The following is a 144179-nucleotide window of genomic DNA, read 5'->3' on the forward strand; positions in this document are numbered from 1 at the left end:
AGATGGTGCTGTTACGTAAAAAGAGTACATTTCATGTCCCTCGCAATATGGTGTATCTAACACAAACGGAATGGAACAAATTCATCAGCGTATTTCAGTGTGTGAAACATGCAGTGGAAGTGTGCAACAAAACTAGTATATTCCTGAAAAAGTACTATTTTGAAAAATGTGTTATGCATATTGTACAACATGTATCTAGATATTGTGATGGTTGTCAACATCGTTCGTGGGTGCATACCTGTATTGATAAACAGTTTATTTGTGATCAAATGGACATTGAGTTTCCACCAATTGATATTGCATTAGACCTTAAAAGACTTCAATTGGAATTAAAATTATACGCTAAAGACAAACTAGTGCAAGAAGTTCAAAATACATTGTATCGACAATATTCAGAACCACTATCTGGTATGGATGTATGTGGAGTGTAATAAAATGATCCATTTCAATGAATTGTGTTTTTTCATTTCAAGTACAACCCCAGGTTCTGACGTGTACTATTGCACCACAATGTTGTCAAAGGTTTTTGTTCTAAACAGTTCCAGTTCTTTACTAAAAAGTGCACAAAACTTTTAAAAATGTCAAACCAAACTTTGAAACAAGAATTTAGAACAAAAATCTTTGAAACGAAAAAAAATTCAAACAAAAAATTTCAAACGAAAAAAATTCAAACAAAATTTTGAAACGAAAAAAAAAATTCAAACAAAATTTTGAAAAAAAATTTCAAACAAAAAATTTGGAAACGAAAAATTTCAAACAAAAAATTTTAAACAAAAATTTGAAACGAAAAAAATTTTAAAAAATTTCAAACAAAATTTTGAAACAAAAAATTTCAAACAAAAAATTTGGAAACGAAAAATTTCAAACAAAAAATTTTAAACAAAATTTTCGAACAAAAATTTTCAAACAACATTTCAAACGAAAAAATTTCAAACAAAATTTTGAAAATTTTCAAAACAAAAAATTTTAAACAAAAAATTTGGAAACGAAAAATGTCAAACCAAAGTTTCAAACAAAAAAAAATTTAAAAACTTTTTAAATGTTAAAACAAAACTTAAAACTGAATACAGCAAAGATTTGAAAATCATCAACCAATCAGATTGCACGAAAGATAGTGATCAACCTATCAGATTGCAGGAAAGATAGTGATCATCCAATCAAATTGCATTAACAATAACTTTGCTAGTGTCAGATTACATCACCTTATGATTAAATTTTAAACTGTTGTAGCATGTATTGCCTTTCGTCTATGAGTCATAAGATTCAATAAGGTTAGCTATCAGATTTCAAATCAATCACCACCAATGATCTTAGACTATGAGCTGTGACTAAAGTTCAATGTATTGTTTCAAATTTCGCACCTTATGTTAAAATTCTGTTTATCACCATTCCCAAATTTAAAGAATACTTCTCTTGATATACCTAAGTCTTAGAGTTAATCATATCATTATATGTTCAATAAGGTCAATAATGTCCGTCAATTGTTTACCTGAGTAGAACCAACTGTTTTCTAGAAGTGTGTGTGTACTCAAACTTAAGAAGTACCACAACAAAGGAAATGAATCCCTGTACACTACCTCATCAAGGACAATCACGTGGTACAACGTCTTGCTTACGTTTATATTTGGCGGGAATAATCAAAACCAATGACACATTATCAAATTATCCTACAAAGTTTCAATGTACCAATGTCCTGGACTCCTAATCCCATCATAGGTTAATAACTGATCACGTGATCACAATGATTTACCCAATGAATGAGATACTATCCAATTACCAATTATTGATATGACAATAAGAAATGTACCCCCTCCCAAAATTTAAGATTGGTACACAAATACACCTGTGTCTTATGAAAAAGTAATAAATCCTGTACTTATTCAATAATAAAGCCGGTCAATAACCTTTAAATTTTGAATATTTGGCCATAAGAGGAATACCAATGGGTCCTAGAAAACGTTTACCGAATTTTGTTATTTGATAATTCCCAAATTTAAAAGGTAACATAAACATATAAAGGTAATAAACCTCTGTACATACCCATATAACGTGCTAAATAGGTGTCAATAACCTCCGAAATTTGATTTTTTTGGTAGTTCTTTACCCATGAAAGGGAACGATGTGGACCATCCAAATTTATAGTGGTACATATTGAAGTCCTGTACTATGATACCAAATGCTTATATTAAACAATTTCTAAAACCGAGTGGATGAGCCAAGATACCCCTCCCAAATTTTTAAAGGGTGCGTCAATGTACCCATGTCTTATGATAGGAAATGAACCCCTATACATGACCATATAACCATATAAGGTAATAGAAACTCATCAAAGGGAAGAAATTGGGCCAAAAACCAAACACATGGTACAACATATTGCTTATGTTTATATTTTGGCAATTTTTTATCCATGAAAGGAACAAGATGGACCACCCAAATTTATCATGATACATGTTGAGGCATGTACTATGATACCGAATGCTCAAATTGGAAAATTTCCAAAATTTAAGGGGTTGGCCATGGTACCCCTTCCAAAAATTTAAAGGGTGCATCAATGTACCCATGTCTTATAATAGGAAATGGACCAATATATACATGACCATATAACCATATAAGGTAATAGGACCTCATCCAAGGGGATAAATTGAACCAAAACCAAACACGTGGTTGTACTAAAATTTGGCAATTTCGTACCCATGAAAGGAAACGAGGTGAACCACCAAAATTTATAGTAATTTATATTAGGGTCCTATACTATAATACCAAACATATAAAAGGGACAATTTCCAAAATTAAAGGGGTGGGTCAAAGTACCCCTCCCGGGTGCACAAATGTACCTATGTCTTATGATAGGAAATGAATCCCCATACGTGATCATATAACGTATAAGGTAATAGGACCTCATCCAATGGAATAGATTAGGTAAAAAAACGAAACACGTGGTACAACGTATTGCTTACGTTTATTTTTTGGCAATTTTGTACCCCTAGAAGGGAATGAGGTGGACCACCCAAATTTATCATAATACATATTAGGGTCTTGTACTATAATATCAAATGTTTAAATTGGTCAATTTCCAAAATTTAAGGGGTGGGCCAAGGTATCCCTCCCGGGGTGCACCAATGTATCTATGTCTTATGATAGGTAATAGACCCCTGTATACGCCCATATAACGATATAGGATAATAACACCTCATCAAAGGTGATAAATTAGGTCAAAAGACCAAACACGTGGTTGTACTAAAATTTGGCAATTGTGTACCCATGAAAGGGAACGATGTGGACCACCCAAATTTATAGTGATACATACTAGGGCTCTATACTATTATACCAAATGTTTAAATTGGGCAATTTCTAAAATTGAAGGGTGGGCCGAGGTACCCCTCCCGGGGTGCACCAATATACCCATGTCTTATAAAAGGCAATAGACTCCTGTATACGCTCATATAACTATATAGGATAATAACACCTCATCAGAGGGGATAAAATCGACCAAAAACCAAACACGTGGTACTACGTATTGCTTACGTTTATATTTTGGCAATTTGGTACCCCTAAAGGGAACGAGGTGGACCATCCAAATTTATCATAATACATATTAGGGTCCTATACTATAATACCAAATGTTTAAATTGGGCAATTTCCAAAATTTAAGGGGTGGGCCAAGGTACCCCTCCCAAATTTTTCAATGGATGCATTAATATACCCATGTCTTATAAAAGGTAATGGACACCTATATACGCCCATATAACTATATAGGGTAATAACACCTCATCCAAGGGGATAAATTAGGTCAAAAACCTCCGAAATTTCAATTTTTGGCAATTTTTTACCCATAAAAGGGAACGACATAGACACCAAATACTGATAGAGGTACATACTATGGTCCTAGGCTACCATACCAAATTTTTAGATTTGGCAATTTCCAAAATTTAAGGGGTGGGCCAAGGTACCCCTCCCAAATTTTTCAATGGGTGCATTAATATACCCATGTCTTATGAGAGGAAATGGGCCCCTGTATACGCCCATATAACTATATAGGGTAATAACACCTCATCAAAGGGGATAAATTAGGTCAAAAACCTCCGAAATTTGAATTTTTGGCAATTTTTTACCCATAAAAGGGAACGACATAGACCCCCAATACTGATAGAGGTACATACTATGGTCCTAGGCTACCATACCAAATTTTTAGATTTGGCAATTTCCAAAATTTAAGGGGGGTGGTCCTAGGTACCCCTGCCAAAATTTAGGGGGTGGGCCATGGTACCCCTGCCAAAATTTAGAGGGGGTCGTCCTAGGTACCCCTAGGTCATTGACCCCGGGCCAAGGTCATTGACCTTTGACCTATGACGTCACAAAGGTCGGGGTCAAAGTCCAAAGTGAGGCAAAGTGACGCGATTACTACTACCGGCAAGTGGGCCACTAGGAGTTGGCGACGTTTACGGCATGGGGAAGCTAATAAACAAACAAAATAATAAATCTAAAGCCTTATAAAAAAAGTTTTCCGAAAATTTACATCTAGCAAACTCATTTGTTGGTATTCCAGAACTGTGAATTCACCTTTATTCATAATTTATTTCTATCGTAGTTTTGATATGAGAATGATATGTCTGAAACTGTAACACAGGTCATTAATACTTTTTTTTTTTTTGCTTTACTCAGATTTAGCAGTTTTACTTAACAGTCAGTCAACTTGGATCTGTGATATCAGAGTTTTAGAGATTTCCTTAAATTTTTCATTTCTAAAACAGTTTGCAACTAACACCATTAACGTATCTCTTTCGGTATTTCCATATGTAATGGCTTGGTCACTCCCAGTATAGTATTTCAAACAATAAACTATTTACGGTGTCTTACTCCATTAATCCGAACTACATTTTATATCCAACAACTCTGTGCATTTTCCCTTAAATCTGCAAACTTTCTATTAGGTTAAAACTCAATATTTTTTATTTTCTTCCTTTCTTGCTAAAACGAAAGTGTTCTTTAGGCAACCTGAAATGATGACTCTATACTACATTATGTTGCATAGGGCATTTTATGTAGCATATCATTTGAAAGTTGAACACTTTCTTCGTATATTGAAAGCAACAGGGATTAAGTCCTTCTACACTTACATGAGAAGTAAACACATTCTTTTTAATTCGTGGAATTGTGCCAATGCACTAGGTCCAGAGAGTTTTTAATTTAAGCTAATTATTATTATTAGTAATAATAATAATAATAATAATAATAATAATAATAATAATAATAATAATAATAGTTGTTATTATTATTATTATTATTATAATTATTATTTTATTGACAGGTTTTTCTGAATATTAAGCAATATTTCTCAAAAAGCTGGTATTTTTAAACAAATGTGTTCGATATCAAGTTTTCATAAAGTAGTCACTCTCTCCTATAAATAATTTCAGAGGGGCCGCGGTAGCTCAGTGATAAAGCGTTCACCTTTGGTGCATGGGATCCTTGGTTCGACCCCAGCTCGCACCAAGTGAATTTTGTGGTGGAGAAACACCATGTGCATGGGTTTTCTCGAGGTTCTCCCGTTTTCTCCCACTTTTTTCATTCCACCATTGCATTCATTTCTCATCACCGTGTCCTTTAGCCTAGCCGGTATAACCGTGGGTCGTAAAACTTAAAGATTTGACTTCAAATAATTCCAACCCAAACAGTTACAGGAAGTATGTCATTTCGAATAAAACAAACTACTCTATAAACTTCTGAGTATTATTATTTTTTATATATACAATTCTAGCGGACCTTATTTCTAAATCGAAGGGTAAGAAGATTAAATTCACTCTCTTATTATTATAAATTCATTTCAATTGAAGCAGTTAAAATAGTTGGGAAAAATTAGAAAGCCATGCCCTATATTCCAGTGTGCCACAACCGGATAACGGGCCACACTGGCGTGCCCAGCAAAATGAACAGTGTGACGCAAACTTTTACCTATTATTTACAAGAATATTTGTCGAGTTTATTTTATTTATTATTATGAACGATTCTTCCACGGATCAGCTGTCTGTATACAGTTAAACAAACAAGTGTCACATTGAGGGAATGAGTGTAATTATTTACTTTAATAGTAATAGAAATGTATATTTTCTTGTATTTTCTACCGGGAATAACTGCATCCGGTCTAGAAAGCTGCGACTAACAACAAAGGAACCCGATGTGCCAAACACACACCACCTACGCACTTCAATACACCAACAAAAGGTGCAGACTATTCATGAGTTAAAGTCTCTCACCCAATGTATGCTCCTAACATGTCTCTCAGCGATTACAACATTTTTTGGTATCTCAATCACTTCCTAGTAGGATAGCTTTACCTAGAGACCACTGATTAACCTGGTATTGGATGTTTCACTTTTTTACCTTTGGAGTTGACAGTCATCGTTTGGATATCTCACACGCAAATATCTAATATTAACAACGTTTCTTCTATAATTTCGTAATATTGTATTATTTCTTTGTATTATTCATTAGCTTGGTTAAGCATGTTTAAACACTTTTCTCTTTGCACCTACTTATTACCTATACCTTAACGTTGTATAAAAATACACTAACTCTCACCGGGAATCAAATCCAGAACCAATGCACTTGAACCATTTGGCCACAACAAGGCACATTTAAATAGAAGTTTCGATTTTGTTAGGAAAATTGTGATTAGATGTAACATTTAAAAATATATTTAAGAATGAAGATGAAATGAAACCTTTGAGTTTTACGTCCCACGGTTATGCCGATTAGGCTAAAGGAGACGGTGATAATGAGAGATGAGTGAAATGGTGGAATAAAGAAAGTGGGAGAACCCCGAGAAAACCCACGAGCACGGTGTTTGTCCACCACAAAGTTCACTTGGCGAGGGCTGGGATCGAACCCGGGACCCCAAGCACCAGAGGTGAACACTGTACCACTTTTTTTAAACTTCCTGACTATTTTTTTCTATTTTAACCACTCCTCAGGACTACTGGACACGACAGGGACACGAACACAGAAACATCGAGGACAGTTAAAATTCCACCCTTGCTCTTCAGAGGGACTCGAACCCCCAATGGGATTCATCTTACGATCATCAGCCTAACGCCTCAGACCGTTCGGCTACACCCACCGGCTACCACTGAGCCACCGCGCCCCCCATATGGTATGATTATCGTTCATATTCATGCTATCTTTTGGAAATATTCGTGTTCGGCATACATAGATCTGTATAATTTAGTTACGTTCAACGAAAGCATTCTTGCACTTGTGGATATGAAACAAAAAAAGAGATAGAGAATGTCAATACTCTAAAAAGCAAAAAACACAAGCACACACACACATAAACGATAATTTAACATCAGGTCGATGTAACAAGGGGTAAGACTGGATAGGCTGTCAAGGTCGCGTATGTTCTTTTTCCTGTTCCAGTCACACAAACCCGAAGTGAGTTGTCTGCTGTTCAAGAACGGAAAGTAACATACAAGACTATAAACTGAAAACAATAACTGTTTCCAATAGTACACGTATTCTAATACAGAATAAATACGTCGATTAAAGGATACTATCAATAAATTATTTCCTTATTATATTGTTTCGGTTCTTATTAACATCAAAATTATACACTTCCTATAATGTTTTGTAAAAAAAAAGAAAGAAAAGAAATGAAAATGCGATGGGATGGGATGGGATTCGATGTGGTGTCAAAATAATGAAATAACTACAAGTCCGCCACTCTATCTACCTAACCACGGAGGTTACGTGGTGTTGGCTCTTTTTTTAAAAAGAAATAATCTTCGTAACCATGGTCCGTATCGCTTCGAACCTTAAGATAAGAGTTTTTCTGTTTAATTCTATATTTTCGTACGACATCTTAGTTACAGAAGCTAATTTATATTTGGCAGGCAATCTACACACTAGGTTTTAACCAATAAATGCAACATTTTAGTCCACTATCCAACTCCTCGACTCCCCTACTGAATTCCCTCCGCAATCATGCTCTGCTACTGAAAAATCCCTAGAAATCATCGTTGCCAGTATACACAAAACCGAGCATAATTTTGTTTTTTGCTTATATTTTTATTATTTTATTATATTTTTTTGGAAATATCTCCTTAGGTGGATTGCTTTCTATTATCTCCACATACTAATAACTGAATTTTACCTATAAACGTAAGGAAAATGGAATAAATACGAAAAATCTTCAGTTACAGTATACGCGCAATTTTTTTGCGCATGGGAGTACATAACCACGAAAGTAACTTATGTCTGTTGGTGAATATGAAAAGACATCCCTGTATTCAAAAAGCAGATCATGTACAGCCTTTTTCTGTTCATCCGATAAGTCCGGGATTATGTAAAATAATTTAATATCAGAAAGTGATTTGGTTTTGTCCAGCCTATCTTGAATTTCCTGTTCAGATCTATAAAAAGTTTCATCATTTTGTTCGTCTATTTGGTGATCACCTTGTATATTTACTTCTTGCAAGTCCTCCTTGACATGCCATCGGTGTATTTTTTGCTGATGTCACTGGCCTATTAGTTGGGTTTGATATTAATAGTATAAAATAACTATACACTTTAGTTAAATCACTGAATACCGAAGTAAACATTTGGTCCTTAGATGATGGAACAGTTGGTGGTGAACCCGAGGTGGTTCTTTCATCCTTAATAGAAATAAATAAGAAGGCATCACTTCTTGGCTTGCATCTTAACTTTTCTAAATGCGAGGTGGTTTGTCTTGGAACAGATGAAACCACATTCGACTAAATCTTTAGAAGATTTAATGAAGGTGCACCAGGTATACGTCCTCTAACAATTCAGAATGCTTGTCTTCTAGGTGCTGCTCTCACGTCGGAAGCACTCACGAACGTGCTATTGAATAAATGTCTAATTTAGAATTATTTTTGTCTCGACTTTCCTCAATTTCAGCCCATTCAGCTTTTTTTCTTTTCTTTTCTTTACGGGCATCTTTATTAATCCCTCGTTTAACCTATTTTTTACGATGCTTTCCATCTTGGCATGAGAGTTCTTTGCTGGAAAAATATGATACTGTCTTGAAAACTGACCTTGAATCAATTCTGAACTGCTCCTTAAATGACGACGACTTGGATACAAGCATGTTTACCTGTTGGCTTGGGCGGTCTTGGTATTCGATGAGCTGTGGATATTTATTTATTTATTTGTATTTGTACCCTCATCAGAGTATAAAACTCCAGTTACAGAAGGTTAACATTAGTGTTTATGTCCAGTTAACCAGTAAGAGTAAGTTTAAATACATACATAAATAAATACATAACACGACAAGACAAATAAAATACAATTAAGTGTACAAATAAGCCATGAATAATAGGATTTCCAAAACTTGGTTCCTGAAGTGACGCTCTTTGTTACTGAATATATCCAAAAAAAATCTCTTTACTTATTGCATTGTAAGCAGCACTAATTCACCAAGTAGGTGACATACACAGTATATTTGTCCTTGCTTTCCGGCAAAAGAATATGTTATTTTTTGCACGCGTTTTGAGGGACGGGGCTGGAATAAATAGATTTTGAAACAGCGCTGGACAGTCAATTTTATTATGCAGAAGTCGAAAGATTAAAATTAAGTCAGTTAGTGTTCTTTGTTCTAACGTCCTGAATTTAAAATAATCAATAAGATTGGTATAGTGCTCAAATTTTGGATAAAGATCGGTCTTTTTGTAGGTAAAATATCTCAAGAATTTATTTTGTAATTGCTCAACTTTCTGGCATTCATATTTTAAGTATGGATTCCAGATAACTAATGCATATTCTAATTTAGCCCTAACATACGAAAAGTAAAGTCTTCAATGTCATCTCATTTCTAAGTTCATTACTTATTCGAATTACGAATCCGAGATTCCTGTAGGCTTCATTAGTTATTTTATTTACATGTTGGTTGAATGTTAACCTATGATCAAATATTACTCTCAAATCTTTCACTGAGTTCGATTTATTTAAATTTGCACCACCAATGGAATACGAATATTCGAAAAAAAAACTTTTCTACTGAACGTCACAGGCGCACATTTATCTACATTCATCTGAAGTTTGTTTACCACCAACTCATTACCTTATTTAGGTCTTGTAATAAATAACAGTCTTCTTGTGTTTTGATTTTGGCATATATTTTGAGATCGTCTGCAAACAGTAGTTTTTCTGAATTTGTAATACAACACGGAAGATCATTGATAAAAAGTAAAAACAGAAGAGGCCCCAAGTTTGATCCCTGCGGAACTCGTGAAATCATGTCTATTTCTTTAGGAAAAAATTCTTGATAGATAACGGACTGTTTACAGTTATGCAAATAAGAGGAAAAGAAATGACCATAGCAGGACTAAAGTTAAATAAAGCTAATTTATGTAGTAAAACATCATGTTGTACAGTGTCAAAAGCCTTACTGAAATCAGTGTATATAACATCTACTTAACCATTGTTGTCCAATGAAGCTATAAAGTCTGTAATAATATACTTAAATTTGTAACTGTCGATCTGCTTTGTAAGAATCCATGTTGATATACCGAGATTGCAGGGCGCACGTGATTTAGTATTCGAACATATAAGACACTTTCAAATATCTTGGCAAATACGGGTAAAATTGCAACAGGCCGAAAGTTTTTAATATTGTTTTTCTTTCCCGATTTAGGAATTGGACAAACTAAATTTGTCAGGAAAAACATTTTTTTATTGCAAAATTAAATATTATACTTAGAGGATATTTGAAAATATCAATACATGCTTTAACCAAATATGGAGGAATGTTGTCATTTCCCATTGATTTATTAGATTTTAATTTTCTGGCTCATGCGGTTCGGATTCCACGTTAATCAGTAGGTCCACGTCTCATATAGCCTCGCTGCTGAACGGGACGTAAAAATCAATAAAAAAATAATTTTCTGATTGCCCTTTCAATCTCTTCTATGGTTATCTTCGATATAAAAAAAAGGAGCCTAACATAGTATTATTATGTGTTATCACCAAATGAATGACTAATACCAGCATGGGCGGCGATTCGGGGGGGCAAAGGGGGGCGCCCCCCCACTTTTTTGAAATTACCCATTAATGTATATAGTTTCATTTGGAAATATAAAGTTTTGTAGGTATTATTGGTTCATTGAATAAAAATGGTGCCATAAAATATTTATCGTTCTATGAGTACGTATCGGAGTCTTCCCGTGGAATTAAGAAAGCTATAGGAATTGTGTTTGAACTGCCACTAAAAATGGCCCAAAAATTAACCTATTGAAGCGCCACAATTCGAGCGTACTTTCATTTCTTCTTGCAATTGATCGATATGTTAATCAGCCGCTCTGGAACCAATTGAGATAACATTTTGCAAGAAAAGAAGTCCTTCACAAATTATTCTTTAATTGTATATACAAAAAATCGACAGTTCCTAAAATGTATTTTCTTCTTTCTAATAATAATATTTTGATTTGATTTTTTCAGTTGAACATCCTGTTCAGCAGCGAAGTTATATGAGACGTGGACTTAATGATTAACGTGGAGTCCGAACCACCTGAGCTCTCTCCGGGAATCGAGCCCAGGTCTCCCACGTCTAAGTCGCGTACGCTAACCACTTAGCCACGAAGGAGCTCAGTAAGGAATATTAATTTTGCAGTGTAATATACGAGTTTAGGGGTGTACATATACAGTTTTTTTTATATACAATAAAATTTAGTGAATTCAGCATAATTCTAGGTTTTAGTATTATTTTGTATAACTGAAATGTGGAGTGACTCTAAGTATTGCTGAGTTTTGATATATTCCAAGGAAGTGAAAACTGTACTTAATGGCAGCGAACATGTTTCGGGAAGCTGCAAAAGTATTTCTTTAAATGTCGTAGCATATGCTTATAGTATTCACTGTCATTCTAAGAGTAATAACACATATAATTGCATTCGTGGAATTAAAAATGTAAGTTGTTCATTAATTTTCAGTTTCAATATAACTTTTGCAAAACAAGCCTCATTATTCATTACTATGATTATTTGATTAATATTATCCTTTCTGTTTATTTGTTTTGCAAATTTGTTATTAAATAGGCCCCTAATCTGATCACACAATTTTCCAGACAGATATTCATGAGCAAGGAATCAAATCTCTTCTTACACCTTCGTTGTTTAAGGGTACAAAGGGCTAGTATCTACGTGCGTTGCTCTTGTCAATTTACTTAATAAAATATGAAACAAGATATACGGTATAACTGAGAAAGACAGTATCCTAATAGTTATACAACTTTTCGTCAAACAAAGTGTTACAAGCAACCAGGAAAACTATCACTGATATCAAATATTCAGATCATGTCTTGCCCCCCCACTTTTAACGTCCAACCGCCGCCACTGAATACCAGTATCATCAGTTGACGACGCTAGTCGATATACAAACTGAAAATGGTGTGCGCAAGCATTTGCAATCTCATCATTTTTACTCAGGCTACGTCCTGGTACAACAATAGTCCAGAAGAGAGATGTCGCGTTTTACTCTTAATATAGTTCCAAAATTGTTTTGGGTCTTCCTGTATGTTAATTTCCGTTTCTAAAATAAATAATTTATACTCCTTTGCTATTTCCTGTTTCACTTCCTTCCGCAGTTAACAAAATTCATTGTAATGATATTGACAATTCCCCTTTCCCCGCAGCCAAAATGCACGGTGGTACGATTTCTATTATACTACTTATAAACCAACATGGAAAAATTTTTGTGGACCTTTTTTTCAAGGGAATACTTTTGCGAAAAGCGTCATAAATTATTTCGTAAAATTGGTCCACCATTCTATTTACATTCCGGTAAGTTCCCAGGCTTAACCAGTTAATTTCATGTAGATCTTTGTAAAGTCGCAAAAAAATTCTCTTTCGAAAGTTGAAACCTAAAATATTTTTATGGGATTTCGATTTTATTACCGGTTTATACAATATATTTGAGAAGACACGGGTGGTGCATGTCCTCTTTTACGAGAGGTTGCAGCTCTCTTTCTACAGTAACATTCTCAAGGTTAGAGAGTACGAGGTCCAACGTTCTTCCTAAGCTGTTGCACACATTATTAAGGGATGTTAGGTCATAATACAATAGAAAATTATATAAATGCCGATATTTGCCTGTCAAGTTAAGAAAGGAAAATTGCGTTCCATCAATTTGAGAATAGTTCATATCCCCCACTATGAAAATAGTGCTGCCTATTTCACAATTGCCTTCAATAAATTGAAAGAAGTAATCATATTGAGAGATACTGGAGTCCGGTTCAATATACCCAACACAAATGTAAACAGCCTTTGAACTAATTTTTACTTTCACAAGAATACCATCCATGTTCAGATCGGTATAGATAACCTGAATCACTTCTATGTTCTTAAATGCGAGTAGCACGCCTCCCCCACGTGTTTTATTGCATGCACTATATGTTTCCGATAAACAGAATATCAAAAAACTCATGATAAAAAAAACTATTATTTAACCAGGTTTCAGTTAATGCTACTATGTCATAGTAATTTATAAAATATTAAGATAAAACTCAGTCACATTCTTTCTAAGAGATCGCACATTCATATAGCACATACACCCTCCATTCCAAAAGAAACCGAACTTTTGAAAAGAAATAGTACCACTAGTGCCATCTGTTGTAATATTTTACCGGTAGATGGCGTAGTCCCTCATTGACAACTGGTATAAATGTCATGACATTTGGATGCACATCAACAAAGTTATTGCGTTTCAACTGTCAGTGTGTTGTGTACATCGGTCGGAAAATGAGTTTCAAACAACGAGCTGCAATTGAGTTTTGTGTTAAACTGGGTAAAACTTTTAATGAAACGCACCAAATGCTACAAAATGCATATGGTGATGAGTGTCTATCCCGTACGCAAGTTTACGAGTGGTTCAGGCGATTCAAATCGGGTAGAGAGACGCTGGATAATGACGAAAGATCAGGCCGTCCCAGAACCGGATTATCGGAAGAAAACATCGAAAAAGTGCGTGAATTCATCAAACATAACAAAAAATCGTCGGTGAAAGTTATTGAAATGGAATTAGGCATTCCTCAAACAACCGCATACCGCATTTTGACCGAAGTTTTGGGCCTTAAGAAGGTTAATTCGCGGTTTGTACCACACAAACTCACCGAAGACCAAAAAGTTGATCGAATTGCGCATTGCAAAGACATCGTTAAAAGTGCTCGGCAGGATCGAAACTTCTTGAAATCGATTGTAACTGGTGACGAGACGTGGTGTTTTGAATATGATCCCGAAACAAAGCGGCAAAGTGCTGAATGGAGAGCGCCGGATGAAGGAACACCCAAAAAAAGTCGCTTGGTGAAGTCAAAAGTTAAGGTGATGCTGATTTGTTTTTACGATTCAAAAGGAATTATCCACAAAGAATTTGTTCAGCCCGGCCAGACAGTCACTGGAGAGTTTTACTTGGGCGTCATGAAGCGTTTGCTGGCAAGAATTCGTCGTATTCGGCCCGAATATCGCGAAATCGGCAGTTGGACTCTTTTGGACGATAATGCACCATCACATCGTTCGCGACTTGTAACTGAATTTTTGGTCAAAAATAACATTATTCGGTTGCATCATCCGCCCTATTCACCAGATCTCGCTCCGTGCGATTTCTATCTGTTCCCGAAACTGCATTTGGCGATGAAAGGACAGTGGCACGCATCGATTGATGCCATTGAGAAGGCGACGACCGCTGTCCTAAAGATCATTCCAATAAAGGACATGGAGAAGTCGTTTGACAACTTGTTGGAGCGTGCAAATATATGTATCGATGCAGAAGGGGAATACATTGATTAATAAAAATGATTTGTTCCAAAATGTACATTGCTTTTTTGTTTTTTTAAAACGTTCGGTTTCTTTTGGAATGGAGGGCGTACGTAAATGTTCTTTTTTTTCACTTCCAAACACATTGGAGCATTCAGTTTTCAAAGTCTTACCTTGAAGGTCATTGAATGTTTCCTGTCAATTTCGAAAAGTCCCCTGAGGTTATGCCCCTCCTCTTCTTGTTTGTCAAAGGCCAGGATATTCCTTTTCATTCACCCTTGCCGCTGCTGCTGTTTGTCCGTTGATTCCTACGTTCTTAGCATTATACCATGGATCTCTGCGTTTAATCGAAGTTCTCCTTCCACAGGGTTATTGTTTGGACCCAGATAGTTCAGTTCAGGAAGGCTATAATAAGTGGGCAAGCTTAGCAGATACAAACCTCCCAGAAATTAGCAAAAAGTGTGATCAGTCATCTTGGTATACACAAATTGCATCTCAATTACATAATCATCTGTTACAATCTGTTGTTCCAGAAGATAAGGCCAGGCTTCTTGCTGCCTCATCTCCCGAAGCGGGTGCATGGTTGATGGCGATACCTTCTCCGCCTTTAGGCCTTCATTTGTCAAATGAAAGGTTTTGAATTGCTGTTGTCTTACGTTTAGGTTTAGCTGTTTGTGAGCCTCATCGCTGTCCAGCTTGTGGAGATGAGGTTAACTAACGTGATCTGCATGCTATTATGAAAATTTTTGAGAAAACATGCAATGTTTTGTATATGGAACTGCCTGTAAAAGCCTGTCAGATTTTGACACGCATTATACAGGGCCTGTTTCGACGAAAACACATGTAAAGAAAATATTACAGGCACATTGTTTTCAGGTGATATGCATGTCGAAAATGTATTAAACTTCTGTTGGAAATGTTGCACGGAGACACGCGTTGTACAGAGCCTGTACACGTGAACAATGCAGTATACACGTAGTCACTCACATGCAAGTAAATGGAGGGAATATTTGCATGTAAAGTACCTTGAATGGATTGTTGATAACATTTGCAATACAGTAAGAATGAAAAGTACAAGGAAGGTGCATGCTTATCAACATGTAATATAGATGTGTGACATTCGCATTACATGTAAATACCATGTATTAGCGTATAGCATGAAAAACGCATGATGTAGAATATGTTATTTTACATTTATCATTTTCGTGTACATGCGAAGTGTGTAGCTCCCTACGTGCAGTGTACAGGCAATGTACAGGTGAACGGGAACATGTAATGATCATGATTCCCAATAAATGGATTAAACAGATACGTGTGGTAAACATTCACGTTATAGGCATAGGAGACATGCAATATTCAGGCACAAGTCTCCAATTCGACATTCGCTATGCAAGGTCGTGACACATGTATAATACATGGGATTAAAACAATACATTGCCTGCATTATCTCCGTGTACATGCGAAGTGTGAACCCACCTTTATGCAATGTGCAGATAAACGGAAAATGCAATGATCATAATTGCCAATAAATGGGTTAAACAGGTACATGCAATGAACAAGGTTGATCGGAGTGAATCACTAATGTTACAGGTCTAGGAAACTTGCAATATTCAGGCACCAAGTCTCCAGTTTGTCATGCACATATGCAGGCACGTAGCCAAGGGGGGGGGTCCAGGGGGTCCGGACCCCCCCCTTCGAGACCAGAAATGAAAAAAATTAGGGAAGGATGAAACAAAATGAAATGAGAAAAAGAAGGATCAGCCTTAAAAATAAACTACAGGAAGCCTTTGGTTACTCTTTCTTATGAGGAAATTTGTATTACTTGCAATACATGGTTGCGAGTTGAGCGATATATCCTGGAAGAGTTAGGGAATTTGAAATTTCTGGAAAAGTTGCGGAATTCTCAGAATCTGCTACTAATCAGGGAGATTTCAAGCTTCCGAAAGCATAGTGCCGTTTTGTAACAGCAGACATTTTTTATCATAATTTTTCGTCATCGCATCCTTGCAATATCAAACATGTTATTTCAAAAAAAATTTCTACTGCTCCTTTAACCTGTCATTTGAAACATACAGTAGTTGACGGAATAATAAAAACACATATATGTGGAAAGAAAGTTCTGTGAACATTTGATTCAACAGAAAAAGAAACGCAGATATTGCAAAATATTTTACAAGACATTATTGAGTATGTACTTTTTCTATTAGTGGATATGTACTTTTTATAATAGTTGAGGTCATAATGAAAGGAAAATTTTTATATTTGAATAAAGAGAGGAAGGATGTAAATATTGTATAACCTTTATCAATACTTTTTTTTATTATTTTACTCGAGAGTTCTTCATAGTTTATTAAAATACGAACATATCCTCACAAACCAATATATGTTGATAGTATAGTAGTTTAAATTGATCGAGCTCCTGGGCCTTCGGAATTTCATGTCACGCTCCTTGCCCTCCTCCTCCCCCCCCACGTTACGAAATCCTGGCTAAACGAACCAATATATGATGTTCCAGTAAAATTGTTTAGAATGATCGAGCCCCTGGTGTGATGACCACAGTGTTTCATGTCACGGACCCCCCCTTCACGAAATCCTGGCTACGTGCCTGACATATGCAAGATCCTGACACATACATATAGAGGCGTGCGCAGACCCTTGGATTAGATGGATGAAATAGTAGTATTACTCCTTAATATATGCAGCCTACATTCTAGTAATCGGATTTGAATTTTACACATTTTATTTCTATATTTTTATTTGAAGTACAATATCACGCATGACCCACTTTTCGTCACTGGTAAGTATTCGATGGGAATTGGGTACATCAAAGACGTACACAGGAATTTATTTCGGGAGGAGTCCAGACACAGTTTCAGGCTAAATTATATTAAAAATTGGAAAATTGCCCCCTAAAATTAGACTAAATTTACAAATAAAGTCCGGATTTGGGTGGTGTCTGGACCCCCAGGACTCACCTCCTGCGTACGTGACTGGGGTACATTGCGCTGTAGTGAAACGACAAACAAACTGTTAGTAATTATTGCTTGTTGGCTTCCTGCAATGTGTGAGGTACCAACTTGCTCAACTTGTACGCTTTTCCTGTGGTGCAGGTAAAGAAAAATATATTGTTGTGAACATAGGTACATTTGATCAACGTTTTACATGTAAGTGATCTATACAATACATACAAAATTCATGAACAGGCAAACTGCATGTTGCATGTGGCTCCCATGTACCGTGACCCACAGAAATTCTTGATGTACAAAGTCCGCGAGATAGGCAACCCAACTAACGCCTGCTCCAAGATTAATTACGCCTGGTAGTAGCTAGCACAGCAGCATGAAGTTGCCCCCCAACTGTTAAAAGCACCAATCGTAAAGAGTGCTTTTGTGCAGAAGTGGAGCGAAACGCTGGCTGACGAAATGACAAAAGGGAGTCGTTGGATACTTGTACTCACAATAATTCTTGTTTGTATGATACACACGTAAAATTATACACAGCTACTTGAAAAAATATACGAATACCAAAGGGGCCGATGAGTAGATAACAGTCGAGGGACTTAGTCTTATACTGTAATTAAATGAGGAATTATATATACAAGTTTACTTAGTTCAAATAACTATACATATCCACGTATCAAATAATATACGGATAGATTATGCAGTATATATAGTAGGTTATTTTTTTAACTAACTCCAAGCTTTGCGCTGAGTTTTGAAACTGTTAACAGTGATCCTAACTGCAAATGAATTTAAAATATGGATGGAAGAACCCAAACCCCAATGAAAATTTTGGGGGTGTAACAGGGCCTGAGCTCCTAGGTTCCGGCGCCACTGATTGATACGTAATAATACTTCGAAAGAAGAAATTGTCTGATTTCATTATTCGTTAAATGGGTCTTGAAAAAATGCTAAATATTGGTATGCAGTAATTTATTTGTAAATATTAAAGAGCAAATTCAATAACACTCAAACGAGTTGGAGAACTTATCCGTATTAACATATTTCCCGTTAGGTTGCAAATATAACTAAGGGTTCCTGATTTGTATAATTTTTTGGGAAAATTTACACATTGAGATACAAATAGAAAGAGAGAATATAGTGTCAATAAACAACAATTTAAAAATGCACGAAATTAACCGAAAATATCAAATATAGAACCATTGATAGAATTAACTTTGCAACTCGTTTTCTCCATCCATTTTTTCCTTTATTCTCAGAATTACGTCATCACTGAATTTCTCCACTGGAGATTATCTTTCATTTAGCAGCATCCAACTGTAGCTCAATCTTGTAAATGAAACATAGTAAAAAGTGAAAACGTCTAGGTGCAGAATCGAACTCGAACTGCTAGATTAGGAAAGCACAACTCGAACCACTCATCCACAGTGTTACTTATTCTACCTCGCCTAAATAAAGAGCCTTTTCAGTTCGTTCAAAATAGTTGCTTGATAATAGTCAAATTGATTGGCAAACAACAGGAGTATATAACGGACATTTCCTTTTTGACCAAAGGTTGTAATTTAAAGACACCATCGTGTAGAGCTAGTCTTCAACCAAAAATCTCAGAAAAATATTTCTTCGTTACGGAGATATAATGCTTCAAACAATGAAAAAATGAGCTGCTTACCTTACGGCAACACAGAGAAGGGTCTTGGTGGGACGTCATAGCTCCGTAAGCGCGCTGTAAGTGGCATTGGAAGCTTCAGGAAACTTTTTCATATTGCAGTTTCTCACTGAAACTACAAGTAAATTTAGTGGAATAGTGAAAGGAAAAATGGCAAAATAAGTAATACACTTACTGTATATAAACGTAAAGTGTTAATAAGACCCATTTTCCTAGCTTGAAATACATTAATGGTAATTTGTAATGTTCTATCATTACAAATATTTTAGATACTTACACACTTAAGGAGGATTACTTTACTATTGTATTACCCCATTCCAAATAGTGAGATTCTCAGAAATTGAATAAGTCTGCTAATAAAAGTACGTCTTTATTAGAAAATAAGGAAGAAAAAAGGAGGGTAAAACATCAAATTAACCATTGAATTTAGTCATCAAAACACAACTATTTTTATAAGATCAGGGTGAAAACAAAAAATCTAGCATCTCATAATCTTCATTGTCTCAACCGGAAAACTAGGAACTTTTATTCATTTTTTATAAAACCACAAACATAATAGAATGATAACATAATGAGATAAAAAAGATCGCCATCATGTATCTTCATTGTCATCGAATAAAATATCAGGAATTTTCGTACCTTTTTATATTTTCAAGCGTCATACTCCGCTTATTCTTCTCCGCATGGTGGCAAGTTACTGCTTTGCTGGAATGGCTTCTGCAAACATTTCTCCTACATTTGTGGTATGCAGGAGACGTTCTGTTATTTTTCTTTGAACTGCAACAGTAACAAATTTGTATTCGTGTTGCCAGTTGTTTCTTACATTTTTTCAAGAAAGAAATTGTTCTTGAGGAAGGCTGCAAAGGATCGCTCAGTGTTTCAAGTTATCTTCCATGAGAGCTAGTGCTAAGTTGTAAATGTGTGACCTCCTTTTGGTCATTCCGAGGATTATTAGCTCTGAAAATGTGAATGAATTTACTCCGAGAATGTCGAGTAGCCGGTAAGACTATCGGCCACTTCCTTGTGGTTTTTGATGTTGATCATTTTGCGTACATAAAGTTTATGGTATCCACGCCCCATTGTACGGCCATATAATCCATGATTTGAAACGGTTTACGAATTTCTTCATCAGGCTAGCTCGTGCCATGCATAATCGATAAAACTAGTAAATTTATTTATTTATTTTGTGACCAGGGAAACTAAATCTTATTATAGTGTACTCCGAAGAAATATTTGTTTGGTATCGACTTGGTATAGAAATGACAAACTTGGCAGATTTTTTTTTCTAAAGGATCCTCAAAAAAAGTCAATCATTGATAGCAAATATTCCGCGACAGGGTAATTACTGAATAGTTGTCAACAGTGACATTCGGTTTGACTTTTTTCTATTTATTTATTTTATTGTCGGGTCAGTCAGTCTCACAATCATAAAGCTTGTTTGTCGTCTCAGAAGAACCTGTAGATTTTTTTTCTCACAATAAATTTCCGTAATATTGTTGGTGTAACAAGTGCCAGCGTTACACAATGCATAAATTGTTATTCCATATTTAGTCTGTATTTTTTCTCCATGTACTGAATAAAACCGCACCTGCAACGCAACTACATTCCATCAATAGTAACAAACTATTGCAGTTTCTGACTAAGTCAGTGAAGCTAGTGTCTACTATTGATGTCAAACCTGATGCTTTGCATCAAAAATCGAAATAATTCTCATTGAAGTTGGCCCGATGCATTTAAGGCCAGTTCTATTTGTAGCGAATAATTCTGATGAATTCTTATGATTCCTTTGTTTTACAGACATTGTAAACAAAGCCCCAAGAACTGCCTCATTGTTAAATTCATATAATCCCTTGCTCGACTATCTGGTTTGGAGTTTCTTTTCATTTGAACGTAAACATTGGTATTCTCGTCAGTTATTAATGTCTGACGTTATATACATATATAAAAAATAAAACAGTGGCATATCGGCGGGCGGCTCGTTTGTGACCCCGAAGTATTTTAATAATGTTTTTAGACTTGATTTTGACGATTTTAGACACAGAATCACTAGTCCAGGTGGTTTCTCCATTTTTTCCGATATAAAGCCTCAAGTCATCACGTAAAGACAATACAAAACCACGCTCAGGAATTCTATCATTTTACTTTCAGATTTCTGTTATTCCTGAATTTTCTTTAAGCTTCCAAGCTTTCGACACTCCCCTGGAGTCTTGGTCACGGAGGTTAAAAACAGGAAGAAAAAAATAGAAATATCAAGGAATAAAAATGGAAGAGACCTTCCAAGGGAAGAACTGTTTTGTATGTCAGCATGTTGTCAAGTACGTCAGTGATCAACTGATGAAGATTATGCAAACTAAAATATAACGGAGTCAATTTGTGCGTCTTTCTTGTTCCTTGTTGGAAGGTTGCCAACTCATGTTATTGTTTTCGTTGCCTTGCCAATGTTGTGAAAGTTTTGTAATTACCTCTCATTCGTCACTCAACCATCTCTTTTCTAAATTTAATTTTGTTTTTTAAATGAATAAATAAATTTTCAGAAACTAGTCTCTCTGAATCTTCTTCCCTGTGTTGCGTTTATTTTAAATGCTTCGATAAACCTGACACCGGATTTTCCACTTTTGAATCTGTAATATGCTCCTTTACTCGGACTTTCAAATTTCATTTTGTTTTGCCTATATAACTTATAACAACTAATATTTTATTGTCTATTTTAGCCCACAGTCCAGATAATATATCAACACGGACTAATTTCATAAATGTATACAAATCATTTTATGAATTTACCTTTTATTATTTTCTCTTCTTACAACTTCGTTACAGATATTTTTTTATATTGTCCTCTTATCCATTTATTTAACAACATATATTTTCTTTTTTCTTCTTCTACCAAGCAGTTTGTATACATTTAAGCACCGTTATCCTAAAATCAAAATATAAAAATAGAAGTAATCTAATGCAATGATACACGATGATATACGATGTAGTTGTATCAATGGCTCCCGACGGACTTCTTTAATTGGTTACAATTCAAGAAAGAATCCTGGACCGTTACGTATTTATACATATATGGAAACATTACTTTCCGAATAGTCCTCGTATATATACTTTACAATACATTAACATTAATTTCATTTCATCTCATTCTTACATTTATTTAATAATCATTTCTACGCTAATTGTATAAAATAATCGATGAAAAGGACTAAATTTAAAAAAATATCAACTTATCAATTATTTAGGTCCTAACATACATTTTTCAATGCTGACATACTATATAACTTATTTCTTCCATTTCTATATGTTATAAACTGTTCTTTACATATCTAAAATGTTCATTTTCCGGAAACACTTCCCAATATACTTGCGAATTCTCAACAAATAGTTCACGCAATGTAATATCATATATCCACATTATATTTAAATAACATAGTATCTACATAAAAATAAATAAGTGCCATCTACAAACAATCAAGAAATGTTGGTCACTACCCCATTCTGTTTAATCCTGCTTGCAGTATACGTAAACATCTTTCAGTTTTAAGTAAAAGCATGCAGTTATAAAGATCACTACAAATTCACCAGATAGTTTCTGCACTAAGCCATAAACTATTAAGTATGAACGGCACTAAATCATTTTTCCATCATTGGCGGCTCTGAGGAAAGTCTATGCATTTCTAATAAGCCTGACTTTTTACGTAACTAGTCGGATATTTCCGTGTAAATAAGACCACAACTGGTTCAAGAAAGTATCATATATGGTTTGGATCCTATGTATCCTTAGTTATAGTTTCAGATCCTATCGTAAAAAAAACTCCGTTTGCTTCACCCATAGAAATGTGTAAACCCGTAATAATAATAATAATAAACGTTCCTCACCATATAGTGTATCTCTTGGTATACTTCTTTGTTGGTTAAGTTGCCTACGAGACGAGACAAATACATACTGTTCAAACAAGAGTTTGGTTGCCCATGAGACAATTTTCAATTCCCTTTTCCCTTTACTGATAAATAAAGCATACGCAAAGCTATAGTGTTTGTTGGTATATTATTTCAATTCATGAACAAATAAATTATTCAGGGTGGTGCGGGTTGCTGTCCCCCTCAACTAATCTTTTCAAAAAGTACATATCTCTGGTGCGTGGGTGGCGATAGCTCAGTGATGCTCTTCTATGGTTTTGGAAACATGGTGGCTCAGTGGTAGAGTACAAATCTCTGGTGTGTGGGGTTCATAGTTTGATCTTAGCTCGCGTCAATTATTTTCATGACAAACCATGTCCTCTTATTAGAACATTTTTTTCAAACTTTGTAAACTATTCTTATTAGAAATATATATATCAAACCTGTGTTAATTGTTATAATAATAATAATGTAAAAAAAGTTACGCTTTTTTTTGATATCTCCTCTTGAAAACACAGACAAAAACACATAAAATACATACATTCAAAAAATCACTATGTACACACGGGTAGGGGAAATATTATTGAAACTAGGAAATATCTTGGTTTTACATATATTTATGAAATATAAAAGGAGACAGGAAGTCTGGAATCATTTTCATCTTAGTTTAAAAGAGAAAAGGTAAAAGGAAAATAAATTTCATTGTTTTCAAAGATTTCAGTGCAAAAACAGATTTATTAACACCAGAAAATAGCCATCAAAGTTGAAAAATATGATTTCAATTGCACAGAGAATTCATTGTATGCGGAGCTCAATACCTAGCGGTTCTATTGAAATTGGGACATACAATACAAAACAGATCTTGATAAATACGATTTTAATGTGCAATATGGCCCTAACGGAGCATGTCTTTACTAGAAAATTCGTTTACGGCTTGTTCCCTCAAAAGGAACATTGATAAGGCGTTGCTAGAATAGCTATTTTCTTTATTCCTATGTTCCGATACCCGTCAAACCTTTTATTGCTAGTAAATTTTAATAAACCATACATTTCAATGAAGCAATACGAAAGAAATGGAAATCGTTGTCGGTGTCGTACTAATTTAAATTTATTGTGAGGAAACAAAGCATCTTGTATTACTGCCGAAACAGAGAATCAGAGATCTGAATATACAATAAAGCAATAAGACAAGGGACCCAGGTAAAACTAGCCAACAAAGAATGAAGCGGTAAGTGGCAATAAAGAGAAGGGAGGGACACAAAACTTCACGTTAGACAAAGACTTGTCACCAGACAACGTACAAGGGAAAAACAGGGGAAGCACATTCAAACTTGTTCATGGCTGAGGGAGGGGAGGGGAAGGTGTGTCCCTAACTAGCTACCCGGATAATTACAAGAAAGAGAAAGGGTTGTCGGCATGCAGAAAGGTGGTGAATCATCGGGGAAAGGAGAGAGGATGCATTTACCTGTTCACATGAAAAGCGTCGCCAGTGAGGGAAAGAGGGAGGAAGAAAATTGAATCTTCGGATCACAAAAGATGACTGACAGGCAGCTACCAGTCTCATCTATGATCGTGCACAAAAAGACAGAGAGAAAACCAGAAATGGGGTGGAGCTAAACTGCACATGCGTTACCAAACAGATAGGATGGTCGGGCTCTCTATACAGAGCCAGTTGAGACACCGGGTTGCCAATTCAAAGAAAGCGAAACTGGCAGACGGATGTGCGTATCTATGTTTCTCCAATACTGCATGAATGTATCGCAGCGAAAAAATTAAAAATAAATAAATATTTATTCCTTTCCTACTTTCCTGAAATCTCATATAGATGTACATTTTATTAGTGTTCACACATTTTTAAAAATATTTTCAGAACAATTTTGACATATTTGCTATTCGACTTTCATAGAAATTTTTCTAAGTTGGCTATATACGATTGTTCAGAACTTTCTACGGTAAGTGAATCTGTTAATAATACAAGTCAAATAAGAGTGTTCACGTAATCATTACGAGGGGAATAATTAACATTATGTTTGTGTAACAAACGAAAGAATTCATATTTTTTAAAAATCAATAGCGAACATTCTCTACAGGGAAAAAAGCTTCTACTTGATACGGGAGGTTGAAGGGTAATGTTTCAGGGGATTTTTGGATGATGTAATCATATTAATTATTTTTAATTTAATCATACTTTTTAAATTTGATCACAATTTCAGCACGCTCAAACATAGTGTTCGAGTAATTACAAAAGATCACGTTTCAGGGCTTATAGAAGTTCTGATGGTCTGAGACATATTTTAGTTTTATTATATCTTAATTAAAAATTATTTTTCGATTAAAGAACCGTGTAGGATCATGTTTCACACAGCAAAGAGGTCTTTCAACCCTTCCAGGTCCACCTCATCCCTCCTAACGATCGGGTAATAAATACTTCCTCCTTCCAGGAATCTGCCCAGGAATACCTGGTCTACAGACAAGAAAATAGTCAACCCAATAAAATAATTAAGAAACAATAGCTCTATTGTCTACCACTTGTAGCGACCTTTCTACTGTAGGTACCTAAGAAGTAAGTGGGACACCTAAATGGCACATGCCTAGCACATTTTGTGTTGTTAGGGAAGACAAGTCAGGTGCACTACGTTAGGATACATTTTATTTTATTATTCTAGTATATACAACGTTTTATTCTATACCTGCGTTTACAAAGTAATTCAGTTCACTTTAAATATAACCTATTTTCTTGTGATATATTCTGAAATATTCTAGTGTACAGCTATAAAATTCAGAAACATGCAGTATTCTGCAAAGTTTACGAAATATGCATGCACATCGAAATTCACTCATAATATGCACTTCTATGCGCTATCATATGCATCTCAAACGAAACCTTATAAGTCCGTCGGAAAGAAAAAATATTTTCCATGTGTTTCTGCATGCCATTATAAACATGCGTTTTGCATATAAATCCAGGCTCTAATAATAATAATAATAATAATAATAATAATAATAATAATAATAATAATAATAATAATAATAATAATAATAATAATTTAGTATCAGACTAAGAGATTTTTATATGATATAAGAATTCATGAAAATATTCACTACTTCTTACGTACTCAGTTGGTCTTCCATTCCCGGCGGGAGCTCATGCGGTTGGGATTTCACGTTAATCAGTAGGTTCCGTTTCATATAACCTCGCTGCTGAAAGAGACGTTTAACTTTACAATGAAATAAAATCTTTAAGTTTTACCTCCCACGATTATGTCGGCAAGGCTAAACAAGACGGTGATAATGATAAGTGAATGAAAAGGTGGAATGAAGAAACTGGGAGAATCCGAGAAAACCCACGCACATGATATTTGTCAACCACAAAGTTCAGTTGGCGCGAGCTGAGATCCAATCCACCAGAGGTGAACGCTTTACCACTGAGGCACTGCGGCCCGGTTTAAACTGTACAAGTCTAACATGTAGCACTTCTCAAGTGTAACACTCCAATTTTGATAAGATTTAACAGGTAGATATTACACATAAACGAATACGTGTTTTTTTTTTTATTTTCTGCGGAAAAATTGTTTTAGGGGCAAAAGCCCCCACGCAAAATTTTGAAAGTTGACGTCCGAAAGGCAAAAAGAAGTGGACTGAAGTGAATGGAATTGTGCACAGATTGTAGACTTAAAATGAGTGCTAATGACAGTTTGTCAAAAGTGTTTAAAGAACATGAAGAATTGCAACAAAACTTTGTATAGGAAGAATACGCAAAAAATAAACGAATACGAGTTTTCATCTTCTGCGGAGAAACGGTTTTATGGGCAAAAGCACCCACTCAAAAGTTAGATAGTTGACGCACAAAAGGCAAGAGTGGACTAAAGTGACTGAAATTGTGTACAGATATTGTAGGCGTAAGATGAGGGAATACGTGATTCGAATTTTCTTGCTGAAAATAATAATAATGATAATAAAACGGTTGGGTGGCGGAAAGAGTGGACTGAAGCGACTGAAATTGTGGGTAGATATTATAGGCCTATATGCAAAATAAGGCCTTTCGTGTTCAATAAGTGTCCCCATCCTATTTCTTCAAATTTGACGTATCAACAGTAAGCACAAACAGTATAGCGTATTTTATTGTATTTTGGGCAACCTCTTTTTTTGTATTCCCAAATAATAATAATTTCATACATTAGTACTTTACTCAAATTACACACAATACAAATTTCGATAGTTGTTTTGCAAACTAGCTTTATAAAGTGGTACTTAGTAATAAGTTTATTATTATTATTAGAGATCATATGGTTATTTACAACAAAAACAAACCATATTTGGTGCAATTTGTATTTTCTTCCAAATTAATAAATTACGGATAAATACATTATTTTTATCGAAGTTAAAATGTATGAACTTATTATTTGAGTAGAAAAAGTACACATCAAATTACTTTGCGCGGGAATTGAAATTAGGATCTGATTCCGCAGGCCAATACGCTAACCGTATGACCACACAGCACAGGCCTGCTAACCCACATTTAAATAACTTTTTGGTTCCCCTCCTTTTCTTATGTACTTTTTCACGTGTTGTGCATAGCCCCTCTCCGAAACAAAATTCTAAATACACCACTGTATATTGATATCACTAGATATATTATGGTTACCACAGTCGTTATGTAAAAAATGTTCTTGGCGCTTCGTGTCTTTATCAGTGGACAGTGTGCGATTTACAACTATTATAAAGGGAAGTAAACGCTGGGGGCGTCACAGTCTTGGGAAGTAAACACGCAAGTAACGCGTTACATTTTTTCAAGTAACTAACGGTTACGCGTTACAAATTTTTAAGTAACGTACCTAGTTTGCGTTACTTTTTTCGCGTTACATTTCGGATGAGTAACTACAATGTATGTATATATTTTTTGGAAACAAATGTTTATTTCCGGTAAGTGAATTTTTCAGAATGGAACAATGGTGCATGAACTATGTATGTCAGTGACCGATAATCACCGCTACACAGAGAAACAAATAAGATCTTAGTGCCACTTGCAGTTTTTGGAAGATGAGGATAGTCTCAGGGAAATCACGTGTACTGATTGCAAGCACCTGGAAGATTTTGTCAGATTTTGACAGCTCCAAATCAATACATTCAGTGAGTGAACTACGACTGCAATGGTACCGGTAGTCAATTTATTTTGAATGGTGGTGTTTTTATAAAGATGGAGAACGAAAATATTTTACGGTTCGAACATTTGAAAGAATGCTTTTTCTTAAAAGCTGAGGATGATGGTGGACAGATATTATATAATTAGTTTAACAGAATAACAATAAGCAGACATTTTTTCTAACGCATAGGGATGGGTAAGAGTCGGGCTAAAGCTCGACTCGCCTTGATTTCAAATCGAATTTCGACTACAGTCAAAGTTAATTTTCTCGAGTCGATTCACTGTTTTTGACCTCGAGTTTCGAGTGGATTTGAGTTAGTTCGCTCGTTCAGCTCGTTTTAACTAGGTTTGAAATCATAGCCTGATTACACTGGAAAGTAAGTCATGAGTAATGTAAGCAGTAATATGGAATACTTTTAAAGTTACTCACGAGAGAGAACCTGCTCGCATCTCGTCTCGTCTCGATAACGAGACCACAAGAGATTTTTTTAAACGAGCTCAGTTCGGCTAGACTCAACTGAGCCAATGGGACGAACCATCGGCTCGAGGCGGCTTGGTTGGGATGAGCCATCTGCTCGGTTCGGCTCAAGTGAGCTCAGAGCTCTAGCCGTCTCGGTTGTGAGCTGTTGGGTCGGCTCACTTCTCGGTTCGGCTCGATAGTGAGCGAGCTGCGAGCCGAGTTGCTAAAGTCGTTGACAGTTCTAAACCCAAATTCAGAAGCTCATGAACAATGTCCTTGACTCCTAGACTTCACGTCTACCGAGGTTGGCAATCAACTAGTTTTTTAGTATTCAGATACAAACTGTCTATCTGTCATGTTTATACAGTGTTGTTATAATAAGTTGTAGTAGTAGTAGTATCATTGAAAATAATTATATTGTCTATGTAGGATGCTTGAAGAGATTGCCTGAAACTACACGCAGGATTTGGCTCAATTTAGCTCGGTTTGACTCGAAACTGGACCCCAATTCGAGTTGAGTTGGAGGAAACTTTTCGAGCCGTTCTCGACTAGAGCTCAAAGATGTCTGTTTAGAGTCGAGTCGAGTTTCAAAGAAAACTCACTCGTGCCCATCCCTACGAGTAACGCAGTATGGCATTTTAGTCAGTGTTACATTATATGAAAGTGTTCATATAGCCATCAAGTAAGAATTTGTTTTTGCATCTATATAAAGCGATTCAGAACGTGTAATAATAATAATAATAATAATAATAATAATAATAATAATAATAATAATAATAGCAATAGTACGGAATATTGAAGTAATAAGATTTTTTAACATATTCAAAGTTTCGGACCTAAAAGTAACGCGTTACTCTCGAAATAGGGTAACAGTTACGTTTATGGGGCAAGTAACGCGTTACATTTTAAGGGAAAGTAAAGTAACTTAAAACGCGTTACATTTTTACAAGTAACTTACCCAACACTGGGGCGTCATTTCAGACGACAATAGCATGGGAAACTATAACAGTTGTAGTCAAGAGCGTCATTTAGGGGAACACGAGGGGACAATTACCCCCAAGAGTTTGAGGAATACATACTTTAATCAATTGTCTATTAATATACTAGTACAAAACGTGAAAGTCTTAAGTCGGTAGTGCTCTTGTCCCCCTCAAGCGAAGTCTCAGATGATGCCCCTGGTTGTAACATACATCAAGTGTTCCCCTTATAATTCGCACACTTTCCACTGATAAACACGAAGCGCCAAAAACATTTTTTACACAACGACTGTGGTAACTATGCTATGACTATCAGCAGTTAATTGGCAACTGGAGGCAGATCCAGAATTTTTGAAGAGGGGAGCAAGTCTGAAAAATAAACTGGAGACATTTTTCGATATTTGGTTCGCTAACTGAAAATGTGGACTGCAGTGCTTCATAATACGTGTTTATCTCCGCCTTCCGGAGGCGGCATTGAAGAAAGGCATGTTGTTCAACACGAAAGAATCCAGGATTACTATGAACTGGAAACGCATACATTATCTGCAATGAGTGGAGAACGCACTCAGAATCTTTCTTTTGAGAAAAAATATAAAACTTTTTCCCACAGCCTTTGAACAAGCGCTTCATTAGTAACTAATTTATTTATTTTACTCCTCATGGAGTGGGGCGCGAGCCCCGCGCCCCCTTTCTAGATCCCCACTGGGCGATACCCGGTCAATTGTCACTGCAATGTTTGTCTAGCTAGCTGCCTGGTGAAAGTCTTGCGTGAGTCATTGCAATCACCATGCCGCGCCCCTTTCCAGCTTCCACTATTATATACTATCTATATATATATCTATATATATATATAACGCAGAAGCTGAAATGTGTGGGGCAGGGGGCGGGTATGAGTAAATCTATTACCGATACATACAGGGCGCAGTAAAACTAGTTACGCCACTGAGTTAATATACACCTACAATTGCGGTAAATGTGCAATATCTGCAATTAGCAATAAATGTTCTAGTATATCATGTTAGTATATCTGTAGCAGACATCAGATCGAGTTCATCTAACTTAACCTAACCACAGTAGTGAAAAATGAAAATTTTCCATTTTATGCAGGACAAATACAAATCTAAGATCGACAAAGAGAAATGATAAATTTAAGAAAACATCCGACGTTTATTTTTTCATGCATACATTTATTACGAAAACTACGATGGATTTTAGTTTAACATCAGGCAGTGAATTCGTTAATATTATAACTTACCTTGTTTCTAATGAGTAATCACGCAAAATAGAAAAAAGAAGGAAACGAAAAGGTCAATTCAACATTTTGTACTTTGTTGAAGTTAGGATTGCAGTGGAAAGGTGTCATCTTTTATGTTATTGCAGAATTTTAGGATAATACGAGAAAGGTAAAAATAATAATATAAGTTTTCTAAAATTTGAGCACCCACACCCCTTTAAATTTTTGAACCCCCCAATTTCGAAATCCTGGCGGAAACCCTGTTTAAGACGGGTTTCTGGCTATTGCAGTTTTTAATATTTACACTTTAAATGTATACTGTTACCTCGCGGAAGGTGGCCCCGAAGTTCAGTTACCAAAGTGCGCACTATGTCCGCCCTTGTCAGTAACCTGTGTATATTTTCTACTCGGTTATACTCGTTTTATAGTTATTTCCAGTGAACTTGAACGACAGGGACACGAACACAGATACACTGAGAACATTTAAAATTCCAAAAGTTCTTACACCAGGAATGGAACCCGGGACCCCGTCCACCAGAGACGCACGTGCTAGCCACTAGACCACACAGCCAAGTTATAAAGCCAGCGTGTTTTAATAGTTCTACTAGAAATGCTCGAGATATACACTTGCAATATATTGAGTGATTTATTCGAGAGGCAAAGCTCTTTACATTGAACCCTTTTCCTTGTTTCGTTTTCAATGTGTTTATTCTTTGTATTTTTCTCACAGTGCATGAAATGGCAATTACATTTTTCGCTACAGTGTCCAGAAATACTATTTTAACTGATCATAAAACAGAAATCTGTCGGTGAAGTAATATGGGATAATGTGTGGTATTCTATTTTCATACCGAATTCCTTTGTGACTAAACGGTTAGCGTACGCATCTTTGACGTAAGAGGCCCGGTTCGATTCCCGATGAGCTCATGTCGTTCGGATTCCACGCTAATCAGTAGGTAAACGTGTCATATAGCCTCGCTGCTGAAAGGGACGTTAAACTCAAAATCGGCTCAACATTATTTTTATACCATCAACAGAAGCAAGGGGTAGACGACACTATTCTACTAAAAACACGTATTTATTTCTCTGGCACATATTACAAAGAATCGGACTATTTGTGACATTAATTACAAAAGCTTCAAGAAAAAGAAGATTTATGAACATTAAGTCGCTTCAAGCGTTCAAATCGACTTATACCAATCCAGATTATGAACTGCAATAACTTTTATGTTGTAATTAAAAATACAAACAGATATTGTTTTTTTATCTCTCTCACATACTCTCTCTCTTTCTCTACATATACACCTGTATATTGCAATAGGTATCAGGAACATAAATAATTTTCATTTTGGGCGTGTGGTTTAAGGTTGGTATTCAAATCAGAAATCTGTTCCCATTATAACAATGTTATAGTTCCTCATTTTAGTATCTTCGTATATAAGTTATGGAAGGGTGAATAAATGAGAGTTAGTTTTGAAATGTGACAGCTCATATGATTTTGTTTTTTCTAGCACTTCAAAACAGAACTTTATATTTAAAGAAATGTTTCCATATATTAATAATAATAATAATAATAATAAAACACCCTCCTGGAGGCAGATTCGAATTGCCGCCCTTCGTACTAGAATTTCAAGAGCAATACTAAACACCCTTGACCATCGAGACAACTTATGAAAGAATACGTTGTAATATTGCTAATATATAGCTCCAAACGCAGGTTTACACGTGAAGTTTTAAACAGTCATTTTCTCCCTATTTCAGTAATTTCAACTGAAGATATTGATTGATTTTGCATATTGGAACTGTGCATGAAGAGTGAATTGCAGAATGCAACGCTGAAATACGTAGTTGCGTGTTTCAGTTCATGTTTCTGTTCAATAACTTGACATGTTAGTGAGTGTTGCTAATACCTGTTTACTGTGTCGAGTCACTTTCCCTCTAATTTCCCCCGGGTTATTCTTCGCGTAATTATTTGACAGATTAAGGTTTTATAAGAATAAAGCTTTTTTACTTATAATTTTGTTATTTTGCTTATTTTTTCTCCAAAATTATAATTATTCATTACTACACTGTTTTGTTAAGGAAAGCACAAAGAAGCGATAAAATATTCAGAAAACTGAGTTATTGAAAATGTGGAAGTTACAGTATATGCGAACTTTTTATTGCGGAGCACAGTACCTCATAGTCATTCCATAATTTAAAAAATATACTGTATGTATTTTTATGTGTTTGTATCTAGGAAAAAATCACATGAAGGAGTGTCGCGAAAGCTTGAGACATACTTTAGCGTGCCCCAAATGAAAAGAAGTTGAGAAATTCTGCACTAGCCTATAGTATTTATGGGGAGCTAGGTTATGTTACGTCAAAGCGAATTTCATTTACTCATTATTACATATTTATTAAAATACAAGAAAGCATGATTGAGCATACAACATTAAATATATATAATTAAAAGAAACTGAAATAGAACATTCATCAAACAAGCATAACAATCAATCAATCTAAACACAAATAAAAAATTAAATAAATTAACAACTTTCGCAATCATACATCTTGGAAACACATCTATGTACTTTTTTTCACAGTTTTATGTTTAAAAGTAAATATAAAAATAAACTGGAACTAAATAGGGTATTTATGTTATCAGTCTCTCATTTTTCTCCAATGATAATGTCTTTTTCCCTGTTGTAATTCTAAATAGCTTTATAATATTAGTCTAATGTATGCTGGTTTAATTAAATCTTTGTATTCTAAAGGAAAGCTGGCTTATTTTTTGTTACTCGCGCAAATTTAAAACGAATAATGATAATTCTCAGCTCTACTCTTTTGGTACGTTAATAAATCATAAAATTCTGGCAATCTAGCTCGTTATTGTACGCCACATCAAAACATCATGAATATTTACTGTAGCGTACCCTATTAACAGCATTACCCATTCCCAGAGCACTTTCAGAGTAATTAATTAAAAGAGAATCATTCTGCCATTTTTCATAATCTTTCTTCCTAATATTATAGTGTTGATGACGTTTACCAAGAACATAAACACCAACAGCTTCTGACACGTATTTTTTTAACATTGTTCGCTTTGCGCAAGCTTATCACTAATCAACACGAATGAAATTTAACCATCTCACTTAAGAACCATACGCGTGTGCAACTTAAGTACATGGAATGCCAGTAGATCAAAGAAAGAAAGGTTAAAAAATGGTTATCATATCTGCTGGCATTAGTAATTAATAAGTTAATTCTACACTTAAGAAAGGTTGTAAATTCGTCTTATTCCGGCTTTAATTCATTGTTGCCTGGTTCGAATATTTTTTTTCTTTATTTCGTACAAATATGTAGGATGTCATCAAATCAAATGGTCTATTTCAAAACAACTCGACAAACATGTTAGTAACACAGTTATTTCGTGTGTCTACCCCAGTGTATGTGACATGGTAGTGGTGGAACTCAACACATGCCCATTGTTTACCAAGTGACGACGGACGGTTGACTAATCGCTTTCTCTTTTTCTCTGCACGTTCAACATGTTCTTGTATTCTCAGACTGAACAATGAAGGTGCTGCTAACAGGTGTGACAATGCAAGAACAGCAGGGGGTTATACACTTTCTTCACATCGTGTTGAATGAAATTGTCAATAAAGTTACTGTCACATCAGGAATGCGATTTGTCAAATATTCTGTCCACTAATCGTTCTTCAACGTGTCTCATCCAGTACGAAAGCGCCATCTGTTTTGTCCGATACACACTTGTCACTGCATACAGGTTACTTTTTTTCGATAGATATCCGCGGGATGAGTACCTTTAGCATGAAGAAAGTGTGTTACACACCGCTGTTCTTCCAGTAGCACTACATTGTTCAACCACCCAGCAGCACGCTGCACCTAAGGGAGAAGAGGAAATTATTAACCAACAGCCCCTCGCCACCTGGGAGACAATGTGCATACGCTGATGCCCCACCGCTCCTATGTTACGTACACCTATGGGTACACAACACAAAAGTAACTGTCTCATGTAACAGAAGTCGGGTTATTTTGAAACGGATTTTCTTATTTGATAACACCTTATATGATTCTTACAAGATCAGAGCGACTTGAAAATTGTACTTTTTATATTTAAATTACAGATTTTCGGGAAGGGATCCCACGGCTCTCCTTAGACTTAGTTATGCCATACACTCCATATTGCTTTTCTTCTGTTTCACATTTAATGCCCACGCAAGAAAACACAATTTGACCAATAGATATAAAGTGTACAGTAAATTAATAAAAGTGTGTTAAATCTAAAATTATTAAAAGCAGATACTGAAGTAACTTGGTTAAATGAGCATTCCCATGTAGTTGCAGTTTAACACTATTGGATTGGAAATGTGAACGTCTCCCACGCCGTGGCACGCATTGGCGTCCCATGTACACTCATGTCCAAAATTATTGTTGCATGTCTATAAATATGTTGTTGAATGAATATAATTTGATAACGAATTCGACGGTATCTCTTATAATGTTAGTATGTGTATAATCAGCAAAGTCATGTATGTGGCAAATTTCATGTCAAAAGAGCAGCAAACAAGAACAATAAAACGAAAATAAAACTTTCTTTGTCCATTTAGCAACATTTTGTTTTAGTCGTTCTAATTTTCGTATTTATAATTCTTTGCCTATGAAATTTACTACAAGTATACATTTACCGATTATACACATAGTATCAGTATTAAAAGTATCCTGTAAAATCATTATCAAATTATATTCTTACAAGAAGACAGTTATAGATATGCGACAATCATTTTGGATATGGATGTATCTCACAGAACTAGATTTGGCATCTGAACCACAAGTACCTTTCAACTGGCGTCTCCATTCATTCCTAACACGCTGCACACGCGTATGTCTCAATATATAATTTCAAACGCACAACACTTGTGGTTTCTCACTTAAATAAAAGTACATGAACTGCTTAGAAGGTACAAAAATAATTACATAAGAAAAATATAGCTTTGTAACAGCTGTAATACCTGTAAAAGCTGTAACAATAAATGTCACAAATGGCCCTGAATTTCGAGGAGTATTTCAAAAGTAGACCATTAAAAATACTACTTTACAGAATAAAAAATCTCATTACAAGCATACACATATAAGAATACTGAATATCGACGAAATTTCAAATTCATTTCTCTAGCAGAGTGAAGAAACACAGAAACAAATGTCTAGAACATTCTTATCAAACTAGCTTACAAAATAATTTCAGTTATTTCTTTTTATGTGATGAATTCTCTTGACAGAGAAAAAAGTAATGCATGATTCCAGCAAAAATACAGCTCAAAAGCAAATACGTTGAGTCATGAAATACTCAAACCTTAACTACTGTACTGTATAATTAACGATTGAACGGACGGTTTGAATTACTATGAAACTCTATGACATTTATGTTCAATTTTATTTATTCCGATGATCGAGAAGCATTTTCGAACAAAAGCATGAGTCCAATACCAATGTGATGATGGAATTATTATAAAATCGAGCAAAGAAAACTTTTTCATTCCATGAATGAGATGAAAATCACATCATCATTAGCTCCGTTTCTATTAACAACCTTATAGCTACCAAAGTGCTTGTTATTATTTCTTCCAAAATCGTCTAATAGGAGAAAAAACATAATGTATTGTAAGATGGAATACTATAGTTGCAGAAAAATAGATTTAAAGTACGTGGAATTCGAGTCCAAGTAAATATCTGACTCTTTGATACTATTACAAGCAAACGTTAATACGCTTCTGATGTTGAATTGGATGTACTTCTATTGATTTCCTTATAGCTTTCGCATTTTGCAAAACAAGAAAAGGAAAAAAATGAGCATATACGTATTTTTCTATATAAAACTTACCTTTGTCCTGAAAATTATCGCACATCTTGTGCCATCGTTATTTTTAACCATGTTATAAATACGTTACAGAAATAACTTGTACACTACAAATCACTGAAGCTATGATGGTAAGTATCTTAAAATTTTGAACAAACATACAAAATATGCTAATATAACATTTACAGTGACATTAATTCTGTACGGTTTTCGAAGGTCAGTACAATATTTATAGTGTCACAATGTACAAATGAGATGTCGAAAAAGATCTCTATGGTTTCAAAAATAAGCTTTAAGACACTTTGAAACAAAAATGTATATACCCCCAATATAATATAACAAATTAGATTACGTGTTTGTTTATAGTCCTGCAGACATCAGACATAATTCTACCTCAGGTCACAGCCTCAGATGATTAAATCCTTACGAATAGCTTCTATGGTTGCTTGATAATTGTTCTTTCCATCATCAAGATGAGATAAGACGAAGCCTACTGATCAAAGTGGAATGTACAGAAAGCACGCGCATTAGCCACGAAGGGTACTTTATACGGTCGTAAAAAGTTAAATAAGTAAGGTATTTGAGATTGGCCCTTTGTCGGCCAATCTCAAAATATCTCAAGAATAATTATAAAAAGTGGAACACAGCTTTTTTAATGTCTTTTAAATAGCCTCAAAGAAGAAATTCAATGGAGTCAAATCTAGACTTCGCGCTGGCAACAAAATGTCACTGTCTCTTCAGTTGGGTTGATCAACAAAACTATAATGTGACAGGGCTAATTTTTTCTCTGCTCTATTATTATTATTATTATTATTATTATTATTATTATTATTATTATTATTACAGAAAGCTGTTCCACGTATATTTGATCAAACGTGATTCCTTCCCTCCACGCGCAGAATAAATTCGCCCGGCCTTGGAGGCAAGTCTGTCAAAATGTAGTATTTGATAAAAACGACCACGCACAATACCAACCAGCACGCAGGTGAAATTTGCAGAATTGATACAAGCAAATTCCCCGATGCAAAGACAAATGGACTCGTCTAAATGTGTCATTGAGAACTGTCAACCGCACCTTGCGCCAACGACTGAAGCTTGAAAATGTGTTCCAGCAATCATCATCTTACCAATGTCTATCTACGGGAACGCAAGTGTAACGCTCGGGAAGCAGTACGAGCGGCATCTGGCAAGCCAAAGGTGGAGATACGTCGCTACATTGGATGAAGTATGGGTATACTTTTCCGACTGTGGCAAAGCAAGGGTCATTACGTACATCGGCAAAAGACGCGAAGCTCTTTACAAAATGGATCGAGCAAAGATTCTTTTCCGAAAGAGTTCATGATGGTTGCCGAACAATGTTACCAAGATCAACTGAAGATTAGTAGAAAGAAGAACTGAAGAAAATCAACTCGCAGTACTACCAGGACAACTTGAGGCTGATCTACGAACAGAAACTACCAGAAATGAACGAGAACGGGTGGTCCGTGTCTATGAAGGCAAAGCTTCAACACACACTTCAAAATTGTCCCTTGCATTCTACCAGGATTTGAAGGCTAGTGGAACACAGGCCATACCTTTCAACGAGATATCTGTGGAGTCTCCAGACACAAGTCCAATGGACTTTGTGAATTTTGACTGCTTAAAAGGCATCCAGCAGGGCAGGAAGCATGTGACAACTATGAATGGACACTGGAAGTTTGTGAAAGAGTTGCAGGGACATCTTTCAAAACCAGGGAGGCACATCGGCACTACCGCACCTTGCACTATGGATTTTCAAAACTATGTGATAAATGCAAAGTGAAACAACCTCTGTATTATTATTATTATTATTATTATTACTGGAAAAATTACTCATATTCTCACACAAGACTACCTGAACACTTTCTGGCACACCTAGACACATAGTGCTTGTAATTTTATCCGCATAAAAGAAATGTCTACGTTCATTAGTGGTAGTATGTAGTGAACAACATGTGAACATGAATACTATCAAGGCGAGAGTTTCTCAGAACACTATCATGCATTAGTTAAAAAGAATTACATTATTTAAACATTTGTTAGAACAGCTGTATTATACACACTTATAGCTTTCATATTACCTTGTTATTTTCATCTTTTAAATTTTAGTTTCCTAAGGAAATTTGCTTTAGTATGCAGGAGTGTCTTATGCTAGCTAGTATGGTATTAAAGCATATGAAGTGCTATGAAACAAAATTATTTGCATCTTGACATACTTACTTATCGATGCAAGATGGAATGAAGCATGTACAGTCGGCAGCAAAAAACTGCAACATGAGCATGTAAGTTTATGTGAAACGACTAAGTCTTTTGCTCCAAAATAAGTGTGCAGGGGAGGACGGCGGTTTCTCCTGTTGTGATTCGTGCCACTTAGGCGTTATGTTGATTCCCTGCGCTGTTAGGCGTAGTTTCACAATAAACTTACATGCTCATGTTGCAGTTTTTTTGCTGCGGACTGTACACCTTAATAATTTCTCTTTGATTGTTTAATTCCATAGCGCTTCCAGTATACCATATTAGGACACCAAAAGATCTAAATATCGTACAAAAATGCTTAGATTTTATTATTTTGAATCCCTAGTTGCTGACGGTTAGCATTCGATTTCTGGTAGGAACTCACGTAATTCAGATTCCATGTTCAGTAGGTTCATGTCTTATAGTCTTGATGCTGAACGGGACGTTGAACTCTAAATCAATCAACCAACTAAATTATTATTTATTTTATGTAACGAATTGTCTATTTAGGAATAACTTAATGAATAATTGCAGTCTGCTTCTGATCAAGATAGGGATAATCATTTCCAAGTATTTTTTATTAATTAGGTTATTGTTTCTTAACAGAAAAGAAACTTAATCAAACATTTTCTACAAAATATTCAGATAGAAGGAACGTTTATAAATTTTGTACCTTTAGCTAGGAATAGTGTAAATATCTGAATACGTCCATACCATGGAAAAACAATGAGATCTTCCACTGTTCATGTTTACAGGATTTTTGGTTCTCGCTTTAGTTGCGTGATGATGTTACTATGGAAGCTCATGGTATGATACGTTTTTCGCATTTGCAAGGGAAATCGGCGAAGCAAATTCACGGTGAAATGATGGTTGTGTATTGAAATAATTCGCCATCATACGAGACTGTGAAGAAAAAAAGAAAAGAAAAAAAAGGTTGTTTCAATGTGTTCACAGAGTGAAGACGCATCACAAAGTGGTAGGCCGTCTCTGATGGGGGGAAACCAAAGGTCACAGAATCAGTGGAAACTCCAGTGTTGTCCAATAGGTGTATACCACTCAAATAATTTCCGGAGAGATTGGCATTAGTTCCGGCTCAGTGCACAAGATCATGAATGGCGAACGTCGTATGACAAAAGTGTCGGCCCGACGAGTTCTTCATGTGCTGACAGCCACTCAAATAGTGCAGCTAAAGACATTCGCGGATACGATGTTGTAAATATGCAGGAACAATGACGTCCATTTTTAAGCCACCTCATTATAATGAAAGAAATTTGGTTCACCATTACGACCAAGAAAAGAGGAAATCAAGAAAGCATTCTTGACTCCTCACCACCACCACCAAAGAAGCAAAGACGCATTTCTCTTCTGGAAAAATGATACTAAGTGTTTCGTATTATCACAGTGTTGTCCTAACAGACTATGCAAAAAGGGAATAGATTACAGGGAATAGATTAATATCAAGCTCTACTGAGAAAGGTGTACGAAGAGATTAAGCAGAAGAGACGAAGAATGGTTTCAAAATGTGTTTGAATCCTCCATGACAATGCCCTAGCTCATTCCGCCCAAAGAAATGTAACCTTTTGTTCGAGTCTAAACTACGAAACCTTATCACCATCCGCCATACTCCCAAGACATGGCACCCAGTAACGACGACTTCTTTCGTTCAATGGAAGAACCAATACGTAGAAAACGTTTCGGTAGTGATGTTGAGGTGAACTCTTTTCAGAGCCAAAAAGTCAAAATTCTAAAGCAATGGCCTGTGACAACGTACCATTGTGCGTGACAATGGCCAATCGTACAACGCTGGAGAAAACGTGTTCACTTGAGTGGATAATGTGTAGAAGATTAATAAACATGTAGATCATGATTTTCTTTTTAAACCTTTAAATGTACAAACTTTATGAACGCCCATCTTATTACGGTAGCTAATATATGACTATTATATGATTGTAAATTTGCTTTGTATAAAAGCAGAGGTACATCATTTTTATTATGAGTGTAAAACATGCTTTAGTTTCGAAAACATAGCATACGACTTTTAAAAGACTTCACTCTAATAATTTTATTTCAAAGAGTCACTTTTATGTGTCTGAAAATATTTCTAGACTAACTAAGTAAAAAATCTAAATTATGAAGATGAAATCTTTAATGTTTTGCATTAGTAAAGATGGAAATGCAAGTACACTATAGTAAATATAATTACACAGTGTATAGTTTTGAAACCGTCAGGTTTTCGCTAGCACAATGAAACGTGTGGGTCAATTCAACACACCGTTTTAGACTGATCCCTCAGATTATAATGATTTTTACATCATATAAAGATATGATAGGAAGATCGAAAAATACAAAATTACAACCTTCTAGGTTGAAGTTTTCGAAATTTCCAGTTGTTATAAAATAAATTGCATATATCAGGCTTTTTAATGTGATATATCTCGTCTCCTAATTGATGTATAGAACTGGAACTTGCATGATTGCAAGGCTCTTGGTTTAAGCTTTAAACAAACAAACAAAAAAAAAAGTTTTTTATACACACCATTCTTAAGTTATCTTAAATGTCTAAAGAAGCTTAAAGCAAGGGTTTTGGAACGATGCAAGTTCCAGTTCCGTATGCTAATTAGGAGCTGAGACATATCTAATTAAAGATGATATATCAGCATATTTTGACAAAAAATTGAAATTTCGGAGACTAATAAACCTAGAAGGTTGAAATTTGACATTTTAAAATCTTGCTATGATATCTTGGTGTAACGTAAAAATCATTAAAATCCGAGAATCTGAGGAAAAAACATGCTTTTAGTATGTTGATTTCATATGAAATGACCTGTGTACTTTCATTTATCTTTTTCATGTTTAAAACTTTCTGATTCAATGCTTATAATCTTATCGTTCATCTTGTGGTACCTTGAGATCCCAAACAAACTTTACCTTGATAGTTCTATCGTAACCAAATTCGTTAAGACCAAAATTAAAATTTCTTACACAATTTTCGATACCAAATCACATCACTAATTGCTATACGTCTGCCTCATGTATCTGTCAGACAAATCACAACAGCGTGTTATATATTCCCTGGAAAAAAGTAACAATTCTACAAGGAACTATGTTTATGTATAGTTCTTTTTATAAGAATCAGCTGATATAGCGTGACGAATATGAAAAAAAATTAAGCTGTTTCCATTGTAGTCACAATTTGTGTATTTTAACAATTAAAGCTTTTGCAATCAAATCCTTGAAGTTTTCGCAAATAATGTCTCAGTTGTAAAGCAAATAATCCAGCCAGTTTCATTTTCATTCTTGCATCTGGACGAAATTTAACTATTAATTGTTTCCAGTTCTCCAACTTACAAGAAAAGTATACCTAAAAAAGAAAAAAGGTTTAAGAAACTGCACTAATAAAGCACAATGATTGTAGGAGATACTATACGGCTTAATATGTATTAATTCACTTTAATTCTTATGAGAAGATTTTAATTATTGTTAATTAATATTTGAAGGTTAAAAGGATACAGAACCCTGAACTCTCGCTTCGCGGGTTACGTGCTCTTTTGTAATTGTAACCAAGCTTACATATTACATTATGTATTTTTTTTTCTTTGTCTGTAACAGTCATTTCATTATCATTAAGTCATACAAATAGTAAATAATATGAACAGAGTGAACTGCCTCATGCTGACTCTTACTCATTCATTCATTCGGTGCTAGTGGTCGATCACTGAGCTACGAGAGTATGATCAGCTTATTTTGTGTTATTTATTTCTTGTGTTATAACTAACAAGTCAGTTTCTGGCAATTATTTTGTTGAGAACATCCACTACATTCAAAATATTTTAAGTACGAATTTTCTGTTTATAATAAACACTTTGTATAAATCCTCTGTACACTTTCCTTACTTAAAAAAAAAAAAAATTAAAGATATGGAAGTTGGCAGATGACGGCATAAAAAGGAAACATACACTGACGTTTCTTGAAACCAAGTTTTAAGAAAAATGTATAGCATGACAAGCTTTGAAAAAAAAAAAAAAAAAAAAGAAAGAAAGAAATGAAAAAAATAGAAACAGGAACGCGAATATCAATAAATCATGGGCATGTCTGGTATAGGCGGAACATGTTGATCACTTGGAACGTATACAGATCTAGATGGGAAGCCTGAGACATCTCTGTATAGACCAAAATTTGAGAGTTAGGAAACTCGATTAGCTTTACATTTGGTAGGATCTAATGGAAAGGTTTTTCTTTCTGTGACGGTGAACCTTCGAGTTCGTAACTGTTTGGGCATGAAGAACCAGAAAAAATATGAAGTTGTCAGAAAAAGGAAAAAAGAAACTTGGTTTGGCTTTGTTGTTTGTATTATTTCTTGGTTAGATCTGTACACATGGCAGAAATTTCAGCCAGACTTAGACCAGGGGTGGACAAACTTCTTGATTTAATGACGTACCTCATACTATGAAAATTTAGTGATGTATCTATGTGCAACTGCACTTTCTTTAACTGGCATTGCAATTTAATTTTCTGTAATTCATTTTTAAGAGGAAATAGATGGTTTATAGACATATATACAAAGTGGGGTGATGCTTTCAAATTATGTTTCTTCGTCCCAGTAACACAAGAGCTGCACACCAAACACACGCATTTATCCTTTGACATAACAACGAAGAAAAACTGTACCAATATTTCATGGAAATGGTATGCTTTCGCTTGTCTTTTTATTCGAAATCATCTTATTTCAATTTTAAAAAAAAAGAAAAAGAAACGAGTGGTGTGTCAGATTTCTTTTCGGATAATCTAACTTTTTCTAGAAAGTTTGAAGATCTGCTAGGGACTCAGGGTGACTGACTATTTGGCCAGCCCTGGCTTAGATTGATTTAAGGAATGTTATCTGTGTATAACGTAAAGGAAGAGTGAGGCTTCGAAGAGCATCTTGGACACCGAAATTTCCAGAACGAAAGCGACTGAATCATCTTTTGGTTGTTGTTTCTGATAACGTAACTTGCTCATAAACGACACAAATTTCTTTACAGTCCTGTGCAGCAGTTGTGCCTTTATCGAAATAAAATTGTAAAATGTAGAGCAGTTTAGCGCAAAGTTCACTCATCTTCATCACGCAATATCTTACGTCTGATTCTAAGAATTTTAACATTTTTAGTACATCTACTAGTTTTAAGTATCAGCTGTCAAATGATGTTAAACCTGACGCGCTGCAGCTCATATACCCTAAAATTTAGGACATTAATGTCATCTCGAGCACGAAAGGCTCAATATTTTTTTAGACGATCTGATACTATATAATCACATACTATCGTAAAAATTCTACAAATATTGCTGCTTTATAAATCTTGTCAATATACAGAGTGTAACAAAAGTGCCTTACCACAGGTCAACTTTGTGATGAGTGCAGTTACGAAAAAAATGTAGAGTAAAGTTGCTGGAAATAATACATTTTCAACCAACAATTTTGCCTCTTCACTGGTAGTCGTCCCAATGGTAATTAAAAAAGAAATGTTGCCAGTCATAGTTTTACAATATAAGCATTAGTTCACGCAATAATTGAACAGAAAGCAAGGAAAAAATATCCCTTGGAGAAGAAACAAGAATACTACACATCTCGGTTGGAATCATTAGCATCGTTTGGGTGCAGAATGGGTAGGTTTGGAGGGGGGAGTAAAATTCATAACGAGTGGAAAATTAGTTATGAAAATCGCTGCCATTAAACTATTTTTGATACTGTTGCTTATAAAGTTTACTGGACAAAATTCTGAAGACGGACATATAGATCATGCCACCCTCTTGTGCAACTTTCCGTGTTGATCGTTCCGAACTAACTGTCACCTTCGCAACCTTATCAACTCATGGTGCAAGAAGTTGTACTTCGTAGTCGTACACTACAAGTGTCGAAAACAGTACGCTTTTATCTATCATCATTCTCAAGATAGCGGAGATGTGACAGGCAGGGGAGGTATGACAGACAGACAAGCAGAACAACAATAGCGTCCTGTAGGGACCGATAATAATAATAATAATAATAAAACTCATAACGGAGAGGTCTTTTACAATTCAAAGATGATAGTTGCAGAAATACGTACTTTGGATGTCAGTACATTATATCTTGCTTGGTAGCACCCCAGTACGAGACAGTAATACCCGTAGTAAGGGTACGACTTTTAATGTTAGTATTAGTTAAAGCAATACTATTAGTAGTAGTTCGTAGCAGGAGGAAGTAACAGCTCCAGTAACACGTAACGATAGCTGCATTGTTTTTCACGATATCATAATTTTTTAAAATTAATTTTCAATTTGTTACGAATTTCATACCCCCACTTTGCTGGTCCTTGCGCCCAACGATGCTAATGATTGCAACTGCAATTTGTAGTATTCTTGTTTTTTCCCTACGGAATAATTTTTACTTGTTTTCCATTCAATTATTGCGTGAACTAATGCTTCTCTTGTAACACTATGATTAGTAACGTTTCTATTTCAATTACCATTAGGGCATTATCAGTGTAGCGCCAAACCTGTTGGTCCGATTTGAAAAATTCCAACACTTTAGACTGAAAACTTATCGTTTCCCGTACCTTTGCTCTCTTTGCATATTTTCGTATCAGCACTCATAACAGTTGGCCTATGGACCTTAAATATATATATATATATACTCGAAATATTTGAACAATTCAATTTACAGAAACTCTGCTGTTTCCTTATTAATACATTCAAACTGGCGTTAAATATGAAATTTACGTCCACATTTACTACATTACACCTATTGGAGCCCTGGTAACCTTCGTATCAAAAATTCAAGTTTGAGTAGATTTTTAAAAGAAATACTAAGAGCGACGGTCATTCCATAAATAATACACACTAATTTTTATTTACTTGAAAGTTTGATTATTTCATAGTATTTCTTTACAAGCCATCAATGTAGTTTCCCTCTTTTCAATTATTGAGTCTCAACGCTTGGAAAGCTTCAGTATTCAATTTAAGACGTAGTTTTGTTCAACTGTCGAATGGTTCACATAACGGAGGCAGAAAGCTGTTCTAGAGGTGGAAAATAATGTCCATGTATAGGTTGTTTTAATTTTGGGAATAGGTCGAAGTCTGGTGACATTCAAGTCTGGACTCTAGGGAGCACGAACTAACACTTCCCAAATGCATTCGTGTAGCTTCTCACTTACGATATTACCAGTGAGGGCAAGCGTTGACGTAGAAAATGAGTGGCCCAGCCTGGACAACTGAGGCCAGGTTTTGTGCATTTTTCTGTGCAGTTTTTACAAGAAGTTACGATAATACACTGCTGTGACACTTCTTCCACATGGAACTCTGTTATGATGAATGCTTGGAGATCATAAGTAAAAATCATCATTTGTTTACCTTTAATTACAACTCCACATTTTGTTGGTCGTGAGGAAGATCGAGTTTTTTATTGATTGGACTGTGATTCCAACTCTGGTTCAGAATATCTGACCCACGTTTAATCAATAGCAACAATTCTATTCAAGGATGCCTAAACTTCATTATAGATTTCTAACGAGTTATTGCTACGTAGAATTTCATCCTAATGTACGACCTCTGATCCTCAACAGAACTTGTCACAACCAAAATGTGTACACTACAAAGCTCACAAGCACAGGTGCTGCTGCCTTATGAACTGAAGTTCAAATGATGCAAGGCTACTGTGATTGTATTATCCACCACACAATGTTGTCAACATGTGCATTATTTATATAATGACCCTTGTATTGTTTAAAAAATATTAAAATTGCACCAAGAGTGCAATGTACGTAAATAATACCAATAGTTCTGCCAATGACGAAAATTCACGGTAGCAAAATCAACACCTGAATATACTAAATAAGCACATGGAAAGAAAGAAATATCCAGTGAACGGAGGGTGACTAATGACAGAACATAGCTGGGTGATTAACGTTGAACCATTCACGTATTTATTTCTTTGCTTACCTGGTCGTCTTCTCATCCAATAATGAAGATGATTAACTAGCAGCCCACCCAAAAGTATTTGTACTGGATGATACACCAACAGCGGAAGTGATATATATGACAGATGCGCATATCCTCCAAAAAGGATTCTCAGCATTGGAATGCCTAAAATATGAAATGTATATATATGAATATAATAAACAGAAGATGTGGACGCTATATATAAACAGGATTATATTTGTGGGTAATACGAGACACACTCAGAAAGTAAGTTCCGATAGACTGTAAAATGAAAGACCAACATCAGAAGAAATTAATTTTATTACTGTGGAGTTAGCGATACATATCCTAATTTTCAACATATGCGCCATCCTTGTTGAGGTATTTGTCGTAACGTGGCGCCAGCTTTTTAGAAATTTGCCAAAGAATTCTGACGACAATAACTGGAACCAGGATGTGAAAACCATTCAGCTGCGCTCTTTTTTCGAGCAATGTTTGTTTGAATTTTTTCTTGACGAGCGAACTGCTCTGTCGCCAGTGCATGGACTATTGCGGCTTCTTGTGTAACGTACGACATCCAAGTGACGGATGAGAGAGGAAATGGCCACATTCCTGGTAGTAACGCAGCAGGAAGATCAATACAGATAGGGTTTCTTCTCGTGCTCCACTGTCAGTTGTTTTGAAACCTATCGAGTACACACTTTCTGAAATTGTACTTGCTGAGTGACGATCTTCTGCAGCAAAGAATGGGAGAGCTATGGAAACTGACATGGGAGTTCGGACACTGTCAATCGCGGTTCTGCAGAATTACTTGCTGCATACTTTCCACCAATTCAGGCGTAACCATGGATGTCGACTACTATAATGTTAGTTGTGCACATTGGGACAGCCTGCTGTGAACGGTCAGCACCATCTTCTGACCATACATTCAATCATGATATCTGGTCCTTATACTTCACACAACTGCCGGTGTATCTCTGACGTAGACAGTTAGCGTGGAGAAACCTGATTACCGCGCGTACCTCCAACTTGGACGAAGATTGTGTTAAGCCATGTTTACCGCTGCCATACAATACCAATGACAACACGCTCGCGCCAAGTTGTGGCTACTTCCTTCTTCCCCACTCTTGCACAAGCGTGTCCCACTCTTCGCGCCATCTTTAGGCACTTTTGGAACTTTCTGAATGAGCGTCGTACTCACTATGTCGATCTTGCGACATATAGAAGGTACAACATTATGTATGAAAAAATCGAACCTTATTTACACATTTTTTTTTATTTCGTTCTCTTGCTCCCATGTTTCTCAACAATGCAAAGTTAAAATAAAAAAATGGTATAATGAAACTGGCACCTTCATAATACAGAGACTTTTCTTGTCCCGGCAAAAGTATATGTATTATTCCAGAACAAAACAACCCGTTTATAGACACGGAGAGCAATCACTTTCCCCAATCTCTTCTTAATGTATAAGAATTATTATAAGTTGTACTGTATACAATTACGTATTTAGCACGGAAAATAATTTCTGCAGTTTGAAAAATAAATCTTCAGCACGGCAAACCATTTCCTAAGAAATTCAAAGCGAGTTCTATCTACATTTTCAGAGTTTAATAATAATGTTGTACCTACGTATATCCTTATTGCGTTACTTTTACTTTTAGTACCGTCAATAAGCGAATTAAAGGATTTTTACAGGGAAACAAAATATACGTGGCAAGATAATTATCATATGCACTATGTTTTGCAACAGAAGTCCATATAAACATAACTCCTAGCAACATTTTTGTTTCTTTACAGAGAGGAATTTCCTGCTCATCCTCCTAGTAATTGAATACTGAGTAATGTGTTTCATCCTTAGCTTTTCTTTTGCCGCATGTTTGCTTCAAGTTATTTCTTCTGTAATTTTTTATCGACCAATGTTAGATTCATCCACTTTGAAATGACATACTGCGGTTCTATCATCATCTTATGCAACAAATTGTAAAATTTGAGCTTAAAAGCAACATTGTAGGCAGTCCTATTTTTTGACATCTTTTTAAAGAACAAACAATGTTCCTAACTACTGTCACTTGATTGAATGGCAGGCAATGTTAAACCAACAACAATTATGTCTTATGATTTACACAATTGCTGCTGTGTACATGACCAAGTAATTGCTACTGTGTTACGTGTTTCATATCAGTCGCGCTATGTAAGTCGCAACCATATTTTTGGAAAATCTGAGAATATGGTATACTTATTTTTCTTTCTTAATTTCCCTACAAAGTTTACTGTAATATGCTTTCGCACGCTATTTCAATATACGTTAAATACATATATATACATACCTAATGTCAATGACTTGTGTGTTGAGCAGAATATTATTGCAATGGTATCTCCTGCACTAAATTTCTTGTTTACTGCAAATTTGTATGTCATCCAAAGCAACATAACTTGCAGCGTAACCACTAAAACAAGACAAAAAGTGCACATTAACTGCAATAAGTTTGCAGAAAAATTCGACAAAAAAAAGTATTCTTACATTTATAGTTTATCATCCTAAGCTACCAAAAATCTAAATAACTACAATATACTCAGCCGTAATTTACTTTTAAAAATACTATTTGCCCATTTTTTTTATTTTTTTTATTATTATTATTATGATGATGATGATGATGATGATGATGATGATGATGATGATGATGATGATGATGATGATGATGATGATGATGATGATGATGATGATGATGATGATGATGATGATGATGATGATGATGATGATGATGATGATGATGATGATGATGATGATGATGATGATGATGATGATGATGATGATGATGATGATGATGATGATGATGATGATGATGATGATGATGATGATGATGATGATGATGATGATGATGATGATGATGATGATGATGATGATGATGATGATGATGATGATGATGATAATGATGATGATGATGATGATGATGATGATGATGATGATGATAATGATGATGATGATGATGATGATGATGATGATGATGATGATGATGATGATAGTAATAATAGAATAATAATAATAGAATAATAATAATAATAATAATAATAATAATAATAATAATAATAATAATATAGAATTATAATCGCTACACTTTAAAATTCACAGAATCTCACAACTCTAGCTACTAGGCGAAACCCAAAAAATTACTTGTTTTACTCACTAATATACAGAGACATATCATACGTAATAATATACGTAAATAGACACTGCAATAAAATGAAACGTAATAATTTGAAAGTAATGGTACAAATTTGTTTGTTATGTTTGTGGGGACAGTGTGAAGATTCCACAAGAACAACAGCGATGCTGCGGTCCAAAGGAGCGAAGGAATTGAGTGGTCAGATAGTGGGACAATGTAACCTAGGCGCAAGCCAAAGACTAATTTCCGAAAGCTTCAAACTACATTGTCCACCATCAATCGGGTTATTATCTCGTTGAAAAGACATAAAAAAGATGGAGGGATTTGAGTTTAGTATCCCTTTACGCAGTGAGGCTATATGAGACGTGGGTCTACAGCTTAACGTACGATCGGAATCACATGAACCTGCTGGAAATCGTACCCAGGTCTCCTGTGCTAAAAGTGCGTACGCTAACCATATAGCCAAGAGAAGACATCAAAAGGAAAGTGCAAGTCCACTGGCCGACTAAGCCCAGCGCAGCGTCATTTGAGGGCTACCTTACGGTATGTGGAACAAAAAGCAAACTGTAATATTGCAGACGTGGCAAAAAACCTGAAAGTGAACCACATTATAGCTATCAGGTACCTGCATCAACTGTATCATGGGAGACAATGTAAAACGACGCCCAGGAATTTCAACTATGATTCTACTTACAGATTTTTGTAATTCCTAATTATTATTTGCACTTCTGAGCTTTCGACCCTCCCATGGAGTCTTGGTCACGGAGAATAAGAACAGGAAGAAGAAAAATGAAAACATCAAGGAATAATATGGAACGGGCTTACTAAAAGAATAGCGGTGCCGGAACGCACTTTGTCAAGTTCAATGATCACACATCAAATGGTATATGGGAGAGCTGCAAGACGTAAAGTTAAAACAAATAAAAATATTGCTAAACGAACAAACATGATGCGCTATGTTATTAATTTGTGGTGCCAGGTAATTTTCTCTGATGAGTTCATATTTTCTGAATTTTCATCCAGCGGACGCACATGGGTCTGGAGATAATCCCGTTAAGAACACCACTTGGATCGCTTACAATCAATAATAAAAAATGCAAGGTTTTCATTGATGGTGTGGGGAGTCACTTGGAGCTATGGACGTTCCAAGTTACTTGAATGTGTTTGCACGCGTAACAGCGCTGGATTCATTAACATTTTGCAGAAGGGTGTGCTACCGATATTTTCCACTGGGTTGCTTTCACAAACAACATCTCTGTTTATGGAAGATGCGCAAAACCAACCAAATCTGTGGACATAAAATGATATCCAAAAATTGCCATGAGTCAGCCAGTTTCCGGATATGAACTCAATCAGGGCTATTCTAGATTGTGCCATCAAAGGGGTTTCCCAAAAACCCACTTCAATGTTTGTGGAAGAATGGGCTAAAATCACGGAATTCATTAATTCCACACCCCAGTGGGTTAGACTTCGCTTCAAGCTAATCGTCAATCAATGGTATCCTTTGGTTACCATTTGATTTCTGAAACAAGTGGGTACAGTTCAATAAAAGGAAAAGATTATAAGCAGAGGTGTGTCTATTTACTTATGGTATGTCTCTGTATACTTATTCATTAGTATTTCGTATACTGATACAAACCTCCAGATATGAATATAAAGCTTTTCAAGTTTACGGTTCTACTTCTTGTCTACAGTTCTCGTATGTTAACGGAGAAAATGATTAGAAACTCAAACACATCATTTACGAACAAATCAATACAGACCAATAGAAATTTACGTACTTTTATTGCGTGGAACTTTGTCCGGATACGTTAAACCTTTTCTCATACGAGTTCTCCTTTTTAAGTCTTTATAAATTTAATTAAATTTCAGGTCAATATGTATCAAAATATTTTCGAAAAATATAATCCGTAATGAAAGATACAGATAATTTTTAGTTTCTTTCAAATTTAGGAAGAAATTATGCCATTTTTCGGTCACTTTACTTTTACGAAGAAAACAACCAAACTTCCTCTATGCTTAGTACTAGATTGAATAGGGCCAGTGAGGGTAATTGTGAGACACTGCTTATGGATGGCAATTATAAGACACCCCTCACTGATCTTCAGCCTCTGTAGGATAAATACAAATTAAGAGCACAGGCATTTAGTAACATCCTTCTCAATGCTTTGTCTACATTTTTAAGTTTCAGTTGACAAATGTTTGTATAAGCCATTTTTTTAAACAATCTCATTAAAAAAAAAAAAAAAAAAAGTTTTGAAATTCTATCATCAACTTTTATAGGGTGTTGGTGGAAGCCCGCTAGGTCAACAGTTACAGCTTAAGTTGAATTTGTATCTTGGGCTTTTCTTTCAGAGTTACGAATTTTTTTGTTGTTGCATCTCATTTTGCTTATATGGTGGGTAGTTATGAGACGCACGCTGAAATCTGTCTCTGTGTCCTAGTATGTTGTTTCAAAAAAGCTGTATTCTGTAGTTTAGGTAGTCCTATAATCTTGTCTTTTAGTAACTTTTAAAGTTGTAGATCTACATTATTTTGTTAAAAATAGCCTAGGATGCACATCAATATACTAAAACATAAAGAAATAGAAGTAGCCTAAGTTGTTTTTTAGTGAACAGCCTAGAAGTTGGTCTAAATTTGTTTCATAACCTGTTTTGTAACCTGAAACTATCCAATATAGCCTATTATAGTCAACTCACAAAAATTTTAGAATAACATCAGTAGCTATTTCCACTTTCTTTCTTAGTTATTTTCGTGGCACTCAGCCAAATATTTGTATATCTTTAGGTAATAAACACAAAATAACGAAGATTTCTTTGTCTCACAATTGGACTCCATACCTCAATATCACATACAGAAAGCCAGGGACAATAGGTGTCTCATAATTACCCACCCGGTGACTCATAATTAGCCTTTTGGAGAGAAATTATGAGACAGCACAAATTTGGAATTTACTCATTAACTTATGAGATGACAGGAAATTTCTTGGCAGGAAATCGTTACTCTATTGGCACCATAAACTGCTGCCTAAGTTAACTGTTTTCAAATCTAATGTAAGCTGAGTAACGTGGGAAAGTTGTGAAATCTGTCATATCCTTCACTGACCCTATAGCTATTGTCTCTAATATTTAACATGAGAGAAATTATTTTTCATTTTCAGACATTTCCAAAAGTTGATTTTTCGATACAAATTTCTCGATTGCGAAACCCGTTAGATTACCATGAATCCAACAAAAAGCGATTCTGCTCTCCCGAAGATGGTGAAATGAAGTACTGGACCTACTTCTATTGCTTTAAAAAGATATACAATGAAAATATGTAAAAGAGAAGTCACTTTTAAATATTTTAAGAATTTTGTCATACCAAGTAAAATAAATGATTGGTGCTACTTACCTAAAGCAACAGTAATCAACACATCTTTAGCATTTATAAAGTTATCTTCACTGATAAAAGTATCACAAAATGTAGTGTAAATAATGAAAAGCAACATTGATTGTCCTATCACACCAAAAGGAATTCTTCGTACACACAACCTGGTTCTTGTCAAATGACGAAAAATTTGACCAACGATTAACGGGAACACTACCGTTAAACTCAATTGCAGTATTGTGTCTAGGAGTGGAACGGTAGTGGAAAATCCAAGCTGTAAGATAGAAAGTAGGTGTAAAACTTAAAGTACCGAGAGCAACAGATACCCAAAAACTATACAGAAGTGATATATGAATAAAATACGTTGTCAAATGGGAGAGGAAGTCAAAAACTCTACTTGGTGTATTCAATACCTTAATGAGTTACAATACCTTATAAGTAATACTTTAGAAAATATTTATGAACAGGATTTGGAAAAGCCTTGACGTGCTTGCAGATTATCTTCATCTTATTTTTACTCTGGCTTTCTTATTTGATATTTCCCACTAAAGAATATCATATTGGGATTGGTTATTGCAGTATGCTATATGGTATTTCTCACAAGTTGATGCAGCTCACTGTAGAATATTAGGTAGCAGGAAAAATACTCAGAGAACTGCTACTGAAATATACGGACCAAATGATGCACGGACACAACAGAAGAACACCTTAAATAATTTACATAAGAATAGTATTGGATTATACGAAAGCAGCCGTTATAGAAGTCAACTTGATTTGTTTACTGAATTCGATTAAATGAATCTGAAAAATTGTTTGATTACCTATTCATAATACTAAATTAAGATTTGTTTAATCAGAATTCAAAGTAGAATTTAAAGTTTTGGTTTAAATAATTTGGATATAATGGAATACTAATTTTGAACTCCACTTAACACCCGTTCTTATTAATTTGATAGTGTGCATTTCGACGACTCCTTATTATCTTTATCGGTACGTAAGGAATTTCTACATTGGTTCGTGGACTCACGTAACACATGGTGTCTACAAAAATTCCAAAATGAAATTCCGTGTTTCGTGACTTTTTTGTGACCTTTTCTTTACTCAATCATAAAATTTCCTAACATTTTCAAGAGCGAATTAGGCCTAATTTTCATCCATGAGATAGAAACGTACTTTGCTTGCGATTTGATAGCGTCTAAAGTTGACCATAAACATTTTTGGTGGTGAAGTTTGACTTTTTACGGAACAAAATTTTCCAATCTGTACTTACATTTGCACAGTTAAAAAAACAAAAGCTAAATTTCCTGATTTTTTCGTGACTTTCTTGACCGTTTTCTGATTTCGTGACCTTTTTGTGACATTCGTGACTTTCGTGACCGATAGACACCCTGTAACAGTAATTTCTTTTTTCCAGTCCTTGGAAAAAGGTTGAACTTTCGCGTTACACAATGCGTGGCCTCTTTATTTATCTCTTACGTAAAATAATTTGTGATGAAAAACCAAGTATTTTAATCTGTGCCATTAATCTAAATGCTTATATGGGTTCGAATTACAAAAGTAACAATTACTTCCTGTTTTAAATTCTTCAATCTTCAATATTTGTTATTCATGAAATTATAGTCTTTTAAAAATTCACTCTTGCACTCACTTCACCTTCCATACCAACCGTTAAACCTACACTACAAGAATTTTTATCTATAAGAACGTTTATTTTATTTATTAGTCCTGGAGCCAGTAACACTTCTGTATGCATGTCATTGCAGGGAGAAAATTATTGTTGAATTGGTTAATTGGATGCATAAGAAGGATAAAAACTTGGGTGGACACTCCTCACCCCCCCCCCCTCTTTTTAAAGAATGATGTCATTCAAAATGGCTACCTGATACGCCTGATATGGCTTAAAGTATCCAAATGAAATGTCGTAGAGACCTAAATATGAAGTAAATCTACCAGAATCCTGTGCATCTCAGTCAAGTGAACCAAGATTATTGATTTTGACAGTATATTGGAATCGAAAATCTCTGCCAGTTTGAAAAATGGCATGCAGAATGACACACCTTGAGTCCCTAGTATAAGAAGACTATAAACATTGATGTCTAAATAGTGTTTTCATGATGATAAATCCAATAAATATAGCATAAGAATAGAATTTGCTCCCTGCCCTGACTTACATGGCGAACTGTTACTTGCCAATTAGATACAGGTGAACGTAATTGACAGTAGTGTTTTTAGCAATCATATCCCCCCCCCCCAAAAAAAAAAATATTATTCACTCATCATAGGGATTTCTGCAGTCTATTTTGTTTCTGTCTTTACATTTCGACATTTGCAGTACATACAATACGAAATTTCAGATTTCACACACAGATATCCAGAAGTGGTGCACCTTAAACATGTACATGCATCAGCAAAGTCATTTGGAAATGTAACCATGTATTTGGATGGCATAAGAACACCATCAATAACTTCAAAACCATATTTTCCGGGTCAAGGTTTTCATGTCCTTCCTCTGTACAGTGAATTTGCAAATATGTATGAAAGAAAGTTCGAAGAATATGTTCCTTAGCACAGGTACTTGTTGGAAGCAAGTCTTTAACACAACCATTTTTACCATTAATACATTACCAGAGTCCGAACTCGTGTTATGTCTTACAAGATCCTCCTTTCTTCAGTAAAGGCCCAATATATTCTTCAGCTGATTTCATGATAGTGTCCAATTGTACCATATACGGTGATATACCAAAACTTTTCAAAAACTTGACTGGGTTGCAGTTCATAGCAATTTTTATGTGCCAAACTGACTAGTATAATCTGTTCCTGAGAGAGCATGAAGAGCAGGCAGCACAGAGCACATATAATTTCCGAGTATTTCTGCTAATATATGAATCGGCACTAACCTTGCTGATTCACTGACACCAATTCTTACCCACACTTCTTTAACTACCATTCTGTTTGGTTTATTCCGGTGAAAGAGAGGTAAGACCATAATATCGGTATCAGAAGAAACAAAGACTATATTTTGATACCACTGATTTGCAGAATGTTCAGCGTGAACCATCATCTAAAAATCAGCTTCAATGCAAAACGATCTACACTTGGAATTGCTGTTTGCAAACCATTTTCCACAGCTGTACATTAATAAAAATTTCATTAATCAAATATTCATTCCTGAGAAGGCACTGAAGACATGTGTCTGAGTCATTGGCTAACTAATCAATTTACTTTTAAAACTATCGCTAACAAGTTCTTGAAGAAGTAATTTATTTAAAGATGATAGCCAGAATTTATCTATTTGTACTGGTAAGCTTCCTGGAGTTATTTTTACGAAGTCAGTAATAGTACTCTTTTGCCTAAGAATACTTCAGTGTCTTTAGGAGAACATTCAAAGTAGCTGTCAAACAATGGTCGACAATTGCAGCTTGTGATGAAATAGATAATGTGTATGTAGCATATGCAATAGCTACATCTTTTTTTTTTTTTTTTTTTCTTTCTTTTTACCAACTTCCTCACACAGTTCACTGCATCAATGATAAAGTAAGTGAACTCGTCGGGTTGACAAAGAGCACCTTTAGCATCTTCATTTAGCACAGATTTCATTTTCTCCATCAATGAGTCTTGCTTTTCCAAGAAGTCCATGGTCATCAAAAGGTGTGCAAGAATCAGAAAATTCATAGTGCAATAGCTGTTCAAATGGAATAGCAATTTCAATGATCTTGTTTATTGCACCTTTTGATTTGATATTGGTACATTTTCGTTTTTGTTCACTGTTAGTAATCACTTTCTTTTTTAGACGAAATGTTCAAAATTTTATGTGGTGCATAGTATCCCATATTCGAGCAGTCTTTTCAACATAACGGTTTTAACCTGTACACATTATATATTTCATACCTATGAAGCAATTACTGAGAATCTGCTCCTTGGCTTCATCAGCCCCGCAACTTGAGTGACTTAATTATGAAGTGAGTATTACCATTACCAAAGTCTTAGGGTGGAGATCCGGAGATCGTGGTGACCATGGCTTGACAGAACCCCTTTCTATCCACCGCTGGGGGAATATTGTATCCAGAAAGACACGAACAATATCAGTGTAGTATGGAGGAGAGCCATCATGTTGAAAAATGACAAATTCTGGAAACTGCGGCATTGCATACAATAGCAACATATCAATCAAGGTAGATGTTTTCCGTTATGGTCTTCTTCGCAAAGAAAAATTGATTCTATCACTTTACCATGCTTCAGGCCACACCACACATTCACTTTAAGTGTGTTACGTTCGTACTCGACGTATGCACGAAGATTTTCATCAGCCTATATTCGGACGTTATGGTGATAAACATGTCCACAGACATCGAATGTCGCCTCATCGCTAAACATAATCTTCCGAAAAAATCGTTCAATCATTGTCGATCTCATGAAGCATATCTATAGCAAACGCGAATCGTTTGGGTTTATCCGCTGGTTTCATAGCGTCCAACAGCTGCATTTTGTAAACCGAAAAACGTAAACATTTCTTTAACACCTTATGAACTGTAGTCTTGCTTAGGTGTAATTGTTGAGCACACTTACACACAGATTTTTTAGGGTTCCTAGGTTGCTCTCCCGTATAGCTTCTACAGACTCGTCACTCACCTATGGCCTACCAGTCAACTGCTTGTCCCATTAAGTAATGTTATTCCTACGTGGTGGCGCTTCGTTGTACAAGCGACGATATTCACCTTGCACTTTTTGTTCACGAATTCGAACTTAGCAAGCCACAGAACACACTAAACTTTCCTCTGTGCCGTTCACATCTCGACTGGCGTGGGCTGTTGTGCAGTTCGCGGTGTTGCGTCATCACCTTTGTGCGCATACGCTTGCACGTCATACTACGAAAACTTGAAGAGTTTTCCTTTTATTTGATGAAGATTTCACACTCCTATCTTCTTTTTTCGCTCTTCTGTGACCGGTCAAAAGTGCACTATGACTTTAAGGACACACTGTATTAATCTATATATACTATACTAATCTACATATGTACATGAATCCCAAGTCATGGCAGAAGCAAATTCTGGTAGATTTACTTCATTTTAAGGTCTCTAGTACGTTCCATTTGGATACTTTAAGCCATACCAGGTTTATCAGGTAGTCATTTTGAATGACGTCATTTCTGAAAAAGTGGGGGGGGGGTGAGGAGTGTCCACCCAATATTTTTATCCTTCTTATGCATCCAATTAATTAATTCAATAATAATTTCCTCCCTGCAATAACTTGCATACAGAGGTGTTACTGGCTGCTGGACTATATTTAATTTTTGCATAAAAGTCAAATTGCCAAAAAGAAAAAACTGCTCAATTTGAAACTAGTTCCTTCATTTTCTGCGATCTTAAAGATTTCTTTTTCTTTTATATAAAGGACGTTTCTTTTATTCTGCAATTTGAACATATTTAATTTCTTGATGATGCATTTATTTTGGAATAACGTTTTAATAAACTGAAAATAGTTGTGTTTAGTTTAATGTTCAACATTATGCACAGAGGCTAGGGGATATGATGATATTGGTGGAATAATGAATTTAAAAGGAAACGAGAGAAGCTGAAGAAACCCCATGAACACAGTGCTTATTTATTACAACGGCCAATTAACACGAACTGGAATCGAACCAGGAACCCCATGCACCTGAGATACGCACTCTACGACTGACTCACCACAGCCCCCCTTTTCCAAATGATACTATTAATACACGAAGAGTAAAAAAGTGTACAACTGGATCGGGACTCGAACCTGAGATGTTTGGCGAACTGCGCCGATGTGTTAACCTCCACGCTATACAGTCCGTTCCCAGAACAGCCATACACTCTCTTACTCTTGAAGTCGGTGTTCCTTCCTCAGACCGCATGGTTTGTACTACAACTTCTGTTCGGCTTGGACAATTTAGTGTCCCTATTCAGAACACCTCTGACGGTTATATTATCATTATATTAACAACAAGAGGAAACAACCGATTTTCAACACACCAACTCCACTGTGGGCGCGAATTCAATGATATACGAAGAGTAAAAAAGTGTACGACAGGACCGGGACTCAAATCCGAGATCTTCGGCGTACCGTGCTTACACGTCAACCATGTGGTCTGAGGAAAGAACATCGAATTCGAAACTGAGATGTATGGCTGTTCTGGGAGCGGATTGGGTAGTGTGGTGATTAATGCATCGCCACGACGAGCTCCCTCGTGGCTGAGCGGTTGGCGTACGCGCCTTTGGCGTGGGAGACCCGGATTCGGTTCCCGGCGGGAGCTCATGTGGTTCGGATTCCACGTTAATCAATAGGCTCACGTCTCATATAGCCTCACTGCTGAAAGGGACGTTAAACTAACATCAATTCAACTCAACTGAATCACCACGATACGCCAAAGTCCCGGTTCAATCATGTACTTTTTCACTGTTGTGTATTATTGAACTCGCAGCTACCGAGGATTTGGTGTGTAAAAAGTTTGTTTTCTTTCTTTCGTTAATATATTGAAATCTTTAGTTTGGAAAAATGTGTTCTGAAATGAAAAGACAAATTAATTAGTGTTAAATAACATGTAGTGGCACTTAATTTAAGTAGAATCCAAAAAGTGACAGTTTCAATAATAAGTATTAAAACAATTTATTAAAGCAGTGGAATATGAATAAGTGTACATAAGTTTGAAGATGTCATTAATGCATTAGGAAATAACCACCACAAGAATATCAAGAATATGGAATTTTTCAGAATGGATTTTTAGGGTAAGTGATATTGAACCCCTTATTATAATGTCTCTCGGATAGGAGTTTTAAGTTCAAGAAAATGATTGGATCTAACACCTACAAGTACTGAATATAATTGACAATGTGTGTTTTCTGCAATTTTTATTATTATTATTATTATTATTATTATTACAGGAAGAGAAACGCATTATATCAGATGAATTAAAGTGATAGTATCTGCTTGCATAGCATACACACAGAAATGACCAAAATATCGTATGAAATTCTAAATAGAGACAAAGTAAGTTTTGTTTTTGCATTCTTAATAGTTTAAGCTCAAACTTACTTATTAATCCACATTAGCCATAAGGCAAAAAACATGATAGCGGAGACACTGGTCACGGCTTATAAAGCAATAAAATCTACATCTGTGAAGTAATGTATTTGACAATTAATGCGCTTCAGATTTTGGGTTTCGTTTCTTTAATTTTTGAGGTATTTCTTTTTTAGAGACAGAGTCTTTGTTGGCCAACATGATTTTCGTTTTATTTAAAGTTAATCGTTTACCAATAAATATGTAGTCCTGTGCATTCATCGAGTTTTATACTTGGAGTGACCAAGTTGGCTCTCGAAATCATTTCCCTGTATTAAATATATTGACACTTTAAGATTAATCGTACCATTTATTTTTTTTAAAAAAAGTGTGCGCTTTTCTAATTTACTTGCATCTTTTATTTTTAAAAGGTTTTATTACGAGGGTAATTCAATAAGTAAAGAGACAAAGTCTATATTTTTAACACTAATCAATTTTTTTTTTTTTTTTTTTTTTTTGTTTCAGGGGTGTTAGCTGGCAACCTTGGGATATGCTCTGATCTGCTGTTTCGTAATTTTATGTCAACATAACTTCAAAAATATCAATTCATCATGGCAAGTCCTCTAGAAGATTGCACCTTAGAAGAACAGCGCTGTTATTAGGTTTTTAGTCGCAGAAGGTGTAAAACCAAGTGAAATTTTTTTTCTCGAATGTTGAGACAGTACGGTAACAGTTGTATGAACCGTGCGAATGTGTACAAGTGGGTTGATCGGTTTAAAAGTGGTCGAACAAGGTGATGAACCCCGATGTGGACGTCCAGTGGAAGTTTCTGGTTCTTCGTTGGAATCGAGGATTGACGGACTTATTCGTGATAACAGAAGAATTACTGTTGAAATGATAGCTGAGGAAGTTCAAGTAAGTGTTGGAACTGTTCACAATGTCATTAGGAACATTTTAAAGTACAGAAAAACGTGTGCCAGATGGGTTCCCAGACGTTCCAAAGGTGGCTTCGGGGTAAATCGAAAGATTTCTTCGCCAAGGGAATTAGGAAGCTCCAAGAAAGATGGGACAAATGCATAACTGTAAAGGGTGATTATATTGAAAAATAGGCTTAGTTTTGAAAGATTGAAATAAATCTTTGTTGAGCTATAGCAATTTGTCTCTTTACTTATTGAATGCTCCTCGTAATTTCACTGACTTCTACATTTTGCCATCAAATTTGGCGCATTCTCCTATACATTAATGATGTGTCCATAAATCTTTTCTTTTTCGTGTTTTAAGTTTTACAAAAGGGCTGCAGAAAACATTAAATAATTTGATAAGTATATTGCCTTAAACAAAATATAAACGGAATGTTACATTAAAAGGCATCTTATAACATTTATACTGATGGTGAGTATAAACTGAAAACCTGATACTGATTGTACTGCACGAAACCTACTCTTTTCACCATTGTTTTCCACTTAGTACTTGAAATAGAGATTATTTTTCATAAATAATACTGGAAGCCGATTAAACTGCGTAATTTTTCCTTCTTTTCTTTAATCCAGTTAATAAGAAAATTCAGTTTCTTTTTGTTTGAAAAAACAATAAAAAGCAATATAACTTGTAGTCAAGAATACATTGCCAACTCTGAGACCTAATACTATCAGACCAAAAATGAAATCTTTAACTTTTACGTCCTACTGTTATGCCGGCTAGGCAAAAGATGGTGAGAAATGAATGAAATGAAGAAAGTGGAAGGAAACGGAAGAACCTCGAGAATATCCACGCACACGGTGTTTGTCAACCACAAAATTCACCTGGCGCGCGCTGGGATTGAACCAAGGACCCATGCACCAGAGGTGAACACTCTACCACTACGACCCACTATCAGTCCTAAATATTGCCAACTCTGAGACATGTTAATCCTCACATTTAAATTTTTAAACAGAATTTTGTTTTGCTTTTAGTTCTTGAATTTGTTCTACGAGAGTGTCTTGTTCTTGTTTGTAACATAATCCCATCACTTAGTTTTATTTTTGCACCTTTGACTTTACTTTCCTCTGCACTTTTGATTCGTTTCTGTTTAAGATATTCATCATAACGTCTCCGAGCTGAACGAACTGAGAGAAGCATTCTTTAATCAACAGGAAGAGATTCCACACCTCCATAGTACATAATTGCATCATGTACCGCCTCTGCTACGAGAGAATCTTCGATTTAGTTTTCTACAATAAATGTCTTATTGACTGAGAACCCGCTCTCCACTGAAGAAGCATTGCCGTACGATGAAATTAAAACATTTTCAAAACATGTTACAAATCAGAATATTCTTATTTTTTGGACATTACCTTTGCAAAGAAGTCATCTAACCCGATGCTGCCCATTTTCTCTTCGCGTTCTCTGAAGTCAAAGGTCCCTGAATTTCAGTACAGAAAGACATAAATTGACACTTTGCTTTCTCAGTTACAGAATCAGATATGCTGTTATCCTCATGCAGAATTTGTAGGATACGTTTCATCCTAATCTGAGCAAGTTCTGGATTGTTCTTTTGTAACCTGGGGTCCCAAGCTGACAGAGCATGTACCAGTTTGTACTTCAGAGGGCTCCTTTCCACAATCTTCTTGATTGTGCGCAGGAAAATGTTTCGATAGTCAAGCCTGAAAGCTAGTTTATCTTTATCTGATGCTTTCAGTTCTTTCAGTAGTTTTTCTGCCTTAAAACCTATGTCCACGAAGATGACAAGTCATACTTCGATTTCTGCTTTTGCATGATCAATTATCCCCTCTTCTCTGTCTCACATACAAATATCTATATCTATATATAGGGTAACTTTTAAAGGGTTTACAACTTCAATCAGTTATAATTCTTTATTGGAACCACATACAGACTTTGTTTATATGCAGTGTTCGAAGTGGGGAAAAAGGAGAGACGGTATGTTTTATTACGATTTTGACTCGACATACCGGCTATTTAAATACTGAAATACAGTGAGGGTATGTTACCTGAAAGATTGCATTTCTATTTACATAATGGCTGAAACCACTGAAGAGCTTCTCTTTAGTTACGGATGGAGGGGGGGAGGGTGCATAGAGAGACTTTCATCCGTCGCCAACAACTTTAGCCTTAAGTTGTATTATAGAGAATTATACACGAAAATGCTCAAAAACCGAGCTTTTATATCAACAATTTCCTACGGGAGAGCTCCAGTACCCCCACTCGACTCAGGGATATTCTAAACCCCTGGGAGAATCGCTCTCACAGCAGACAACCCGTAAATCCGCTCATGCTCAAAACACATTTATTTGAATTAAGATAAGAAAACACACACATACATACGAAAGAAATAATTCAATATGGCACATCAAAATATAAACTAGATGAACTCCTTTGAAGACACCTCATTTTAAAAACAAAAGGTAGGAAAAAAGATAACAACAATGCCGGTGTTGTCAACTTATAAATTATTTCTACATAAGAAATAAAATCTTTTTACGTGGAAAGCAATTCGTCAATTACTGTGTATAAAAATGAATTTATTAAAAGTGTTTAGCATCTACTCTCCTAGGACGGTATGTCTTGATCACTAAAAAACCAGAGGCGATATGCCTTAATCACTGAAGAACCAGAGGCGATATGACATACCACCGCATACCGTCTCACTTCGACCACTGTTTATATGTCAAAACACTTCAAGTCTGACTCACGTAGTGAGCAGTTGCGGAGTTGACCACACGCAGCGCCACCGGTCAGTCGTTGAAAATGGAGGCTTTCAATGGTGCGGAAAGAGCTAAGTGCATGGTTTGGTTTGAAGAAACGAAGTCAGCAACGAGTGTACAGCGTAAGTTTCGCATCCAATAAGGCAAGAAACCACCCAGCAGACCAACAGTGTACAAATGGCACCAGACATTTGTTGAAACAGGTTGTTCTGTGCGACACACAAAGGCTTCAGGGCGCTCATCCGTAACTGACGATGTGATGGAAGTAGTTAGGAAAAACTACTTAGTAGTTAGGTAGTAGTTAGTAGTTAGGGATGGTAGTAGTTTGTCGCAGTCCTCGAAAATGATGACATATAAACCAAGTCTGTATGTGGTTCCAATAAAGAATTATAACTGAGTGAAGTTGTAAACCCCTATAAAGAATCGCCCTATATATATATATAGTACCTCCCTCAACATAAAATAGCAACACTGCATCACTATCATCATTGGAAATGCTGTATCATTGTGAACCTCTTAACATGTCAATCTGTACAACTGATAGAGAGGAAACAGTGTTAGATTGAAAAAAAGAATGTCACATTTGCACATTTACGTTCCTTGACTTTCATGACATTCCCTGATTTTCCAGACTGTGGGAACCCTGAAATTGTAACATGAACACTTCTAAAAGTATAGTACGCGACAAAACATAACCAATTTTTTCCTCGAAGGTCAAGATCTAAGGGTTTACTTGTCCCTACCATAAATCCTTCATTGTAACTAGATTCCGGCGTTGCCGCTCCAACTCAGATGGAACTGTATAAAGCTCTCAGTATGGCTAACTCCATTACGGTTATCATAGTAGCCCGAGCCCGTGCAGACCTCTAAACACATTACCCCACAGAAATGAGTGCCGTAAGTCCAGGCCTTCTAAAGGCTGTTGCGCCAGGAATTTAGTTATAATTATTATTATTGCTAATAATAATATGTAATATTAGTAATAGGCTTAATAAAGATTCTGCCTATTTATCTGCTCTGCTTGTAAGTATATTATTTCTAACTTTAAAATATACTTATACAGGTCAATATATAATTGATCAGTTTCTTTCTAATGTGATTCGTCACGTGTATAAAAACTGGACAAACTACAAATCAGGATACTATACACAGAAAATTAATAATGATAGCTTTATTACTCAGATATTAACCTGCATATATTAATACATATGAGGATTTAGGTACTTAATAGAATTCTTTTTAATCATTTCTTTTTTATTAAAGAAAAAAGTTTTAAATTGTCATTATAGACACATGGCCTGTCGAATAATAATAATAATGTTTTCCCAGGACATTGAACAAAGTTATCGTGTCTTGCAAAATCTTTTGATGGAGACAAAGATCATGTTGTCACCGAGATAGATCAATCGTCCTCAGAAACTGAGGAAAACGAAAACGAGGACATGTTTTGAACTCGAAGTGTTTTGAAGTTCCAGTTGTTTATTTTACCTATTTATGTGAGAATTTTCAAAATAATGTTCAATCAGGTCTGATATAGTGCTTTATGAGAGATTGATTCTAAGTTGCAAGAAGCATAACAAATAATAATAATAATAATAATAATAATATTAACATTAGTGCATCACGCTAACTCCTAATAGTAAATCACGTTGATGCTCATTGCAATAATATAATGCAATAATTTAGATTTGAGCATTTATATTTATGTATCCGCAAGTTCGTTGGTCGGCTAACTAAAAAAAAAAAAAAAAAAAAAAAAGTGAATGCAAACAATTAGAACCCGTAAGTATTGACTTTAACCTATAATTCGTGCTTGAACTTTTCGGGTAAACTGTACCCGCCCGATACCCATTGCGTTTGGTTTACTCGATCCTTAGACCTGATAAACCCGTTTGACCCGTGTTTGGCCTGTTTGGACCTTTGACCCGATAGACTCGTTATGAGTTCGTACATGATAATTAGAACAATTTGTGTTATAATAATAAAGTGAAACAACACATCATTTACAATAATGACAGACTAAACTTGTTTTCATAAAAACGGGATTATCAAGTCATCCCCATTCATACGGTTCAATCGGGCAAACCCGATTCTACGGGTAAACATACAATATCGGTCCAACGTGCGGTCCAGGATCTATTCTATTTTCCGAGCATTACCGAAAATGCACAGTAGCATGACACGGCTCGGACGTAAAAACTAACATATTATTATAATTATTATTATTATTATTATTATTATTATTACATTAATAGGAGAGAAAATTACTTGTTGAATAACCTGTAGACCCCTACGTAGTTTATCCCTATTTTAAATGGTTATTCTTGTTTTATTTATCTGCTTATTGGTTTGCAACACTCAGAAAGAATAGTTCGAGACTTCATTGTTTACCCTGGCGACAGGGAGAGCGGCTAAGCTTTTGTAATACCGGCAACATCCAACTGGTTGACAAACCGCACGTGGCCGCTAACAACCATATGACAGTTTTACTGCTGATAAGAAAACTTGGTTTAGCTTTGAAAACCACTATATATTCCATTTAATTATCTAGCACTTCATAAAACAACAGTTGACAAGTACGACTTTATTTACATGAGATATAATTGAATAAATATCTCATGATATGTATTGTATTGCGTTTTTGAGTCTGACCTGAAATATTTGTGGTTTTGTTTTGATAATCACTTCGGCCTCCTCCATCGCCTCACCGCTATCGCGTTCGATTTATTGCGCATGTTCTTAAATTCAAATCCTACTGGGAGTACACCTCGGATTAAAATCCAAATAGTGGTTCATATCCCACTTTGTAAGTGAATCCCATCTTTCATAGCTCTGGTATTTGTTTGAAGTTTGATGTTTTCTCCCAGCAGTGAAGTTAAAAGTGATGTAGCCCTATACTGCCAACTTGTCAAGGCAGAAGTTCTATAACCCCTGTATTATATCAAACAAGTATAGAAAGGCAAAGAAAAATCATAATCAAGGTATCTACCCTTCTCTAGGAAATTATCCGCGATACAAAATATATATGTAAATTTGTAAATTCTGATTAGAATTATCAAATCAATAATAATAATAATAATAATAAAATACGTTAGAAGAAACCTCCAAAAATACTTACAAAATAAAGTAATGTTAGTGGAGTGACTATAATGCCAAGAACGCTTCCAAGAGCGGAGTTGAAAACAGCAGCCGCTTCATTTCCTCCAGCTGCTTTAGTAAGAATCACAGCTGATGATACTGGAGGAGGCATACAACTCACTGTCACTAATCTGCAAAGGAAAACGTCAATTTATTATACCCAAATAGCATCGTATTGCCACTCCTTAACGTGAGTTCGATATTATTTTTGTTCAAGTAGCTCCGCATTGTCCTCATGATACGGATGAACGCTACACTGCCGAAGACTTGTTTTCCTTAAAAATCACCCATCCAAGTATTGAACAGGTCCACCGAAGGCTTGACTTAGGTCATCACAAGGAAACCAGTAGAAAAACAAAGCTAAGGCACTGGCTACAATGACACTAAATATAAGCAAAACCAAAAATATTACAAGGGGTTTCTTTAAAATAGAACGCTTCTCTTATGCATGGAGAATATTTTTATAACACAAAAAAGTATGAGAATGCAAAGAAATGCAGGTTTTCATCTTGTCTGCGAGGGTAGCTTAAGCTTGTCAATTTTAGTGTCTATTGTCCGAACTTTCTGTATATTCTAAGACTTTGTGTATATATATATATATATATATATATATATATATATATACTATATTTAAACAAAAGTACAGTAAACTGATAAAGCAGAAGGGCATCGTTGGAGAATCTAAATTTGCTTGGCAGACAATCATAACTGAGATTCTATCCTCATTCACACTACATATCCCAGAAAGGTATCATAAATACATAGTGGCTTCTTTATATTGAATTAGGGCAATTAACTATGAAAAACTACTAATGGAGCCGATGGATGACTGCAACTATTAACTTGAACTTCAGAAATATGTCTAAATGTATTAATGTTGAAACTTGTAATGAGAACTCCTACTTTCGTCAGCATAAACAAACTGCTGTTAAAATTACATCATGTGGCTTTCATCGTATAAAGAAAAAAATATTACCAGTAGCGTTAAGCTTACCTATAACATTCCGAAAACAAAATACTTAAACATTATCATGACGGATAGTTTGTAACAAATACAATAGATTCAAATACACCAATAATCCTATTCCAATCAGTTATTGTCTTGTAAAATAAATATATATATATCATGTTGTCAAGTTGTGCTTACCGGTAACCTGCTGAAACATGCTAAATAGTAAAAACCATTACCACAGTGAAGAGTTTGTATTCACTATAAAAGCTTTAATAAATATTTAGACGCATTCCTCGGTTTATGTTAATACTCTGAAGCAGCCTGAATAACAATATTCAAAGAACACAGTTTGAGTATCCCTTTACCCCAGTGATGAAAACACTATTATTAAACATCTCGAATTTCATATATTACAATTGGAAGAACTACAATACATTAAATGCTTTAGTTATGCTGATAAAAGGATTCTGATATATAAAACAGATAAACAATTAAAGTTCCTCATAGAAAAGTTAAATAGCATGGATCCAAAAATAAAATTTACTGTGCAATTAGAAAAAGAAGTAACATTAAATTTAGATTCGTAGGAAAGATGACGAACCCTATAGGAAATCGAAATTCAGCGGGCCATATATTAAAAATAAATAAATAAATATAAAAGTGTATTCATACCTAACAAATCAAAATGTTTGATTAATTTTTTCATTAAAGCCTACTGGTCATGTAGTTTAGAAGATGATATTAACACCACTGATTATATTTTCAATTAAGGCAAAGAAAATAGTGTGGTGCCTAAAGAAATGGCAGACAGTAACATTCATGTCTATAAAAACCGACAAAATTAAAACAAATTCAGATACAGAACATAAATGGAGTGTGATCCTTTTGTTGCCGAGGTTATCAAATAGATAAAAGGAAATACGTATTTCAAAAGTATAATTTTAAAAATAGCTGAGGCCTTCTACTAATACTGAAAAATCATGATAGGGTACAAATATACTTGGTACTTCTTGAATTAAGACATTCAATTAAAAGTTTATGAAGTAACAGTAAATGTACCTGATATGACAAAACTTACATCAAAATAAGAATTAGATAAAACATCTGAGGCTTTGAAGAGGAATGAGAAACTTCAGGTTTACTAAAGCATTTAGTTCAGTATAGATCCAATACAATTCATATTCACATTCTACGTAAGTTATTAATGTATACTAAACGAATGCACTTGAATCTATTTTATCGCAGTACAAATCCAACTTTCACTACAGACAAAGGTGGTTTAAATAAAGGTAATGTAATTATAAAAGCTTATTAACAAACAATAGCACATAAAGGTATTTTTATAATAAAAAATCTTACAATTTTACAGTTTAGTTATTAAGAGTTTATACAATCTGGTATAATAACTGAATAAAAAAACACAAAAATGGAGGCAAAAATTAAATGAAATCGAAACAAATAGCAGTGGAAACTGAAACACACTGAAAGTAAGAGCATTTCTTTCATACACTTTACTACTTGTAATAAATCAAATTTCCTAACACATCCTTATAAAGTGTTTTTACGAAGAAAGCAGTAGCAATATTATTAACCAAAATGGAAAATGCTGGATCATTTTGTAACATTATTTTATGCATTATATCAACACAAATTAAGTACTAACAACTTATATTAGAAACTGAACGTAGAAAGCACATTTTATTAATTATAAAACAGCTATGGAAGCCTTGTTGATAAATTTACTCTAATATTTCCGTGACCTCTGTTTTCTTTCTTGAGCCTTAATAGAAATATCGAAATGTTCTGAGTGTATATTCAAAATATTATGTTTGCGGTGATCCGGCTCCTTCTATACAAATAGCTTGTTATAGAAATTTAAAAAATTGAAAACACTAAGTCGTTACGTGATGCTCGATCTATTCGAAATTGTTATGTTGGCATGCGGTCCCTGTCACTAGTTTTACAATATGTAGCTAGAGAAAGCCGGAATATCGAAAACATGATATTTTTTTAGTACATTTCAAGCCATCTTGATATTTGTCATAGTGTCAACGCTCTAGTGCATTGGAATACCGCTTCACGTGAGATCAGTAAAATCAAGCAGTGCTGGATTTGGTCGACGAAAGAGGAGTGGCGCTCGTACTCACCACAATACGCGGCGTCCACCTAGCGTCGTGAGAAGAACTGGGGACTAGGAAGAAACAAGTAGCGAACTCCGGTCTAGATACCCAGAATTAACGATAAGGGGAACCGATGTGCTGACCACACATTATTCCAGAGACATGAGTACCACAAGCCGGCTGGTAGGACCTGGCTCCCTAAGGGCTGTTGCAGCGTATCATCATCATATTATTATTAAGGCTCGAGAAAGAAAACAAGGATTTCCGATATATCACCATAAATTTATCATTGCAAGAGCACTTCCCTAGGTAAGCGTTTTTCAAATAACTACTTGCACTGTACTCACCCCTTTATAATCCATTCGTTCAGGTCAAATATGTCAAGAATCCCTACCACAACTTGCATAAACAATGGTATAAAACATAATGTAAACCCCTGTATAAATAAATGTAATCTGAATTGATATACAGCTCCAACAAGTTCTTCTGTTTTCAGCGAAACTCCACTGATAAAAAATATCACAAACACAGCAATGTACTTGGCAGTTACTTCTGGTTTTAAAGGTCCTGTGAAAAGGGAAAACACGAAATTAGAAAAAAAAAATCAGTTTCAACACTAAAATTAAGTCAAATGTAATTATTTGTCCCCTTAAGACAATCCTTTTCGAAGTTAATTTATGTTTATGTTACGTTAAAACATAACGTAAATCCCTGTACATATATAATTTGAACGAACTGAGAATCATAAACTACACCAAAACTTTTAAAAAACTATGAATAGACTTCAAAAACCGACAAAAAGCAGAAAATAATAATAAAGCGCCAAAACGCAATTTATTACTATTATTAGAGTTGTGCGTGGATGCAGATACCCGCACTATTATAGCTTCCGCAAATGTATTTTTAGTTCCTGTGCGGATAACAGATAAAATGCAGATATTCGTGAAAAGGCAACAATTTTGGTGATCATTTTTCTAAATGTTAATCATTATTTAATTTTAGTAATAAAGTGTGATTGCTCTTTCGGTACAAATAACTGCCAGAACAAAACTGAGCTACCGTATTTCTTTTCTTTCCCCACTTTTAAACGCAATAGAAAATATGATGTGCTAATATGACTTTATGGAGGTTTGAGTCAGGTGGCTTTCTTCATATTATTTTATTTTTATTTTCACGGTACTTCCATTTTCTTTAGCGTTCTAAGCAAAGACACTTATGTCTTCAGAGTTTGGAAACACAAAGGAAAAAGATTTGTTCTAAAATTAACTTTTTTCATTATTAAATCGCGAGGTAGTAGAAAAGTACGCGTATCAATTTCATTCTCATAGTAACGGGCAAAATATAATATTCTGCGAAAAACATGCATTTTGTTTGACATTATTTTCTTCGTAACATTTCCATCCACACTGGGACCGTGTTCACCTGCAGGTCTAACACAAACCAAAACCTTGTAATTACATTAGATATGTAGTTAAATAAACTGCAAAAGAAAATGACCTTGGAGTATGCACTCTGGTCAATATCCCAAAATACTTGTAAGGTTTGTGTCCACACATTCCAAATAACTTGAACTTCCTTACAAAAATCTTTGTGTCATACTTCCCGTGCTTAAAATTTCCTTTAAGGCATCAAAAAAAAAAAAAAATAAATAAATAAATAAATAAAAAAAAATAAAAAATAAAAAAATAAATAAATAAATAAATAAATAAATAAAATAAAAATAAATAACACTTACCCTATTGAGTATTCAGAACGCTAAGAAAAAATTGCTTCTTTTTCTTTTTGTATAGTATGTACACAACAGCAAGACATTTTTTATTCAATATACTGACTCTGTTGCAGGTTTTAACTATTTATGATGTTTACACTAATTGGAATTATTTGTTGTTTCAGATGTCGTGTTTCCAACTATAGCTTCAAAACTGGCTTTATAGATCAAAGCTGGCATACCCATTGTGATATTTATTGTGTGTGAAAACCTACTGTGAAAACGAGTCCTAACAAAACAAGATACCGGTAGGAAATACTAGTGTAATCAACACATATGGAACACACAATTCAAACCAGCAACAAATGACAGTATTCAATCAGTAGCTACACGTTTGCTAGATAACAAAATAAGTAATGTCTAGGGTATTAACTGAATAAACAGGTTTATAACTCAGGATCTTACCTACATATGAAATCATTACACATGAGTTACCTCTATTGAAAGTTTATTTAGAAAAAGTTGATAATTCTATGAAATATCTTTTTTTAAAAGTGCATGAGATATACCTGTTGGGTGTTCTCTTCTCTAATTCCTTAATTTTTCTCTAGTTTTAGTAAACAACTTTATTAAGCTAAGGTTTCTCTAATTATGTGCCTGTGGCAGACAGAAGGCTAGCTCTCACTAAAAGCGTCCTCTGTCAACCTTAACTTATAAAGGGCAATGACTCACTACATCAAAAGCCCTGGCCTAGAATCCTATTTCGTGTACTCCCTTAAATATGAGATGCACTAGAAGGATATCTATCTAAATATTTATTATAGGGATAGGTAGGTAAGAAGAAATGAGTTCGCCTTATAGTAGCGAAAGATCCTTAAATAGATCTGGCAGGTAAAGGTTAGATAAGAACCATACTCCCTGAAACAGGAGATGTGAGTCAAAAAAAATCTAAAAACTCTATCAGTAGCCTCTTACAAGTCCACTTCGAGGGATCGAACCCAGGAATCTGTGTTCAGAGTATTCATAAAAACCTATTGTGTCCTGCAAGAGGAACAAATTACCTTATAACCGACCAAAGCCGTATAGAGCTTCAGTTCTGAACATGTACTCAAAAATTCTAATATCAGGGAATTGTTAATCTAAATGCCATATCCACCTAAATATGGAATGTAGCATTTCAAGGATCAAATCCTGTGCCTATTCTACAGGGCCTAATTCCCTAGCAAAAATCTGTTTCTTGAATTAGTATAAGAATTATTTTTCTATATCCCTTCTTCTCACAGGACCTCATTTTAGTCCAAGAAAGAAGTCCCTTAAAAATGACAACCTACTAGAAGGTAGAATCTAATATAGCTCATGCCTTCTGCCCTATTAAAGACCTCCGTAATACTTCCCCTCCATTTACTTGAAGACCTAATATTCGCTTACGGGGAGAAAAAAGTTCCCACTCGGCTCGACCGAGCCGAGTCCGTCCTACAGACTACATTTTGGAGACTGTTCGAAGTCTCCCCCAAGACTGACGGTCAACTGACCCCTTCCCTCTAAAACTCTTCCGTTTATATAGGAAAGCTATCATATCATAAGCTATGTAGAAAAAAACGAGCGGGGGGAGGAGGGTTCTCCCACCAAAAAGAAGCTTTCTCTGAATGCTTTGAAACTGACTGTTATTCCTTGAAACAGAGTTGCTATCTAGTATTCTTTTTACTAGAGGTATTTTTTATGTAATAGCTGAAAATAGAAATAATATAAACATATATAGTAAATACAACAATTACATTTACATACAATTAATAATAATAATTAATCACCCAATGCCCAGATCTGGATTTCTTAACCTAATAATAACTTAAAATATATAAATCAATACCAATATACAGATATAAAACAATATTTAAATTTAAAGCATTATTTAAACATAAAAACCAGCAAGTGACCCAAAAGTGTCACTTGCAAATAGGAGGCAAAATTTTGTGAACTACTTCAGATATCATGTTTTTAAAACAATTTAAGAGCAAGTACGAAAATGTAACTTTGAAATTTAAAAATATACTTCGGGAACTTCACTGATGAAATAAAAATTTCAGTAGAGAACTATTTATTTTGGTTAGGTTAGGTTTTGGGTATAGATAAGTTATTTGAACAGGAAATGTTTAGACGAAGGTGCTAGAAGTAAGTAAAAAACAGATGATTTACAGGAGAAATGAGTTGAACTAAGGTAAACGTAATTGAGTATAGTTTAACTACTGTATCACCGGACCAATTTTAGAAAATTTACCAGGTGAATTGGAGAATTTATTTTCGTTTGTGAGCAACAGCGAATGAAAGTCAGATGAGAGGAAAACTTGTTGCTGTGTAAATAGTTGTTGTTGTTAGTTGTTTTTTATGTTGTAAGCGGCACTATATGTAAAGGCGGAAGGGAATATTTGGCGGAGAGGTACACTAGTGATGATTTATGAGAAAGGCAGCGTGGAAATGGTGCGTAAATGACAAGATTGGCTCTTATCGTGTTTGAGTTCTATCTAGTTGTACAAAAATAAGGTGTGTCAGTTGTTGAAATTGTGTGTAACACATGGTCTACTAAACAGGCGAACAGTTTTCATAAGTGTAGAAACGAACTGAAACTACAGAAAAGAGGCACATCTAACAAAACCTAATTTAGTACATTTTGGTACCTTTCTTTTGATGACATTTACTATCTCCCCCAAAGCTGTGCAACACATAAGTCATGCCTTTTATGACATATAAAGTGTTTTTCCACTATCCTCGTTTATGCGTAAACCCATCGCCGTTGACGCGCCTGCTCCCTATGGACGCATCGCTACCGCTCAGACCCCATTGCTACGCTCCTGACTCGGTTAGATTAGCAATCGTGCTTTTTAGTGGCCACCTAGCACTAACGTCCACACTATATTTCGAACAATAACTAATACCAAGTGTGAAAGGGGTCACAACCTAGTATTTCAGGTGAGGAACTAAGTAATATTAGTTTTTTTTTTATTTATTTATTTTATTTTATTTTCGTGTAGTCCGGCGACACAGTAGTAATGCCTTAAGTAGTGTCTTATTTAAGAATGGGGCTAAACTGCCACATAACTATACTTTCACCGTTGTATTACAACTTATCTGTTCTTACTTTCATATACCTTACCTACAATTACCACTGTTTCATCTCTGGCCTTCACGCCTCATTTGCTCTTTCCTACACCCGTATACATCATTATAGTATTACTGCGCAAAATTAGTACCTTGGAACTGTTAAGTGTTGCAAAGTATACACTACTCATTAATGACTAAAACAATGTGGCCGATTGAATATCATGTCTTCCCATAGGGTGCGGTTTGTGATTTACATTGACCACCCGGGCGTGACGTAATATCACGTGGTATTTAGTCCAATTTGCACACAGAACTTCATTGATTAAAATAAAAGTGCGTGCAGTTTTACCATACGGAGGAGGAGGAGCTACGGTTTAGAAGCTCCGCAGGGCTTATTTTGTTCCACCTTGACCCCCATAATAATACAGCAGCATATATATCCTAAGTTAGTTAATAACCCAATGCGTTTAAAATACTGTCAGGTTGTGCTCTACTGCCACCTCACCTCATATCGCATCAACCCGCGAACACACACAGTCCACAATTTAACTTAAGTTTTCCCCCTTATTAATCACCCTACAGTGATGACCTTTCTAACATTTGTTAATCTCATTATCACATTTAGTCTGATTCTGTTCATTTCTGCGTAAATTTTGTATTTCGGAGCCGCCATCTGTGGCAGCTAACCCTTTTGAATAGAATTCATGTTGTAGAAACGAGAAATGCTATAGAGACTATCAGGGCCGTGCTGGGATACTAATGAGGGCGGTGGACAAGTCTACTGAAAGGGCGCCCACACAAACGGGAATATATATATATATACAGAGAAAGAGAGAGATTTTGAAAGAAAGTATGCCATTTTATATCAATATCACCACCAAATTTGTTTCAGTATTAACGTACATAGCTAACCTCTAATCGAAATCGTCTTTACTACAGAAAAACTTTTTAGTTCCTGTAATGACATTTCTGTCAAATAAAAAGAAGCTAAATATATCAAGAACTTAATATAGCATGCCTCGCAGGAGGCTCACTCTCGTGTTTACAAAGCTCTCCATTGATTTCTGTTCTTAGAAAACTCAACCCAGTTTCTACTTTATATTCCAATCTCTACGAGAACCATTTTAATATTTTCCTCTCATCTGCGCCTCGGTGTTCCTAACGGTCATTTTCCTATTTGGATTTCCAGCTACAACTTCGAAAGCGTTTCTAACTTCTTCCATTCTGGCTACATAACCTGACGATTTGTGTCTCCTAGACTTGATGACCCTAACAACGTTTGGTAAACGGTATAAAATTATGCAGTTCCTCCTTATGAAGTTTCCGCCTTCCTCCATTCCCGTTCCTTTTGGAGTTCGAATATTGGTTTAAGAATCTTGTTTTCAAATACTTTCAGTCTGCGATTTTCCCTAAGAGTCAGTGACCATGTTTCGCAACCATACAGCACAACAGGCATGATTATCGTTTTATATTTTGAGCTACAAACTAGTCAACTGAATTAGCGACAAGAAAAGATTTTTAACTGAATAATAGCACGAAATCCCTCCTTTCAGTTGACATCAATTTTTTTTAGTAATTATGGTTTTGGTCTGTTAATAATGATCTTAGATATTTGAAAGTATCCACTTTGTCGAAAGAAAATATTATTTGGTATTTTAACGCATCCATAAAATGCAGCATTACGATCCCGACAAACTTCCATTTATTTAGTTTTCTCTGCATTTAAGCCTATATCCCTGCAAGCGTTAATTAAGATGTCTGCATTCCTTTCTATTATTCTATCATTGCCTATTAAATTTACATCATCAGGATACGCCATAACCTGGCAAATACAATTCAGCTCTAGGACCTGATTGCTGTCTTTGATTTCCCTTATCGTTTTCTCCAGAACAAAGTTAGATAATAATAACGACAACGCATCTCCTTGTTTCAGGCCATTCTCAACGTGAAAGCTCGTGAACAAGAATTTATCTACTCGAACCTTACTTTGGGATTCATTTAAGCATATCTTAATTAATCGACTGTTTTAGTATTGCAAATTCTGTAAGCATGTACAATGTTTTACCTCCTACCAGAGTCTAAAGTCAATAATTGATGTGTCAGGATGTTGTATTCTCTCATTTCTTTTCAAGTATTAGTCGAATGGTAAATATCTGGTCGATAGTCGATCGATTTTACCTACACCCGCTCTGATAATCTCCAATAATTTCATCTGCGTATAGAGTCAATCTTAATGCAATACAATGTTTAAGAGGGTTTATTGGATGTTGACAGAAGAGAAATGCCTCGATAATTATTAAATCAGTTTTGTTGCTTTTCTTCTGAACTGGAACAATGATTGATTCTCTTCACTCTTGTGGTAATTCCTCCTTGTTCCAGATAATGAGAACGAGTTTGTGTATCTTGCTCTTAATTTTTTCCCTCCAGCTAAAATTAAGTCAACCAGGATTTCGTCTAAATCCGGAGATGTGTGTGTAATTTTTTAAAATAGCGATTTCTATTTCTGTCTGGTTAGGTTCTGGAATATACAGTTATGCTCTATGCATTTCACTTTCTCCACGCGCATTAGTTTTTGGCTATGTGTTAAGCAACTCGTCAAAGAAATATTTCTATCTATTTAAGATGCTATCTGCATCAGTGAGAATTGTTCCTTTAGGTTTCTTTCATATATAAGCACGAAGTTGATAGCCTTTCTTAAGTTCGTTGATGCATTTATACATGTCCCGAATGTTTTTGTTTTCACTATTATCTTCAAGTTAATTAATTTTAACTTTCAAAAGTCGCGTTTCTTTGTTCTAAAAGTTTTAGAAATTTTCTGCCAGATGACAATGAAATTTTATGTAGTTATTTCGTTAGGATTTTGTAGCCAACGCAGTTTCTTCTGTTTTCTCTTCTCTGCTACTTTAGTACATTCCTGGTTGAACCATGGTTTGTTCCTACGTATTTCTGTGTGCTCCAATATTTCTTTTGCTGAAATTTTAATGTTACCTCTAATTTCAACCAAGTATCTTGAACACTAGTGCACTCCGAACCTTCTAAAACAGAGAATTTATTCGACACTTCAATCTGGATAACCTCTCACCTAACTCTCCTCTATTATAAAATAAATAAATAAATAAAAGTTAATATTTTCAGATATTGAATATTTCCTTTATTCAACGATAGTCTCTCGCTTACTATCACAATCAACTCCTCTGAACGACCGAACATCAGTTGCGCTAGACTGTTCTTTTCTGTCTACTAAAACATGATCAGTTTGAATATGTGTTTTTCCATCTGATGAAGTCCAAGTTTATTTATGAATGTCGCGATGTTGGAATTTTGTAATCTTCACGATAAGGTTTCTGAATATTGCACAGTTCAGGAGTCTAACGCCGTTGTCACAACCTTCCTTATGCAAACATTTATTCCCTATAATCGTTTTGAAAATACCCTCCGGTCCTACCTTCGCATTGAAACCGCCTAACAGAATTTTCATATGGTATTTTAGGAGATGATCAAATACCCCTTCTATTCTTTCGTAAAAAAGCCATCATTAAAAACGCCATCTTTTTAAATCGCCATCCTTATTTTCTGTTGGGGCATGTGCATTTAAAATAATAATATTACACCACTGACCCTTAAGAGAAATCAAAGAAAATCTATCATTAACAAATACAAGCTATGTAGTTGCTGATATTACGTATTCGTATATGAACGGAAAGCCCTGTTTCTAGTTGGTAATTTTTAATTTGGTCCCCGTAAAGGAACGTAAAATTTCCCGACTTGACTCCTCCATTTTCTTCTCATCTAACTTTCTGATATCCCACTAGGTCTATCTTCTATTTCTAAACTCATTCGTTACACATTTTAACGCGCTTGCCCTATAGAGACTTCTTATATTCCATGTTCCAAATCTCATGTCGATTTTACTTTGCGTAGTTTGTGCCAAGTTATCAATTCTGATCCGAGGATTCTGCAACCTTATCTGAACAATCCTTTATCTATATCTATCTATATATATATATATATAGGATGAGGTTGTTAGCCTCACACCAAATTCTCAAGCTGGAGGATCACCCCTTGTCTGTCCGCGACTGCTTACTCAGTATATTCGCAGGTAACCTCTATATCCCAGAGGCCTTCTCCTCGATCCACAACCTGAGGACGCGCCGTGCCGTGATGACAGGAAGACCACATTTTATGAAAGTTAATACAGCTATATTTCAGAAATTTAACAAGTACTGATTATCCGAACACTGCTTTAAAACACACAAGAACAATCAATATGCTCGGATATATGGATGCATATTAAGACTGTGAAAGCTTCGATGCCGTAAAAATCGTGAATTAGAGACTAGTGTCAGTGTAGTATTACATAAATGCATCGTACGTTTGACTATCCGAACTATTCTTGATGTATCACATTGTTTCGTTTTATAGCTATATAATAACTTTATAATATTTTTGTAAGTGATTTTACTCTTTACTTGTTTTCTGCCAATAGCAACGGTATGAATTTATAATACAAAACTGAAATACAGAAGAATAAAATAAAAAAAATAATGTGATATTTCGCAGGGCATCTTATGTAAAGGGCGCCTTGTATTCTTCACAGATTCTGTACTACCAGTCAGTATTTGAATTTATTAAACAAAGCTGGTATACAGGATAACTAAAACCACTTATCTATAATGTGATGTTTCGTAGGGCGCCTTATGTAAAGGGCGCACTGTACCTTTTACGTGTTCTTCGTCAACAGTAACTGTGTGTATTTATTGCACAGAACCGTGCTATACAGAAGAGTAAATAAAATCTTTCATCTTTGATGTGGTTTCGGAAGGGCGCCTAATGTAAATGGCGCACTGCAAATTTCACGGGTTCTTTACCAATAAAACAGTATGAATTTATTACTAAAAAAATGTACCTTTATTTGTACTGTGATATTTCGGAGGACGCACCGGGACACGTCCCGGTGGGCCAGCACGGGCCTGGAGACTATATATACTTACCGGTAGCGCACATGAGGAAATATGAATACAATAATGAAAGCAGTTGCCCTAATCTAACCTAATATTAACAGAAATTAACGAAATTGTAATATATGTTTCGAAACGAAAATGGTCGGCACCTTCAACTAAACATCGGCGGTAATAGTATACATGAGAACCCCCTGTCTTCCGTGCGCGAGGATACTTCATATTATATATTTATACGTTACCAAATTAAATCACTGCGTTGTCTTCATTATATGTGCTTAACATTCTATTTTTACTTTCTAGAATAAATTTTGTTGATTTCGATTCGAAAAATGTTAAATATTTTTAAATTTATATCATGATGCAGACCAAAATCCTTGTTGCATATAATGGGGTTAAATTCCAAAGTTGGGCGTCCGTTTCCAGATAAATTTTTAAAATTTACAGGAAATATATGGATAATTTGATCGTTTGTGTGCTTGATAATATATAATAGTCTCGAAAAATCTGTTTATTTGTTATATATAAGTGGTTATAAACATGGGACTATATGGCGAGCGGAGGGAACTACTTGGCGCAAGGTAACCGAACAGTTGCATTGTGGGAAAGAAACGAGCATTTATGTTACCAATATGGCGAATGTACAAGGGCAATGAACTAGCAGTTTTAACATTTGTGAAGGAATACATTGATAACGAGCAAAATCTTTTAAAAGTTTGTGAAGAGCACGTATTAATGAACCTAATAACAAATTGCAGAAAGTGTGGAAAGGAGATAACAGTGAAAAAACTTGACGAAAGCGGACGCCCAACTTCGGAATATATGCCATATAATGTAATGCGCTATAGCATATAAAGTACAAGGGCAAATAGGTACGTTCTTTTTTATTTTCGTATCACTCGCGAAGTAAATGAAAGTGGGTTTGTTACCCCCTTTTTAAGTTCGTAGATACTCAATGAATAATCCCTAAAAGTATGAGCGTCCAGCTCCTTCTGCAACTGCTCCGGTCTTACGTATACTATATCCACCTGGTTTTATATCAGCTAGAACTATCAACACTAGTATACTTATTAGAAACCAATTCTGTTTCCAATTCCATTTCATGTTTTTGCGGTCCTGTGCACATTAGCTAGGTCTACTTCGAGCAGCACATACGGAAGCAGACACCTCTTATTGGTTTATGTTGTTCCTGTTCACGGTTCTGATTACTGTGTCTTGTTTGTGACAGTTCACGTGAGTGTATAGGAATATTGAAGCTGTTTCCTACGAGGTTATAGTTAAGGAGCCGTACTTCCCATTCAGGGAAGGACGAGAAACGCCATACTTTCAGGAATTATTCATTGACTATCTAGGATGTTAAAAAGTAGGTAATAGACTGAGTTCTTGCCCTTGTACTTAGGGTGTTTAAGTAGTGCAACAGTAAGATGTATCCTCGTGCACGGGAGATGAGAAGTAGCTGTTCTTAACTATTACCATTTTCAGGAGTTTCATACTCTCACTATCGACAATTAAAGAAAATTTACCCTTGTACGTTAAAAAGTGAATGAAAATATTTGCCACACTAAGTATACTTATTATGTGTCTGATTTCCAATACCTCCTTTGCTTCCGAAACCTGGTTTTATATCAGCTAGAACTATCAACACTAGTATACTTATTAGAAACCAATTCTGTTTCCAATTCCATTTCATGTTTTTGCGGTCCTGTGCACAGTGAACATCCTTTTCTTCCTTTTGTGTATACGTAAACAATTAAAGGACAGAGAACAAAGTTTCACGCCTTATGCTTCTCGGATAGTTGTACGTTTGGTAATAGGGTTGAAAGAAAGAAGGAAAGGAAATAAAATAAAGTCTGTAGATGCTAAATTCAAAATATAATAGAAAGAACTGATAAAAACGTAGGGCCTTATGCAGAGTCATTTTGAGGTATGATTAGTCTGATTAATGCAGGAAACATATGCTAGACGTACTCCGCCTTATGCAGAGTCGTTTTGAAGTATGATTAGCTTCATGCTAAACGCCCGACTTCTGCAGGGAGCATATGTAAGTCGAACGCTTTAGAATGGCACTAATCACACTTCAGAAGGACTCTGCATATGGCCCATTCTCTTTAGTATGGCACTAATGATCCGTCAGAACAACTCTGCATAAGGCTCTAGTACAATTTGTTATTCCTAGTATCTCGAAAGGTTCGGGTAAAATCTAATAATTAAAAAAAAAAAAGTGTTTTGCAAGTTGACGATCTACCGAATAAAAAGGTGACGTGAAGTTTTACTATACTGATCCATAGTGTAAGAATTACTAGTAGGAACGGGTTAGAAGCCCCACAGGGGTTGGTTGGGTTCTGTTTGCGACATAAAAGATTTGTCCAATTTTTTCAGTACATTTTACAATCTGTGGATCCGTACAGTAAAAGTGCACTGAAGATGATATGCAAATACGATGATCTCCTACTTTCAGAATACTAAAATATGTAGCGTGGGCCTTAAGTCACTTGTATTCAGTTCTTAATTGATTAAAGTAACAAAGTTTACAATGCACAGGAAGTTATCAAAGAACGAACAAACATGTATTCGTACTAGTGGTGTAATTCAGAGAGGTCATTTAGGGAGGTAGGGAGGGTCATTTGCCCTCCCTGAGCTTGAGAGGTATATAGATTTTATCAATAGATTAGTAGTAAGTTAGTGAAAAACGCGAATATCAAGGGGTCTTCCCCCCCCCCCAAGCCAAATCTGAAATGATGCTACTGGTGTAATTATGTTTTTCCAAAGAAAAGACTTTAGACACAGCACCACTTTCAGTAACGGTTTGTGTCTCTGAATTGTTCTTATAATACTTTCACACAATTGTAGAAATCAATATGTTCATCACATAGTTTATGCGCTGAACGAAAATTAATAAGGATATTTAGTATTGTTTTACCAAAAATTATTCCCTCATTTAAAATTCTGCATTTCTAATTTTAAACAAATCTTGAAATAACCCAGTTGGAAAACTCTACTGTAAACTATCAACCCTAAATTAAGGTTGGTGTAAATGGACAAGTTTCGCCGATAGATGTCACTACAGTCTTCGTATCTCTCTCATGTATTTTTTACCTTTCAAGAGAATTCACGATTTCTCTTACAAATTCCAATCTACAGGCTTCAAATTTTTAGAGAGGGAACTTTATAAACTATCGAAGGCAACAGCCCGTGCCGAATTTACATTTATAATTTTCTTCATTGTTGAAACAGTTCCATTTTTAAAGGTTTGGATATCCATTTCAACAATGAAGAAAATTATAAATAAAAAATCACACAGATTGTTGCCTTCCATAGGTTATGAAGTTCCTTCTCAAAAAATCTGAAGTCTGTAGGTTGAATTATGTAAGAAAAATCGTCAATTTTCGTGAAAGGTGAAACATAGATGAGAGAGATACGAAGACTGTAATGTCATATATCGGCAAAACTTGCCCCTTGAAACGAACCTTAATCTATTAGTCTTTGAATCGTTATTCCCGACGTTTATACTACAGGTTGCTCCTGTTTTATAATGAAATCGAATAATTTTTATACAATCTGCTTAATGCACAGTAGAATCTCATTGAACCATTAGTTTTATTATATTGTTCTTACATTGGTTATGTGCATGTATATATTACTATCCACAATACGTCTCCATTACTGCAGTAATTGTGAACCATTCCTATACTAAATAACAACTGTATGAACTGTATGAATTCCTTATTAAGCGCAAACAGATTAGGTTACTTGTAGGAGTAATATCTACGTAAACTGTTAAACTGCAACTTTAAGAAGCCTTTTGGTACACTGCAACAATGAGACCCACTATTCTCCTGTCCCACCGCTTCGCTTTAGTTTTAGAAAAACTTCATTAACATGTTTTGTAATTTTACTTCTAGTTTACCTGCTGCCTTAGGCACACAACTATTCACAGAATTCTGGGGGGCGCGGTGGTAGAGCGTTCACCTCTGGTGCTTGGGGCCCCTGGTTCGATCCCAGCTCGCGCCGTGTGGACTTTGTGGTGGACAAACATCATGCTCGTGGGTTTTCTCGGGGTTCTCCCGTTTCCTCCCACTTTCTTCATTCCACCATTTCATGCATTTCTCGTCATCACCGTCTTCTTTAGCCTAACCGGCATAACCGTGGGACGTAAAACTCAAAGATTCCATTTCATTTCATATTCACAGAATTCTATCATAAGTAAATCAAATGATGGCCAAAATAAATCACTCACTGAAGTTCTTACCGATACCTTACTGACACTTCATAGAATTTTACTCTCTGCCGTCTTCTACAGACCATTCCAATTCGTTGACATTCTTTGTGCTCTAGGTAAGTTCCAAAAATCACACGTACACAGAGATTTTATTTGACTAGCACTTGCTCTTGTTGCTTGCTTTTACTAAGGAGGATTCCTGTCCACAGCTCCAGATAGCTAATGATAATGAGAATGGGTCAGTGAGGTTCTGGCAGGCAGAAGCGAATAAACGAGAGTAAAATTACTTTCGAAATTGAGAATCGAATGTATCGAGCAGTGCGTGTGTAATAATCTTGCAAGTTGGTCTTTAGTTTTGCGCGAGTCTTGCCGCTATGGTCTTAATCTTACATCCCTTTGGTCTTGGTCTGGTATCGAACTCCCTGGCCTTGGTCTAGACTTGCGTGCCAGAGCAATACTAAAACTGCAAGACCAAGATTTGTGCTAATCACTAGCCCCATTTAATAAAGGATGGATGCATCCTTGAGATGCTTTACATTGAAAAATAATTCCTGTCTTCTCTGGGAAAATCAATTGTCCTGTTGGTAAGTAGACCTCTTACCGAAAACGCATCACGGCTGTAATACTGTAATATAATTTTAAATTTTTAATGTATATTAAAAAAAAGTGGAGAGAGCATAGTAACAACCAATGACTTTTAAAAAGCACTTGGTTAATTTCCTTTTCCCAGAAGAGGGAATGTAACATAATTTCAAATCTTCAATGCATATTAAAAACTTCTAAAATTAAAGACAAAAAAAAAAAAAAAAAAAGAAAGAAAAAAACAGGATGAGGTTCCGTAAACAAACTTTCAAGAAAATAAAAGCTAAAAATGAAAGTAAAAATGTCCAAATACAATAACAAAATAAGGAACTGCATACAGGTGAAAAGCCAAAAAGCAGGATATATAAACCATAAAAATGGTAAACAAATGGGTATTTTTGGGCAGTCCTTTAACAGTCACTCCATCAAAACCTCATCAGGATGGACGTCAGCCTGTACCGCTATAACCTTCTGTAAATACTTGTTACAATACACATAGCCTACTGGTAGAAAATAAAAAAAATGAACAGTCACAAACTATGATCCAATATGAAAGAAATTTTATACCATATTATACTTTACCTGTACATGATTACCTGCACATGGTCTTATACATATATACAGAATATACTCTGTACATCATGAGGCTGAAATGAAGACACACACTAACTGTCGAGACTGTCGAGCTAATGTTGAACATAAAACTACAGAATTGAATTCAAGATACTTCCATCTAGTGTTTCAATTTACCAATGTTTAACGCTAGGGTTTCACACTGGGCCAGACGCAGTCCAATCGAGTCACATATGTAGTGAGTGGAGATGAACGTGTTTGGTAACACGAGCAACGTGTGTGAGTGGGTATTGTCTTGTTGGAAGAGCATTCTTAGTGATCGTACAGGAGCTATAACAGAATTCGCTAAGTTATGTTAAGAATGTGCACTACACTGTTCAATGTTATCTACAGTGGCATATTTAGGGGGGGGGGCTTCCAGGCTTAAGCCCCCGAAATTTTATTTACTATATTAAAATAAATGAAATATCTTGTAGAATTTGCACATTTCCAGGAATAAAGTTAGCAAAGCCCCCCGAAGCAAACCGTAAATATGACACTGGTTATCTATGAATACGAGAAACGAAGATTTTTGTTGTTGTTCTAAGGTATTGCTCCTCCCTACAGCATAGTCTCTTGTGCTATTCTTGTGTGTTGCTTTTGTATACTCTGTGGAAGAAGCTGTTCACTAGATCGATTGATGCAGAACCTTCCAGACGACTAGCGCAGAAGCGGATCCGGTTTTGCGGTAAACACAATATTATACCATTCACATCTCCAATTGCTTCTTTCGCGACCATTGGAAACTGATTAAAATAAAGAATTAATTATTTTATCGTTCAATGAAACATCAATTTGACTATATAATGAATGTAAAATGTTAATAAAAAAAATATTGTTAATATTAACTCCGTTTAACTAGTTTTTGTAATTTTAAAGCAAACATAAAGAGGAATGCCGGAAGAAACAATCCAGACCCGAGAATAATAAATTCAATAGCAGCTTGAAACGAGGTCTATATATATACACATTGTAGATTATTCAATAGCCATTCCTGGAATACAAATCAAATTCGTTAGTACAGAATTGCATTTTTATGAAGACAAGAAAAATATATTTAAGTTCTTATATTACTATTTGTTTTGATAGTGGTTCAAACTTAATAGCAGGAGCTTAAAATTAACGTGTCCGTCTCTTACCACTACCAATTAACAACTTAGGCGTACTAACTTCATTGCAGCTTTGCTCTTCGAAGTAAATAAGTAGAATCATGTAGATTTTTCAACATCAAAGCAAAAACTGCGTTTTGTAAACGTGAGCAGATAAACTAGAGAAAGTGTTGCAACGTTAAGTGGTATATGGGGAAAGTAGGTCTTGATTTCTGTCATTAGGTCCATGGTTCCTGGTTTGAGAAGGGTTCCTGAAGAGTTCCCCTGTGTAGGGACCTCCTATAGCCCCTGGCATCAAAATGGTTATGTTAGAAGAATCCCGGCTTGAGAATGGCCCCCAGAAGTTTTTGAGAGTTCGTATGCCAAAACATACTCGTTGTTAAAGTGTTCCCTGATTTTCCAGGTTCGATAGTAGATAGTGTATAAAAACTAGCCTTTAAAACCTGATCCCTGTAGCCCTGGAGCCCTATGGATCTTTTATAGCCCCTGTATTGGTTAAATCCCTCAAAAATGGACCTTCCAGGCCCCCGTTTGTGTTTTTTTTACCATCTCCTTTTCTATGTGAAAGGCGTGCACAATAACTGCTTACCTATGGTATTAGGAACTAAGTTTCGTAGGAATAAAAAAGAGTGGGAAAGGAACCCGGGACTCCCAGTTTAAGGGCATGAACAGTAAGTGTTTAACATGGAGGAGAAAATGTGGAGGAAGGGAAAAGGGAATAGGGTTGAAATATTTATTCATTTATTTCATTATTCATTACATCGTATCATTTATTCTCGTAATTTACTCGATGAACAATCAGCTATAGCACGATGCGGAACAGTTTTCAGATAGATACTTCTTGGTCGAAGTCTGGAGACTAACTGAAGTTATCGAGGGCTTTTGGAACCCGGATGGACGAAACTAAAAGTTGATGGCGTAGAGTATTCACCTTACTGCTACGTGACGTCACACAATACCACCGATGCATTAGCAAAGAAGTTTGGCGCCGCATAAGGTGAACACGTGATTACCTTGTGGGTATGAAACTACTTTAAATACAGGTTATAAGAGAAATATAAAAATATAAATCATGCAGTACTGAGAAAATGGATCATTGCAATTGTAATATTGAAGCATCATCATCTGATGCTGAATCAGAAATATACGAATCATCGTCAGATGATGAATTTCATATTGACGCAATAGAATCAACAGTGCTATCAGTTTCCAAAACCCCACCATCATCTCCGCCTGTATTATCAAGAACACCGAGATTTTGGAGTTTATACTGTTGTTGTAATAGTAAAAAGAGGACCGTGAATGTATAAAGAAGGCTATTGAAAAATGAGATTTCAACGATACATTAACATGTGATGGTTGTAAGAAGGATCATCTCGTGATTATGCTCATGATTATATGAATGTAGCCCCAAAGTCATTGGAAACCCGTGCCTGGAGTATTATAGCAAGCTCTAGTGTTGAAGATGTGTTTCAGCTGTATGCAAATACACACATTATTGGAATATTAACAAGAGAAGAGTTTTATGAAACATATGTGGAATTATTAAATGATATAGACTATCACCGGAATTACTGGACGTTTTATTAAGCAAAGACACACAGAAATCGGACATTCCGGATTTGAAAAATATGTATTCGAATAGTGCTAGTGTTTAATGTGTGTTGTGTAGTGCTAAAATATTAATGTGAATTGTGTATTAAAACAATAAAAGTATACTTACGTAATAATCAATTGAATGCGTGGAATGCAAATTGAGTATTCTTCATGATTGTACTCATCTTCATAATACTAGAGCTTTTGCAACAAAATACTTGTCTTGATAAAAATCTTAGTAAAATTTTTGAAGTGTTTGAACAAGAACATAGTGAAATCTTATTTATATGCTTTATACGTAAAACTTATGATCTTTTATAAAATACAGAATTTGTTGGACAGATTAGACCGTTTTTCATTCACCACACAAATGAAATTTTACCATACGTAAATCATTATATTATCGATATTCAAGGTTTTATAATGTCTGATAACGAATTTATTTTTAGTGAGTTTTGTCTACGCGCATGCGATGATACAGTAAATTTCTGTTGCTTGGTAAAATCAGCAATAGAATATAATTTATTGTCGTTAGGTTGCTAGAAACAAATTGATTGGTTAGCATTAAATTTACACGGCTTGAAGTGGGATAGCAAAACTGGATAAACTGTATCAGTAATACGAAACGTTGTGTATCAATTATGTGCAAAGAATCTAACCTTTTATCGTAAAGGCTTAGATAATTCTCTTTAGATTAAGATAATATTTGCATTAGATAATGTTATTGACTTAGAAACAAAACATTGTCCTTCACTAAATGAATTGTGTGGAAACACATTTAATGCATATTGTTCTTTTTACACAAATATTGCAGAGAAATCAGGATGTGCAAATCATAACGCACTACAGTTAAATTATTTTTGGAAATATGAAAGATCAACAGCATTAACTAATGCATTAAAAAGATTGTAATGAAGAATTGTAAATAAAATGCAGGAATGAAATTTTAAAAAATATTGTAAAATTAAAAGTATTGTAATTAAAAAATTTAAGTATATATATAATAAAAATAAAAAAATGTAAATATGTATAGTAAAAAATAAAAATCTATATATAATAAAAATATTCGTGTTTTTTAAATTTTGTTTATATGTTTATAAACGATATCATCATTGTTTTTAAAATTTTTCATGTTAAATAGTAGTATACGGACCGAATCTCACGAGAATTGGAGAAAAGTGCAAATTTCTCACGAGAATTCGTGTAATTTCCTCTTATTTCTTACGAAAAATGATGCAAATTTCCTTTATTTTTTACGAGAATTAATATATAGTGCAAAATTCTCACGAAAACTGGTATAAATTTCCTTCATTCTCACAACAATTGGTTAACAGTGCAAATTTCTCACGAAAATGGGTGTAAATTTTCTCTGATCTATTTTATCATATATTTTAATACAATTTATGTTGATTTATACAATTTATGCTGATTACTTACCGTTTTTCCCCAAATCTTTAAGAAACTTGTTTCTTCCTTTCTTATTTCTCCCTCAAGTGGTGAAGAATAGCTGAAGAAACTTCAGAAGATGACCACAGAGGTCTTTTTCTTAATCTTGAACACAGTTGGTCTTGGTATTCAAGAAACTAATTCTAAAGAAAGAAGACACATATAATGAAATAATGTGATGTCGTAAGGTGAGGTAACTAAAGGGGGAAGGAGGAAAACAAAGGATAAAAAAGTAGCTGTATTGCTATATGTCCACATTCCAATCGACAGCATATCTTTGTTTAAACAATGGATAGAGAGTATTTTTAACAGAGAAGCTCTTTGTGTAACACTGACATAATTTGAACCTCCTGTCATTAAAAGAAAAGAAGAAACTGTCACTTAAAAGTGACATATAGGTGTATGAGAATAGTCTAACAGCAGGAAGTCAGAAAGACATGTCAAATAACTTTTAGAAACAGCGAAAATGTCGATAAAGAACAAATGTTAAAAGACATTGAATGTTAGCTAAGAGACTCAAAAGAGGGAGAGAACCCTTTGATGGGGGAGTAAAGAAAGGAACATAGACACCTGCTTGTATGTGTGTGTGTGTGTGTTCCAGGTTGTTGGAGGGGCGAAGTGTAATGTCCTTTGGAGTAAAGGAAATTCTTTTAATTTGGGCTGAGACTTCTACCCTATGAAGACTGAAAGGACAGAGATTTTAAGAAACAGATAGTTAAATGTCACATGTCACTTTGTAAAAAGTTATTGTATTGCCACATACTGTTGGAGCAGACATAAGATTGGAGGGGCGAAGTGTGCTCTTCTTTTGTGAGCAAAGGACCACTTTTTTAATTGGCGTGCGACTTGTTACGCATTTTGTTAAGCACCTTGCCACATAGAGGGAGAGAAAGAGTGACCCTTTTTACCTGAGTTTCAAAGGGGAAAAAGACTGAATGAAATCTTTACGCAAGGCAACTTTCCCTTTTTGCTTTTGGAAGAAGTGTTCAAACAAGATTTCTTTAAGGTATTTTATGCATAAATGATTTTATCCTTTTAAAAACTAGATTATTGAATTAATTATTTATCAATATTAATGAGATGGTAATGAATATTAATGAGGTGTAAAGAAAGGGTTAGAAAGAATGATTTTTTGTGTTTTGCGTATATTTAGAGGTATATTGGGATATATGTAATATAGAGCAGTACATATTGTACATAAATGTAACAGAAATTGGGGAGGAAATGGGCGCAACTCTAAGAAACGTATTTTATGTATTGATATGGTATTTTCAGTAGCTGATATGGGATTTTAGCATAGAATATCATCTTTTGGATACTGTATGGGTCTAATGGTGTACGAAGCTTAGACGAATGACAAATTACATGTATATATGAATATATGATTAGTTTGTAAGTGGGTACATGTATGTGTAGCTGATATGGGATTTTAGCATAGAATATCATCTTTTGGATACGGTATGGGTCTAATGGTGTATGAAGCTTAGACGAATAACAAATTACATGTATATATGAATATGTGATTAGTTTGTAAGTGGGTACATGTATGTATGTATATTGGTTTTGATATCGGGACAGGAATATATGTATGATATTGTAGACATATTATATTTTGTTTTCATGTAAGTGTTTTAAGCATGTGTTGGTTGCGTGGCTTTAGGGGCTATACTAGGCGGGATGCAAACACCTGAAGTGTTTCTATTGTAGGGTTATATATGGGGACTTTTTATGCATGTAGACTTATTTTAACGTAATGTAGAGCTGTATATGTTGTTTTCGTGATATGCTGGGTGAATGCAAACGCCTGAAGTGTTTGTATTGTAGGGTTATATATTGTAACTCCTTATGTATATAAGTGTTTTAGATTACCTGGAATACGATGTTAGGATGTATATATTGTGATTTTTACTTACGTAGATGCTTGTTAGACATGTTCTAGTGGTATTTGAAGCACAAAGGATATCACTGTGGTATAAGCCATTTACTTATAGATATCTTTTCACTACAGTATTGTAATGACATTTATTGGTACCTTTACTTACTTCTAAGATGCTTCTTCACCTTGTAGAAGACATTATAACGTCAACATGGGTTCCAACGTGGGATGATTTATTGTAGGAACATAAAATATTATAAATACGTATAAATAACCTTATATGAAGCATACGTATTCTTCCTTTATCTTATATAGAATACAGATACTTCGTAATATATCAATATTTGTTTGGATATAGCCATTGGAATAAAACATAATATCATAAATTGTAACGCTTTATTGTATTTATATAGTCTACAATATTCTAGTGACAATATTGGCATATTTATATACATATATAGATATATTTAAATAAGATATTTACTATACTTAGAATATTCTTAATAACTTATTCCCATATTTACATTATATATACGTAGAAGTACCAACAGATAGGTCTTGTGAAAACTTATGGACATATTTGATAATATTATGACTATGTTACGACATCATGGTACCTTTAGACAATCTACTATTTACATATTTACTTACATATATACAGAATACCAATCATTTAACACACTTAATACTTTGATAACCATATGGCAATGTTCTATAGTCAGTAATACTGTTATGATTTAATCGTCGTCTTTTATTTTGAACTTTTTGATGTGTTTTAGTTTCAGACTTGGATACGATGACAAACCCTGGCTTACGAACAATTCTTCCTGGATTGTGTAACTGTTTTTTCTCAGCTTTATCCCGAACTAGTTGATAAAAATGATCAAAGTTAATTTCTTGTCGTGTACGATGATTTAAAGTTATTCCTCTAATTTTAAATACATAATCTACTTTACCTGTTTGAACTTCTTTCATTCTATAGGCATAATTTTTTGGCCCTAATCCTATAAATGCATCAATTTCCCACCCATCAGGAACTTCATTAGTTAGTTGACCCAAATAGGAATCCAAAGAAAGTGGAGGCTTTTCATTACGTCGATGTACAAACATAATACTATCAGTGTCGCAGTACAATACACGATCAGGATGTACAGCTGTTAGTAACTCATAAAGTTTTAGAAGCGCCCACTAGGTGATGAAGGCTGCAAGGACAACATTGGAAAATTTCCATGGTTTGCTTTTGTTCTCAATGTTTTTATATGATACAATGAGATGTTGCTCTTCAATAGGCAATACAGTTTGTACCTCATATTGTGGTGCCCATAGATAACTTAAACATTTTTCTGGAGTATCTACAATTACAGATTGAGATAAATCTGTTCGCTGTCCCCATTTGCCATATAAGGAATTGAGAAATATTTTGGAAATATATCTTAGACCAGGATTTGATTCAATGTTATTTTCCGTTAACTGAATGCATTCATGTTCATAATAGTCTGCAATATATTTCTCTTGATCTTGTTTAGTTTTGCACCAATTAGGAAATCCTGAAGACTCCTGTTTCATTTTTAAGAAGGAATTGACATAATCTTTAAACAGATTATTTTCTGATCCGGATAATTTGAATTCCCAAATTTCGATAATTTGTAGAATTTTGTATCCGAGATCTAAAGCCACATGAAGTTCAGGAGTACACTATGTACCAGTAAGGACACGCTCGGTATCATTATGCATGCAATTGTTGTCACTTTGTTCCATACACGTACGACGTAACCCAAACAAAAGGCGTTCATTTCATGTATATGGTAAAATTGGAAAATATAAGTCTTTGGGAGGTAAGATACTACATTTAACTAATCCATAAATACTTTGCACTTGTGGAAAGTCAGGCCCCTTGTATATTATAGGTTTACCTATAGGCAATGGCTTACGTGCCATCACCCAGGAGTAAAGATTAGTAACATCATAATATGACACAAACTCTTCGCTGGTACAATCGTATAACGCATTAAAACATTCGGTACGTCCACGATGAAAACTATCTTTAGGTATTAGATGGTCGACAAGATCATGACACTGTGTTTGAATAAACTGCTGTAATTTTTTGTCATTTTTACCATATGATCCCATTCACACTCCCACATTTCAATGACATTAAGATTTAATTTTTTAAGAAATGCTATTTTTATGGTAGTGTTTTCATACCGATCTTGTAGTGATGTACCTTGCTTAGAGGCTGAATCTAGGGACACGTATCGTAGTGTAGGATAACAGTTTAAACAGCCGTGATAGTAACAGCCATGAAATTCGTAAACTGTATTTGTTTTACTTTCAAATCCATCAACCTTATACCTCCCAAATCGTTTTTCCAAGCCATTTCCAGAATGAAGAATTTTATTACCAGTAGTACGTTCTAAGTATCGCAGCCAGTACATTGCCTTCAGACTTTGACGATCAGGATGGTCAAACCCATAAGGTGGAATAATGGGAATAATTTCTTTGGGTAAATATAAGGTACGATACGTTAGTATTGCCAAACTAGGAATAGTTGACGCGACGATAAAACATTGGATACCATCTGTTTTGTCTTCAATTAAGTTTGAAAATTTAATGACAGCCTCTGTTAAAATTTTAACATCATTCCGACAATATTCAATCATTTCTTTTTGGAGATTATACTCCTCATTACTTGCAACACGTTCTTTGTGCCATATGATAAGTTCGTTTCGATCTTCAGTGCTCCTTGAATCAGGATCAAAATATTTTAGATCAGGAATTTTGCCTATGTAATTTTGGTTTTCTAATGTATTAAACAAGTACGGGAAATCTCCCGAAAGAAGCCTACATGATATAAATCAATAATATCTTTTGCAGACTTACATTTTTTCAAAACAACATGAGGATCACAACCAAAATGCATAAACAACGCCTGCAATAGCTTAGAATAAGCTTCATTGCTTACCCTTGCATCCGTAGCATGACATTGTGTTAACACTTCCCATGTAAATAAAACTTCGTTTGGATTTTCATATCCACGTGCTTCTTGTGCGGACATCATGGTCAGATCACAGTGTGTCCTTCCATTGTATTATTGACGCACAAAATTATGTAATTGCAATTTCAATTATTGTTTCTTATACAGTAAATATTTTACACAAGGATGTATTATAAATAAATTAATAGTGTTATTTACTGTACACACAGAACTTTGATAATTGTTTTCGCAGTTTTCAAATGACAAGGATTTGTAAGTAGACTTTTATGATATGATATGATTTACAATGTGTTGAGGAAAGATACACTTTTAAGAATTTTTACACTTACCAGTAAATATAAATTACAATGTTCCGTATCTTTTTAAGTTTACCGACACTACACTTGAAAGCTTGTCGGGAATTGCATTAACTACAATCATAAAACTTCCCGTAACTTTTTTGCAGTTTAGTATCGATGCACTACCACTTGCCACTCACTAACTATATTTTTAGTTCACCGAAGATATACTTTTAAGTTTATCGGTTCCTACTTTCCGATAATTGTAATTTACAAATTGCCGTAATGAAAATTGCTTTAGACTAATTGCACCAGTCAGTCTAAACTAAAAAATGTGTTTACTTTTCATTGATTGTTTATTATCAACACTGATAATTGGAAATTTCAAGAACTCCACACGAAGATTTCCGAAGATTTCCGAAGTTTCCCGAAGTTTTACGAAAATTGCCGAACTTAACCGAAGATGAACATAAGTTTATTCACAATTCCTGTACATGTTGGTAATTGTACCACACGAATGGTTCCGAAAATTGCCGAACTTAACCGAAGATGGACATAAAAATGTATCAACAATTTCTGTACAAGTTTAGTAAATGTAACTTCCAAAAGACATGTAAGTAGGGGATAAATGTATGTTCTAGCGCACTTTCACCCCCACCCCTCAATAACATAGCACACCCCTGCTTTCACATATCTTCTAATCTACCCCCTAATAATTTTTAACACTTTTTATCCCCCAAATAACTTCTATCACATCTCAAATAACTTCTATCTTACTCATAATAACTTCTAATGCATTCTATCACTAAATCTAGTTACAAAAAAGTCACTAAATCTGGATACAAAAAATCATTAAATCAAGTTACAAAAGCAAAAAAATCACTAAATCTAGTTATAAAAATCACTAAATTTAGTAAAATAAAATTACAAAACACTTTTATGATTTTACCATAAAAGTTAACTAAATTCTACATAATTACATAATACTTACAAATTAGTATATTAATAGTTAGAAGTTCGGATACTGATAATGGAATCTTCTGCTAACCTCGTTCTCTATAGGAAACAATGACTTCTTAAACTCTGTTCACTGATCATAATTCAAACTGAATAGACAGCCGTTAATATCAAAAACAACTTGAACTTCGGTTTGCACATTTTTCACAATTACATTGAAGTTATTAGTAAGTATAAATTTCTTTTGAGGATCCATTCTATTCACTCCATTTTTTACTTCTGACGACATATTTTTGGTCATTTTTGTCATTCTTTGGATTCACATACAGAACTCAACAGTTGGATAGTTATCTTTTAAACCAGTGTATTTGATTTTTATTCCATCTTTAACGATCTCATCAATCATTTTATCTGTTAAGTGTTTTGTAAATCTAGGTGGAAGAAATACCTTAAACTCTTCACATTCAACTAAAATGCTCTTTCCAAACTTAGTTTTAATCTTTTCCATTTTCACAATCTTATATTCTGTATTTAATTCTAATTCTCTTAATCCAATAACCTGTTTTTGTTCAAGACTTCCAAGTTTATTTAAAAGTTCAATATGACTCGCCATCGTATTTATTATATTAAATTTTTTTAAAAATCAGTTTCTAATAGCCTCGAATTTCGTTAAGTATGTCATTGATTCTGTTAACAATATCTCTTACATTTTCATCTGTTAATTCGCCATTCATGAGCTTAATTACATTAAGCTCATCTTTAAACATCCCAATTCGATTCACCATATTTTTATAATATTCTTTCTTTGAAGCTATATTAAACCGTGTTGATAGGCCAGTGATAACAGCAGAAGCCGATGCAAATGCAGTTGTAATAATTGAATACACTGTAACAGGAATAAATACATTGATGAACCCTGTAGAAGCTGATAATAGAATTGATAACGTAATAAGAGTAATATAAACACATTTTATTCTCTTAAGCTTCCTTTTGTTTTTCATTAATAACTTTTTAAGATTTAATATAGTATCTTCAATTAACACAATTAAATTCTCACGTGGAATGTTATCTGGAATAGTCATTTTATTAAATAAGTTTTTATGATAATATCATAAAAACACTTACAAACTAAACAAATCTAATAAACATATAATTGATTTATATCTTCTCAATTATTTTTTCTTTCTCAACATCATACTCTAAATTTTTCTTACCAATCATAACAACATAGCAAATTGTTTTATCTGGTACATCACTTTCAAAATTAACAGTCAGTTTCAAATTAGTTCTATCACTTACAGTTACTGATTTATGCTTGCTTGTGTTAATTACGAACATCGGCCTATTTTCTAAAAATTCCTTAGGATAATAAAACATCTCAGTATTTCCAATTGTAGCTCGCTTATATACCGTATACATTTCATAAACTTTCAAATACTTATGTTTTGCAAAATCTAAGTTTAAAGATTCTAATGGGAAAGATTCATTTCTAGAATTACGAAAATGGATATTCTGAACTTTACAATGATCAAAATAGCTTGAATCTCTTTCTTGATTATCATTTCTATCAGTTTGGAAAAAGGCAATCACAAAATTAGGCATATCAAATTCACTTGAGTTAAATTGTGTGGTTAAATCGAATTCTAAATACTTTCCACTAACTGATTTCTGTAAACATTGATACGTGTTAAATGAAATAGGAATCTTACCTTCTTTTAACATATTAGATCTTAACAAGGTGGCATAGTTAGGTTCATAATTAACAATAGGCATTCTTAACTCCATATTTGTAATCTTAATTTTACCTGGATGTGGTTGATCATTCTCATATGTTCCATCCTGCTTTTTTGTTTTCCAAATAGCAAATGCATTATCATCAGAACCACTTCTTTTAAATGTATATTTCAAACCTCCTTTCCACATAATATCTTTAAAATCTGAACAAAATCCTGGTAAAAGTCTTAGCAAAAACACTATTTCTTCATCTGTTTTTGCCCACGTAATTCCTTCCCATCCACATTCATCATAGTGATTTGCCTCTGGTTTTGAAATTGTACATGTGTTTACAGCTGTTGAAGTTAAACCAGGATAATCTATAATATCTAATATCTGTCCATGCTTACTAACTTGAATTTGAGAAAACAAATGTGGGAAGAAATTATTAATAAGTCTAATATTTTGACCAGTAGTATATTCCCCATCACCATCTCTACCTCTAATTTCAAAAGTTACATAAATATCAGCATAATAAGGATGTATGAAGCCATCACCCACGTCAATATCAAATTCAATAGACCTGTTTGGCTTATTTAAATTCTCGATTGTTTTTTGATTAGGTTTAAAGGATTGTAATTCATATGATTCTATCTTATCCATATTTATTATTAAATAAATATTTGTAATCGTTATATGAATTAAACCCATAAAATAAACCCATAAAAACTTAAATATAACGTCTCCAAATATCCTTATTCCTATTCACCTGACTAATAATTTCTGAAAAACTATACCCATCTGTAAACATTTTTAACACTGTAATGCATAAATGTCCACAAATTACCTCGTTAAAATGTTGTATACGGCTGCTATTGTACTCTATATTATGACCAAGTTATTTTACGAGTGTTTTTGGCGGATTACCTACAAATGAATCAAACACATACTTTCTATTTCCTTTTTTCCAATAACAAATCCAATGCGTTCCTATATTTTTAGACGTATCAAAATTAACAATACCACACTCATTCTTCCTTGGTTGTTTAGGCAATTCATCACTCATAAATACACCTCTAAAGTTTCTTATCTTAAGTTTTTTAACAAGTTGTATTAGGTCTAAATTACTTAAAGGTTTAATTTCTTCTTTTTCTTTACTGTTTTGGAGTTTACGTTTTTTGAAAGCCTACCACCTTGTTTTTCTTCCATTGCTAAGTTATGTCGCTTTTGTTCCTCTAATTCCATTTTATTCTTTTTTGCATCATCTACAGTCTTAGCAATAGCAGCCGCACCTCCAGCAACAGAACCTAGAGCACCTATTAAAGCTAAAATCGTTGGAATAGTAAATATAAAACCACCATAATGAACTTTATTATCATTTACCTTCATTTCTTTGTTTATTTTCTTAAGTTGTGGTATAGAAAGAGTTAGAGACATACACTGTCCTTTACTTAGTTTTGCTTCCTTTTGTTTGAGTTGTTTGTTAGTTAAAATGTGATCTATATTTAATTGTTTAAGTTCCTGATTAGGAATCGTAAATGTAAAACCTTTTAACTGCATATTTATTATATAAATTAAAAGCTTTTTTTGAAAAAATTCCATAAAAAGTACATATATAAACCTAAATCTAAAAAACACTTCTAAACCTAATCTTACTTTCATTACTTATAAACCTAAACCAAATCTTACTTTTGTATTCATCATTAAAGCAGTTTCAAGAGCAGGTAGTTTTTCAGTTATTAAATTAGCATCTTTATCAAAAACTCTTTCCCAAGCTTTATTTTCCAATTCCTTATCTGCAATATGTCTTGATTCTGTATCTTTATTATCCCTATAGTATATATCATGTTCTTTACAAGCTTCGTCTAATGCATTTATACCTTTATCACCTCTTTCTAATCTTTCTTGAAGTTTTGTACCCGGACCGCAAAATCTAAAACCTGGAATATGCAGCTCAAATGGAAGTTTATTAATCAAATCATTTACTAATCCTTTTCCATACTTTTCACTATTCCAAAATTTTGGTGGCAGCGTATTCAATATCTTTATCAAATAACCTATACCTTTTGGATCATTAGGTATAAAATGTGCAAGTTTAGAATTAATCATATCCACTATGCCTACTTTCTCATTATAAAAGTTATCATTTCCAGATTTTTCTTCCCCATCAATAACAATCAAGCGATCAATCAGTTTTCTTACATCATCCATCCATATGTATTCTTTTGATAATTCGTTATATACCTTTATTCCTTCTCCAGATTTTGGTGTCTTTTTTGAAGGTGTTGTTGGTTTTATATATTCATCCCAAATAGGTTTGATAATTTCTTTATATTTTTTACCTTTACTAGATTTTTGTTTTCTTGTACTTGGATCATTATTATGAAATGCAACACTAGAATCAATTACTATTTGTTTATATTTTTCTAGATCATCATCATTATAATTTGTTGGATTATGTTTTGTCAATATTTCCCATAAACCTTCTGTTCCTGTATAATGTCGATTATTAATAACTAAATCGTCACCATGAATTTTAACTTCCGCATTTCCTATCATATGTACAATTTTCCCATCTTCATCATATGGCTGTATTCCAAAACTTTTATCATCTCTAGTTGCATAATATCTTGAAGCAATATTACCAAAATGAGTTGTTGCTAAAGATTCTATTCCTTCTACTTTATATTTAATTTGTTTTTTCATGTGTTTTATTTCTTCTGTTATAGGCGTATCACTTTCATTTATAGAACTATCATACATAGGTGGTGTTTCTAATAAGCTTGAATCCACTCTCGCACTTTTATGTACAACTGGAACTAACTCTTGAATTAGATTTTTATTTTCTTCTGCTACTTTTGATATATCTTGCCCTAAATCTTTAATTGCATCAATAACAGGCTGATCTTGTTCTTTAAATTTTTCATACTTACTTCGATTACTTTCTTTAATTTCCTTAAATCTTATAATAAGTTCTTCTTTTAACTTAATATACTTCTTAGCTTTATTAACATCCATTTATTATATAAAGAAAAAAATAAAAACATAACATAACATAACATAACATAACATAATATATACGTTCACCTGCATTCATATATGTTTAGTTGACACTTTTAGAAATTCTTTAATTTTATTTCTATATTTACCATTATTCACCTTCCTAGTCATATCTATTGTTAAGAAACCATGTTCTTCACTCCAACACTTGCTACATAATAATTGTAATTTTTCAAACGACATATCAGATGCAACAAATTCATCATATATATGTTTTAAATTTACATTGTCCTGTCTAAATATACAAAGAAAGTTTAAGTTGTCCCTAATTAATTGTTTTGGCACTTTAGAATATGTATGTCCAAGATAGAAACAGTTCAAACCCTTATGACGCCCTCGAGTAAAATATTCTCTAACGTGATTTTGTTCTTCTAATATGAAATCATCAAATACTACCACAGAATAATCCTCACATTCATCTAATGGAATAATCTCTTCATTGTTTCCTTTTATTATTGCTATTGTGTCTTTAATATTACGTTCTATATCTCGAAAAAGTTGTATTAAGTGTTGGTATTTAGGTTGATTTAAACTTTTAGAATATATATAAACATTTGCATATTTTAACCATTTAGGTGCCAACAAAAAATTATCAATCATTAACGTCGTTTTACCACAACCACTAGGCCCAACTATTAAACATCTTATATCATCAGGTAACAACTCTCCATTCCTCTTTCTCTTCGCTGTTTCTTCTGTTAACCTTACTTTAATATCCCAATTATCCATATTAGTTATTTATTATACAATAAATGAAAGTATTTAATTTGAATGGTTATTCATCTGTATTAAACATGTATTTGCACTACCCATTTGAAAACGATTTAGAAGTAGCTGTTGCAGGATTTTACACAACATACTTAACACCAAACATTACAGAAAAGAACAACAAATTAACATTTTGCAGTGAAGAACCTGAAGTTACAAGACAAGCCATAGTTCAACCTGGTCAATATAGTTTAAAAGAATTAGAAGAATATATTAAATCAAACCTTCCATTCTACACTGATGAATTCAAAGATACTTTTGAAATTACAGAAGACAGGAAAAGAAACAGAGTTAAAATATTTAGTGAGGTTTGTGATATAACCTTAGATACCATTAATACTGTATTAGGTTTTAGTGAGAAAAATTTAACTAATAATAGAGAACATGTTGGAGATAAGCCACCAAAGTTTCACCCATTTGATACTATAAATATTCATTGTGATTTAGCAGAAGGTATGATTTTAAAACACAATGACACAACACACAACGAAACGGACTTAATTGCAACATTTAGAACAAATGCAGAGTTTAGAGAACCAATTATATATGAACCTAATGAAAAGATATTTTTCCCAATACATCACAATAAATTTAATAATTTGAAAGTTTCAATTAAAGATGAGAATGGTGATTTGATTGATTTTGGTGGAGCTCGTATAACTGTTTTACTTGCTGTTAAATAATTTGAATTGTTATATAATAAATATGGACATCTTTGGTAATACTAAAAGGAGGACTACAAACCTCAATCATGTAAGTGAATTTTTTACATCAAATATAGCATGGGTTGATTTAAAAAACAAAAGACTTGTTAATGTAAGTGATGCAATTGACCAACATGATGTAGTAACTTTACAACAGATAGATTTAATAAATAGTAATGTTAATATTCAATTGGAGGGTGATAGAAACAAATTTGAAGATGTATTAAAAACATTACAAGACACATATATAAAGAAAGAAGATTTTCAAAAGGTTAGGATGGATACTACTAAATTGATTATGCAGAAGGAAACTATACTCTTAATATGTCGATTGAGAGCTAAAAATGTTAAGGAACCAATCTTTAGAATATTTAATCTCTCTAATGGTTACAAATTTCTCTATAATGGGAAAATAATGCATATGGAATTAAGTTTGGATAAATACTTTTTAGAGATATATTTAGGTGATACTTTGATTGAAAATTTACCTGTAAACATTAAAAAGGGTGATATAATTACGTTTCAAGCAAATAAGAATTCAGCTATGGAAGAAGGGCAACCATTGCAAGCTATTATGTATATAGAAAGAGAGCTTAAATGATTTTCTATAAAATAAATAGGATGTATTGTGTTAAGTGTAAGAAATCAACGGATACAGAGAAAGATACCATTAGAATAGAACAGACAAAGAATGGAAGATATGTTCAGAAAGGTATATGTGTTGTATGTGATACTAATAAATCCCAATTCATTAAAAAGCTCGATTGACTATATGAAGGTGAAGGTATTAGAGAAGATATTATAGAAGAAATTCATAAATTATCTAGAAAAAAATATCCTAGGTTAAGTGTTATTGTTAAAGGTATAGATGATTTATGGCAAGCAGATCTTGTGGAAATGGATAGTGGTGTGTTAAAAGGTGTTTCAAAATTAAATAAAGGGTATAAGTATTTGCTAACGATTATAGATGTGTTTTCAAAATATGCATTTGCTGTTCCTGTTAAAGATAAGAGCGGTAAGAATGTTACAGAAGCATTTGAATCAGTGTTAAAAGTAAGAAAACCTAGTAACTTACAAACTGATCAAGGTAAAGAGTTTTATAATAAAGAATTTGAAGATTTGATGGGAAAAACAATATCAATCATTACTCAACATATAGTGGTAAAAAAGCTTCTGTTGTTGAAAGGTTTAACAAAACACTTAAACAAAATATGTGGAAAAAATTTACTGTTCAAGGTAATTATAAATGGTTAAAAATATTGCAAGGTTTGGTTGATGAATATAATAACAAAGTACATAGAACAATTGTCATGAAACCTGTAGAAGTGAATAAGAAAAATGAGCATGTGATATTGGAAAAAGTATATAAGAAAGAATATAAGTCTGTTAAGTTAAAGTATAAGATTGGTGATTATGTTCGTATAAGTAAAATTAAAGGTTTGTTTGAGAAAGGTTATACACCAAATTGGTCAACAGAAGTGTGTTATTAATGAGGTTATACCATCTAATCCACCAACATATAAAATTAAAGATTTAAACAATGAAGAAGTTAGAGGAAGATTTTATGAACCAGAATTATTGAAAACTAAATATAAGGATGAGTATTTGGTTGAAAAATATTGAGAAAGAAAGGTAATAAAGTGTTTGTTAAATGGTTAGGGTTTGATGATTCACATAATAGTTGGATAGATAAGAGTAATGTAATATTATAAATGTTATATTTTATGATTATTTCATAAAAGGTATAAATTGTTTATTAAATGGTTAGGGTTTAATAATTTGCATAATAATTAAATAAGTAAAAGTAATATAATATTATAAATGTTATATTTTATGATTATTTCATTAAAGGTATAAATTGCTTATTAAATGGTTAGAGTTTGTTAAATGGTTAGGATTTAATAATTTGTATAATAATTAAATAAATAAAAATAATATAATATTATAAATGTTATTTCATAAAAGGTATAAATTGTTTATTAAATGGTTAGTGTTTATTAAATGGTTATGGTTTAATAATTTGCATAATAAGTAATATAATATTATAAATGTTATCTTTTATGGTTATTTCATAAAAGGTAATAAAGTGTTTATTAAATGGTTAGGATTTAATAATTTGTATAATAATTAAATAAATAAAAGTAATTTAATATTATAAATGTTATTTCATAAAAGGTAATAAAGTGTTTATTAAATAATTAGGGTTTATTAAATGGTTAAGATTTAATAATTTGTATAATAATTAAATAAATAAAAGTAATATAATATTATAAATGTTATTTCATAAAAGGTAATAAAGTGTTTATTAAATAATTAGGGTTAATAAATGGTTAGGATTTAATAATTTGTATAATAATTAAATAAATAAAAGTAATATAATATTATAAATGTTATCTTTTATAGTTATTTAATTAAAGGTAAATAGGATAAGAAGGTAAATGATAATTATGATGACGAGTGAGTTTATGAAAATGAATCAGTTTTTATCATATTAATAATGACTTTGATGGGGTGATCCCATAAAAGCCCTATACTAACACAACACACTAATATATGTAGACAATTGCAGGAGTGTACAAGTATTAGCAGTTGTGTTAGGAAAAATAAGTATGCTAATGTTGGTATATATAACATGAGAAAAATATTATGAAAATGAACTAAAAAATTTGGTAAATATATAAATAAACGATACAGTATTTTTTCATATAAGATGAGTATAAATAATGTTAATTTTACTGGTGAGGAGATGAAGGAGATGTCGATTACAAAACTAAAACTAATATGTAAACTCAAGAAAATCCGTAACTATAGTTCTTTAAATAAGAGTGAATTAATCAAAAAATCGGACAATATCAAAATGAACCAGATGAATTGAAAGTTATATACACAATGAAAGTTGATGAACTAAAAAACCATTGTAAAAGGAAGGAATAAAAGGTTATTCTAAATTAAGAAAGGCTGAACTTATTGACCGCATTAAAAAATATGAAGATGAACAAAACAGATCACAAATTAGAAACATATTTCCATTTAAAGAAGAAGTATTTGAAGAATCGAAACCACAACGAATACCAATTAAAGTAGAAACAATGGAAACAGCAATACAGAAACGATTACAAACTATCACAATTGAAAACATAGGAGGATATAAAGATCCAGTGAAGTTTTTAAATATAAGTGGGAAAGTAGTTATTAACAAAATCAAGGAAGAATTAAAGCACCACCCATTAAAAGTCAACCTTGTATTCATTTGTGATTATATTAAAGATAAGGAAGTACAAGAACGCAATTTTAAAACTATGAATGAAAGAATATTACAATCAACTGACTTAGATGAATATATAACCTATGCTAAACAAAAACTATGTAGAGAGATGGAGGAATTTCAAGGTAGAGGATCAGGATGGACATTACATCAAATTAAACATTTAGAAATCAGACTAAATAAATATGTACCATTACGAGCTTCTTCCTACATTGACCTTCCTAAACCAATTAAAGACAAGAAAGCAATAATTAATGTTCAAAATAAAGATAATAAATGTTTCTTATATTCTATTGCAAGTTATTTAAAACCAGCAGAAAAAGATCCTCAACGACCTTCACACTATACAGAATTTGTGAATGAGTTACAAGATAAATATTGTAATGGTATTGAATTTCCTGTACAATTAAAAGATATAGTAAAGTTTGAAAAGAGAAGTAACATATCCATTAACGTGTATAGTTATGATGATGAATATAATATATACCCACTTCAAATCACAAAAAATAAGCAGGACAAGCACGTTAATTTATTATATGTAAAAGATGAAAATAATAGTCATTTTTGTTGGATAAAGGATTTATCGAGATTAATAAGAAGTCAAGTAACAAAACATACTGAAAAATTATACTTCTGTGATAGGTGTTTAACAAGACGTTTTAGAAATGAAGAGCAATTACAACAACATGAACTATATTGTAAGAAGCATGAATCTGTTAGAATAGAACTTCCAAAACCATATGATAATCAAATACAGTTCCAAAATTATAATAGATCATTTAGAGTATCATTTGCGATATATGCCGATTTTGAATGTTTGTTATGTAAAATGGAAATAGACCATAATTGTTCTAAAACTGTGAAGTATCAAAAGCATTTACCAATGAGTTTCTGTTATTATATTAAATACTCAAATGGTGTGTATAAAAGTCCTGTTAGTTATATTGGTTTAGATGCTGCAAAGGTGTTTGTGGAGAAGTTAAAACAAGAAGCAATAGAAATAAAGAAAATATATAACAAAAGAGTTGAAATGAATGGTCTAACTAAAGATGAAGAAAATAGATATAATAATTCCAATAGTTGTCATATATGTGAGAGAAACTTGAATGATTTACCTCCAGCAATTGAAAAACAAATAAATATGTTAAATAAGAAAATACAATTCGCTAAAGATAATGATAGCATGGTTGAAAAGTTAGAAGAATGGAAACATGAATTAGGAAAATGTTTAAAGGATATGAATAAAAATAAAGCAAAAGTAAGAGATCATGATCATTTAACTGGGAAGTTTAGAGGTGCAGCTCACAGTTATTGTAACTTAAGCTATCGAAATCCTAATTTTATTCCAGTATTTATTCGCAACTTAAGTGGTTACGATACTCACCTGTTTTTTAAAGACCTTGCTTATGATAAGAATGGAATAAAACTAATTGCAAATAATGAGGAAAAATATATAACATACTCAAAATATGTGAAGGTTGATAAAAAGAATGGAATTAATTTACGATTTCTAGATTCATTTAGGTTTATGCCAAGGAGTTTAGCAGAACTAGCAAATAACCTTACAAAAGAACAATATAGAGAAACGTCAAAGTACTTCCCTAATGATTTGTTAGATTTAGTAATTAAAAAAGGTGTGTACCCATATGATTATATTTACTCAATTGAAAGATTAGAAGAAACAAAACTACCTTCAAAAGAAATGTTCTTTAATAAACTTACTAACACCCACATCAGTGATGAAGATTATGAGCATGCGAAAAATGTTTGGAAGTCATTCAATATTAAAAATCTAGGTGAATATACAAAACTTTATAACAAGACAGATGTATTAATATTAGCTGATGTATTTGAAAGTTTTAGAGATGTGTGTTTAAAAGCATATGGTTTAGATCCTGCTTGGTATTTCACTGCTCCTGGTTTATCGTGGGATTCAATGTTAAAGATGACTAAGATCAAACTAGAAATGTTAACTGACTATGACAAAGTATTAATGATAGAAAAAGGTATAAGAGGTGGAATTTCACAATGTAGTAAGAGATATGTAAAAGCAAATAATAAGTATATGGAAAATTATAACAAAGACGAACCTTCAAAGTATTTAGCTTATCTAGATGCAAATAATTTATATGGATGGGCTATGAGTCAGTACATGCCTTACAAAGACTTTAAATGGGTTCAACCTTACATAAACATAATGAATGTTCCAGATGATTCAGAAACTGGCTACATATTAGAAGTTGATTTAGAATATCCAGAATACTTACATGATAAACATACAGATCTGCCATTAGCTCCAGAAAATATGTGTCCACCAGGATCGAAACATTCAAAATTATTAACAACGCTTTACAATAAAGAAAGATATGTTATTCATTACAGAAACTTAAAATTGTATATGTCACTTGGGATGATATTAAAGAAAATTCATAGAGTATTAGAGTTCAAGCAATCAAATTGGTTAAAGGAATATATTGATCTAAATACAAATATGAGAACAAAAGCTAAGAATGATTTCGAGAAAGATTTTTACAAGTTAATGAACAATAGCGTATTTGGTAAAACAATGGAAAACATTAGAAAGAGACCATCTATTACCTTAGAATGTGATCCAATGAGGGTGGAAAAGTTAATAGCAAAACCGAACTTTGATTGCAGGACAATATTTACTGAAGATTTGTGTGCGATACATATGAAAAAAGAAAAACTGACCTTCAACAAACCTATATATGTTGGTATGAGTGTGCTAGATTTGTCAAAACTATTAATGTATGACTTCCATTACAACATTATGAAACCTAAATATGATATTGATATAGGCTTATGTTATATGGATACTGATAGTTTTATATATGAAATTAATACAGATGATTTCTACAAAGACTTAAAAGAAATGGTTGATCTATTTGACACAAGTGAATATGGAAAGGATAATCAATATGGAATACCATTAGTAAACAAAAAAAGTATTAGGAAAGGTGAAGGATGAAAACAATGGTAAAATAATGACAGAATTTATTGGGTTAAGATCAAAGATGTATGCCTTTAAAGTTGAAAATAAAGAGAAGAAAAAAGCAAAAGGAATAACAAAATGTGTAGTATCAAAAGAGTTACAATTTGATGATTATAAGCAAACCCTATTCAATGATGTGAAAACATACAAAAATATAAATCTAATTCGAAGTTGTAAGCATGATGTATATACCATAGCTGTAAATAAGTTAGCATTAGATTCGAATGATGATAAAAGATATATACTAGAGGGTGGTATAAGTACATTAGCTTGGGGGCATTATAAGATATAGTTAAAATGTATTTAAGTGTAGTTTAGTTTTAGGTCATATTAATTAACTTTTATGTGTAGTTTAGTTTTAGGTCATATTTAATTAACTTTTATGTATAGTTTAGTTTAGTTTTAGGTCATATTTAATTAACTTTTATGTATAGTTTAGTTTATTTTTAGGTCATATTTAATTAACTTTTATGTATAGTTTAGTTTTAGGTCATATTTAATTAACTTTTATGTATAGTTTATTTTTAGATCATATTTAATTAACTTTTATGTATAGTTTAGTTTATTTTTAGGTCATATTTAATTAACTTTTATGTATAGTTTAGTTTATTTTTAGGTAAAATTTATATTTTTAAGTCATAAAAGTTGTTTTTGTAATTTTATCCTTAGACATAGGCAACCAGTAATGCATGAAAATAATTGTTTTGTAGTCTAGTATTTATGTCCTGTTTAAATTTCCTTAATACATTTTTACATAGTGAAGATTTTTGATTTTTTTATAATTTTATCCTTAGACATAGACAACCAGTAACGCGTTAGAAAAAAATTATAAGAAAATAGAAACCATTTACTGTTTGAATTTTGAAAATCGGTTAATATTTGACGATTTTATAGCAAGTTCAAAATTTCGGGAATTTTTTACGGGTTATTTGTGAGTTTTCGGGAAAATATTATTCTTTAAAAAAGTCTTAAAATTTTATTTGACTTATGGTAGTATTCTTATTTTTTCGATTTGTTGAAATTTTGTGGAGATATTGAAAAAGGGAAAAGTATCCTTTGGGTTATGCAACCATTTATGCATTTTAAAAAATCGTTATGTTATTAGTATTCATTTGTCATTTGAATTTTTGAAATCGGTTAATTAGGGACCGAGGTATTAAATAATAACGTTATTTGGGGGTGGGACTCCCCAGTGTTGCCAACTCATTTTTAACAATTATCATATTTATTAGTAATGGGGTGAATTCATCCCGGTATGTTTTAAAGCGATATCTTGAAAAATTAAAATCCTGGAACGTTCCGAAAAAATATATGGAGTTGGAGACACTGCATGGTAAAACATTAGTTTCGTTGGCGGGTTTATTTAAACAGTTTCTCGTTCATGCTAGCTAAGTAACAGGGAAAGTTTTTTAATTTGCATAGTTGAAGTTGTCCGTTCAAAAATTTTCATGAGCAACGATTGTGAATCAAGAAATCGAAGACAGACACTCCGGGAAAGGTTTCATCTGGGTTAATGCTGGCGGAGGTAATGCTGGCGGAGTTGCTTCTAAAAAGAAAGAAAATATGTTGCTGGTGCTCCGGTTGACTGGAGAGAATGTGAGTGTGGATGAGTGTATGATGATGTAAGCAAGTGTGTGTGTGTGTGTGCACAAACCTTCTGTGCTGTGTTGGGTTGTATAAATACAGGCGGCAAAATGCTAAATTCGTTATTTTTTATCCGATTTTGATAATTCAAACGACATTTAAAAGAGTATGTATCGGAGTTTAAAATGCAATTGTTTATTCTTGTTAAATGTTGTTAGATTTAGTGATTTTTTGTTTTTGTAACTAGATTTAGTGATTTTTTGTAACCAGATTTAGTGATTTTTGAAGTCAAAACCGGCTATAACCAGATTTTGTAACTAGATTTAGTGATTTTTTAAAGTCAAAACCGGTTATAACCAGATTTTTGCAACTAGATTTAGTGATTTTTTGTTTTTGTAACTTGATTTAGTGATTTTTATAACCAGATTTAATGATTTTTTGTAACTAGATTTAGTGATAGAATGCATTAGAAGTTATTTTGAGTAAGATAGAAGTTATTTGAGATGTGATAGAAGTTATTTGGGGGATAAAAAGTGTTAAAAATTATTAGGGGGTAGATTAGAAGATATGTGAAAGCAGGGGTGTGCTATGTTATTGAGGGGTGGGGGTGAAGGTGCGCTAGAACATACATTTATCCCATACTCATGTAACTAAAGATCACCAAAGATATACTTCAAAGTTTATTATTAGATGTAACTTTGCAACAAAATTGGTATTTTAAAATAAATGATTTAACAACACAGAGTATAACGATAATTGACTTTACTTCAACACTAGTAATTCTATAGTGCGCGGCGCGGCCTGCTGCGCTGGATTTATACTTTTAAAATTTAATCTCGTACCCAAAGACATTTAGTTTTGTAATCTCGTACCCAAACGCACTTAGTTTTGTAATCTCGTACCCAAAAGCAATTAGTTTGTAGTCTCGTACACAGGTGCTTTAACATATTTTAAATTAGTAACAGTAATATTACGAAATGTATTATAATTTACTCGAACAATTTGTAAATGCACTATTAAAGTTTGTAACACTTCAAAATCGTAAGACCAGCTACGCTGTGAACTTGTAAATAATTCGCTTCACAGAAAGCTCAATGGAATTACATTTTGAAAATATTAAAAATTGTTGTGAACTTGTGTTACTGGTTTAAAAAAATTCCTTTGTTAGTAATGCTAGGAATTTCTTTTGTTTGCATTGCTACAGGTGTTTAAACCGGTTTAAACTAGTTTATTGTTTTCTTATTGTGAAAGACCTATTTGCTGTGCAAACTCGGAAGACAAATTGCGTTTTGAAAATAATAAAAGTTGTGTCAACCTACAAATAATTCCGTTAAAAAACTCAAAGTAACATAGTTGCAATTATTTTATTCGTTCGCTTCATTAGAAGCTCAACTATTTTTTGTTATCAAAACATAAACTTGAACATAAGAAAGTTATTTTTAATACATCACAAGACGATTAAACTTAAAATTTATTACATGGAACTTTTTGATTGTTAAAATGAACAAGTAAAATTTGTCAGTGTTGCAATATATGGGCCTGGAGTTTTACCATCATTATTTTAATGACATGAGTTTGCAACACATTTTGGGGAAATGAGGTCCGATACTACTAGGTAATGTTCGTATGTCTCATGTTTGTATTTTTATTTTTCCTTTTGAAATTCGGATTGCAACATTGTGTTTTGTTTCTGTATGTTTTATTTTTTTAATTTAACATTTTGTTTTATAACTTGTACTTTTAATTTTTCTTTTGCAATTTGGATTGCAACATTGTTTTGAATTTTCTTTCGGTATTTTTTATTTTCAGTTTCCAATTATGTTTCTTAACTTGTAATTTTAATGTTGTTTCGGATTTTGTAATGTAATGTAACATTGTGTTTTAAAGTTGTATTTTTAATTTCCTTTTGTATTTTGGATTGCTACATTGTGTTCTTTAAAATTTTTTGCTTCTGCATTTTTAGTTTTCAGTTTGCATTTTTTATTTCTTAACTTGTAATTTTTATTTTATTTCGGAATTTGAAAATGTATCATTCTGTTTTAAACTTGTACTTTTAATGTTCTTTTACAATTTGGATTGCAACATTGTGTTTTGATTTTGTATTTTTAGCTTTGAATAATTCAATTTTTAAACTTCTACTTTTAATTTTTTCTTTTGCAATTTGGATTGCAACATTGTGTTTTAAATTTTTTTGTTCCTGTATTTTGATTGCAACACCGTTTTAAGTTTTGGTTCTGTATTTTTAGCTTTGCATTTTCGATTGCAACGTTAAGTTTTAAGTTTTGCTTCTGTATTTTTATTTTAGCTTTGAATGTTTCAATTTTTTAACTTGTACTTTTAAGTTTTCCTTTGCAATTTGGATTGCAACACTGTGTTTTAAATTTTTTGTTCCTGTATGTTTGATTGCAACACTGTTTCAAGTTTTGGTTCTACATTTTTTAGCTTTGCATTTCGATTGCAACATTGTTTTTTAATTTTGTTTCTGCACTTTTATTTTCAGTTTACGTTTTTTTCTTTCGGAACTTGTACTTTTAATTTTCTTTTGCAATTTAGATTGCAACATTGTGTTTTAAGTTATGTTTCGGCACTTTTATTTCTTAACTTGTTCTTTTACTTTTAGTTTGTGTATTGAATTGCTACACTGACTTAAATTTTACTTGTTCATTTTAACAATCAAAAAGTTCCATGTAATAAATTTTAAGTTTAATTGTCTTGTGATGTATTAAAAATAACTTTCTTATGTTCAAGTTTATGTTTTGATAACAAAAAATAGTTGAACTTCTAATGAAGCGAACGAATAAAATAATTGCAACTATGTTACTTTGAGTTTTTTAACGGAATTATTTGTAGGTTGACACAAATTTTATTATTTTCAAAACGCAATTTGTCTTCCGAGTTTGCACAGCAAATGGGTCTTTCACAATAAGAAAACAATAAACTAGTTTAAACCGGTTTAAACACCTGTAGCAATGCAAACAAAAGAAATTCCTAGCATTACTAACAAAGGAATTTTTTTAAACCAGTAACACAAGTTCACAACAATTTTTAATATTTTCAAAATGTAATTCCATTGAGCTTTCTGTGAAGCGAATTATTTACAAGTTCACAGCGTAGCTGGTCTTACAATTTTGAAGTGTTACAAACTTTAATAGTGCATTTACAAATTGTTCGAGTAAATTATAATACATTTCGTAATATTACTGTTACTAATTTAAAATATGTTAAAGCACCTGTGTACGAGACTACAAACTAATTGCTTTTGGGTACGAGATTACAAAACTAAGTGCGTTTGGGTACGAGATTACAAAACTAAATGTCTTTGGGTACGAGATTAAATTTTAAAAGTATAAATCCACCACAGCAGGCCGCGCCGCGCACTATAGAATTACTAGTATTGAAGTAAAGTCAATTATCGTTATACTCTGTGTTGTTAAATCATTTATTTTAAAATACCAATTTTGTTACAAAGTTACATCTAATAATAAACTTTGAAGTATATCTTTGGTGATCTTTAAAGTTACATGTCTTTTGGAAGATACATTTACTAAACTTGTACAGAAATTGTTGATACATTTTTATGTCCATCTTCGGTTAAGTTCGGCAATTTTCGGAACCATTCGTGTGGTACAAATACCAACATGTACAGGAATTGTGAATAAACTCTTATGTTCATCTTCGGTTAAGTTCGGCAATTTTCGTAAAACTTCGGGAAACTTCGGAAATCTTCGGAAATCTTCGTGTGGAGTTCTTGAAATTTCCAATTATCAGTGTTGATAATAAACAATCAATGAAAAGTAAACACATTTTTTAGTTTAGACTGACTGGTGCAATTAGTCTAAAGCAATTTTCATTACGGCAATTTGTAAATTACAATTATCGGAAAGTAGGAACCGATAAACTTAAAAGTATATCTTCGGTGAACTAAAACTATAGTTAGTGAGTGGCAAGTGGTAGTGCATCGATACTAAACTGCAAAAAAGTTACGGGAAGTTTTATGATTGTAGTTAATGCAATTCCCGACAAGCTTTCAAGTGTAGTGTCGGTAAACTTAAAAAGATACGGAACATTGTGATTTATATTTACTGGTAAGTGTAAAAATTCTTAAAAGTGTATCTTTCCTCAACACATTGTAAATCATATCATATCATAAAAGTCTACTTACAAATCCTTGTCATTTGAAAACTGCGAAAACAATTATCAAAGTTCTGTCTGTACAGTAAATAACACTATTAATTTATTTATAATACATCCTTGTGTAAAATATTTACTGTATAAGAAACAATAATTGAAATTGCAATTACATAATTTTGTGCGTCAATAATACAATGGAAGGACACACTGTGATCTGTACCATGATGTCCGCACAAGAAGCACGTGGATATGAAAATCCAAACGAAGTTTTATTTACATGGGAAGTGTTAACACAATGTCATGCTACGGATGCAAGGGTAAGCAATGAAGCTTATTCTAAGCTATTGCAGGCGTTGTTTATGCATTTTGGTTGTGATCCTCATGTTGTTTTGAAAAAATGTAAGTCTGCAAAAGATATTATTAATTTATATCATGTAGGCTTCTTTCGCCAAAATAATTTAAGGAATTTAGCTCGTGAAAAGTTTATGGAACTTCTGTCTGAAGGAAAAGCTGGTAGTTTAACAACAGATGACTTTAGCGTGTTCATGGAAAATTTTATAAACTTTCCAAGTCCTAATACTAATACTGTATCACAACCTACCATGTATGGGAGTGGTAAAACAAATGAATATTTTCGTAGTGTTAATAGTAGAATCAAACAATATACTTATTTTGGACTTACGGGAAAAGAAGTTACAATTGAACGCATGCAAACTAGCGGAATAGATGATTCTGAAAAATATATTCAGTTGTTATTTGAATTTGTAAAGGAGCACGTTTTAAATGATGCCGATGATGATATGTATGTTGGTATAACAATAGAAAGTTCTGCTTCTACGATTAATAAACCGATATACATTTCGTGGCGTCAAAAGTCGAATTTAAGTTCCGACATTTTATTTCGTAATATTGAAAATGTTTTAAATAGTAATGAAAATTATTTATTAGGTGATAAAGTAAATTTCAAAATTCATATTGTTGATTCACGTAAAGGTAGGGGACGAATTAGGGGTTCATCAAAATTTGTTGATCTTGTAACACACCTGGAACAATGTACTATTCCTGTAGAAAAGGATGTGTATTGTCTTCCCAAGAGTATTATTCTTGGAATTGGTAGGGCTGATCATCGTTATAACTATGTATATGAATTGAAAAATCATTCTGAACGATTAATAAAACAAGCAAAACAATTGTGTGTCAGTGCTAAAGTTGACATTGAAATCCGTAATGGGTGTACTATTGATGATGTAAAAAAGTTTCAAAATAAGCTAGCGCCTCATTATCAAATTGTTGTTTACGAAAAGAATGGTTTGACTCGAAACTATAATGTAATTTATCCTGGAATACATGCATCAAAGAAAATTTTGATTTTGTACAGTAAAGGACACTACGAATTAATTACCAACATTACAACACTATTAAACAAACGGAAATATCGTCAGTATTGTTTGAAAGGTTATCATCATACACAAAATCATAAGTGTAACTTCAAATGTCCAATGTGTGAAAAGTATCAGAATGTTTGCAATAATGATAATAATATTAAAGTCGAGTGCATTGATTGTCATAGACTGTTTTCTTCAGAAGAATGTTCTGCTAATCATGAAACGATAAATGTTTGCGGAAAAAGTTTATGCGAAACAAAGAAAATTTGTGTCCATTGTGGTACTATGATTGACATGCGTTCACGCAAGTCTGAACATGAATGTGGTGAACGTTATTGTAAAACATGTTATACATATGTAAGCGATGACCATATTTGTTTTGTTCAAACGGCTATAATGCAACATGTAGATACCTTTTTGTACATTATCTTTGATGTAGAAACAATGTTGCTTCCTAAAAATGAACAGGGAGAACAAGAACATCACGTAAATTTCGTAAATTGCATTCATGCTTGTTATAAGTGTAAGGATATGAAGCTTGATGATACATGCTTTGTATGCGGCGATAAAAATGGATTCCGTTCGTTTGATTTTCACAACATTGATGAATTTGTTAATCATGTATTAATAACTCGACCAATGTTTAATAAAATCATTGTACTTTCCCATAATGGCAGTAATTATGATATGCAATTCTGTGCTAAAACTTCAATAATAAACCATCACTTTACACATGAAGTAATAATGTCGGGGCAAAAAATTATTGAAATGCGTTTAGGACAAAAGATTTACTTCCGTGCATAGATGGCCATTTTCCATTGGGCTCGCTCGCGCTCGCGCTCACTTCTCTCAACTGAGCTCGCACTCACTCGCGCTCGCGCTCACCCGTCTCAGCTGGGCTCGCGCTCACTCGCGCTCGCGCTCACTTCTCCTAACTGGGCTCGCACTCACTCGGGCTCGCGCTCATCTCTTTGGACTGGGCTCGCGCTCACTCGCGCTCGCGCTCACTTCTCCTAACTGGGCTCGCACTCACTCGGGCTCGCGCTCATCTCTCTGGACTGGGCTCGCACTCACTCGCGCTCGCGCTCACTTCTCCTAACTGGGCTCGCGCTCACTTGCGCTCGCGATCACTTCTCCCAACTGGGCTCGCGCTCACTCGGGCTCGCGATCACTTCTCCCAACTGGGCTCGCGCTCATTCACACTCGCGCTCATTTCTCTTAATTGGGCTCGCGCTCACTCGCGCTCGCGATCACTTCCCTCAACTGGGCTCGCGCTCACTCGGGCTCGCACTTACTTCTCTCGATTGGGTTCGCGCTCACTGGGGCTCGCGCTCACTAATCTCAAGTGGGCTCGCGCTCAGTTATTGAGCCCGAGCCCGGTTGAGCGTGAGTGCCGAGCTCACGAGCGTCGGGCTCGCGAGTTTGGACACCTATGATACAGACACGGACAATGACACCGAGAACCAGTCGTATTAACAAATGCTGAAACAAATCTTCAATTATGCGCTTATTCACCTAAAAATCACCTTCACTAACATGTCTGCTCACTAGGAGCGAATCCCCAGCGTGTACGTTAACATATACTTACGAGAGAATACCTATAACGACGAATGATGTACTCAGATTTTGAGTACAGTTTCAAAAGTTCATTTCCGTAAGCTGTAAAGGCAGTAATTGCTATGCTATCACAAATTGCTATCACAAATTAATTGCAACTTTTGAGTTGCATACACACAAAGTACTAGGGAATGAAGAGCATGTACTAACAAAGAATACACTGGAAAATGAAATAACATGTTATAACAAAAATTAAAATAAGATGATAATCGATACAAATGTAGAGGATGAATATGGCATGTCCGAACTTCGCCAAGTATGGTGGAAGAAGCTATTTGTTTACTTCTTCTTGACCAACCGCTAAGAACATTTATAAATCCATATGTGGCTTTGTTATACGCAATTAGTACATTCAAATTCACGAACGATGACGAACTGAAGGGTACGAAGGTACAGTTGCAAGTAACAACCATAGTCATAATAATATAGTTCAACTAAACAACGTTGAAAATAGTGGACAATCAGGTTTAAGTAGAAATGACCAAAACTGAATAGTTTTGCATCGATCATTCCGAAGAAATTTGGAGTTATACTGAGCATAGTTTGGGGGAGAAGCGAGCATCCCCGGTGGATATACTTCAGCTGACTTCTTTGGGGAGGAAGAAAATGTGATTGAGGGGGAAATTCCCCTCATCTCTCCCGGTAATTTGCACCCTACATATATATATATATATATATATATATATATATATATATATATATATATATATATATATATATATATATATATATATATATATATATAGATAGATAGATAGATAAATAATTGGCTTGGGGCAATATAGTGCTAAGCCGCATTTGTAAAAACAAAATCTACCCGTTGCTGTTGACAAATTTGCAAAAATTTGAGATTAGATGGCAGTAAATATCGTAAATGGTGTTCTTGCCTTCATTAATTTGTATTGTAGTGCAGCGATAAATTTCGTTGCACAATACGTATAAATGTGGCTTAAAGTTATATTACTCCAAGCCCTTCATATATATATATATATATATATATATATATATATATATATATATATATATATATATATATATATATATATATATATATATATATATATGCAAGTTAGTTGGAAACCTGGGGCCCGTAAAATAGTGTTTCTAATCGAGTCCCACGTCTTGTAATTCCATTAGGTTATCTTTTCTCTCTCACTTGAAGAAAGAAAACTAATTTTTTAACGGTGACTTCCCTCCGGAGCAGCCTCTACTTTTAATTATGTGTTTGCTGTTTGAAGGCATATTGTCCTGTTACAATACAGTAAATATGAACATTTCTTAATTTAAGTCAAATTTAAGAGTATTAAAACTGAATTTTTGAAATTGTGCGTTGATTATAGCCTGTAATTTGTTAAAACAAAACACCTATCAAAGAAAATTACAAGTTAATGAAAGGTCAAGCAAGATGTTTGTGAATATGAAACTTACATCATAATATCACTTTGAGTCAAGAAGTTATGATAATGATAATGATAATGATAAGCATAATGTGGTTCTAGTTTTCGATTCATCTTTACATTTCTTTAAGTATATAAATGCCAGTTTTTAAATCGCATAACATAACGGAAAAAATAGTAGCTACATTATATAAAATGAGGTAATTTTACGAACTGCGTTAAAACAGGAAATACAATTATGTTAAAATATTGAGGTAGTTTGGAATCTCTTGCCTGTCAGATGTCAATTAACAGATTAATAATTTCCTTCTATAACAAGCAAGACTTTATTTTACATGAATTAAAGACCAAAATATAAATTCAGATTATGCTCTTTCGCAGGAGACCAATCCGACAAGCTTGGAGCCTTATATAAATGACAGCGTTTTGGTACTAATGAAAAATACAACTTACGGTATAAATGTTAATTTTCGACCCATGTTGTGTAGATGCTGGTCGATTACTCGACGAGATGCTGGTTGGTTGCTCAGATGATCCTTGGTCCTCTCCCTTACCTTTTTATATTGTATAAATTTCCTCAGTCAGACCCTGAGGTTCTCCATAACAGCCTTGTTTGTTCACTTAATTACTTTTTACGCTACGTGACTGCCGGAGAACCTCATTAGTCCACGATAAGTGTGACTGTTTATCCAAAATTCTTTTGTAACCTAATTTAAGTACACATACACATTTTTTTTTTACATATAATTACTAGAAAACAATGCTAGTTATTTCACTAAACTTTTTTGATATATTCCTTTTTGCAATATGTTGAGCTTTTTTTTTTTTTCTCAACTCATGTCATAGTTCCATTACAGTCCCCCACTGATGAGGAACTGTTCCTGAACATCACCGTAGTGTGTGTCACTCCTTTTTTTCCTCAACTCATGTCATAGTTTCATTACACAACTGTGAGTTGAAAAAAAAAAGAAAGAAGTGACACACACTACGGTGATGTTCAGGAACAGTTCCTCATCAGTGGGGGACTGTATTGAAACTATGACATGAGTTGAAAAAAAAAAGTTAGCTCAACATATTGCAAAAAGGAATATATCAAAAAAGTTTAGTGAAATAACTAGCATTGTTTTCTAGTAATTATATGTAAAAAATGTATGTGTACTTAAATTAGGTTACAAAAGAATTTTTGAATAAACAGTCACACTTATCGTGGACTAATGAGGTTCTCCGGCAGTCACGTAGCGTAAAAAGTAATTAAGTGAACAAACAAGGCTGTTATGGAGAACCTCAGGGTCTGACTGAGGAAATTTATACAATATAAAAAGGTAAGGGAGAGGACCAAGGATCATCTGAGCAACCAACCAGCATCTCGTCGAGTAATCGACCAGCATCTACACAACATGGGTCGAAAATTAACATTTATACCGTAAGTTGTATTTTTCATTAGTACCAAAACGCTGTCATTTATATAAGGCTCCAAGCTTGTCGAATTGGTCTCCTGCGAAAGAGCATAAATTGAATTTGTATTTGGTCTTTAATTCATGTAAAATAAAGTCTTGCTTGTTGTAGAAAAAAATTATTAATCTGTTAATTGACATCTGACAGGCAAGAGATCCCTAACTACCTTACTATTTAAACAATTATGTCAATTGACGAAGCTATCGTAAAATTTAGGATGTTTTGCGGTTTTTTTTTTTTTTTTTTTTTTTTTTTTTTTTTTTTTTTAGCAATTAGTATATGATACCTCATTTGTCCGGAAGACGAGAATACATACCACTTAATCACATTAAATCAATATGAATATAAATGCCTGGTAACCCTTAGCTGTTTCGTTAGGTATGTGCTAAACTTCACTGTAATATGATCTGATAAATCCGTATGAAAATATTGTGACAAACAACACCAAAATCGAGTAGTGGCAAACTGAATGCTATCGTTTCAGAGTAGATTTCGAAAAAATAAATAAATAAATAAATAAATAAAAAATAAAATAAAAAGACTTTAAAGGAAGGAAGTGTGTATGTATGTATGTATGTATGTATATACAGGGTATCCAATATACAATGCAACGCGGAGTTTGGGATAGTAGAACTTTTGATACAATACACGATTAATGGTTATACCAAAATGAAGCCTTGTTCATGTATATACTTTTAAACTAGGAAGCATAGATTGAAGTACACTAGGAACCACACAGTGTTGCTACATGTAACCGAAGGTGTAAATCAATTTTTTTGCAAAATATGTTAATTGAATCATAACTTATACGTATGGATGTTCTGTCATTAATTTTCAGTTTGTTTAGTTGGAGTAGCTTGGAAAGTATGGAGCAGAAAAAAAGAATTTTTCATTTCCACCGATAACTAATCGGATGAGGCCCCTGTAAGGGGTTACTAGGGAAATCGTATTTTTCATAAATTAACACACTGAATTGGCAACTGCTGATGTTTCAATGCATCAAAAGGTGTGTTAAGGATCTGTCTACGTTATTCAATTCCTGAAAACAATGAAAAACAAACTTTGAAATTATCATGATAAAACGTTTACTTACGTGCACCCGGTAACACTGCTACTATCAGAAATGAGTTACCAGCTCTACAGCGGATGCTGGGAGTGTCCTCTGTTTTGATTCAAACACTGGTTCACACGTTTCACCAGGTTGGCAACAACTTTACGAAGATTAGAAGTGTTAATGTTCTCAATGGCACCGCGAATGTTCGTTTCCAGGTCTTGAATAGTTCGAGATTTGTTCTTGTATGCCTCTTGCTTTAAATAGCCCCATAGAAATGAATAGCAGTGTTGCCGGATGCATATAAGTAAAAACAAATTTCATTATAATTTCAAAGTTTGTTTTTCATTGTTTTCAGGAATTGCATAATGTAATTAGATCCTTAACACACCTTTTGATGCACTGAAACATCAGTAAAGTTGCCAATTCAGAGTGTTAATTTATGAAAACTACGATTTCCCTAGTTACCCCTTACAGAGGCCTCATCCGATTAGTTATCGGTGGAAATGAAAAATTCTTTTTTCTGCTCCATACTTTCCAAGCTACTCCAACTAAACAAACTGAAAATTAACGAAGAACATTCAAACATATGAGTTATGTGTCAATTTACATGTTTTGCAAAAAAAAAAAAAAACCTTTGGTTACATCTGGCAACACTGTGCGGTTCCTAGTGTACTTCAATCGTTGCTTCCTAGTTTAAAAATATATGCATGAACAAAGCTTCACTTTGGTATAACCATTATTCGTGTATTACTTCAGGTTCAAAAGTTCTATCCCAAACTCCGGGTTGCATTGTATATTGGACACCCTGTATATTTCTCCTTCTGGTCTATTTAAGTGTCCCTTGCTTTCAAATTTTCTAAAATATAAATATAATATTGCTTCAGTTTTTTTAAAAAATAAATATTAAAATTACATAGTGCAGTAATTAAATTTCGCGTAAAATACATTTAAAGATCTCAAGAAGAATTCAGTAAAATTAACTTGCTAAAACTGTCGTTTTTTTTGTTTTTTTTTAAAGAATAAATAAAATGTTTCGTAATATAAATTAATAAGCTAAGAAAAAATTATGTTACATGTATTTAACACTATTAAGAGCTACTCTTGTTTGTTGAGATTTAAAGAACCTACAATTAAAATAATACATATTTCGCTCGACTTTTCTATGAACGTAAGCTTCACATTAGTTGCTATATATAAATTTCTTACCTTGTAGGGTCAAGAAGTTTCCTTACTCTATGATCTATTAGAAAAAGAAAATGGCCATGGAATTTGCAAAACAAAAACAAATGCCAGCCTCAAACACCACTGATAATAAGTATGAAAAAATGGGATTTCCATTCCCAAAGATGTTTCGACAATGAGATCACAGGTCAGATGTCAAACATTCGTCGAGTGGATAAATATAATACACTTCAGAGTACAGAATGCACTTTTCCTTCATTTTCGTTTGCATAGCGGTTAAAATCTTGCAGGTCGTTATAATCTGGACTTGGAATACATTTCTTATATTTTATTCCTGAAGCAAACACCTGTTTAATGTCGGTCTGCAACATAAGCTCAGCTATACACTACCGTATGTTTACGCGCGTAAACTAACGATGTGAGTTTATGCGCGTCATGCAGTTCATGCATTGTGCATGAATTTACGCATATAAGCTGAGGAAAGCAGTTGCAGAATGGATCGATCGAAAGCAAAGTTTTAAGGGTGGGTACTACCAATGTTATATTGTTGAGAAAAAGAATAAAGAAAAGACGCTAAAGAAATAGGTATGTTTGGACAAGGAATAGGATTTTAATATTAGACAAGGAAGGATAATCCAACTTTCACAAATTATATCAAATTTTTATTTAGATTGTGATGGCTCAGTAGTAGAAGGTTCATCTCTGGTGCGTGAGGTATCTGGTTCGATCGCAGCTCGTATCAAATGGGCAGGGGTGTAGCCAGCAGGTTTGTGTAGGGGGGTCCGTCGTTTTTGAGGGGGGGGGGGGCAGCTACAATGTACAAAGCCAAAAAATGTGTTGCTGCTAGTGTTTTTGAGGCCTGAAAGAAAGGAAAATTTTGGTTTCCTTCTGGAAAACTAAAAACACTATTTTAGCTTCTTCTTCTTCTTCTTCTTCTTCTTCTTCTTATTATTATTATTATTATTATTATTATTATTATTATTATTATTATTATTATTATTATCCATAAATTATATTCAAGATAGTTTTTATTATGCTTAATCAAGAACTACTGTCCGGGACCAAACGCTATACTTTTGTGCATAACTATAAAGGTAACCAAGAAAGTTCTGTCCCTTTTCGTGGATGTCTGTGTTCAATTGGACCTCACACCGTGTGTTGAATGCGAGTGGAGATAAGGCGAAGGTGAATTGTTGGTGTGTATATCCAGCCATACTACCTGGTTGTGGCAATTCAGATACACCGTAAAGACAGAGGGAACGGCTTGGGTACAAAACCTCGCGGCCAGAACCTCGCGGCCCAAAATCTCGCCGGGCCGAAACCTCGCCTGGCCAAGACCTCGCCGCCCAAAACCTCGCGGGACAAAATCTCGCCGGGCCAAAACCCCGCCTGGACAAAACCTCGCGGGGCCAAAACCTCGCGGGCCAAAATCTCGCCGGGCCAAAACCTCGCCTTGCCATAACCTCGCGTCCCAAAATATCGCCATACCCAAAATCTCGCCTAACCAAAACCTGGTTGTAATGATCGCGCGACACAGAATCTCGCCTGGTCTAAATTAAGCGAGACGTAGTCTCGCCTGGGAAGAAATGTTATCAGGATAAAACCTCTTCACGACGATTTCTTCAATGTAGAATGTTCTATCGCCAGATTTACAAAACTTATTAGGTTTTGAAACTTGACATTTTGTATAAATCTTCTTGCTCCACAAGGGCACTAGCTCCAGATAAGACAATATTTTGCGAAATGCATGCCCTAAGGAGGAATGGAATGGAATGCCTTGAATGAATTTTGCCGTTCTCCAGATCTAAAAAAACTACTAAGCATAGAACCTTTACGTTTTGGTACAAATCTTCTCCTTGTACCATAAGAAGGTATGTTGCAAAATGCTCCTCGTAAGGGAGTGTTGAAGTTTGGATAATTCTTGAACGTTGGCTTGATCTCAGGACCCACGAGGTTTTGGCGGCGAGGTTTTGTCCACGCGATGTTTTGGGTGGCCCCGTGTCATTTTCCTGTTTCACTTTTTATTATGTTTATTTATCTCCAACCGTTTTCTGTTGGACTTCGCTTATCAAAATATTTCTAAAACTGGTTTACTGGTCCCAAAATCTAAAATTCAGAGTGGGGGTGGGGCGACTGCCCTCCTGCCCCACTGGCACCTCTGTCTAGCGGCTGCAATATGAAGCTATTCCACGCCCTTTCATATGGTTTTAGTTACATTTACTTCGGACTCTTGACTGCGAAGACATTAGGTTTTTAAATAAAATTAATTTGCTGAGCAAAACTGAACTTTATTGAAAATGAACTTGGATTCATTGTCCTCTGAACGTCCTAAATATTACTTTACTTCAATAAATTATTGACTTAAAAAACAACCAATTACATAGGCTTGCAGAAAATATTCTAAAGTTAGCACAACATGAAGTGTCCTTCAAACATTACTTTTGAAGCAATGGTTTTAAATGCAGGTACTATCAATGTTGTGTTGTTGAGAAAAAGAATAAAGAAATAGTCATATTTGGACAAAGAAGTGGCTAATATTTAACAAGGCAAGAAAGAATAATCCATCTCTCACTGATTATATCAAAACTTTATTTAGATCGCGGTGAGTCAGTAGTAGAGGGATCATCTCTTGCGAGTGGAGTCTCTGGTTCGATCCCAGCTTGTGCAAAATGGGTTTTGTGGTTGACAAACACCGCGTGCGTGAGTTTTCTCGGATTGTCCCGTTTCCTCCTATTATTTTTACATTCCTCCTCTTTAGTGATGAGCGCAAGAGTCTTTGTCTTGCAGTTTTTACAAGAGTCTTCACCAAGACCAAAACCAGGAATCCCGATGCAAGACCAAGACCAAGACCAAGATCAAGTGTGCCAGTGCAAGACCAAGACCAAGACTCGGTGTGTAAGACCAAGACCACCTGGGTCTTGGTCTTAGTCTTGCATTTGCTCATCACTACACCTCTTCGTTCATGTCATCGTCGCCCTCTTCTGTACCCTACACAGTAGCCTATAAGCGTGGAACGTAAAATTCGAAGATTTAATTTTCTTTTATTTAGAACATACAATGTAACAAGACTAATTAACATATGTAATTTTTATACTTGCGAAAGTCTTCTATTCTGTACTTTCCTCCTGGAGATGTATTTTCGCGAATAATCTTCGCAAGAAATACTCAAAGTTTACATAGAAAAAATAAAACTGGGAGTAGGCGTCTTCAGCCTTTAATCAGGGGTTACTTTCCACCGGTCCAAAATATAGCTTAGAGAGGAAATTATTACTACTGGCACCTCCTACTTTCTAATTTTAGGTAAATATCCTATAAAGGTAGATGCTGGAATTAATTTCTTGTCGGAAAATAAATTGCGAACAATGGCGGATCCGCTTCATTCGCTTCACTCAGTAAGGCTTAGCTTTTTCTTTCTTTCTTTTCTTTTTTTCTTTGTTTGTTTGTTTGTTTGTTTTTTTTTTAATCTCTGGACGTTTTGGGGGGCTTGAAGCTTACACACATAGGACTTACTAACATTATTTTTTTAAAAAAAGAAATCCTGAAATTTGGCTAAGCTTCAGCCTGAAATCCCCAAACTCCGTAAACCTTCCAATGATTACAGTTGGATGATATTCTTGGGCACAAAGAGCTACCAAGGGAAATCAGTTCACGGGGATTTTTTTTTTTTCGTTCCTGAGTTGACATTTTTGTTGGATATATGCTAAAAAATCAGAATGTGGTTCCTGTGCCGGTCCAGAAAATACACAATTTTCTTTACAAATATCGATAAATCATACTAAGTACTGATACCAGTACCATGATTCTAATATCAATATTTGTAGATTTCATGCAGTTTTGTGTAGGAAGTGAAATGTATAAATACTGAAGGGAAAACATTGCACAGAAACATTATGTTCCTATGTTCAACATATTTTTTGTATGTGGTACAAAGTATCCTGACCTATGATGTTACTTTGCACCAAAGTTTATATTATAGTAATCACGGTCATCGTGAATGTTTACAAATGCACTTGCACGAATGTTTTCCTTATATATCTAGCTATTATATGTTTAAAATATAATGTTCTAAATCATTACGTTTATAAGTTACATGCGATTTTCTTTAAAATTCATTACATCTGCTGCAAAGTAACCCCGTCTTACAGTACTGGATGATCTTTGTCTTAAACAATATCACCTACTCACGAAGCTGTATACATTTCTTGGAAAAGCAATCAGAACGAACATAATGTTTCTGTGCATTCACTTTACGGTACCCAAAGAAAACCTTTTATCTGCAGCTATAACGCCTACAGGTAATCTATTATTGAAATCTAGGCCCTGATCTAGGACGGGCTCCTGGGAGGGAGGGGCAGTGAAAGATTTCTGCGATGGTCTGCCAGTGGGGAGCGGCGAATGACCCTTCGTCCCGTGCTGCAGAGATTTCTTTGAATTTAGTGCAGGTGTCTTCTGTGGTGCGTATTGTATTCAAATTTTAAAAAGTGGATCAAAGAATTTTCCACATAAGAAATATATACCATATAGGCCTATTACAAAGAGTATTATTGCTGGAATTTTAAACGAAATTTACTAAACTAATTTCGTGCAAATTACTAACTCAATCCTTTATATAAATTTTATATCTCTCTTTATTGTTAATAATTATAAGAAACAATATGTTGAAAGTTACTGTTGAAAATAACACTTTTTGAACCTCGTCACCGTTATCACTCTTACAATTTTCTCTACGAGACGAGAATTTTTTCGAGTCTGGTGAGCAACACTAGTTCATCCAAGTCTTAGATTTCAAACATCATTTCAGTGCTAAATGATCCGTATATAAAACCTATAAATTATAAAAGTAATTATACGATCACAATGAATAGCATATAGGAACGCCTAAGATATTCAAATCATTACACAATATACTCCAATAAGAAATATGGTTTAAATATTGTTAAATTGCATCCTTCTTAGACTTCTCTCCTGAAGCAGAAGGATTCTGAGAACTATTAGATAAGAGAATACATTTTGTACTTAAATTTACAAAACGAGACGAGAAGTGAATCCTCGAGAATCCAGACAAGAAAGAAGTTTTCGAGAATTTATACAAGACGAGACAAGACTTAGGGTTCAGGAGAAGTGGTGTAATCACCAGTGGGAACTGGCAAGTCATCTAATTTAGATTCCAAATTAATATAGAGGTTTCCTTTTCATAAACCTCGTTAAACTTAATCAGTCAACTAAGCTTTATTAGGCTGAACGAATGTAACTTATGCGTCCACATGTAAACGTTTATTTACAGATATTTCTCTCGAAGATGGTTTGAATTATGTTGTCCAAATTTAGCGCTATCATAATGATCGTGTATCTGGTTTCAAAATTAACTAGATAAAAGGCCCATTTAAGGGCTGTATGTCAACTTGACATCGAACAACTTGCACCAAATTTACTTAAAGCTGGCCATTTTTCACTTCCATTCTTGGCAATTTGCCGAACAGGTAATTTTGTCACCGAAAATTTTGTCACAGTAATTTCGTCAGTGGTAATTTTTTCACCAAAATATTAGCATATAGGTAATTTCGTCACCGGAAAATTTTACACAGTAATTTTGTCATCGGTAAATTTATCACCACAGCATTAGCATATAGGAAACTTTGTCACGAATTTTTTTCCCCTTTGTTGAACTAGGTATAAACAAAGTAAACGACCAAAACAGCTTATTTATCTTAATCAAACTTGGAAAATAATTTAGTTGGTGTTATATTGTCATTTTGAATTTATTCCTACATGCATATTAATATATGTATCTGTATACGAAAAACAACGTATCAGTCTCGGTCTTGTTTCGATCAATATTTGCAGCTCCTTCCTGACAAAGCGGTTAGCGTACGTACCTTTGGCGTGGTAGACCCGGGTTCGTTTCCTTGCAGGTTATGTGCTTCGGATCCCACGTTGAGCTATAGTTCGCATCTGATGTGGCCCCGCTGATATAGTCGCAAGAGCCTGAGCAACAGGAAATTTGTTTGAGATATCCTCGGTACCGAAAACCAACATTAAACCCCAATAAATAAAGTCCAACACTTTGCATTACATTATACTTGAATAGCCAGAGCACATGTCTTTGAAGCATGGGGTTCCAGGTTTGAATCTTGGTGGGAGATCATTAAAAAGTTTCAACTCATAACGGTAGCTTACATTCCATCTTAAACCGTAGGTCGACATCTCGTACAGCTTTGATGTTGAAAGGGACGCTAGATTCCAAGCCAACCAACTATGCAATTTATATTTTGATATTTTAACAAATACTCTGGTTTAATCTGATAGTTTTCCTTTTCCCATGATCTTGCCTTATACTGAAATTCTAATCTCTACCAATCGCTGCTCTGTTGAGTGAGCTGTCGGCTCGACTCGATAGTGAATGAGCTGTAAGCCGACCCGCTCGAGCCGTTCAGAACCCTAAACCCGAGCCGAGCAGTTTTGAACTTGTTTGGCCGGCGCTCTCTAACTTGTAACGATTTTTGGTTCGAGTCCAAATACTTGTTCCTCCAGAAATCAGACCCAGAACCACGTGAATAATGCCTTCCCTCCTAGACTTCACGACTACCGAAGTCAACAGTCAACTCGCTTTTAGTATTTAGATACAAATCGCCTATCTTTCATGTATATACACGGTGTTGTAATAATAATAATAATAATAATAATAATAATAATAATAATAATAATAATAATAATAATAATAATAATAATAATAATAATAATAATAATAATTTGTAGTAGCAGTAAGTATCATTAATAATAATTATATTGTCAATGTAGGATATCAGAAGAAAGTATTTGAAACTACACACAACATTGGGCTCGATTTGGCTCGACTCGACTCAAATTCGAGTCGAGTTTAGAGCCGAGTTGGAGGAAATTTTTCGATCCGAGTTTTCGAGTCGAGCTCAAATATGTCTGTTTCGAGCCGAGTTGAGTTTCAATGAAAACTCGCTCGAACTCGCTCGTGCCCATTGTTAACTGTCTCTCGTTCACGGTTTTGTTTAGGACTCTCAAGTAAGGCTCGATCGATATGTTGTATCTCGGTCTAGTTTCGATTTACTAAAGTCTGTCTCGTCTCGAAATTTAAAGAGGAGAAACATGATACTTAGAATAATCTCGGTCTCGGCATCACCATTAGAATATGTTACGTATGTTCAAGTTTAATTCTAGAACGCTTGGAGCAATTTCAACGAAGTTTGATACACATATGACATACAATCACAATAATATTGTAGGGCAAGATATCTCCGGTCTCCCTAGCGGTGGATAGAAGGGTGACGTATAAATAATCGAGAACGACCTACATTCATGTCGAATACACATTTTTAAAGAGTCGCTATACTTTGTTGAGAGTCCAGATGACATTTAAGCTCAAGTTTAGTCTAATAGAACAATAGATCTCCGTAGAACCTTATGCTAACTGTTAGAAATGAATAGAACTATTGAACCTACCAGAAATTTTGAAAACAAATAAATTGCACGTCAAATATACATTTCAAATATTTTGAATAAACTTTTATTCTTCCGTGTATACAGTTCAAAGACTAAACCATATTCGATTACCGATTAAAGAAAGAAAAAAAAACGAAAAAAAAAGCATAATTTAACGTCAAACCATTAAGGTCTTTCGGCTGAAGGAGGTGAATGATTAATGAAAGTGAATGATGATGAAAATTAAACTTTGTGCTCTCCTACTCTGAATCAAACCTGGAACCACGTACAACAAAGGAAATACGCGCTAGTCACTACACTAGCAGAGAAAATTGCTTATTGCACTCTTTCGAGTACAAAGGCTATATGACACGGTGACCTTCAATTTAAGGTAGAACCATAAGCACCGCAATACGATCAAATTTCAAGGCTCTCCTCATCAGGACTCCAACCCAGGACACGGTGTAAGGAAGGCGCAAGTGCATGATTGTAAATATTTTGCCGTAATTTAAATGTGTTATACGAAGTATTCATATAGTTTTTGGCCAAGAAGAAGAAAAGAAAAGTTGTAAGCTGTTGTAGTTTTATTCATTGCTTATAGCATTGTTTCAAATTCTTTAGAAATAAATAAATAATAATAAAAAACTTCCACTGAAATCTAGTTTCATACTATCCTTCGATATGGACAACAAACCCATGTGCAAAAATCCTGCTGCTCTGTAACAATAGATAGCAATTTCCAAGAATTGCCTCACTTCCCTCTATGCTCTGTACCTTCAACCATAAAATACAAGCATCATATGATCTCTGCATCTTTCGGAATGATGGGAGAATTTTGAAAACGCTACGTCTCATTCAGAGCTTACGAAGCAGAGATGGGTATTTTTGCTATCTCTCACTCACACTCACCTACCAAAATCTTCCTTTTCAATGCTGCACATGGAATGCGTTTCTTATGTTCTTGTCTCTGAAGCAAATGAGTCCACGTAAGCGCGAAGCGAGTGCGGGCTCGCGATCACACTCACTTCTCTCAACTGTGATCGCGCTCACTTGGGCTCGCGATCACACTCACTTCTCTCAACTCTGATCGCGCTCACTTGGGCTCGCGATCACACTCACTTCTCTCAACTGTGATCGCGCTCACTTGGGCTCGCGCTCAGTAATCTTAACTGCACTCGCGCTCGGTCGCACTCGCGCTCACTAATCGTAACTGGGCTCGCGCTCACTTCTCTACTGGACTCGCGCTCACTCGCGCTCGCGCTCACTTGGGCTCGCGCTCACTTTTTTCAACTGGGCTCGCGCTCACTTGAGCTCGCGCTCATTTTTTTCAACTGGGCTCGCGCTCACTCGGGCTCACGCTCACTAATCTCAAGTGGGCTCGCGCTCACTTTTTTCAACTGGGCTCGCGCTCACTCGGGCTCGCGCTCACTAATCTCAAGTGGGCTCGCGCTCACTCGGGCTCGCGCTCACTTCTTTCAACTGGGCTCGCGCTCACTCGGGCTCACGCTCACTAATCTCAAGTGGGCTCGCGCTCACTCGGGCTCGCACTCACTTTTTTCAACTGGGCTCGCGCTCGCTTGGGCTCGCGCTCAATCATTGAGCGCGAGCCCGGTTGAGTGCGAGTGCCGAGCTCACGAGCGCCGGGCTCGCGAGTTTGGACACCTATGCTTCCGTGACACATATTTGTATACGGGAGTTAAATTATCTAAATTACCTAAGACGTTAGGTCTTTCTGCAAATTTACGAAAGGGAGATTTCCCGTACTTGTTTAATACATTAGAAAACCAAAATTACATAGGCAAAATTCCTGATCTAAAATATTTTGATCCTGATTCAAGGAGCACTGAAGATTGAAACGAACTTATCATATGGCACAAAGTACGTGTTGCAAGTAATGAGGAGTATAATCTCCAAAAAGAAATGATTGAATATTGTCGGAATGATGTTAAAATTTTAACAGAGGCTGTCATTAAATTTTCAAACTTAATTGAAGACAAAACAGATGGTATCCAATGTTTTATCGTCGCGTCAACTATTCCTAGTTTGGCAATACTAACGTATCGTACCTTATATTTACCCAAAGAAATTATTCCCATTATTCCACCTTATGGGTTTGACCATCGTGATCGTCAAAGTCTGAAGGCAATGTACTGGCTGCGATACTTAGAACGTACTACTGGTAATAAAATTCTTCATTCTGGAAATGGCTTGGAAAAACGATTTGGGAGGTATAAGGTTGATGGATTTGAAAGTAAAACAAATACAGTTTACGAATTTCATGGCTGTTACTATCATGGGTGTTTAAACTGTTATCCTACACTACGACACGTGTCCCTAGATTCAGCCTCTAAGCAAGGTACATCACTACAAGATCGGTATGAAAACACTACCATAAAAATAGCACTAGTCTTTACCCCTGGGTGATGGCACGTAAGCCATTGCCTATAGGTAAACCTATAATATACAAAGGGCCTGACTTTCCACAAGTGCAAAGTATTCATGGATTAGTTAAATGTAGGATCTTACCTGCCAAAGACTTATATTTTCCAATTTTACCATATATATGTAATGAACGCCTTTTGTTTGGGTTATGTCGTACGTGTATGGAACAAAGTGACAACAATTGCATGCATAATGATACCGAGCGTGTCCTTACTGGTACATACTGTGCTCCTGAACTTCATGTGGCTTTAGATCTCGGATACAAAATTCTACAAATTATCGAAATTTGGGAATTCAAATTATCCGGATCAGAAAATAATCTGTTTAAAGATTATGTCAATTCCTTCTTAAAAATGAAACAGGAGTCTTCAGGATTTCCTAACTGGTGCAAAACTAAACAAGATCAAGAGAAATATATTGCAGACTATTATGAACATGAATGCATTCAGTTAACGGAAAATAACATTGAATCAAATCCTGGTCTAAGATATATTTCCAAAATATTTCTCAATTCCTTATATGGCAAATGGGGACAGCGAACAGATTTATCTCAATCTGTAATTGTAGATACTCCAGAAAAATGTTTAAGTTATCTATGGGCACCACAATATGAGGTACAAACTGTATTGCCTATTGGAGAGCAACATCTCATTGTATCATATAAAAACATTGAGAACAAAAGCAAACCATGGAAATTTTCCAATGTTGTCCTTGCAGCCTTCATCACCTCGTGGGCGCGTCTAAAACTTTATGAGTTACTAACAGCTGTACATCCTGATCGTGTATTGTACTGCGACACTGATAGTATTATGTTTGTACATCGACGTAATGAAAAGCCTCCACTTTCTTTGGGTTCCTATTTGGGTCAACTAACTAATGAAGTTCCTGATGGGTGGGAAATTGATGCATTTATAGGATTAGGGCCAAAAATTATGCCTATAGAATGAAAGAAGTTCAAACAGGTAAAGTAGATTATGTATTTAAAATTAGAGGAATAACTTTAAATCATCGTACACGACAAGAAATTAACTTTGATCATTTTTATCAACTAGTTCGGGATAAAGCTGAGAAAAAACAGTTACACAATCCAGGAAGAATTGTTCGTAAGCCAGGGTTTGTAATCGTATCCAAGTCTGAAACTAAAACACATCAAAAAGTTCAAAATAAAAGACGACGATTAAATCATAACAGTATTACTGACTATAGAACATTGCCATATGGTTATCAAAGTATTAAGTGTGTTAAATGATTGGTATTCTGTATATATGTAAGTAAATATGTAAATAGTAGACTGTCTAAAGGTACCATGATGTCGTAACATAGTCATAATATTATCAAATATGTCCATAAGTTTTCACAAGACCTATCTGTTGGTACTTCTACGTATATATAATGTAAATATGGGAATAAGTTATTAAGAATATTCTAAGTATAGTAAATATCTTATTTAAATATATCTATATATGTATATAAATATGCCAATATTGTCACTAGAATATTGTAGACTATATAAATACAATAAAGCGTTACAATTTATGATATTATGTTTTATTCCAATGGCTATATCCAAACAAATATTGATATATTACGAAGTATCTGTATTCTATATAAGATAAAGGAAGAATACGTATGCTTCATATAAGGTTATTTATACGTATTTATAATATTTTATGTTCCTACAATAAATCATCCCACGTTGGAACCCATGTTGACGTTATAATGTCTTCTACAAGGTGAAGAAGCATCTTAGAAGTAAGTAAAGGTACCAATAAATGTCATTACAATACTGTAGTGAAAAGATATCTATAAGTAAATGGCTTATACCACAGTGATATCCTTTGTGCTTCAAATACCACTAGAACATGTCTAACAAGCATCTACGTAAGTAAAAATCACAATATATACATCCTAACATCGTATTCCAGGTAATCTAAAACACTTATATACATAAGGAGTTACAATATATAACCCTACAATACAAACACTTCAGGCGTTTGCATTCACCCAGCATATCACGAAAACAACATATACAGCTCTACATTACGTTAAAATAAGTCTACATGCATAAAAAGTCCCCATATATAACCCTACAATAGAAACACTTCAGGTGTTTGCATCCCGACTAGTATAGCCCCTAAAGCCACGCAACCAACACATGCTTAAAACAATTACATGAAAACAAAAGATAATATGTCTACAATATCATACATATATTCCTGTCCCGATATCAAAACCAATATACATACATACATGTACCCACTTACAAACTAATCACATATTCATATATACATGTAATTTGTTATTCGTCTAAGCTTCATACACCATTAGACCCATACCGTATCCAAAAGATGATATTCTATGCTAAAATCCCATATCAGCTACACATACATGTACCCACTTACAAACTAATCATATATTCATATATACATGTAATTTGTCATTCGTCTAAGCTTCGTACACCATTAGACCCATACAGTATCCAAAAGATGATATTCTATGCTAAAATCCCATATCAGCTACTGAAAATACCATATCAATACATAAAATACGTTTCTTAGAGTTGCGCCCATTTCCTCCCCAATTTCTGTTACATTTATGTACAATATGTACTGCTCTATATTACATATATCCCAATATACCTCTAAATATACGCAAAACACAAAAAATCATTCTTTCTAACCCTTTCTTTACACCTCATTAATATTCATTACCATCTCATTAATATTGATAAATAATTAATTCAATAATCTAGTTTTTAAAAGGATAAAATCATTTATGCATAAAATACCTTAAAGAAATCTTGTTTGAACACTTCTTCCAAAAGCAAAAAGGGAAAGTTGCCTTGCGTAAAGATTTCATTCAGTCTTTTTCCCCTTTGAAACTCAGGTAAAAAGGGTCACTCTTTCTCTCCCTCTATGTGGCAAGGTGCTTAACAAAATGCGTAACAAGTCGCACGCCAATTAAAAAAGTGGTCCTTCGCTCAGAAAAGAAGAGCACACTTCGCCCCTCCAATCTTATGTCTGCTCCAACAGTATGTGGCAATACAATAACTTTTTACAAAGTGACATGTGACATTTAACTATCTGTTTCTTAAAATCTCTGTCCTTTCAGTCTTCATAGGGTAGAAGTCTCAGCCCAAATTAAAAGAATTTCCTTTACTCCAAAGGACATTACACTTCGCCCCTCCAACAACCTGGAACACACACACACACACATACAAGCAGGTGTCTATGTTCCTTTCTTTACTCCCCCATCAAAGGGTTCTCTCCCTCTTTTGAGTCTCTTAGCTAACATTCAATGTCTTTTAACATTTGTTCTTTATCGACATTTTCGCTGTTTCTAAAAGTTATTTGACATGTCTTTCTGACTTCCTGCTGTTAGACTATTCTCATACACCTATATGTCACTTTTAAGTGACAGTTTCTTCTTTTCTTTTAATGACAGGAGGTTCAAATTATGTCAGTGTTACACAAAGAGCTTCTCTGTTAAAAATACTCTCTATCCATTGTTTAAACAAAGATATGCTGTCGATTGGAATGTGGACATATAGCAATACAGCTACTTTTTTATCCTTTGTTTTCCTCCTTCCCCCTTTAGTTACCTCACCTTACGACATCACATTATTTCATTATATGTGTCTTCTTTCTTTAGAATTAGTTTCTTGAATACCAAGACCAACTGTGTTCAAGATTAAGAAGAAGACCTCTGTGGTCATCTTCTGAAGTTCCTTCAGCTATTCTTCACCACTTGAGGGAGAAATAAGAAAGGAAGAAACAAGTTTCTTAAAGGTTTGGGGAAAAACGGTAAGTAATCAGCATGAATTGTATAAATCAACATAAATTGTATTAAAATATATGATAAAATAGATCAGAGAAAATTTACACCCATTTTCGTGAGAAATTTGCACTGTTAACCAATTGTTGTGAGAATGAAGGAAATTTATACCAGTTTTCTTGAGAATTTTGCACTATACATTAATTCTCGTAAAAAATAAAGGAAATTTGCATCATTTTTCGTAAGAAATAAGGGGAAATTACACGAATTCTCGTGAGAAATTTGCACTTTTCTCCAATTCTCGTGAGATTCGGTCCGTATACTACTTTAAACATTTTAAAACGTTTTTGAAATAATTGAGTGTGAATAATATAATGCAAAAAGAACAAACAGAATATCCGCACAACACAGAATCATCGTCCTGATATTGTTATCTATTTGTAAAATATACCATATTTTAGTATTTTTGATAAAAAGTTTATTTCCTTTGAAATGTCTATAGCAAGAATATCAAAGTAATATTCTTGTTTTTTGCTCATCGATCATATGTACACTGCAACTCAATGCGATCCACTTGAATGGGATTATCAAGATTAATCACAAGCCCAGCAGGTGGTTCTACCATTACAGGAAGTTTGTCAATGGGGTACATCCCAGTAACACTTGCACCAGTCACTTTATCAGCTAGTAACATTTTGAACAATTCGTTACTATATATGATGATTATTTTAATTGTAATTTTCACCGTCATACACATGTAAAACATAATCATACACTCTTACATGTTCACTATACAATAATGCTTCATGAACACTGCACCTATATTGTCCAAAACGATGTTTATTATACACACACTTGTAAACGTGAAAATTTAATGAGGTATTCTTTGGAAAGTCTATTTCTTCTAAATTTGTAACATCTCTTTGAAGAATTTCCTGAAGAAAACACTCTCTAGTTCTTCCGTAAATGTAAATACTTGTAGTATTTAAACAATATGTTTGATGTATTTCCTTAAGATGAGAATACTTCGTGCCAGGTAATTCCATACACATTCACACTTAGATTGTTGTTTGTAGTTATGATTGGCTCAGATAACTTATTTAAAGGATATGATTGTTTAAGTATCCAATTTTAAAAAAAGGGAACGTCAGGATTTACAATTGCTAACTCCTTTACAACAAATTCATCATCATTATCTTGGAAAGCAGAGAAGTGCACAACAACCCTCATTATATTCAACTGAAGAAAGAAGGTGTTATCAGTATAAATATTTCTATCTTTGTCTTCCTTTCCAAAGGAATCAAATTGTGCATACACAATGCATGTAACAGGTTCAGTTATCAGTATAAACGTTAATATATTTGCTTCTTTTCGAAAGAATCAAATTGTGCATACACAATGCATGTAACAGGTTCTGTTAAAGTTTCTGAAAATGATACTTTTAAATTTACAGGGGAATCGCGAGCTACATCCCATGTATTGTCATCTAAAGTTCCTGTTGGAGACAGAATAAAACCATATAGAGCATACCCATTTGGATATTCATAACAGTATGTGAATAGGATAAGAATAACAGTATGCGAATAATTTTGATAATATATACCAGTACCTGAAATCAGAGTATACTAACTTAGAAGGCATAAATCATTATTAAAACCAAAATGAGAGGGTTGGGAGGAAATGATTTTAAGGCGACGTTATTGCTGTTTGTTAACGTTGAAGTTTCGAAACTCATAGCGATTAAGATGTGATTTCCCATTGAAGATTGTATTGGAGATGAAACCAATAACTAGGCGTTCAGGAACATTACCCAGGAAGATATTATCAAGCTGGTAACACTACTTGTGCAGGAATAGTATAAGGACTCTACTCTAGTGAGACGTAACTTGGCCGTGTCCGAAACCGTTCGCGTATTTAATTGCATAGCAAAATCTGCAGCTACATCAATGCGTTGTACATGAAGAATAACTTCCTCAAGTGCAATTTTATACCTTGTATTTTTAAGAGACACTAAGAAAGTTATCTTTACTGCGGTGTAATTTTACACGTAAACTTACTTTATTGGGAAGCATATGATCTAAACTTACAATATCAGTATGAAAACGTCCGTACATTTCAAAAGATTTACTATTTTTCACCCTATTAGCCCATTTTCAAAACCAGCATATGTATTATCTAATTCATTAAATTGCTTTGCAGTATCCTTATGCCATATAGCACATACGGAAGCATCATAAGAATAATTTAATAACGTTCCAATGTGTGCACGATAAGGATAAGATCCTGATGAAGAACTAATTAATTTATCATTTAACGAAATATCAATTTGACTAAATAATTAATGTAGGAATTTTTTTACTAGTGCAACAGTATCATCTTCAGTTAAATTTGTAGCATCAGCTTTTGTAATTTTAAAACGTACATAAAGATATAGATATGCAGGATGAATAAATTCCCCTGTTTCTCCAAGAATAACAAATTCAATAGGTCCTTCTAATGTTAATGTAGAAATTCGACGATATTCAGCATTTGCACTTCCTTCAAAAGCTGTTTGTGTCATTGGTATAGGAAAGAAATCAAATTCATTGGTACAACATTCAGAACTATCTCAATTTAGGAGTGCCATTATGAAAAATATCGTATATATGTTTATGTTTTGTCGGTGGTCCAAACTACAATTGCAGGAGCCTTCCTTTTGCGTGACCGTCTCATACCGCCACCAGTTAGCAAGTGTCCAACTTTATTAAAGACTTTTGTCTTTAAACTATCACTAGCTTCTTTTACACGTGCGGGAACAGATTCTTTAAATGGACGGTTTTTCAGTACATCACCTGCAACTTGTATACCCGTTTGTAATGCCTGACGCCCTACAGTTTTTGCACCTTGTTTAAGAAATGGTAAAGCAAAAGGAAACAACCGTTTAGAGAAACTACCTAGGTACCAATACCATGTGCCCATTTATAAACAGGTTCTGAGAAATATGGTATTCCACGGCCATGATGATAAGAAACACGTCTTGTTCTCAACTTTATTATTATTTATCAGATGTAGGAGAGCGTTTAAAATGTAGTGCTACGGTGAGTGTTCCAGATCGAAATGGCAAATTTTGCGCTGCATGATCTTTTAACAGTATTTCGATTGTGTTAAAACAAAATTTTGCAAGTGGCATATAATGAATATCTTCAAAGGTAATTGTTGTACCTTTCCGTATTTACTATCAGAGTTTGTTGTTATACGTAATAATGGTGCTTTTGTATCACCTAAAATTGATGTTGTATAATATGTGTATAAATAAAAATTTGATGTGGATATTTGAATCCACGACTTTCTTTTGCAAGATCCGATTTTTCAGGAGAACCTAATTGCAAAGCTAATGTAGGTGACAATGTAACTGATTCTAAACGTTCATCACATTCGACATATACAATATTTGAAAAACTAAATCTTATAAATCTTGATAGTGTTTAATTCATCTGATGAATGATTGAATAATGTCCAACAATAACTTTACTTTTCAATGGCTCTGCATTTTAAAATCTGTACCATATAACGTTTTTATCTTCGGTAACAATATAAGATGTTAATCGATAATGTACTTCACTTAACCTCACGTACCAATCAGATTCTGATCACTTTTGTGTACACACCATTTTTAATATCAAGTGTATTTTCATTAATAAACCCAAAAATATGTTGTAATCCTGGTGTAATATAAATCATGCATTAATCTATTAATATTAAAGAATGTTTAATATCAATATGAATGTTATTTTGTAAATATTGTAATATACGAACATTTTCAGGAATGAACTGAAGAATAGATTCAATTGAAGAATAATATCCTGGTGTTATTGGAACGTGACGACGTTCAACTTTATCATCGATAAAAGTAGTAATTATAATTTCTTCATTTTCACCAACATTATAAAAACTGCACGGAATATTAATTTGTGTTAATGGAACACCCTATTCCCCATCACTTAAATCAATAGGTTGTGCTAGTTTACCTTAAAATGAAGCTGTAGTATTATTATCGAAATGTTTACTACTGGCACTTGAAGAAAGAGTAACGTAAAAGTCGTGTTTAAAATTTGAATTCATCTTGCAGACTCAATAGAATCTGATCTAATCCATGAATTCATACTTGACGGATATCCCAACCATTTTACATACATCCAACCGTTTTCACGTTTGAATACTTTTTCAATGAGATAAGTTTTCTTTGAATTTATAATTCCTTTTTGTAATTCTTGTGCATAAAATGTTCCTTTAATTTCTTCTCCATTCCAATTTTTTAATTTATAAGTGACAGGATTTCATTTAATATATTTATCAACAATTAATATTTCTTATGACCATTTAGGGAAATATCGTTTTTCTAATATGTTTATACTTACTAACACGGACATAATCACCCTTACTAAATTTACAAGTTATAATATTTTATTCTTTCTATTTCAGTATAATGTGTTTCACACTTGATTCACCAGATTTACTTGTGCAGGTGCCATATTAATACTCGAATGATATGATTGGTTATAATTATTTACAATTTGATCTAAGACATTAACATATTGATAAGTATTCTTTGCAGTAAAGTAACGATACAATTTTTCTTTTAACGTTCTTATAAATCGTTATGCTAAAGCGCATTTAATTTTGGAATGAACACTGTAATGATTAATTTCATGTTCTTTAAACAATTGTTTTACATGACGATTAAAAAATTCCCCGCCTAAATCTGTTTGTACGTTAAAAACGGGTAACTTGAAGTTTTTTTAAAAAAATTCTCATTGCTTTACCATTTCAAGAACTTTATTTTGCTTTTAAGGAAACACAATATGCATAGCGTAAAAAATATGAATACAACAATATATATATATATATATATATATTTATAATCTTTATTATACGTTGCAGTATTTTGCATACCTGCTAAATTCATTTGTAATGTTTCATCTGGTGCACTAAGATAATACTTTTTACGTTCAAAAACTTCACGACATTGTACATGTAGTGTATAAGCATCTTGAGAAGCTAACCATTTTTAATTTTCTCTTTAAACAACTTTGTTTTACGATGTAATATTTGAGTACTTGATAAAGAATCCGGATTTTAAGAATCATAATATATTTTTTTTATAATTTCGCCATTCTACATACTATATTCTTTCCAACGTTTAAATAAATTAGCTACTGCTGAAGAAGTAGACGATTTTCTTACTTTATGACTACGTTGTCTTTTACTACTAGTACTAGTACTACTAATATTCACTTTTATATTCATGGATACCTATAGGATTTCTTGAATATTTTCTTGTACGAAGAACGTCATTTACTAAGTCTATAATATTTGATCCTGCTATTGTTTTTCCGTGCATACGTACTATAGCAGACTTATCCCACCAAATTTTATTAGAACTTGTCAACTGTTTTAATAACAGATTTGTTTTCCTACGTAGTGTTTTCGGTAGGGATTGTAAAATGTCTGATACAAATGTTAAAATAGAAGTATTGTTATCATGTTGGAAAGTTGATGATGATTTTTCTTTTTCTTCTTCTTCCTCTTCAATAACAGGTAATGCAATAGGTTTATGTGAAGATGAAATATAGTATAAATAACGATGCAAAATTGTTGATATAATTTCCAATTTTGTTGTACGCGTACACTAAGATCATGACGTTTTAAATCTGACCCTGAATAAGAAAATTAGAAATAATTTGCTGCTCTTCTGTTAGATTTCTAAGGCAGAAGAGACCATCGTAGCGACTACTATTATGGGCGATGGCTATAATCCTGCTAAACACAGGACGCTCTACTAACTTTTGGTAATAAAAGCCGAAACTGTCTTAAAAGAAAACGAAGTATTTTCAACATTATCACCACAAATTTTACAATACTCATCGATACCTGTACTTATACAGGCGTGACAAATGTGCCTACTACACACCAACACAACTTCCTGTTCCCATTCACCTTGCGCATTCGGTGCCTTCAAAAGATTTTGCATCATAGGTGATGTGCTTAAAACTAAAAGCATTAGCTTTGTTTCCGAACAGAACATGTGTGGTTTATATATATATATATATATATATATATATATATATATATATATATATATATATATATATATATATATATATATATATATATACAGACTGTTCCATAATTCGTGTTATTTTCTACAGCGCTGGGAGAAGATGAAGTTTATACACTATTAATGTAAAATTTGGTACTCTTATTGAGAAATATCTGGATTTTTCGAATTTCTAAAGAAAATAAGGGAACATTGCTGTTTATTCCCCTTTTTAGGGGTGTAAACACGAAAGTTCATTTTCCTTACGGGAGATTCAATGTTAAATTTTAGAAGCAGTTTCCTCCAATAATTATTCGTGAAGATTTTGGAGCAAATGGGTTGTATTTGTTACAAAATGCAAAAACACTCATTCACAAAGCTAGTAAAGCCGTCTCAAACATTATTTTGCGAAGGTCCCCCTTTCGGGAGGAAAGGGGCGTAAAAAGGTGGTGGATGATATGTTACCAAAATCCCAAAATTTATTTTCGGAATGCCAGTAAACGTGATATTAATCACAAATGTCACAGAATTAATGCTCCAATGTCCTCACATGTAAGAGTGACTGATAATGGGGCTACAGCCCCATTTCAAAAATAGAAAAAGTCACCATAAATATCCTTAGTAGGGACATACGAGAAGAAGGTATTTTTGTTAATTAATGTGAAATTTGGCGTCATTGTATCAAATGAGTATGCGTTTCTTAAATCTGAAATGCTATTTTGATAACACACCGCCTTAGGGGGCACAGGGGGCGAAGTACTCGATGATGGATCTTTATAAAAATTCAAAATTTTGTTCCGGAAATACCAGTGAGCGTCATATTTTTCACCACTGTCACAGAATTAATATTCTAATGCTCCTTGCATGTGCCAGTGACTTATATGGGGCTATAGCCCCCTCTAAAAAAATCACCATAAATATCCTTAACAGGGACATACCAGAAGAAGCTTTTTTCTATTGGTCGATTAATGTGAAATTTGGCGTTATTGTAACAAAAAGTTATGTATTTTCCAAATCTGAAATATTATTTTGGTAACAATGGACAAAGGGTGCGGTTGATAATTTTTGGTTTTGAAGGGCACAGGGGCCGAAGTATAAAAATTCTAAATTTTATTGTGGTAGTGCGAATGAGCATTAAATTAATTGCAAGGCGCACAGAATTAATTCTCCTATGCTATTTCCATGTACAATCCGCAGCAAAGAACCTGCAACATGAGCATGTAAGTTTATTATGAAACTACGACTAAGAGCACAGGGAATCATCATAACGTCTAAGTGGCATGAATCACGCCAGGAGAAACCTCAGCGTCCTCCCCTGCACACTTATGTTGGAGCAAAAGACTTTGTCGTTTCACAATAAACATATATGCTCATGTTGCAGGTTTTTTTCTGCGGACTGTACCAGTGACTGATATTAGGCTACAATCTCCTTTCATAAAACAATAGAAATTCATGATGAATGTCCTTATACGCAAGGACCTACTGGCAGAAGGTAAATATTTTTCATTATTAAATTGAAATTTGGCATTATTATCGAAAAATGTTTGTTTGGAAAAAGAGCTAAAGCGACAATATGATAATAGTCATGTGTTGATGTCTTTTAGTGGCGTCAACTCAAAATTTGATTGGTCTAACTGGAGTTTCAATGTAAAATGCGGAAAGCAGTTTGCTCTATATTTATATGAATTTTGCTGTAAATTAGCAGTTTTAGGTAGAAAATACGATACCATTCCTCTTCTTCCTCCCCTTTCATCTATGATGGTACATGCGTTTCTAGTTTTATTACGCCAAACCTCCAAATTGGGGAAGATAGGCAGTAAGAAAAATTCAAACTTTTCGTTATTTCCCGTGAGCGTCAAAATATTTGGAAATATACCAAACTTAATGCTTAGAAGCTACCTCCATGTGCCAGCGACTACTTTAGTGATTCAATTCCCCCTTTCCGGTCCCAAAATTATTTAAAGAACCACACCACTATTTTTTATTATCTTCCATGCTTCTCTCTGGCCTATTCAGAATGCATGCTAAAAGATGTGTGTTTAAAAAGCACTGGAACACGTCCGAATCATT

General features: G+C 34.1%; 1 protein-coding gene across 1 annotated transcript; it reads right to left on the minus strand.

Annotated features, from left to right (window-relative positions):
- Nucleotides 1-33468: 33468 nt before the first annotated feature.
- Nucleotides 33469-82120, minus strand: LOC145662667 (sodium/bile acid cotransporter 7-B-like). Its single transcript, XM_081728468.1, has 7 exons — nt 81964-82120; nt 70953-71172; nt 67514-67664; nt 53699-53948; nt 49469-49588; nt 47163-47306; nt 33469-42570 (listed from the first exon to the last, which is right to left on the minus strand). The coding sequence occupies exons 1-7, from the start codon at nt 82055-82057 to the stop codon at nt 42554-42556; spliced, it is 996 nt and encodes a 331-aa protein (XP_081584594.1). The 5' UTR covers nt 82058-82120; the 3' UTR covers nt 33469-42553.
- Between the last annotated feature and the right edge of the window lie 62059 nt (nt 82121-144179).

This window comes from Thermobia domestica, chromosome 10, assembly GCF_964235325.1.
Source record: "Thermobia domestica chromosome 10, izTheDome1.hap1.1, whole genome shotgun sequence".
Classification (NCBI taxonomy): Eukaryota; Metazoa; Arthropoda; class Insecta; order Zygentoma; family Lepismatidae; genus Thermobia; species Thermobia domestica.

Coding starts and splice junctions, on each gene's coding strand:
- LOC145662667 (XM_081728468.1), bottom strand. CDS start 82,057: ATGAAATGGAATTGGAAACAGAATTGGTTTCTAATAAGTATACTAGTG. Junction 71,173..81,963: donor AGGTTTCGGAAGCAAAGGAG/GTATTGGAAATC, acceptor CCCTTTTCACAG/GACCTTTAAAACCAGAAGTA. Junction 67,665..70,952: donor AACGAATGGATTATAAAGGG/GTGAGTACAGTG, acceptor TTTCCTTTGCAG/ATTAGTGACAGTGAGTTGTA.